This window comes from Medicago sativa, chromosome 1 (assembly GCF_051527215.1).
Source record: "Medicago sativa cultivar Bolivia chromosome 1, Bolivia_mono, whole genome shotgun sequence".
In the NCBI taxonomy this organism is placed as follows: Eukaryota; Viridiplantae; Streptophyta; class Magnoliopsida; order Fabales; family Fabaceae; genus Medicago; species Medicago sativa.
The window spans coordinates 69,308,510-69,452,688 of record NC_140749.1 but is presented as its reverse complement, the minus strand read 5'-3'; the positions used below and the strand labels follow the sequence as shown (position 1 = coordinate 69,452,688).

At 32.0% G+C, this 144,179-nt stretch overlaps 7 protein-coding genes, 2 long non-coding RNA genes and 2 pseudogenes across 13 annotated transcripts; 7 read left to right on the top strand and 4 right to left on the bottom strand.

The window, feature by feature from the left end:
• Window positions 1-16,376: 16,376 nt before the first annotated feature.
• Window positions 16,377-22,340, top strand: LOC146956821 (uncharacterized). Its single transcript, XM_085749756.1, has 2 exons — window positions 16,377-16,423; window positions 21,899-22,340. The coding sequence occupies exons 1-2, from the start codon at window positions 16,377-16,379 to the stop codon at window positions 22,338-22,340; spliced, it is 489 nt and encodes a 162-aa protein (XP_085605882.1).
• Window positions 22,341-26,566: 4,226 nt separating this feature from the next.
• On the top strand, window positions 26,567-28,444 carry LOC146956820 (uncharacterized). Its single transcript, XM_085731712.1, has 3 exons — window positions 26,567-27,259; window positions 27,361-27,553; window positions 27,659-28,444. Exons 1-3 carry the CDS (start codon window positions 26,834-26,836, stop codon window positions 28,195-28,197), a joined length of 1,158 nt encoding a protein of 385 aa, XP_085587838.1. The 5' UTR covers window positions 26,567-26,833; the 3' UTR covers window positions 28,198-28,444.
• Window positions 28,445-58,250: 29,806 nt separating this feature from the next.
• EXL5 (EXORDIUM like 5) lies at window positions 58,251-59,801 on the top strand. Its single transcript, XM_085731705.1, has one exon. It carries the CDS (start codon window positions 58,564-58,566, stop codon window positions 59,605-59,607), a length of 1,044 nt encoding a protein of 347 aa, XP_085587831.1. The 5' UTR covers window positions 58,251-58,563; the 3' UTR covers window positions 59,608-59,801.
• Window positions 59,802-64,490: 4,689 nt separating this feature from the next.
• Window positions 64,491-67,069, bottom strand: LOC146956818 (uncharacterized; annotated as a pseudogene).
• A 2,664-nt stretch (window positions 67,070-69,733) lies between these two features.
• On the top strand, window positions 69,734-72,697 carry LOC146956817 (PKS-NRPS hybrid synthetase cheA-like). The gene has a single exon (XM_085749746.1). The coding sequence runs from the start codon at window positions 69,734-69,736 to the stop codon at window positions 72,695-72,697; it is 2,964 nt and encodes a 987-aa protein (XP_085605872.1).
• A 5,697-nt stretch (window positions 72,698-78,394) lies between these two features.
• On the bottom strand, window positions 78,395-80,962 carry LOC146956816 (uncharacterized). Its single transcript, XM_085749741.1, has 2 exons — window positions 80,443-80,962; window positions 78,395-80,316 (listed from the first exon to the last, which is right to left on the bottom strand). The coding sequence occupies exons 1-2, from the start codon at window positions 80,960-80,962 to the stop codon at window positions 78,395-78,397; spliced, it is 2,442 nt and encodes an 813-aa protein (XP_085605867.1).
• Window positions 80,963-83,181: 2,219 nt separating this feature from the next.
• On the top strand, window positions 83,182-83,799 carry LOC146956815 (uncharacterized). Its single transcript, XR_015021196.1, has 2 exons — window positions 83,182-83,430; window positions 83,491-83,799. It is a non-coding gene; the product is annotated as an uncharacterized LOC146956815 (long non-coding RNA).
• Window positions 83,800-95,706: 11,907 nt separating this feature from the next.
• On the top strand, window positions 95,707-98,377 carry LOC146956814 (uncharacterized). The gene is made up of 2 exons (XR_015021195.1): window positions 95,707-96,401; window positions 96,685-98,377. It is a non-coding gene; the product is annotated as an uncharacterized LOC146956814 (long non-coding RNA).
• Window positions 98,065-100,649, bottom strand: LOC146956813 (3-ketoacyl-CoA synthase 11-like). The gene is made up of 2 exons (XM_085731679.1): window positions 99,684-100,649; window positions 98,065-99,108 (listed from the first exon to the last, which is right to left on the bottom strand). Exons 1-2 carry the CDS (start codon window positions 100,443-100,445, stop codon window positions 98,320-98,322), a joined length of 1,551 nt encoding a protein of 516 aa, XP_085587805.1. The 5' UTR covers window positions 100,446-100,649; the 3' UTR covers window positions 98,065-98,319.
• Window positions 100,650-113,715: 13,066 nt separating this feature from the next.
• LOC146956812 (U-box domain-containing protein 44-like) lies at window positions 113,716-118,035 on the bottom strand. 4 transcript variants are annotated; one of them, XM_085731660.1, is made up of 4 exons: window positions 117,897-118,035; window positions 116,278-117,614; window positions 115,819-116,137; window positions 113,716-115,540 (listed from the first exon to the last, which is right to left on the bottom strand). In XM_085731660.1, the coding sequence occupies exons 2-4, from the start codon at window positions 117,505-117,507 to the stop codon at window positions 114,048-114,050; spliced, it is 3,042 nt and encodes a 1,013-aa protein (XP_085587786.1). In that variant the 5' UTR covers window positions 117,508-117,614; window positions 117,897-118,035; the 3' UTR covers window positions 113,716-114,047. The 4 variants fall into 4 exon arrangements, with proteins under 4 accessions (XP_085587786.1, XP_085587772.1, XP_085587797.1 ...); XM_085731646.1 differs by having other exon boundaries at window positions 116,278-117,595; XM_085731671.1 differs by having other exon boundaries at window positions 117,902-118,035.
• Window positions 118,036-134,812: 16,777 nt separating this feature from the next.
• On the top strand, window positions 134,813-137,058 carry LOC146956811 (CBL-interacting serine/threonine-protein kinase 7 pseudogene; annotated as a pseudogene). The gene has a single exon (XR_015021170.1). The product of XR_015021170.1 is annotated as a CBL-interacting serine/threonine-protein kinase 7 pseudogene (transcript).
• The last annotated feature ends 7,121 nt before the right edge of the window (window positions 137,059-144,179 follow it).

The window sequence follows — 144,179 nt, the reverse complement described above, 5'->3', positions numbered from 1 at the left end:
TAAAACCAGATGAATTTTCTTTTATCATACTATATTCCATTATGAAATGTCAAAATTATAAAATATTTAAAATCATACCTGACTTTGTCTTGGATTTTTGATGATTCTGATCTTTCGATCCTTTGGATTTGAAATAATCTTTCGATTATTGATATTTGAAAATTTAAAATCTTTTGATTTGGTTATGACAACCTCAAATCCTGCGAAGTCCTTTCCCACAATGTTTTTTACAAACTAAAGGTACTTACTTCATTGATTAAAGTTGTAATTTACAAGTGAGCATCGAGGCTCTTATTTATAGGAGGAAAGGACCTACAAGTGGTTCACCTGTCCTTATCCATGACAGCAAAAAAGAAAAACAATTAAAACACGCAAAAGAAAAGAAAACGCATTATCACCTAAAGTGATAAGATTCTTATCTCTAAGTGGACCCTATCTGACTCAGATGATAAGGTTTCACTATTACATTATGATTTTTACATGACGCGTGTCTAGGCTTTTTCTGTAGCCTTATCTCTTGTTGCTGAAGTTGTCGGTATTTTGGCTTCTTCTGCCGACACTTTGTCTTTTGCACACCATTTACAGATATGCCCTTTGTAGGTTGAGAAGTATTGGCAGCACTCCTGTTGTACTTCATCTGGTATCCGGTGGAGACCATTTTCGAATCCTGAGAATAATTCTTCGAATTGAAGTGTTTGTTTGAGGTGCTCTGTAGAGACCTTTTTCTTTGAATCACAGACCATGAAACAATAATCTGAGACATATAAAACTTTATAATTGATAATGGATGACCCCTTTTGATTAGATAGTCATAAAAACGCTTCATTTGTTGAACAAATGAGATTAATGTCCATCCAACACTTGTTGCATTTGGTTCTAGATAGGTTTTGTTTGAGATACCTATCTTTATGGTTGTTCTTGGTCTTACTGCCATCTGATTATTTTCTTCTTCGAACCATGGATATGTTTGTTCGAATTGGAGAAATATTTCTCTTCCTTTGGCAAGAAAATCATTAAATCTTTTTGCTGTGTCACCGATTTCTTTTGGAAGATCAGCTAGTTCTTGAAATCTATAACCTTCTTTTTCCTCAAGATATACAGTCTTAAGCATTCCGTAGTCAGAGAATTCTTTAAGTAATTCCTTGGATATTCCTGGAACTGTATTAGCTTTTACCCCATGTTTGGTATTAACTGGATAAAAACATTCAATTGCCAGTTCTTCTTTGAAGTTGGCTAGCCATCTCCACTTTCCCATGAAATCATCAAGGGTCTTTATCTTATTTTTTTTCTTTTTGAAGATTTATAATTGATCCTACTGAAACCTTCTTTTTAGATTCCATTTTTGATGGTTGGCCAATGTCTTTTGCTATGGCCATTTCCTTGTAGGAGGCCTTATAAGCTTCTTTTGCTTTTTCCATTGTCGGATAAGCTTTGTGTCTAACATTTTTGCCATTAATGTGAAGACTCGCAATTGCCCAATTGTTGTAGATGCCTTTCATCGGACCATCAAAGATGACATACACATTCTTTTCTGGTTGTAGATCGACATCATCGCTTGGTTGGTCTAAACCATTTTTTGACTCTTCATCTTCTTGTTCAACTTTTTCAGCCCATGACTTTTTCGTATCGTCCTCTGGCACAGAACCTGTTGAAGATGTTGATGAAAAACTTTGTTGTTCATTCAAAGTCTTTTTTGTTGGTTCTTCTGTTGTTGTTGGAGTTTCAACATTTATGATCTTGGTTAGACTTTCGATCATTTTAATCATCTCCCCCCTCTCCGAAGAGAGTTGTTTTAGCTTTTGGCTATGAATTTCAATCTGTTCATCTTTTTGCTTCAAGCTATTGTAGAGGACTTTTAGAGCTTGCTCCATTCTCTTGTTAGAGTATCTGCAAAACAATTGTTTTCTGATTTTATTAGTTGAATATAAGGATAGATTTGTTGGATGCGCATTTGCCATCTAACAAGTCTTCCTTGTTTATGATCAACTTTTAAATTGTAGCGCCAAAATCCGCTAGCATAAGTTGAATCAGTTTTTAGTAAAAATCTTGATGGAATTAAATCCATTCTCCATTTTTCTAAAACATTTAAACAAGAAAGGGTTTCTTTCTCATTGATATGATATCTTGTTTCAGCATCTTTAAAAGAGCCTGAAACATACTTGCATAAAACAAGATCTTTATCCTTAATTCGGATGTTATTACTTGAATAATCAAGTTTTGTATCAGTTGAAACTGATGTTTTATCTGATCGCCCATTAGGGATATCTGATTTTAACTGTGGGGTTGCGTCCACAATGGTATAGGATTGTTGTGGGGTTTCATCCTCAACATATCCACTGAGATTTAATCCCAATTTTTGTTTACCATTAGGAAGAGCTCTCATAACTCCAGCCCAAGTAAACTGATTTGCATCAACATTTACAACCAAAAAATCATTTTTTGTTGGGTTGTATAATTGTGGTAAAACTTTTAGTTTTTCTTTTAAAGATTTTACAGCCTCAGTATCTTTTTGTGTCCATGACCATGGTACTTTTTCTGATATCTTCTTCTGTAAAAAATTTCTATCATTTGCTAAATCTTGAAGAAATCCTTCATTAGCAATGTAATTTAAACATCCCAAAAATCTTTGGATCTGTTTTCTATCCGCTAATTGATCAGGAAAAAGTAAAAAAAATTCTTGAACATGCGGTGACAAATCGAGTTTTCCTCCTTCTCTTATGATAAGACCAAGGAATTCGATTTCTTATTTCAAAAGTATTGACTTTTTTCTAGATAGAACAATTCCTCTATCCTTTATTCTATTTAAAACAGTCATAACATCTTTAACACGTTGTTCTTTACCACCTTTGGTAAAAATTAATATGTCATCGATATATACAAAACAAATATGATCAAGACCTTTAAGAGTATTGTCCATAAATCTTTGATATATTGATGGTGCTTGTTTTAAACCAAATGGTAAAACATTTCATTCAAAATGTCCTTCTGGACAACTGAAAGCTGTTAAAGGTTTAGTTTCTTCTGACAACCTTAACTGCCAGTATCCAGATTTTGCATCTAAAGATGAAAACCAATTACATCCTCTTATTTTTTCAAAAATGTAATCTTTTCTTGGTAACTTATATGAGTCACTTATAGTTGACTCATTAAGTTTTTTATAATTGATCACCATTCGAGCTTTTCCTCTTTTAATCTCATTGTGTTTCCTGACATAAAAAGCTGGCGCTGAATGTGGACTAATAGAAGGACTTATTAATCCTCTCTCTAATAGTTCTGCTATTTCTTTTTTAAATTCTTCCTTATCTTCTCCTGAATAAGGGATTTTGTATAGGACCTTGACTTCCTTTTTAGGATCTTTAAGTTTTACAACAATTAAATCTTGTATTTTATTTATTATAGTATCTAATGGATTTTCAGAACAAACTTGATCTAGATGATATCCTAGATTTTGTTCAGTTGTTAAATAAAACTTTCTCTTATCCCACATACATCTAAGTATATTGAGATTTTCTGAAATTGATTTTAAAATTTCATTTTTTGTTATAATGTTTGTTGTAACAAATTCACTTTCTTCTGGGTTATTGACATCAAACCAATTTAATGTTATGGTGTCAGTTTTTTGGATAAAAGGATTATATAACTTTAAAAAGTTATTTCCTATTATCAGATCTATTCCGGAATCATGTTCATAGATTGATTTTACATAGAAGTATCTATGTTCAATTTTTATAAAAACATGTTTTAGAACAAACCAGATTTGATGTTTTTTCTTATCAGCAAAGATAATTTCTTTTGGTTTTTGTAGTCTAATCCATCCTTCCTTTATTATGGATCTCCTACCAAAACATAAAGTGGCACCGGTATCAATGTAACCCATGATTTTCTTTTTATTCAGTGTTACCTGGATAAATGTTGCATCAAGGTTTCCATTTTTTAGAATTTTCCTACTCATTCTTCAATTTCATCTTCAGTAGTATATTCAAAAATACTACTTTCGTCAGAATCTATATCTGATTCTATTGGTTCGAAACCTACTTCCCAAATTAATATCAAGGTTTCTTTTTTGGAATCTTTCTTTTTAGGACATTCATTTGCATAATGTCCTTCTTCATTACACAACCAACATGTGCATGTTTTCTTTCCTTTAGGACATGAATTCTTTTTAGGATATTTTTTATTTCTCCTAAAGTATTTTTGTTTATTGAATTTTTTAGGAAATTTCTTTTTTCTTTTATATTCAGAACGATCTATTTTCCTAAAAACTTTTTTCTTTTTCTTTCTTCTAGGTTTACTACAACCGTAGTTTCCTACTTTGTCTCGAATTCTATCACAGCAAACATTTATTTTTGCTTCTCTTTTAGCAGTTTTTTCCATGCATTTTTCGGATATCCATTTTCTTAATGTAGTTATCCTTGTTCCTAGAGTATCGTCTAATCCTACGATCACCTCTAAGTGTTCTTGGATTACTTTTTCCATTATTGTTCCTACAGATGATGGAAGTTTATTGTAAAATAATCCTAAAAGATTATATTGTAATCTCTTTTGTGGAGTTATTGCGTAATAATATTTGCTAAACTCACATATAAATGGTTCAACATAACACATATCACAGATTCTTAGATTAAAGATTCTATGAATGTTTGTACTTTCTAGGTCTGATTCTGCTTCTGGCGCATCAAAACCTACAAATTCTTTTTTTAAGATTGAATAGACATGATTTATTACTTCTTCAGTTGTTGATGGAAGTTCTGAGTCTGACTTTTCAGACATGAAACTCCAAGCATTTCCTATAGTTTTTGTTTTTAAATAGTTAAAAATACTTTTTGGACTTAGTTTTCCTAGTGTAGGATCTAATTGGATTGTTACCATGTGATCATGATACCAACCTCTTAGTTCTTTTTTAACATCCTCACAACAGTCAATGTTTAAAACATTATCTTCTTTGTGGCGATTTATTGCAGGTATATATTTAGATGGTATTTGTTTAAATTTTCTTTCATCCATTTTGTTTTGAATGATTTGTTGATCGATGAATTCTTCTTCACCCTCTCGACGTCCTCTTTTACGTCCTTGTTCTGATGATTCTGGTTGCTCATTAGTTTTCACAAGTCCTACTTGTGGTTCTTCTTCCATACTGAAAGAACTTTCTGAACCAAAGTCGTAAACAAACTTGTTTTCGTCATCAGATTCTTGGGTTATTTGGTTTTTCCTATTAATGTCTAGGGAAGCCATTAATGTTTGTAATTCATTTAGCTGGTTTGCTATTTCTTCTTCTGTTTCGTCCATATTAGGGTAACGGCGCGAAAAAGTTAATTTCTTTTTCTGGTTTTTCAATATTTTCTGAAATTTCTATCATGTCTCCCCCCTCTTTTTTGACAAAAGTTTGTAATTGTTCTAGGGTTAGACATTTATCTCTTGTGGGTAAGAGTTTTAATAGATCGATTAAATCATCTATTTTTATACAAAGTTTTTCGTCTAGTAATCTTTGGTTCTCCTCTAGACTAGATAATTTTTCATTGAGTTTTTCTTCAAACTCTTTTTCTAGTAGAACTTCTACTATTTTATCTAACTGTTTCTGAAGTGCTGTTAGATTCTCAAAAATATCTTGTATTTTTTCACTTACACCCTTATTAGCCATGTATAAACTTTTGTATTTTAAGGCTTAAAAGATTTGCAAAGTTTTCATATTCCCAATATGTAGAATAATCATTTTCAATTATTAGAAACCAATATGCTGTTTCTCTTAACCAATTAATTTGGTTTCTCATTCTAATTATATTATTATAATTAGGTTTTAATATGAATGGTTGAGGTATTATTTTTCCAAATGGATTTATAAGCCCATCCATTTTTTATCTAACTAATTTTTTTAAGTTTTTTCTTAACGAATCAGCTAATTCTATATTTTCTTTAAAAAGAAAATAATCAAAATCTTCTCTCAGGTAGTACCGAGCTGTTTCTTCGCACCATTTAATTTGTGCTTTTACTTGAGTAATATCCTGATAATTTGGATCTAAAATAAATGGTAATAAAATCATTTTTCCTTTTGGATTTATTTTATATATTCTTAACCTTCTAAGTCGTTTTTTATAAAAGCTGGTTTTAAAGGGTTTTGACATGTGTCAAAATTTTATTTGTTCAAAGTCACTGAGTGACAAAGTCACTGAAGTTTTTCCCATCTGAAAGTTATTTTTCCTTCTTTTTCTGCCGGGTCTATTATATTAAAATAAACTTGATTCTCATTCTCAAAAGTTAGTTCAAAGGATAAGCGTACTCAAACATATTTATACAGTTAACAATTCGGAAACTTGAGCAATGTAAGATTAGAAATGAACAACAAACAACTTCGAAATCAACTTCAACACCCACCTTCACGCCTAGCATGAGCCTGGGTCCAATTCTCACATTGCAATCTTTAACCCGACTATGATACCATGACAAAATAAACTTGGATCTCATCCCAAAAATTAGCTCAGAAGATGAGGGTACACAGACATATTTATACACTCAACAACTTGGGAACTTGAGCAATATAAGATTAGAAACGAACTACGAATAACTTCAAGACCAACTTCAACTTATATCTTGGTCCCTATTTATATGTTGGTTAGGTAATTTTCACAGAAATATTAAGAAAATTAGCAGTATAAACAATGTGTATATTTAATCAAATTAATAATAATCAATGTGTATGTTTTGTGTTTGAGTATTGTTAAATTGTCATTTGTATTTAGATGTGCTTAATTATTGAGTTTTCATCTTCTAACGTTAGTTAGTAGTCATAATTAGAGGCATATTTAGTGACATTATTTTTTCTTCTAAATGTGACTCATAATTAGAGACATAGGTGATAATAGTTAATACACTTCTAATCTTTAACTTTTCCTCCACAAATCATCTAATACAAAATTTCCAATTCTTTTTGATTTCTGAGCAATGCTATATATCAAGAAAGATTTTATCAAGAAAGATTCAAGAATGACATGACAAAATAATCACCCTTAGATTTTATCAAGAAATTGTCCTGAAATTAATGTTAGCCAATAAAATCTCAGTCTGACCGGAAATCATGGGGTGGTGGATGTTATATATTTTTTTTTATTAAAGGTTAATAAATAAGACTGAAATTTAAGGGTGATTATTCTGCCATGTCATTTTTGAATCTTTCTTGATAAAATCATTCTTGATATCTAGCATTTTCCGTGATTTCTATCTTTTGTTTGAAGTTTTCTTTTACTAAAGAGCGAAATGTAAATAGAAAGTCTCGCATTTTCGCATAAATTAATAGAGAACTCATATATTCAACACTAAAATTTTGAGTGATGTGATGTGGTCACTCTTGGCTCAATGTAAGGACCTCTCAATGTTATATACTTCCTTCATTGGTCAACATCTTTGCTCTTTTCTTCTTTTTCAGTGCAAAGCTTTCCCTTTATAATTAGAGATGTTGTTTCCAGATTGGAATAAAAATTTATGAATGAATGACAAAGTAAGCCTTCATGTATATATTTTTTATTTTTATTCTTTTGCATCTATGTTTGTGCTAGCAAATTTGTTTTTTCTACATGAAAATAAACTGGTCGGTTTCGAGGGTATAAACGTTTACATTTACAGTATTTTATCGTACACATCATCATAACTTCATAAGCTATGTCGACACATGGAAGGTATTAAAATGAAGTTAGTTAAATAGTTTTTTCAAAGAGATCTCATTAAATATATCTAGTCGCGTATATATAGATAGACTTTGAATTGGTAAACCATATCCGTACTCATAATGGTCAAGGTCCGTGATTCCGTATTTAGAAAATAATAATCATTATTCACCATATCACTATGGGATAGTGCCCGTTTGGTTTAGAGTTTACAACCACAAACGCACGTTTATTGGGGTTTCCAAAACAAAACTATCGTGATTTTAATAAGCCAACATTTAAAGCTTTTATGTTAACGTGGTAAGTTGTCGTGGTTTTTCTTAAAATGTGGATTGCAAAACGCAGAAGCAAACAAGCTATTAAAAGATGTTAACTTACATTAGTAAATTTCCTTCAAAAAAAAAAACTTACATTTGTAAATAAGGATCTCGATTGGATCGGTCTAATTTATGAATATGCGAGTGAAGAATTTTTTTCTCCATGGTGATATAGGAGAAAGTCTTCTAGAGGATAGCTCGGAGATAGGAATAGGGATCATATTTCCGTTCCGTAGAGACTCATTCTTTAAGAAATTCATTGAAATGCATTTTATATATGTATATATAAATATTTGATATGCTATACTTTTTTGTCTTTTCATACACCAATACACATAGAAGTTTCTTTTTATGTGATCTTTACAAGTTACAACAAGAGGAATGATAACTGGACACAGTTGTTGCGACAAAATACGACATCGTATGAGTTTCGATTCCAATACACGTGACACAAACCACACAAGCCTTCTCTCACACTCCCACGGTGGTCTTCCTCTCTCACCGGAAAACGTCCATCGGTCACCGTCGTCGTCATCACTCTTGCAACTGATGTATCTCTCTGTCATTGATCTCGCGCTCGCTTGAGCTTTTCCTTCCCCCCAACTTTCTATCTCGATTCTTCAATCTTTCTCCTTTCTTGGTCAGAGACAAGCTTCAACAATGGCAGATCAGAAACCTATTAGGTCGGCGTCGTCGTCTCTATCAATGAGAGGACAGGCAACGACAATTCTGTTGACGGCGTTGGTGATGGATGACGGCGAGGAGAAAGCACCACTGAAGAAGGAGCGGAGAAGGAAGGATCGAGGACGGAGGACCTACGGCGGAGGGTGACAGTGGTCGCGGAATCTAAAAGGAGTGGGTGATGGACTGAAAAATTGGAAGAAGAAAGATGATGAAGAAGAGGAACAAAGAGAGAATACGAACAGAAGGGGGGGAGAGGGGGAGAGAGAGAGAGAGAGAGAGGGAGAGAGAGAGAGAGAGAGAAGATATGTTGGAACAAAATGTGTTTAACAATAAACCTTTGAGAGTTTTGATGATAACAAGGTATTAAAAATTGTCAATTGGACTAGCTAATATTTGTTCAAGTGTACAGGACCATAGACAAAAATTTTACATCATATATGGGTTCTGAAGAACAAAAGAGAGCTTAAAAATCAACAAAGTGGAAGCTTAAAGCGTCTGAAGAGAAGTGCTCCTGAAGACAAAGCGCTCCTGAAGATGATGACGTCATCAGAAGCTGAAGTTCATCAGAAGCGACTTCATCAGAAGCTGAAAATCACCAGAAGCTGAAGATTCAAGATTTAATACTTCAAAAGCTGTCTAATGGATTCGAAAGCAATGCAGAAGACTGGGAATGCAAAGCAACGGTCATTTTGAATGGATTTGAAGGCGTTGGATGCTTATATTCAAAAAGCGTTGACAAAGTACAATTGTACGAAGTGTACAACCACTATCTCCACTACTCTGCAATGTCTCCACTACAAAACAAGAAAACAACTCTGAAATACATCTCTACCTGCAACAATGTTCCTTCACAATGGGAATGGATTTGAAATTGGTTCTTCATAGGACAACAACCATATCAGGCAAAAGATCATTGGTGATTGATCAAAGCTTCAAACGACTCTTTTTTTTTATGTACTGGCAATTTCACAACGTCTCTTTCACACCTCTATATAAAGGAGTGAAGACTTAGAGAATGGCATCAGACTCAACTACAATTTACAAGTGCCAAAACTTTGCTGAAATTGTTCTGCTTCCAAAAGTTCACTTAGAATTTCTGTTTTTAAGTTCATATCTTAGAAATTCTAGAGTCTTAAGAGTATGTATCTGATTTGTATTGTGAGCACCTCTGATTGTATATCAAGTGTTCAACCTCAAACATTTTTCTTTATAATTCTGTTTGATTAGAAGTCTCTTGCAGTTGTGCTTGAGCATTAGAAGTCTCTTGATTGTGTTCAGGAGCATAGGAAGTCTCTTGCTTGTGTGCTTGAGCAATTTGAAGTCTCTTGCTAGTTGTAGCAGTGAGCAGTTGTAATTTGACATTACATTTTAGTGAACTCTCCTTGGAAGTGCAAGGGGGACTGGACTACTTCCGGATTGTGGAAGGAACCAGTAATAATTGCTTTGTATCTTTCTTCTCTCTCTCTCTCTCTCTCTCTCTCTCTCTCTCTCTCTCTCTGTTTTTATCCACTGCACATTAGTCCTGAATTTCACTTCAGAAGCAGTTCTCACTTTGCTTCTGATTAGTGCTTTCAGCTTAGGAGAAAAAGAACAAAAAGCTAACACAATTCAACCCCCCCTTCTTGTGTTTTTCTCACCTTCAAGATCATGTATGGCGGTTTTACAAAACTGCATGGATTTAAGGTTGAAACATCAAAATATCCCATGGTGTCAGTATTGTGTCAAGTTATCATTTCTCTTACAACAATGTGTTAATATTGTATTTGTTTTATGCTTAGATTTATATTAACTAATTGATTAAAACTAATATAAATTTAGGTACTTATTTGATGGAGGTCCACATGGATCGAAGAATATGTGGGGATGAAGATGGGAAAAAATTGATCGAGACATGGATGAAGGATGATTTTAGTAGCGGGACATGGAGCGGTGGTAGAGGACAAGAGTAGTTATGGAGTGTCAACCTAGTTGGGATGACTAGTTTTTTTTTTAAGGGAATAAGTTTATCTCATTTCATTAGATAACAAATCATAGATACAAGGTGGAATCTCAATAAAAGTTTGGGAGCTAGCATCTAACAGGGCTGCCTTTGCCAATGCATTAGCCACACCGTTTGCTTGCCTCCGGCTAAACTCGATCTTAGAGTTGTGAAGATAATTGTTTAGCAATTGCCTACAATGACTAATAACATATCCAAAATCAGAATAATTGCTAGCAGAACTGTTGACAGGATCAAGAACAAGCTTCGAATCAAGCGAGAAATCCATATTATGCAGGCCCAACGCCATCACCCATTGCAGCGCTTCACACAAGCCTAGTGCTTCTCCAACCTCAATTGCACACAAGGGTGAAAATCTGGTGGTACGCGCAAGCACATAGTCCCCTCCAGCATTTCGAATACACATCCCAATTCCAACTATGTTAAGTTCATTCGAGAACGAGGCATCGACATTACACTTGAATTTGCCCGAGCCAGGTTTCGTCCATCGTTCATGAATCCCGCTTCTCGGCCGTGAGTCTAAACGCATCACAGAACCAGCAGTGCTTTTGCGTGCTTCCTGGGCAAGGTTCCAGTCATCTAACATGTGTTTAGCACGCTCAAAGACTTGCACTACTGTTTCTGTTACCTGCTGCCATAACCTTAAATTACGGCATTTCCAAATACTCCATAGAATGGATGTGAATAAGGAGCACTGAATCGGAGAAAGACGTTCCAGAACATGAAAAATTGTATCTGACGCGGTATCACATGCAATCACAGCTTACGCCACCGCATTACTAAGACCAGAGGCCTGCAACACTTGTGATGTTATGGAACAGGTGAACAAAACATGAAAAGAATCCTTAGGAGCCGCGCCACATAGCACACAATCAGCTGGACATGTAATCCCTCTACCATTCAGACACACTCTTGTCGGAAAACAATCACGGCACACTCTCCATACTAGATTCTTCACCTTTGGTGGTGCCTTTAATTTCCATATGTCATGCCAATTTCCGGGTGGTCGCAGATGCGATGTATCCTGAAATACATCGGTGAAAATTATGTATGCACTTCGGACTGAGTACCTCCCATTCCTCTCCCCTGCCAAACCAATTGATCCTCTGTAACTTGGGGAAAAAATGGCGTATTGAGAATTTGAGTTAGAGTAGATTAGTCAAATAAATGATACAAAAGAGGTTGTCTCCATGATTTTGATGTCGGATCAATCAATTCACTAACATGTACAGACCGAAATTGTGCAGCACCTGTATTATAAACTAAAATACACCCACCAGAAGCAAGCCAAGGTTGATTCATTAAGGGGATATTGCTACCTGTTCCAATGCTCCACCTTGCTCCTCGTATCACCAGTTCCTTAGCGCTTAGAATACTACGCCATGCATAGCTCGGATTTGTACCAATCCTTGCGTCAAAAAAATCTGATTGCGGAAAGTACCTTGACTTGAACAGACCCGACACTAGGCTATTCCCATCTGTTATAAATTTCCAGGCTTGCTTTCCTAGCATTGCAGCGTTAAAAGCGATGAGATCCTTGAACCCCATACCTCCATTATTTTTATGCACTGTCAGTTTCTCCCATGACATCCAATGAAGTCCCCGGTTAGTTGCTCCACCATGTCCCCACCAAAAAGCATTTAACATTTTTCCTATATCAGCTATTAGAGTTTTTGGCAGGAGAAAAATGCTCATCATATATGTCGGAATGGATTGTAGCACAGACTTGATCATTGCTTCACGCCCCGCCTTCGATAGGCACTTACTACTCCAGGAATTAATTTGCTGCCAGATTCGGTCCTTGATATAACCAAAGGTTGCTTGTTTGCTTCTGCCAACCATGGAGGGTAACCCCAAATATTTAGCTGTCCCGAGGACTGCTTGCACGCCGAGGATTTGTGTAAGTGATGTGCGGACTGTTGTGTCAACCGGGGTGCTGTAATAAATTTCTGACTTGGGAAGATTGATGGCTTGGCCAGACGCTGCCTCGTATATGGAAAAAATATTTTTAATGGTATGCGCCTCAGACTCAGCTGCCCTGAAAAACAAAAAACAAACATCAGTGAATAAAAGATGGGACACCACTGGAGCATTAGTACATATTCGAACACCGTGCAAATCCCCCCTCCTCTCTGCTTGTCGAGTAAGTGCAGTCAGCCCTTCTGCACAAAGAATAAAAAGATACGAAGATAACGGATCTCCCTGTCTCAGCCCTCTCCCAGGAATAATCGGCCCGACCAAGTTGTTATTTACAAGAACCAAGTAATCCACAGTTTCAATACACATAAGTATCCACCGCACCCATTGGGGCGCAAAACCGAGCCTTAGCATCACTTCTTTCAAATATAGCCAATTGATTCGATCATACGCCTTGCTTATATCCAATTTCAGAGCAACATTTTTATTAGTCTGCCTCCTGTCTGTTTTCATGTAATGAACTACCTCACAAGCAACCATTGCATTATCGTGAATCGACCTGCAAGGAACGAAGGCAGATTGACTATCAGAGATGCATTTATGAAGAACCTTTTTCAGACGATTGGCAAGAACTTTAGCAACAAGTTTATACAGCATGTTACATAATGCAATTGGCCTCCAATCCTTCATGGACCGTTGTTGTTGTCCCTTCAGAATGAGTGCAATATTAGTTGAATTTAAAGATGGGGGAAATTGATTGTCATTTAACCAGCGACAACACTCCTGAAATATGTCAGAGTTGCACGTGTTCCAAAAATGATGGTAAAAGCCAGGGCTGAACCCATCAGGTCCTGGACACTTGTCTGGATGCATCGCGAACATGGCTTCTTTGAATTCAACTAGTTGAAATGGTGCCGTAAGTTCCAGATTATCAACATCATTAACAACTGGTTGTAAAGCACTTATGACGGGAGAATAAATACTTTGTTGCCCTTGAAACAACTCCTCAAAATATTCTCGAGCCAACTGACACATACCTGACTCGTCCGTAACTCGGGTTGTATCTGGCGCTTCCAAAGCAATAATATGATTCACCTTCTTACGTGCTGTTGCAGATGCATGGAAGAACTTTGTATTAAGGTCGCCATCCTGATACCAATGAACCTTTGCACGTTGTCTCCAATATTTATCGTCCTATATCAGTAGCTGATTCATTTGCTTTCGTAATGACGCCGGCTGTTCGGGGTCACAAGCTTGACCTTGGTCACGACATTCAGTCAACGCCTTGCGACATGCTTCATTTCAACCTTAAGCCTGTTACGGTTGTTATGGCTCCAAACTGTTAAGTCATCTGCACAAGCCTCCAATCTAGGTATCACTTGATGCCTTCACTTGATGCCTTCCTTGCTCTCTTGATTCATAATAAAACCAATTTGTAAACGTATTAGAGACTAAATTTTATTATTTGTAAGACCTAGCATAATCGGTTATGTCGACATTGTTAGTTGGAACATCTTCTGCAGTGTCTCGGGTTCGAAATTTGGGATCTTTCATTTTATATGTGCGTGTATTTAGTTGTATTTGTCATTTTGTTTACCGACAAACAAAAAATACTAAAAAAATTTTGTATCTTTATTGATTATGAGAAATATAATATTAAAATTAAGTAAATTGACGAAATTATGAATATTATACATGAGTTTCATTCCATAAAATAGAATTTATAGGAGATTAAATGAAACCAATTCCTAAAAAAAATGAAATCAATTTGTTGGATATTTGTATGTTGGCTTCACTTTTGCCTAAAACAAATATTCACTTCAGATGTGGAACACAATGTTCCAACATCCAGGCTTGGTCTGTACGTTATGTGCCTTGCCCATGTTCACGCATGCGTTCGCTTGATTGAAGGAATCCACGCCAGCATGTGTTGGTCAAAACCGTGTGTAGTTATGAGAAGATCAGAACGATGTGATTTCCTCAGGAAATGGTAATGACTTAGGAAAGTGTTTTTAAGGTGATCATAATGTGTCTTTTAATGTGCCTACTTTTTAGGAGTTTCCTTATCCGACCATGTTGATTGAGTAATGGATCACCGGTTTGTTCTGAAGCCAGATTGAGTTGATGACGAGCTTTGCTTCAGTATTTAAAGGAGGCTGCAATACCTGAAGATTTATTCAAGACATCATTTTCAGAAATATAGTTTATCTAGGTTTTGAGTCTCTTGGTTGTGAGCCTTTCGTGTATCATACTGATGCATGCTTAGGACTGTATTTTGAGTTGTAAATTGTGCACTACTCCGAAGCTTTTAAGCAAGGAGTTAGGTAGTATGTGAACTGCATCTAAGCTTTTAAGCACGGTTGCATGTTGTTATGTTTTGAAGGTAACTTCATTTTAATTGAGTCTGTAATTTGAGAATCACAGGGGTTTGTGATCAGTTGTAAGGGAGTGAGATGGGATCTCAGATCTAAGAGTTCCTAGGTTGAAATCTTGTTGGGGTAGGTCCTAGGTCATAAGTGCAAACGTGGTTTGCTGAGAGCTTTTGAATACGGACTGCACTAGTGGATTTCCTTCCTGGCTTGGTAGCCCCCAGAGTAGGTGACGTTGCACAGAACTGGGTTAACAATTTCTCTGTGCCTCTTTTCTTTCTTGTCTGTTATTTTGTTTTATTATGTTGGTTAGCTTAATGTTCTAAACATCGTGTACAACATCTGTTTTCTGTGTTTCGTGTTGAAACATCTCTTAAAACATCTTAAGTCTAACGTGCCAGAATTTCACAATTAATTTCAAGACATGCCCTTATTAAAGATATGTTCTTGTTCAAGATAAACTATGAGGTAATTGTCAAATTTAAAACACCAACACTAATATATACTCTTTTCGATCATATTTATAAACAATTTTTGATTTTTTGAATTTATTAAATAACTGAAGTATATGCAATATAATATAGTATAGTTACATCACTTATTTAATGCATCTGAAAAAGGTAAAAATTGTTTATAATATGATCAGAGGGGGTACACGTCTCTTCTTCAAAACTCGAAATTTAATTTGCTATATTGTGAATATGTAGCCTCTTTTATTAAATCCAGCCCTTTTTTTTTTGTTTATCATACACCGGATTGAATATTAAGGCAGAACCTCCTTAATGAAAGTTTTTAAACTTCCAACCTAATAAAAAGAGTGCAACTTTTGCTCATGTCTCACAAAAGTAAACCCCTAGTATAATTACAGCGGGTGCAGATCCTCTCCATTTGGGAGGAAAATGGCAATCTCAATTTCCATTCATACAATCATGACACATGGAAAAGTAAGAGATCAACGGTTCTGATTGATTCAATGAATTATTTTATTTTATTTCAATAAACAAAACATGGAAAACCACGCCCATCCTTCTCTCTTGGATAGAGCTCAGCCTTGCAGAACCTGGAAAAAATTCTAAGAACTCATTTCCCTGTAACACAACGCTACTATCGTCGCACCCAGACCTCATCACTCCGTCGTACCGCCGTCGTAGTCTTGTTGCCTTCGCTGATTGCCGTCGTAGTCTTGTTACCATCGCTGATTGTTCTTTGGTTTGTTTATAACCCATCTCATGTTCAATCCATACTAGCTAAAATTGGTTATGATTTGTTAATAAATCTAACCCAAAATCAGAAGATTATGATGTAGTGTAAACTCAACACAAAAGAATTATAAAACAAGAATTTAAAGAGATTGAGATGGAATTTTAAACCATTAAACAGTAAACACAACAGTCACAAGGAAAGAGAAAAATGAGTTTCGAACATCAGATAGAAAATGGTGGCAGCTGTCGACGGAAGATGGCGAAGGTCACGGTGTCGACGGTAAAGGCTTAGGGTTTGTTTGTTTCAAGAGAAAGTGGAGGGATGGAAGCCTATGGGATGGAAAGTTTCTTGGGATGTGGGCTTTCCATCGTTTGGTTTCCATAGATTGAGGAAGGAAAGATTGTTTTGAGTGGGCCCCATGCTCTGAAAACTTTCCTCAGGGTTATGAGAAGAAAGTTAGAAACTTGCATCTTTTAAGCAAAATGACGTATATACCCCTGCTTTATAGACATATTTGTGAGAGAGATATAGATATTTGGTTTAACGTTTGTGTTTCTTTATTTATTTTTTTCATTTTTATGTTTTTAATAGTTGTATTTTACTTTTCTTTCAAAAATAAATTTCTATTTTATTCTGTATTGTCAGGGATTTTTTTATCAATACGTTACCACTTTATTTACGAACATGCGCCTTTATACTTTTAATTTGTAGTATCTCATTTTAATTTTTTAATCCAAGGATATATGTGTCATTTTCTAAATGCACTTATATCTTTCCTTTCACTCTCTACTCACATTCATTCATACCAAACAACTAAAATAATCATCATACTTTCCATTCACTTTCTACTCACATTCATTCCTTAATCAATCTTTCCTCTTACTTTCTTTCCTTATACTTTCTTTTCTCATCCAAACAATGCCTTAAAGTTGAAGATGATGGGTGTGCTGCTGAACCGAGCAAGGAAAGGTCATGGGAAAAAGAAATATTATTTTTTAATTCTGAAATAAATATAATTGAATATGAGCCATTGATCTCTTACATTCCCACGTGTCTTGATTTTATGAATAGAAATTGAGATTGCCATTTTCCTCTCAAATGGAGAGGATCTTCACCCAATTACAGCATTTGCATCTACAAGGCTGATAGTAACATTCCCGTAATCCCAAAAGATATGCAATGATGGTATTTTTTCTTTCAAAAGACGTCTCAATAATTTCACTAAAGCACTGGCCACATCAAAGTTCTTGCTCCATCCGTTTTAAAATAAGTGTCGTTTTAGCCAAAAAAACTTGTTTCAAAATGAATGTCACTTTCAGTTTCCAATGCAATAATAACTTTTTCTTTCCAATTGTACCCTCCAATTAATACGCTGCACACTACTTCCAAAGTATTACTTTTAAAACTAACCATTAGTTAATAAGGATAATTTGGTAAAATAACCATTATCTTTCTTTTAATCATTGCATTTCTTAATATGTGTGTAAACACCTGAAAGGACACTCATTTTAAAACAGAGGGAGTATATAGGAGTAGTAAATAAAAACCAAGTGTTTAACAAATACTCGTAAGTTAATCCATTGATCACGATTGTGTTTGCCTAATGGCCAACCTTTAGCTTTTTAGCATCCTTATCAGAAAAGAAGAGAAAATATACTTAAACTAATAAAAGATTCCACAACTAGTATGTATTTATTGGAAGAAAAAAAATTAATTATTCAAAATTTGTAGAAATAAATTGACAAAATTTTCAATATATAACTTTTACTCCTTTTGATATCAAATATAAAAAATAAAAAAAAAACAGGTAGTTGAAAAGTTTATACATGAATTAAATTTTTAACTATATATTAACTTTTCAACTCTCTCTTTTTCTTATATTTCATTGTGAATGAAGTATTTTTTATACCTTTTTTTTGGTTACATGAGATAAGAAAGAAAAAAAACAAAATAAAAAGAAGCAAAGAAAAACTACGTCCTAATAAAGGACACTCCCATAGCATCAACTAGTAAGGCTGAAGATAGGCATGGTAATGGTTGATGTACCATCACAAGAGTCTCTGATTGATTAGCACCTATTTTTATACCTTAACATGTGTCATATGGACACATCCTAAAAAAAATATTAATTAATTTTTAAAAAAGATGTTTCTTTAAAGAAAACGTTGATAAGTGTCCTTGAGACAATTGCTAATGAACTAAATATAATAAAAACTATTTTAGAACTTATATAGCCATCCTTTTAAAAGGGTATAAAATGCCCTTTGCAATATAAGATTCAATTTATTTATTTTTCATTTTCTTAACAAGTGTCATATATAACTTTTTTTAATTATTCTTTTTATTTGAGCTAATGTTTGAAAATTATGAACAATATTTTTTTTATGAAATTTTGATTTTGATTACAAGTAAAAATATAAATGATTTTTTCATTCAAATTATAACAAATCAAACTAACCATGATTATCTATTTTTTTTTTTTACGTTAAAGATAATTTTCATTAACGAAAGTCTGGCAATAAATCAAATGCCAAGACTGCAGAAATACAAGGTGGAGTCTCTTCGATCCATATGCAATCTACATTATGAAGATTATGTTTAGCTAAATAATGAGCAGCTTGACTGACTTCACGCCTGACATCCAAAAAATTTAAACTACCAAAACAAACACTTAAACTAATACAATCTTCAATAATAGAGCCGACATAGGTGGAAGATTGTTGATGAGTATTCAACGCCAAGACCACATTAGAAGCATCTGATTCTGCTATAAGATTCATAAAACACATGTCTTATTGTTGGTGTCATTGAAATAGATAATCATGATTATCTATTTCAATGACACCAACAATATAACAAAAACATATAATCTAAATTCTTATTTTTTTAATGACGCCAACAACAATCCTTATTAGAAAAAAAGTCGTTTAAGGGTATAATTGGAATAATGAAAATGTAAGTATATATATACTCATCTACTTTGTTAAATTTTTAAACGATAAAGGATAAAGCTGGACATATATACTCATATCGTGTTTGTTGCATTTTTATTTTAATATTTGAATTTATTTTTTATATGTGGTATTTGTATTGAAAGTTGATGGTAATTTTGGAAAGAGAAAAATACCCTATTTAGTTTTTTTTTCAAAATTATATCGTGGTCATTTGCTTCCTGCATGAATATTTTTCTTAAACCGGCTTTTTTCTTCTTTTTTTGAACCGTGACATTGCATATGCGGCATTCTAGTTGTTTTACTGACTCCCTCCTAAAAAGAAAAAAAAAAGTTGTTTTACTGACTGCCACATATATTATTTTAAAGGCTTAATTGCATGTTTGGTCCCTTATGTTTATTTTAGTTTTCAAGTTGGTCCCTTATGTTTTGAAAGTTTCAAGTTGGTCCCATACGTTTATTTTAGTTTTCAAGTTGGTCCCTTACGTTTTGAAAGTTTCAAGTTGGTCCCTTATGTTTATTTTAGTTTTCAAGTTGGTCCCTTATGTTTATTTTAGTTTTCAAGTTGGTCCCTTATGTTTATTTTAGTTTTCAAGTTGGTCCCTTATGTTTTGGACCGACTTGAAAACTAAAATAAACATAAGGGACCAACTTGAAAACTAAAATAAACATAAGGGACCAACTTGAAACTTTCAAAACGTAAGGGACCAACTTGAAAACTTTTAAAACGTAAGGGACCAACTTGAAACTTTCAAAACGTGCAATTAAGCCTATTTTAAAAATAAGGAATATTTAAGTCTCTACTAAATTTTTCTTAGGATAATTTAGTCAAAACATAGAAAAGAAAACACGAAATTAGTCATTGTTTTTCATTTTCTTCATAACAAAAAATACAAATAAAAAATATTTGGTAAATTTTAAGGGACTAAATTGATACTTTTATTCTTTGATGGCCATCTCCTCCATTTAACATAGTTGCCACCATCATGATGCTCGCCAAAAACAAAAGGGTGTGAGAGAAAACAGAAGCAAGAATCGAGATTCACATAACTGAAACAAAAGAATCGAGATTCCGCCAAACCTTTTTATACATTGAGAGTGTTGGAAGGAAGCCGGAAGTAATACTAAAGTTAAAAGGGGGCGTGGTTTTATTTGGCTTGCAACTATATGGGCGTTGTGGAAAGCTCGAAACAATTATATCTTTAAAGGGGTCAATTATGGGGTGTGGATGATATTGTGGAAAATGTTAAGGTGTTGTCGTGGAGGTGGATTTTGAGTAGGACCAACACTCCGGTGTGTCTTTTTTATGAGTGGTGTTGGGATCCTATTGAGTGCATTGGTAGGAAAGTGAGGAGGTAGACACGGTGGTGTATTATATATCAGTGGGGCTGAGCAGTTGAGGTACTGATGTTCTTGTTTCTCTGCTGTTCTGTTGTGTGTTTCCCATTTTCCTGGCCTGCTGTTTTTGCCTGTTTCTGCCCATTCTGTTTGCGCGCTGGTGTAGGGTATCCCCCTGTTGGTGTGTTTTGGATAGTTCATGGGTGAGGCAGGGGTATTCTTGGTGTTAGCAAGTATACTTCGGCCTCATTGTTTGATGCCATCTTTATTTTGGAATTTATTGGTTTGGTGGTATTTCGTCTATATGCGGCACCTACTTGTATTTTTCCCTTTATCCGCGAGTTTTTATCTGCTCCTTGCAGTTTCTCGTTGTGAATAATATTTGACGTTTCAAAAAAAAAACATAACAGAAACAAAAGGACGTGTATTTAGGATTTTTCAATTTCTCAACTCGTTATCTGTTTCAATGACTACTATTTTTGACTCTCTTATTTTTTATTTTGTTAAGGAACCCATGTTTACTCCTTAAGCATGTAAAGCAAGGCAAAAAAAAATATGTTATAAACCGAATGGGTCTTTTGGAGGCTAAAAGAGAAAACATCCTCTATTTTGCGTTAAACAGTTCATTCATTATTTATATGCTTAAACACGGTCATTCATTCTTTTATTGTGAAACCGTTCAATATTTTGTTGGGTTAAATAAGTTTTTTTTTTTATCAAACTATTAGTTTTTTTTGTCCCTAATGGCCAATTTATTTTCAAATTAATATCAAGGTTATGACATTTCTTTCTTTGTTTTTTTTTTTTTGAAGGAGGTTATGACATTTCTATATTCACCATATGTCCAAATTTTGAAAATCTATTATGTCAAACCCCTTTATGTCCATATTATGTTCATGACATGTTATGGACATATCCCAATTATGTTCACCATGGACTCAAAAATGAAACGGAAGATTTGTGAGGACGAAAACACCCGTTTATTTTTTAATGACTAAAATCAAAATTAACTATAATTTTTTGAATGAAAAACTTGTGTTAACCTCTTTTTGTTTTATTTTGCTTTTTTTTTTCTTTCTTTTTTCTTTTTCGAAAAAGCCAAAATTGAATATATTAACATCAAATACCATTTCCCCCATCACAAGGCGTACTAAGGGCGAATGAAACAAGTACAGAGTCAACAGAATTCGAAACAAAAGGAAAACAATAGGCAACGAGGATTAGCCAATGTATAAACACATCAGAAGGTTAAAACACCACTTTCGATAACCGAATGCGATGTTTTCAAATTTTGCCTTTGTATTTGCATATTTGTTTAGAATTTTTTATTTTCCATAATTGTTTAGGAATGTAATAATAATTGTATTCCAATCATGACTTAAATTTTTCATTCTATAAAATATATATGATATAAATTTTGAAATTACAAGTAAATTAAATTGTTTTAAGTTTTAAATCGTGACAGAGGCCTTAATCTTCTAACGGGTTGGCAAAACGCGCAAGTTAGCCGTAATAGAGCGGATGTACAGCAACAACGTATTGACGACACAGTTTGGAGAAAGCCAGATGAAGGTCATTTCAAATGCAATGTAGATGCTGCTTTCTTCAAAGAAAGCAATCGGGTTGGCATAGGGATATGCATCAGGGATGATCGCGGGAGGTTGGGGAAAGCCAGAACCAGTTGGTCAATGCCGCTCTTAGATGTGTCTGAGGGAGAAGCTATTGGTCTTTTATATGCTATCAGATGGGCAAAAGAGCAGAATTTAAATAATGTTATTTTTGAGCTTGACTCTAAGAGGGTAGTAGATAGTTTCTGTAGCACTAGAAATGATGTATCTGATTTAGGAGCTATCATCAGAGAATGTAGGACTACCTTCTCATCCTTTTTCACAAACTCAAGGGTATAGTTTATTAGGAGACAAGCAAATGAGATTGCTCATAGACTTGCTAGGGCGGCCACATTTTATGCTAGTATCCACTATTTCACTGTTTTACCTGATTGTATTCAAGATGTTCTTATTAATGAAATGAGATTGTTATCTTTCTGTCAAAAAAAAAATGTTTTATATGAAAAAATGAATATAACTTTTTTGAATTTCATATGAAAAATATTATTGTTCTTTTTTGTTGGTACAAGTAGAGGGCAAAAGGCCAGAAAAAAATATTATTGTTATTATTATTTTAGAAATTTTTTTTTGTATTTTGAAAAATTCAATAATATCATATACGTAGATGTGATAAAATCGTTTTTTTTTTGCATTATGTCAATTTAACATAATTCCTTATTTAGATTTAAAATAAAATTGTGGTTAAATGTAACTAATGAAACATAATTGATACAACTTATTGTTTAGTTTTTTTTTTTAGGGGACAACTTATTATTTAGTTTTTTTTTAGAGGAGCTTATTATGTTGCTGTTAGTATACATTTTGACATTTCAGTAAGCCTTAAATGGTAGTAATTGAAATTTGATTTTAATAAATATGTTTATAGTTCAACCTTGATGTACCACATGTAAATTTTATTATGGAGTATTTTAATTTTGATATGTCATTTAATCAATTTTTGTTTCTTTTTTCCCATCCAAATAGTATCAGTATGGTGTAAAACCCCATTCATTTGCACTACCAAAAAAAAAAAAAAACCCCCCATTCATTTTTTTTTTTCCCTTTTTGGGCCAAATCTATGTTCCCTAATAGGCATGGCAATGGGGCGGGTACGAGTTTTACCTTCCCCGTCCCCATACCTACTCTCGTATATTTACCCGTTACTCTACTCATACCCAATGGGGATGAGAAATTGAATCTCATTCCCGTCCCCAACGGGTTCGGGTATCCCCGACTCATCCCCATCCCCGTAGTGGATAATTTTCTTTTAATAAAAATAAAAATATTTTTCAGCCTCGAGCGCAAAGTTGTAATGCATTGTCCAGCAAAGAGATAACGACGATCAATGACTATGGTGATTGAGAATAGGGAGTCCGAGAGTGGGAGATATGAAAGGAGAAAAGAGAGAACTATGATAAATAAGTGTCATCTGAAAACCGAGACTCTTACTGTGCGAGTGAAATGATTTAGAGTTTGGATTTTTATTTATATAAAAGGGGTAGTAAACTGATTTCTACATTTGGGACGAGTTTGGATATAGGGTTTGGGGTGGGTACATATATTCTCGTTACCCGTCCCGTAACCGTGTTTTGAAATCGGGGAAAACCCATAGCCATACCCAAACCCAATCAAAACGGGGAAAATCCATCAAATTGAGTTTGGTTCGAATGGGTACCCGCAAGGTTTTGTGGCTACAATTTTGCGAACTAATTAAAGATAATTTACTTATGCAAATATGGTCAAATAAAAAGACTATTTACTCCCCCATTTACTCATGCAAACTTTCCATCTATATTACCCAAGATCAAGTAGATTTTGACATAATCTAATTATGGTTAATTAACATTGCCTGCCTTGCATCCTCTAAATCAGACAGCCCCTCTTGTGGCTGGAAAAAGTGTACACAATATCATACATCAAGGGATATGCCTTTAATTATTGTAAATCTTATGAAATAAATTGACCTGACAAACGTACAATTGAAGGGTTCTTGTTCTCCCACACCGTAAATATTGTTCATACTACTGTACTTTTTTACTCGCATAAACGACAAATCACGACATTATCAAAAAATAGAAAAATATAAATAAAATAAAATAAAGGATTAAATATGTTTTTAATCCTTTCATTTTACGCCCCTTTAAAAAATAGTCCCTATATTTTATTAAATGTTTTTAAAATTATCACTTTTTATCTCCGTTATCAAAATTAGTTCCTGCTGTTAATTCTCTAACGAAATGTTGATGTGACAGTTAGTGGATCCCAATTATTTTAAGATTAAATATGTTTTTGGTCCCTACATTTTGCGTGACTTTGAAAAATAGTCCGTGCATTTCAATAAATGTTTTTAAAATCCTTAAAATAATAAGGACTATTATATATGATTAAATATTAAGTCAATGCCACCATGTTTTTTCAATAATTTTTAAATTGTATTGTTAACTGAAGTTCGTGGAGTATTAGTTAAAAAAACAAAAAGAAATAATTATATCGAAGAGAACATTTTCTACATTTTTAAAAATTTAACTATACAAATTTTAAGTTATTTTTATTATATTTGTTTCTTTAACTAGCGTCTCTTTAGTATTTGTTAGCATTTTCCATTTTTATATCATGAATTTGGATAAAAGAAACACTATTTTTTCAAATATATTTATTGTAAAACTATATGATTCTACTCGAGTACGAAAACGATTATGCTATCAAACGCTTAAATTGGAGATAATGGACCAGTACTGCAAACCCTTAACACTTTCAACCATGATTTTTATGGGACTATCCTCCACCCCAAACCTACCCAAATCCATCCTAACTCTAGAAACTGAACACCCATAAATCTTAGCTTTCAAATATGATTTATTTATTTTAATTGTATATCTAATTAATATTAATTATATTATTTCTAATACATTATATTCTACTTTGGAGTAAAAAGATTTGTCAATTGTCAATAAAATTTATTTGATAAAATTACTAAGTTTTTAATTTTAAATTAGCAAAAGAGAGGTTGAAATATATGGGGCACATAAATACATTAATGTGCCATTTATTACTAAGAAAAAGCAGTACAATTTCCTTGCCTCCGAACGCAATTACCCATGATCTTCGTACACCACAAGAAATCTCCATATCTCATTTCTCTTTCATCAATTAACCCAAGAACAAATACTCCCTTTGTCCAATGTTAAATGAGTTAGATTGATATCCATCCGATCTCTATTATAAACAAAACTCTACTTTTTAGATACATTGAATAATTAATGTATATAGTCTACAATAAAGACTGGATACATTAATTATTCAATATATCTAAAAAATAGAGTTTTGCTTATAATAGTGACTGGATGTAGTACTAATATCTATTACGCTTAATAGCAGTTTTAGTCCCCCTAACTTTCTTAAAGTTGCAATTTATGCCCCCTAAGAAAAAAAACTACTAAACCTCCCCCTAAGTTTTGCACCTATGGCAGTTTTGGCCCCCAAGGCCAATTTTGACTCGGTCTACGCAGACGTGGCACCCTAAGTGAGGTGCCACGTGTTTTTTTTTTTGCCTTGGGGGCCAAAACTGCTACAGTTGCAAAACTTAGGGGGCGATTTTGTAGTTTTTTTTCTTAGAGGGCCAAAATCGCAACTTCGTGAAAGTTAGGGGGCAAAAACTGCTATTAAGCTTATCTAATATCCACAATATGTTTGTACTACTAATTAAATATATCGTAGTTGAACATTTTACACATATTAATACACAACTTTGACTATAAATATATTTAATTTTTTAGAAAATTATAAAAAGTTTTGTTTTGAAAGAATGAAATTATAAAAAGCCGTTCTTTTGAAAATATTAATTGAGACAAATTGAATATCATCTTAAATATGGAGAAGTGAGCTGTTTAGATTCGAACACCGACCATTACATTTATTATGCGATGTCCCGACCAATTAAGTTAAGTTTACGGGAACATTATTTATCTTTATATAATAGAAATAAAATATGATCAAAATAGATTATTCAAATAGATTTCTCAAATTACGGCATGTATTTAAAAACAAAAGAAGAAAGATATAAAGTACTATATTTATCTTGATAAATTTCAAATTATTACCTTTTATAAATATGATTGACCTAAGTAAAACAATTTATTGTATCACTTAATGTGATACCAAATTTAAAATGTCACTTAATATGAGACAAAAGGGTATTAAGTTTTGTAATTAAAAGTCACTAAAGGCACAGTAACTAGCTGAGAGAGGTTTTCTATAACCCAAAAAAATCCACAACTCGAGAGGCATCTACCCTTAAATACACATAAATTCAAGGGTAATAAGGTAAACTCCCACCCAACAAAAACCCAAAGCGTATAACGCACGATAATAATCTTCAACACGCGTCACTAACCTAAAGGCTCCGTGATTGCCTTTTGGGTTCCAAAATTACCAACGCCATGTAGGATCCTACGTGGCACCTATTTTCCACGTCATCATCTTTGCTTCTTCACTATAAATACCTATCCTCCCCCACCTTCACACCTAATCCAGAACGCTAATAGAGAAGATAAAAGTAATACAAAAATTAGAAAAATCAAAACAATAGAACAAACACATTGCCGGCGATAGTGAAACTCGCCGGTGAAATGAACATTCCGGCGAACGTTTCTTCTTTTTCCATTAACAATGCACGTCTCGCCAATCATCGCCGCCACGTGTTCCACGAGATAATACTGTAGTGCAGTGTAGTTTTACGGAGATTTTCAGAAACTTTTTCTTGCATTTTTTTTCTTTTCATTTTTGTTAAAATCATGTCTCCGATGAAGATCCAACCGATCGACATCGATTCAGAGAAGTTAGCCGTGGTTGTTCGAAACGACGTCGTTAAGCCTGTGTTGAAATCTCGTCTGAAAAGACTCTTCGTGTTCGACCGGCAGTTTTCAAACGCGTCAAAATCTTCCACTAACTTCTCAGAGAAACCTATCGTCGCCGGCGAAGTTCCACTTCCCGGCGACAAGTCCGATGAACCGTTTGAGCCTAGCTCCGTTGCCTTAGCAAAAATGGTGCAGAGTTTCATCGAAGAGAGTAACGAGAAACAAAATCCAGTCTCAAAACTCACTCGCAATAGATGCAACTGCTTTAACGGTAACAGTAACGATAGCTCCGACGAAGAACTTGATTTCTTCGGAGAATCTATCGCTACTGGTTCTTTCAACGATGCCGGTGACGCACTCAAGGTTACTTCAACAACTCTAGTTTAAAAAATTTCGTTTCATAATTTTTTATACGTTTTTTAAGAGAATATTAACAGTAATTTTTTGTTTCCTTTTTTATGCAGAGTTTAATACCTTGTGCGAGTGTTGCGGAGAGAAATCTCTTAGCTGATGCATCCAAAATAGTTGACAAAAACAGTAAAGTTTTCAAAGGAAAAAATGATTTGAGAAAAATCGTTGCAGAAAATCTTCAATCTCTAGGTTACGATTCTTCGATTTGCAAATCGAAATGGCACAAAACAAAATCTCATCCAGCTGGTACATTTTTCCCCAATTTTTTTGAAATTTTTTATTTAAATTTTTGGTTGAAAAGTGAACACCTAATTTGAAAAATTGAATGTTGTGGTTTTGATTTTGATTCAGGTGACTATGAATATATCGATGTGTTTGTGGAAGGTGAGAGGTTGATCATTGATATTGATTTTCGTTCGGAGTTTGAGATTGCTCGATCGACGGGAACGTTCAAGGCGATTCTTCAGTTTCTTCCTTACATTTTCGTCGGGAAATCGGATCGTCTCCGTCAGATCGTCACCGTCGTATCGGAGGCGGCGAAACAGAGTTTGAAGAAGAAAGGAATGCCTGTCCCGCCGTGGAGGAAGTCAGAGTATATGGTAGCTAAGTGGCTCTCAACCTCCTGCAGCAGAGTGAATCCGTCTCCGTCACCGACAACCTTCGTGACAGACTCGAAGGAGGATCTGACCGGCGTTGCGTCGGAGAGTGATTGTGGTGAGTGGGAACTGATCTTCGGTGAGAAAATATCTTTGCAGGAATCGGAAACTGTCTCCGGTGGTGAGAAAATCTCACCGACGGTGGTGTTGCCGACGTGGCAATTACCGGCAGTGAAAGTAAAGAGTGTTGAGAAAGGAGCGACAGTGGTGACTGGATTTAGCCTCAAACCATAGAAGAAGGAAAATTTTGCACTTTTTTGTCAAAGTTAATTAAAAAAAAAGCATAATCAAAATCAAAAGGACTTTTTTTTTTTTTTTTAGTTTAATTTTTACCTTTCGGATTTCTCTTTGTTTTCGGCTTTTGTATTTCCTTTGAAACAAAGGGACTCTGTAAGAAGTAACCATAAACAGTAGTCATTACCACGGGATGTAATAATGAAAATGGTAAATATTTGAAAAAAAAAAAATCCACTGTTAAAAATGCGTGCTTGTTGATATAATTACTGTTGTAAGACTTCAATAGAGAACAAGCAAAAAACACATTCTAAAATTTAGCAGCTGCAAATACAATTCTAAAATTTAGCAGCTGCAAATGACATAAGGATTTTGATGTTTTATGAATTTATTTTCTTAATAGCAATATTCTATTATATCATAGAAAAAAAAGTGCGAATGACTGTGTATTCATTAAACCAGGGAAGATAGTCCTTTTAGAGGTTCAAATTGGCAGACTAGAACAGACCACCTCAAAAAAACTCATAAGTGGGAAAATTGCTCTTCTCACTTTTTTTTCTCCCAAACATCGTGAAAATATCAAAATACTCTACGACAGTTAACTATCGTTTGCTAATAGTGTTCGAGCGAGCGATAATTAACTGTTATCGGAGGATAATTGGTATTTTTGTGGTGCTTGTAAGCTAAAAATAAAATGTTCTAGAGCTTTTCAGATAGTGGACTTTGACATAAATTTTTAGTCCAAAGTATAGGTGGCCTTTTCAGCTCGGCCCGTTAAGACTTAACCCTGATGTCTAGTTCAATTGTTAGATATTGAGGAGTATGTATTCGTCCGTAAAACTTAATTCAATGGACAATGGTGATATTGTTATGATGAACACTTTTTATAAAGTAAGTGTTAATTAAGCGCAAAAACTATACTTCATGGTGCACTTCATAACTTATAAGGGTGTTCGTGAATTTAGATCGAATAAATCAACCCGACGATGACTCAAACCAACTCAATTATGATTACCAATAACGGTTCAACAATGTTGCAGCCAGACAAATCAAATAGATGAAATATGATTAGATAAATAACGAGTTTAAAAAGAAAAATCAATCCAACACAAATGACACCCATATCACTTTCGATAATAACAGGTGCTACTGCTAATAACCCATTCAAGATTCAACCACATTGACTACTCCATTTGTCGTACCAGTAATCCGTTACAAATAAAGAAAATTGTATAGGTAAAATAGGAAATAAAATTGTATAGGTATTTTTGTGTATTCATTGTCAGCTTAAATACAACTTAAAATATATTGAATTGGAAATGAAACAAACATTATTAATTAGATGGTAGAGTTGAAAAATAGCACTCCCTCCATCTTTATTTATAAGATATTTTTTTTCATGTTTTTTTTCTTCCTATAAAACCAAAAAGATTGAATAATTTTACTAAAAAATCCATTGGGATAAAACCAAACTGCAGGGAAAAAGAGTGTAGTGATCAAAATGACTAGATTAACAAAATCAACAATCTATATAAGTTTACGTATCCATTGTGATCCTCCACAACAATACTATCGATACATCGATTTTCTTTTCTATATATGAGATATATTGAAATTTATCTTCATGATCATAAGCAAATAATTCAATCATCTATTTTTGAGTGGTCAAAGAACAATATTATGAGTTTTAAAAATAAGATTAACTAGTTGGGAATCAAACTCAACCCAAAGCAAGAAATATCCTTTCTTGTAAGCTAACTCAATAGTGATCATGACACCAGTTAATTCAGTCCTAAAACATTAGTGATACCAAGGTCTTAAGCAAAAAACCAAGAGTAACTGATAGATAATACATCATGGTCAAACTCCGGATCATCATGAGGTCATTTCTCTAGAAACCGCATGATTAATAATAGAAAAGAGTTTGATATTTTGTTGCTTGTATTTTAGATAAGGTGGCATGCGACCACACCATTTAATTCACTCCGCATAAACTTGCATATTAAATGGATATAGATTGATAGTCCGTAAAAGATAACAAGTTATGATATGTTGATATGAGAATGCTCTCTGTTGGTTCGCACTAAACGTGCTGATTCCCGAACCATAAAGAAGAATTAAAAATATATTTTTGTGTTAAAAAAAACTATTCTATATTAAAAAAACTAATTGACATGGTCACCGGATTGCAACTATGTGTTGGTCAACATAAATTGCAACTATGTTTTTTTTTTTTCTTTCATTCCTTAATACGTCTTTTCTAATATGAGCCAAATAGTCAAATAATTTACTTACTAAGGGATTGAAGAGTGATATTTATTGCTAATTGAAAAATGTAAATATTTAAAGATACTTAGTAAAGAAATAATTAGATTAGTAAAAAATTTATATATGATTAAAAGCCAATCTAAATGCAAAATTTTGAGTGAAAGAAAACAAGCAAAGGTCCTACCAAAATTCTCAATAAAATGTTATATTTTTGAATAAAGATAATATAACTAAAAATCAATCAATTGAACCTTAAATATTGAGTTTGTGTTAATTAACCAACACTAAAGTTATTAGGCTCAAGTGGAGTGAGTCAAATCAACCGAACCTTCGCAGTCCATTTTAGATTTTGACCGTTATGATCGGATTGTGATGGACTTGGTTGGGGTGAGTTGAAAGAAACAATTAGGAATGAGTTCAACCAAACAATTTTAGTTCAAAAAAATGAATTCACATTTAACCGAATGCGACTGGTTCAAGGGTGGTAAAAAACATAATTATAAACTCCTTCTACTTCGGTCTCATGAGAGTACAAACTCAAGTCTATCTCACAAACCACATACCGATTGTTTAATGCTAATTTATTTTATGTTGAATTTTTAAGCTACTAATTGATCCAATTTAGTTTGAATTGGCGTTATAACCGACCGATAACCTATAAACTAACAACAATATTCATAAGAAAAGAAAGAAAGAAAGTACAAAAAGGTTCATTAACTTGCTGTAAATACAGCTTGCTTGAGTGACTACTTTGGGATAGTACATCAAAAAGAATCAGAAATAACCAGAAAAAGGTAATGATATTAGCCTGCACCTCACTTGGATCTTGAGCTTCTAATTATGCTTGCCTTTCAAGTCTTCCTGCTCTAACTGAACAAATCCTTGCTAGAAATTAACTAGTGATGTGATGTGATGATGTTAATGCAATAAATGGTATTCCCTCCGTCCCGGAATATCTGAGTCAGTTTAGTTTTTCACACAGATTAAGAAAAATGTATAAATAAAGGGGAAAGTGAAATATATTGAATTGAGAATGTTGAAAGTAGTATTAATTAGAGTTATATTGTATCGGGAATGATGAAAGTTGTATTAAAAATTGAAATGACTCAATTATTTTAGGACACTTTTTTTAGTAAATGGGTCAGATATTCTGGGACGGAGGGAGTAGCATTTACAAAGTAAAAATTTGAAGGATCTTTAGTAAAATTTTCACTCTTTGATTTTACATGACGACATGATGGTAGTGCTGCTTCCATTGTGGTTATCTGTTAGCACTGGTAGTGACATGTTTGCCATAATGAAGTATTATTATATTAATTAATAGCACTTTCTTAATATAGGGTTATTGTCTTTTTTCCATTTTCTCGTGGCTCATGAATTTTAGAATCAATTTTCTGCTATTGGAATATGCCAAAGTAGAAGTCATGTCACATTGACATACACATATCAGAATTGCACTCTGCAGCTAAAACTATGCATGGTTACCTTTTCGGCTACTCGCAGTGCTACTGAGATTTGATACTATAAGATAGCAAAGTTTGTATTTTGGAGTATTCAATTTAATTCATTTTTAAATCCTACTCGTATTACCTAATCTATAATTGGCTCAGCTTCTAATTTGTCCTGAGGTGGACATCATCAACATATACCTAATGCCTCTTCTTCATTTTTCTAGCTACCAATGTCTTTTTCATCTTTGAATTAATATTATGCTCTAATAGCCAACGATAATGATTTGCATACAATGTAATTGTTTCTTTTATTTCAAGTGGTTGTGTATATATAATGTGAGATTTGTTTAGCCAATTATTCAATATCAATCTGACTTTGGCAAAGTTTCTTATTGAGAAAAGTCCAAATCATGTATTTAAAAACTAAAAATAAAAAAGTTTATGAAGAGTTATATCTCTTTCTTTTTATTTTTGTTTGCAGAGGAAATGACAATGATGATCCGAAATTCGTCAAACTTACATACATAATTGAAAAGTATTCATAATTGTGAAGTCTTGAATTCGAACTCATGAATAAAGGTGATTAGCCTATCAATGTTAACATTGAAAGTTTAGTTAGATCCTACATATAATAACATGTCTCATTTTATAAATCAGTTTTCTAATGAGCGATTATAATTAATTTAAAATCAGTTTTCTAATAAGCGATTATAATTAATTTAATAATCTTTTACTGTAGGCTAGTTAAAGATTTTTTTAAAAAACAATTTTGATGTTTTAATTATATTTGAAAGATATTTTCAAAAAATGATTTTATGTTAAAGATGAAGTAAATATTTTGATTAAATTTGTATAAAATAATTTTTGGTAGAAAAAATAGAAAAACATAGTTTGTACATGATGTGATTTGTTTTCAAAGGAGATTGTATATGATGTGATGTCCATGCCTTTTCAACTACTCCTATATAAATAAAAACCATTTTAATATAAATAGTTTTTTAATCATAATTTATGTTTTTCCTCAAATGTGTCAAAAAAATAATCTTCAAATTATTTTTATTTTAATATATAGCAAAAGAGCTCTATATCTTTACAAAGCTATGAAACCCGGATACGGGATACGTAGTGCGATACGGGTACGCGAATACACGAAATTTTTAAAATTTAGGATACGATACGGCTAAGATACGTTAACAAAATATTTATATTAAAATTTATATGCGTGTAAAATACTTAAAAAAAACATTGATTACTCATACTATATAATCATAAAAGTTACAATTTACAAAAAAAAAAAAAATACATATGATCAAAATAAAAAATGTAAAGTTTTTGTATAAATCATATTCTATTTTCATTCATATGTTAGGATATCAACAAATGTATCAATAAAAGAACTCAAAACAAAGTTTGTTTAATGTTGATTGTGAAGGTGAGAAAAACACAAGAAGGGGGGTTGAATTGTGTTTTGAAAAATTCTTCGTTTCTCCTAAAAACTGAACACACTGATCAGAAGCTAGGTGAGACAGCTTCTGAAGTGATAATCAGAATCTAAATGCAGCGGAATAAAACAGAGAGAGAGAAGAAGAACGACACAAAGCAATTATACTGGTTCCTTCCACAATCCGGAAGTAGTCCAGTCCCCCTTGCACTTCCAAGGAGATTTCACTATGAGTAATATCTGATTACAAATGCTCAAGCACACAAGCAAGAGACTTCCTTTGCTCAAGCACACAAGCTAGAGACTTCCTTTGCTCAAGAACACAATCAAGAGACTTCCTGCTAAAGCACAACTGCAAGAGACTTCCTAACTAAACAAAATTACACAGAAAATTGTTTAAGGTTGAACACTTGATATACAATCAGAGGTGCTCACAATACAAATCAGATACAGACTCAATGAACTTAAGAATTTCTAAGATATGACTTTGAGACACAGAAATTCTAAGTGAATGCAGAACAATTTCAGCAGAGGTTTGGTACTTGTGAAAATCTTGTGAGTCTTTCGTTTAGCGTTCTTGCATTACCAATTCTCTAGGTCTTCACTCCTTTATATAGAGGTGTGAAAGAGACGTTATGAAATTGTCAGCACACCAAAGAGTCGTTAGTGAAGCTTGATCTTTCACCAATGATCTTTTGCCTGATTTGGTTGTTGTCCTATGAAGAACCAATTTTAAATCCATTCCTTATCCAAAGGAACATATATGCAGGCGAGACCGTATTCTGGAGCTGTTTTCTTGTCTTGAAGCGTGGACACAAAACAGAGTAGTGGAGAACGTGGTTGTACAATTCGTACAAAGTACAATGTCAACGCTTTCGTCCAAAATGCAAGCACAAGCCTTCAAACACCTTTGAAATGACCGTTGCAAAATTCCACTAATCCTTTGTTTGTGTTTTCGAATCCAATGGACAGCTTTTGCATTGATAATTCTTCAATTCTTGAATCTTTTGCAAATCCAGTTGAGATTCAGCTTCTGGTGAAATAGCTTCTGATGAGGCAGCTTCTGATGATGCAGCTTCTGCAGCTTCTGATGACGCAGCTTCTGATGATGTGGCTTCTGGACCTCTTGTCTTCAGAAGCACTATTCTTCAGGAGTGGCTTACTTCAGGAGCGCTATTTCTTCAGGAGCAGCTTGACTTCAGGAGCGCTTTGCCTTCAGAATCATCTAAGCTTCATTTTCTTTTGCTCTTTATTTGCTCATTCAGAACCAATGATGATGTGACTTTATAATTATGGTCCTGTACACTTGAACAAATATTATCTAGTCCAATTTACAATTTTTAATACCTTGTTATCATCAAAACTCTTTAAGGTTCATTGTTAAACACATTTTGTTCCAACAGATTGATTAAATCTCTCATCTCTCATTACTTTCATCCACCAAAATCATAATATTTAATTTGTTAATTGATAAGTAATTATAGTGATTCGTATCTTAAATTTTCACAACACAATCTCATTTTTATACACTTCATTTTTTTTGGATACGTCTGTGTGAAGTATCTTATAAGTATCTGTGTGTATCCGTCGAGTATCTTTTAAGTATCCGATAAAATATATATTTTAAATTAAAATAATTAATTCCGATACTTCTGGGATACAGTATCCGGAGTATCCGCGGAGTATCGGTATCCGATATGTATCCGACACGGGTACGACACCATTTTGGAGTATCCGGGCTTCATAGTTACAAAGACTAGTTGAAAGGAAATTATGTGATTTGAAATTTCAAAATCAACACATTTTTTGCCTATAAAAAACACCATTATTTATTTCTATATATTTATTAAGAGAAATGATATTTTGACAACAATTTTTTGACAACTTTTGGACAACTTTCTCTCTCATACTCACATGATATTGTTATCCTCTCTCTTCCTTTTTCTCTCTCCATTGTTTTTGACCAATAAAAAGTGAAAAACCAAAATTGTCAACAAAGTTGTCATCAAATAGATGTCAAAATATCATTACTCATTTATTAATGCTAACTTGTGATCATGAGAGGAGTAAAATAATTTTTCCCCCAACTAATACCTCTGATGTCAAAACCACTTTACCCTTTAAGCACTTAAAAGTTATATCATTAAAGCTAACCATTATGGTAGCCAAATCATCATGCAAAACTAAATACTAGATAAGATAAGTACAAGAGACTAGAGAGGGGGACGAGTTCCCCTTAAAATATTGATTGATGTGAAGTAAAGTGGTGTATTATTGTGGGTTATAAATAATAAATATTTGAGTTTATACTATAGTAATATGAACAATTAGGACATTACTTCCTTAAAACATTCATAACAGAAACACATATTTTTTATACTTAAATGAGTCCTACGTATACATATGATTCATTATAATTTTTTAATGATAATATACAATAAACATCTAACTTTTTCAATGTCAATGAAGTATCTCACACAAATTTTTAAATTAGACTTATTTTTAAATAAATCACATAAATTAATTATTAATAACTTTATATCATTACATTATACAGTAGACAATTAATATTTCAGAAGATATATAGCATTATTATTCAAGCATGACAAAAAGTTTCATTTTCTTCATGATTCACAAACAAACAAGATGTCTCCATATAAAAATTACCCTTCTTTTGTTTACCCCCCAATAGTTGGGAAATACTTACATGACATAGTTTTGGTGTCATTGATGCCATTGGGGAAATCCTGACCATTGATGTGTGTGGATGTGTGTTGAGATGTGTGTGTGATGTGTGTGTGGTGGAGATGCAAGCTATGACACCAATGACACCAAAGCTATGACACCAAAGTGCTACTCCCAATAGTTAGTAGGTGTAGCTCAGTAACTGGGACCTAGTCTCAAGAAAATGATGTCAAGAAACTGGAAAGTGTGTACAGTTTCATATCCATCGATGTAGGCATTTAATCAGTGTTAAATTAAGCATCGATGTTTGCTAGATAAACTCATTACACAACTGCTGTACAAATAACCACATTTAGCTTCCATCGTGCATGTGTCCTACTTTTGCATTTTCTAAAAGAAACCCACAAAACTAGTTACTCTTACTCTAAATTTATCTATTTATATCCAATTTTTTTTTTTTTATCTATTTATGTAGATAAATATTTTTCAATCACAACAATTATACTCGATATGGTTTTGGTTTTTCTTGTATTTATAAGCATTGGATCCACTTCCACGAATTAATGTATCGCATGCCAACCCATTTGGGGTTGGTCTAATGGTTGACATGACATCTTAGTTTGCTTTTCTTAAAGTTTCAGATTCAATTTCCTCTAATGCCAATTTCTATGTGATAAGTACATAGAGAGTTATGTTTTGACTTTAAATGGAGTCCCCACAAGTGGATGGTGAGATTGATCCCCTCAAATTAGTCGGTCATTGGATCGGATACCGAGTGTTTAAAAACAAATGTATCACATGATTTAATCACTCATTTGTCCTTCATTGGAACCATGCTCTCATATTGTTGACTTTGTTTTGATCTAATTTAAACCAAATTGCTTGCTGCTAGAGCTAACAACAATCGTAATCTTATTTTAATCTTTTCAAGTACCATGATAGGTATTCTTCTTAATATTTTAAGTTTTTTCAGCATGGTATTGAAACCTTAAACAAAATATTTTAAACAAAAATATATCGCACGCTCACTGCATTCATAATTTAAAATTGTATGGTATGAAATATTGGGCATGTAGGAGTACTTCATCTATATTTCAAACCAACTCTTGACTTAATAACAATTTATTACTTCCTCCGTTTCAAAATGAGTGTCGTTTTAGGTGTTTACACACATATTAAGAAATGCAATGATTAAAAGAAAGAGAATGGTTATTTTACCAAATTATCCTTATTAACTATTGGTTAGTTTTAAAAGTAATACTTTGGAAGTAGTGTGCAGAGTATTAATTGGAGGGTACAATTGAAAAGAAAAAATTATTATTGCATTGGAAACTGAAAGTGACATTCATTTTGAAACAAATTTTTCTGGCTAAAGCGACACTCATTTTAAAACGGAGGGAGTAAATGACTAAAAAACAGTTAAAAAAAAGTCTTGTTACAGCCGATGTCCCCCATGTCAGAATGTGAACATTGTGCAATTACACCTGATTGAAAAAAATGGTTACTAATGGTACGGACAAAACGATGTAGCAATATGAAGTATTAAAAAACCTTGTAAATTAATGGTAATATTTATTGGACACAAAATCTAACGTAACACCTTATCCTATACTCCTCATGGCATAAATATAAAAGAAATTTGAGTCAACAAAATTTAATGTATTTGTTATAAATTATACTCCCTCCGGTCCTAAATATAAGCAAATTTGACTTTTTACATTCATTCAATTAATGATGTATGTGGTCCATAATATGAACCACATACATCATTAATTGAATGAACCTAAAAAGTGAAATTTGCTTATATTTAGGATCGGAGGGAGTACATACACAATTTTGTTAGATCCAACTTTCGATCATACACTTTTTATAAAAACATACTCAGATTAATGATTGCAATATCACATATATCTGAGTTATGTTTTTATATGACGTTGACTACGGTATCCAAATTTTGCATCTAAATAACACACCTCTTAAACTAAATATGCATTTGAAACAATAAGTCTAAAATGCGAAAGTATAGATAATGATTATATATACTTTTAGATGATTATATATACTTTTAGGTCTTGTTTGATTATGCATAGACAAAAATTGATTCTCAAAGAAATAATCTTATATAATTAATTTTAGCTAAAAAATAGTTTAAAATGACAAGTAATAACAAATGAGGTGATCTTGTAAAAAATAAATAAATGAGATGATTTATGTTTGAATATATTCGTATAAAATATGTAATCGCTTGTTTCATGTTGAAATCCATTATTTTTGTCTCCCAAAAAGTAAATCGTACATTCAGAAACATGTTTTCTTTTTCAGTGTTACGAGTAAGATGGTTGGTTAAGGGAGAAGTGCACATAAAACATGCTAGAAGGGAGGAGATGGAGGTAGAATATAGGAAACACATGCATCAGATGATGACAATGAATCGAGTCAGTTAAAATATAGTATAACACTCAACTCGACAATTAATCTATTAAACGTTTAACTTAGTTCATGAAGCAAACGAATTGTACTTGATTAAAATTATAAGTTCGATAATTAAATAAGTTGAACTTGAATTGTAGTTCGATATGTTTGGTTCATAAGTTGACTCGATTATAATTAAATTGACTTAATATATAAAATGTTTTCCTTGGTTGAATATGTTTTTGGTAGTTAGATATTTGTGTTTTGATTTTGTGTGTTATTTATATTTTGTTGAGGATTAATTTTTTTGGAGAGTATTTTGTTTAGGATTATGTGAAGTTATTTTTTTATTGCTAGGATTATATGTAAAGTTGATTATAATTTTTGGAAGTGTTAAATTTTACATTGTTAATTTAAAATGTCAAAGATATAAGTTTGTCGAATTTTGAGTTATGTGATTTAAAGTTTGAGTGAGTTGTTAGTAAACTTAAGGCGCCATTTCAGGTACGAGACTGCCATGGGTCATGTACCATACATGACCACTTTTTAGTTTTTTTTTTTTTTACTGCAAGACCAATTATAGCCATTGGATTAGTTTGAAAGGCAATAGATGGTCGAGATTTCAAGCTCTCTTACCTGCTAAAATGTATGCAATTGAATTTGAAATTAAATGTAGTAAATGGTGTTTTGGAAATTCTCTTCAAAATCTATAAATGTTTTTTAGGACCGTTTTTATTGTTGCCCAGATTAATTTTTAATTTTTTTTCTTCGTTTATTTTAGTTTGGGTTAAATATGTTTTTGATCCTTATAAAATTAGGGCATTTTAAGTTTAGTTATTATTTAATTTTATTAATTCTTTAGTCCCTAAAAAAAGATTTTGCACTCAATATTAGTTCCTACTCAATTTAAATTTGCTTAATTTATTTTTGAACTCTTAAGTTTTGAACAATTTTTTTTGCAGATGTGTTACGAACATTACTTAAAGTACATCCATGAAAAATTATTGCAAAATTTGATTTTTATTTTCAGATTTTGTTACTTTTATCTTTAACTTTTCACGTTTTAAAAATTCATATTTAATTCATTTCGTGTTAAAAAATTCTAAATTTTAGTAATTGAACCTTTCATAGTGTTTTAAACTTGTCTCAAAAAAATCGTTCAAAAATTTAAGAGTTTGAGGATAATCAAACAAAAATTGTCTTATCAGGGACTAAAATTATAAGTAACTTTATTTTGTATGGACTAAAAAGACTATTAAAATTAAGGGGTTAATTAAGTTTTTTTATTTTATTTTGGTCAAGTAGCCTAGTGGCTAGAGCTCGCACAATTTAATTGTGGAGAAGTGGAGTGTCCGGGGTTCGAACCCCGGCCCATGCATGTAGAATGCAATATCCCTACCAACTGAGCTAAGCTCACGAAGTTAATTAAGTTTTTAATCCCTATAAATATTCACAGTTTTGTTTTTACTCCCTACAAAATGAAATCACACTTTTTATTCTCTGTGACATTTTCCTTAAGTATTTTAGGGACCAAAAATGTTGATGGAAATTTTTGATGGGGACTAAAAAGGCTGATGGAAAATTTTTGTAGGAACTAAAAACAAAATTCTGAATATTTATAGGGATCATTTACTTAATTAACCCTAAACTTAGAAGTTCCAAATTTCATATGGACCAAAAACATGTTTAACCCTTTTAGTTTTAATACTAATTTTTTAAAATGCAATTAAACTTAGATTATTTTAGTTTGGGTTAATACCGCTTTTGGTCCCTGTAATATTAGCAAATTCCGGTTTTAGTCCCCCGTAAAAAAAAATAGATTCCATCCCTATCATTTGAGATTCTTCCACTTTTAGTCCCTCACTTAAACTTGTCATCACAATCTACTGACGTGTCTAGCTGATTGTGTAATTATTTTTTGTTTTTATTTTTTTTAAAAGTAATCAGATGCCACGTAGATTAAGTTGTTTGTTTTATTTAATAATTAAATAAAAACAAATTAAAATTACAATTAAAAAAACATAAAAATCAAATGTCCTTGTTTTTCCAACTTCTTCTTCCATCGTTCATCTTCTTCTTTACATGGTCCATGTTCTTCTTCTTCCTATTCATCATAAACCCAAGCAACAAGAACAAATATATGCAGGAAGCTTCATGTTTATATAAAATAAAATAAAAACATATTCACAAATCCACAAAATTTCAAGAACAACAACAAAAAAAATTCAAGAACAACAACAAAAACGAGAACAACAACAACACAAGGTTCAACAAGAAATCCATAGATTCTCATAATCACAAAATATTAACAAGAAATTCACAAATTCGAAAAGCTTCTACTCATGCCATATCTGACTCACACAAACCCAAAAAACTTCAGCACAAATTTACATTTCAATTTCATCTCTAATCTTTTATGGATCTAGATCCCCAAATTGATATTCATGAATTTTAATTAAAAAAATTGTGAGTCATTAACTTAAACACAAAACCAAAACGATCTACAACACCAAACCTAGAAATTGTGGATGATTCAACTCAGATTCTTCTTCCTTCATCCTTTCTCTCTTTAAAAACAAAGCTTTCTCTTTCTCTCTCTAAACAACACTCCTATTCATGTTTATGTTTGTTTAAGTGTGTGGTTCAAATTTTAAGAAACTCATAAATTCGAAATTGAAAGATGAGATTTTTATAAGCCCAGAAATTCAATTGTGTTCTTTTGATAAAAGGACCAAGAATGAAAAAAAAAATAAAAAAATGGGTTTCAATTTGAGATATATTGGGCCAGATTCAATTTGGAGAAGGAAGATGAAGCTTCAAGAAGAAAGTTAATGGGGGAAAGGAAGGTGATGATGGGTCGAGATTTTTGGGGCGCTGGGTCAAGCACTCAAGCTGGAGAAGGAGAATTGGGAAAGGAAAGGGAAAGATGAACATGAAGAACATGGGAAGGATGAAAATGAAGTTTTTATTTTAATTAATTTTTGTTTCTTATTTTAATTTAATTTATTTTATATCAATTCTAAATTTTATTTTCAATTAATTAAATAAATGTAAATCAAATATAATCAATGGACACAACCGATTAACAATGTCAAATATAATCAATCTGACTATTGAATATGACCTTAATTGAACAAGAACGAAGTAGAAACTAAAGTTTTGGCAATTAGAATCTTCGGTATAAGCCAAAATATGAAAAACTATCCCGTTGGAAACCTAGTCAACATGTAAGGACATTATTCCGTCAGAGTAATATGCTTCCAAGTTGACTAGGTTTCTAATGGGATAATTTATCAGATTGACTTATACCAAAGATTTCGATTGCCGAAATTTCAGTTCCTACTTCGTTCTTATTCCAATAAGGTCATATTCAACGGTAGGATTGATTATATTTGATATCGTTAGTCGGTTGCGTCTGTTTTGGTAATCAAGGTAATGTCCTTCCATGTTGACTAGGTTTCTAATGTGATAGTTTTCAGATTGACTTACACTGAAGATTTCAATTGCCAAAATTTTAGTTCATACTTCGTTCTTGTTCAATTATGGTCATATTCAATGGTCGGATTGATTATATTTGATACTGTTAGTTGATTGCGTCCATTTTGATCGTAAGAGGAATGTCATTTCATATTGACTAGGTTTTTAATGTGATAATTTGTGAGATTGACTTATATCGAAGGTTCCGATTGCTGAAATTCTAGTTTATACTTCGTTCTTGTTCAATTAAGGTCATATTCAACGGTCGGATTTATTATATTTGACACCGTTAGTCGGTTGTGTCCGTTTTGATCGTCGGAGTAATGTCATTCCATGTTAACTAGCTTTTCTAATGGGATAGTTTATCAGTTTGACTTATACCTAAGATTCCGATTTTCAAAACTTTAGTTCCGGCTTCGTTTATATTCCAATAAGCAACTTACTCATATATCAACATAAAAATTTGTTTTCGCATATATAAGCAAATAAAATCCGTAATTGTTGTGACTCCACTATTTAAGAAATTTTTGTATATATAAGAGAAAAATATTTAATATAAACATTACATTAATGCTTATGATTTTTATTTAATATCTATAAACATTCTACCATATAAACAATCTAATTAATGGGTAGTGTTATCTTGTGCCTTTAGGGCACATGTTAAGAAACCTAAAAGAAGAAATATTGTTTAAAATTTTGTGCATTTAAATGATTAAAAAGTTAAATATTAAATGCAATGCACACATTCCAATAAGTTTTTTCTATATTTGAATCATTAACTTGTGCCTTGAGGGCACAAGTTAACATTTCCCTTATTTTTTATATAATTATCTCATAGATGACCCATGTGAAAGCACTCATTTCTTACTAGTTTTGTAGTCAACCGCAAAAAATCTATTACTATCAATTTCATAAAGTTAGTATAATACAAATTTTTATTCATGTCAATTTAATATCTTATAAATTAACATCATATAACTTCTTCTTTTTTAAATATATTAACGTATTATATGGTTAATAAGAGTCAAAATGGTTTAAATGATTATAATAAAAATAATTTTTTTGACAATGGTTTAATGTTTTAAACATTATAACGAACAAAAGAATTCCAAAAATTACACTGGGAAAAAATGGTCTTGGAAAACATTTCTAAATTTTTAAAAGAATTCCCAAAACATCATATACGACATTTAATTTCAAGTTCAATTGCATTTTAAAAATTTCTAATGAAACTAAAATAAGCGAAGAAAAAAAAATTACAAAAATTATACTGGGCAAAAAAAAAAAACGGTCCTAAAAAACATTTATAGATTTTGAAGAGAATTTCCAAAACACCCTATATTACATTTAATTTCAAATTCAATTGCATACATTTTAGTAGGTAAAGAGAGCTTGAAATCTCAACCATCTATTGCCTTTCAAACTAATCCAATGGCTATAATTGGTTTTGCAATAAAAAAAAAAACAATAAAGTGGTCATGTATGGTACATGACCCATGGCAGACTCGTACCGGAGACAGAGCCTAAACTTAAATCAAATGAAGTTCAAAGTTAAAAAAAAAAGTTTGTATTGAATTCAAATCGTATTTTAAGCTGAATCCATTCATTTTAAGTCGAGTGAGTCAAGCTAAATTTGAATTGACTTGTTTCTATCTCTACACACATTTCTACATTGAAGATATATACGGTAAACAACTTACATAATGTACATATCAATGATAAACTTGTTTGCGTGCGATAGATATTTTTAAAAAATGTGCATTGTATACAACTTGTTTATGTATTCATTCATTGTCAGAGTTTTAGGGAGTGCAGTGATTTTTTTTTATGCCCTATAATGAAACCAAAAATAAAAAAATGCTCTTTGAAACAAAAATACCAAAACTACCATACTTTTGCATAGTTGACCCATATGTCATAAGTTGGACTTGAGACATACCCTATGTCCCAATTGCAACTTGTGACATACCCCTATGTCACAAGACCCAATTGCGACCTACCCCCATTCTCAAAGTTTGCATTTATTTTGTCCTTATTGTATGTCACAAGTGGGACTTGTGACATATTTATTTATTTATTTATCGTTTTTTCTATTAATCTAATAGAAGTAGTTTAAAAAATTTTAAAAAAATAATTGAAATAAATATTTATGATTATTTTTTTTAGGGAAAATATTTATTATTTATTAATATGACACATTTAAAAGTACAATACATTTTTGACAAAAAAAATACAATACATTTAATTATTTCTTCTTCGGGTATTAGGTGGTCCCGTTCCACACCATGATGCACCAGCATTTCTTGTTGCATTATGTCACGTTGGAGCAGGAGGAATAATTCGGGCATTAGGTGGTCCCGTTCCACACCATGGTGCGCCAACATTTCTTATTGCATTACGTCGTGTTGGAGCAGGAGGAATAATTTGACGCCGAGATCTTTGACGATGAATTGGTTGATCGTTAGTTTCGTCGTTATGCACTTGACTACTTTGACCAAGCGTCAACGAAACATCGTCTTCCCTGCTAGGCCATGGAGTTTTTTTTAAAAAAAATTAAAACTAATTCTATTAAATTAATAGAAAAAACGATAAATAAATAAAAATGTCACAAGTCCCACTTGTGACATACAATAAGGACAAAATAAATGCAAACTTTGAGAATGGGGGTATGTCGCAATCGGGTCTTGTGACATAGGGGTTATGTCGCAAGTTGGAATTGTGACATAGGGTATGTCTCAAGTTCAACTTGTGACATATGGGTCAACTCTGCAAAAGTATGGTAGTTTTGGTATTTTTGTTTCAACTAAGGCATTTTTTGATTTTTGGTTTCAATATAGGGCATAAAAAAAAATTCCGAGTGCAGTAGAGGGAAGATTTGAAATGCAAAAAATGAGGGAAATATTTTTCTATCCTTTTGATATCTAATGGTGACGTTGAAATTTGTAGGAGTGTGGCTAACATATTTCGGTATTTAATATTTAGCTTTATCAATAGATCCATAAGCAAAAGCCCATATTTTATTTTATTTTTTAAAATTGCTTTTCTCACATTCAATTTTTCTTAAAAACACATAAAAAAATACATTTTTTTGTCCCCAACGATAGTTAACTATTGATGCCTTTTTTAGCTGTAGTTAACTATCGCTGAGTCAGCTGCAGTTGGCTCAACTGCACTTAAGTGCAATTCCTGGCAGAGCGTCAATTGTGATTTTACACATTTCGATGAAAAATCAAAATAAATCGATGCTTATTCGGAATGCTACGGAACTTTATAAGTCCTCTATATGTATTTTTATAGAGGTATGAAGTATCTGTAAAGTTTGGTAACATTCCGACTAAATTTCGATTTATTTTGTTTTTTCGAGCAAACCGTGCAAAATCACAATTTTTTTCCATGTGCACCTAAGGAAAAGTGACCTAGAGGTTGAATTTATTAGTGATTTTTTGTACGCTTGTTTAGGACAAAAAAAAGCAACATCTCCCACAAAAAGTTTGAATTTTTCGATTAAGGACAGATTAAATATGAATTTTTAACGCGCCAAAAACTCATGACACCAAAACATTAAAACATCGACCTAGAAATAAAGTTTTGAGCTGTTTTTTTTTTTGCGGACATCTCTATAAAAATACATATAGAGGATTTGAAAAGTTCTGTAGTATCTCGACTAAGCCTCAATTTATTTTGATTTTTGGACCGAAACACGTAAAATCGCAATTGATGCTCTGCCAGAAACTATTATTTGGTGTTTAATATTTCTTTGGGAGTGAATGATAGTTAACTGCCATTGAAGATATTTTGGTCATTTTCTGGTGTGGGAGAGCAATTTTGTTGGTGAGAAGAGCAATCGTCTTGACTATTTCTAGCCTTGGGCTTCATGTTGACATCCACATATCCGAAGAGAATAAGACTTTAAGCCCAACATAGAAATGATTATTGGCACCTTCTTTTCCCATCCCCTTAAGTTTCTCGCGCGTTATTCGGATTATAGAATTCGAACATCATATATACCCTATAAAATTCGTACATCATATATACCCTATAAAAAAAAAAAGAATTCGAACATCATATATACCCTATAAAATTCTCCGAAACAGGTTAAAATATTTTGGATTTTAGACTTCAAATAAAGCGCGTGAGAAACTCATAAGATAAGAAAATTGAGTTACCATGATTATTGAGTTGTCATTTTATCCCCGGGATGATTTTAGTGAGTGTTCAACCAAAGAAAAATGATTTGACCAAAAACAAAAGAAAGAGAAATTATATTTTGAAATATTTTGTTCCCCAACACAATATATACGGTGTAGATATAACTTCGTTTTTTATTTAGATTTCTCATTCTCCAAATCACATTAATAAATAAATGTTATTATTCCTTCAAAAAAATTATAAATATTTTTATACAGTCAAATTTTAGATGTTCAAATAACACTACAATAAAAAAAATTATTGCTTGTATTAACCTTATGATCATGACAGTACCAAATTTACGAAATACAGCTTGATGTAACTAGAATACAAAATGTAAGACATTGTCTCCTAAAAATTAACCTATAATTGAAGTAACATCCACTGGCCCCCCAAATTTCTGCAGTACACATCAAGGGCCTTCACACTGCCTACTGTATTAGAGAAGACAGTGATCAATTAACAGGCAAAAGAAAGCGAAAAATCCCAGGTTCTGTAGCATATGCTTTAAATTTTACAGCTGGAAAACTCAACATTCCAATAAGGGCCACAAACATATCTTGTGGAACCAACCAATACAATACTAAAAGCCAAATTTCATTCTCATCGAATAACTCCTTTGAATTCTCCTGGCTATAAACATCTTGAGGTTAATATATACTCCCGCTGTACTTATATATAAAAAACATTTAGGTCAACAAAAGTTAATATATTGTATATGGTTAAATTTTTTAACCAAATACATCAAACTTTTATTGACTCAAATATCTCTTATAAAAAGGAACAGAGAAAGTATAAACAAAATCTGTGTCCGAGATACGGGTACGTATCGGTATTGAATATGAGATACATCAGTTAAAAAAATGTGTATGTCAATAAAAAAACATGAGATTTTTTGTTATAAAATAACATAATAAAAAAATGCATCACAATAAATCAAAAAAGTCAAAAATTGTATTTCATCACAACAACAAATTAAAGAAACATAAATATACAAATTAATATTATTTTAATATATATTAAGCCACAAATATTACTCGTAATAAAAAAAAATGATAAATGGAGTACTGTACACGTATCCTATATATTGGGAATTTGTAGTACGAATATTTCATTGTTTTACAAGTATCCATACTTTAAAGTATACCTATAAAAAATAATGAAATTTAAATTTCACCCAATAGCTTCTAATTTTCTCCCATATAGAGATATTGGAAATACATGTATAATTATGGGTTTATGCAGCAGAAAACCTTCTAGAGTCCAATCTTCAAATGCATAAGGTTTTCTCCTTTATAATCATGATGATGATGATGATACACATACATTTTTTTAGAAGTGGTCGACATACATCTATTACTTTTTGTTTTTTGAGACGACAAAAATATAGAGCATAGTACAAGTATTTTTTTTTTTATTTTAAATTTATGATATAATGTAGTTAAGAACTTAAGATTTGTTAATTTTTTATTTTATAATAAAACATACGCATTTAACGTACTTGAAAGAAATATGGATTACTCTTCATTAATATATTAATATATAACTACAAAGAGCACAATTTATAAAAAATAATACCTATAATCAAAATAGAAAATGTATAGTTTTCAAATAAGTCATATTATATTTTATTTCCTATGTTTAGTTTTTGTTGATATTTTTTTTTTCCTTAAAAAAAAAATATCAACAAAAACTCAACAAAATTTGCCTAATATTGACTAATCGAGTGTTCTCTATCTCTCATTACTTTCATACACATAAAACATGACTTTTAAATCTCGCTCATGGAGAGACAATTTTACTGATTCACATGTTAAATTTACATCGCCACTGAAATCTTACAAAATTGTCTCTATTTTTTTTACCCTTCATCTTTATTAGAATACATATATGTGAAATCTATTCTCTAATTATAAAACTTAATGTCTACCAAAATTACAATCTTACCCCTTCTTAATTTTTTGACACGTCATCAAAATTATATCATTTTGTGTCTTTTGCTTCAACTTTCCCCTTTTTTTTCTCTCTCAAAAACAAATTAAAACAAACTCACTCGATAAAACACACTGACTAAATTTTTTTTAAAGAAAAAACAAACTTAATCTTAATCCCAATAAAAACAAATTTTCCTATAATTTAACTTTTAAATATCTAAAGAGTTAAAAAAAAACTACAATATTCTATTTTCTATTCTCTAATCACTTAATGTCTACCAAAAATACAATCTTAACCCTTCTTAATCTTATGACACGTCATCAAAATTATATCCTTTTGTGTCTTTTACTTCAACTTCCCCCTATTTTTTCTCTTTTAAAAACAAATTAAAATAAATTCACTCAATAAAACACACTAACTTAATCTACAAACAAACTTAATCTTAGTCCCAATCAAAACAAATATTATTATAATTCAACTTTTAAATATCTAAAGAGTTAAAAAAATAAATACAATCTATTATCTTTTTCTAATTATGAAAGTTAATGATCACTAAAAACACAATTTTGCCACATCTTAATATTTTGACACCTCAACTTATATTTATCTTTTTGTGTCTTTTGTAACAAAAGAACCTATTTAGCAGAGAGAACATAAATTTCTAAAGATTGATGTGATTTTGCAACAAAAATTTTCTTTTATATTGATGTATCTTTTTTTGGTGGTGACCGGGGTTTGAACCCCAGACCTTGCATATATTATGCATTGCCCTACCAACTGAGCTAAGTTCACGGGGACTTATATTGATGTATCTAAACAAACTACAATATATTACTTTTTTAAAATAATTTTATATAACCATAAACAAACACAAAATAGATTATGATATTTTTATTTAAATTTAAAAAAATCACTAAGTTATTGAATGTCAATATTATTTTTATTTTAATTCGTAACAAATAAGCCCTACATGGTTTGCTATAAATTTAAAAAAAAACTTTAAACAAGAAGATAATTTTGTAACACAAAATCCATTTTATATAGTTGTATCCAAACAATTTTTTTTTTCGAAGAAGTGATTGTTATTATGATAAACAAACACAAAACTAATTCCACTTTTTCAAAAATAATCTCTAAATGATTGAATATCAAAATATAGATAACTTTCTATTCAATATCAAAATATATTTTTATTTTATTAAAAGCGAATTATATATTCAATTTACATTTATTAAAAATAAGTTTTGTGATTGTACCAATTTTTTTTATGATGTTCATGTGCTTTTATCTGACACGGAGTCTAATGATGGAACATAACTAACTTCCTATGATTTTTTAGTTTTTAGGATGCAATAGAACTACCTTCCTATGAGTTTTTCTTTTGTAGATAATCCAATGAAAAAATGACAATTGTTTACATATTTAGAATAAAAAATATTCATAAATATAAATTTTAATAAAAAAACATTAATAAATACATTTCACTTATCAATAAAATAGCAAAATATGGTTGAGACAGTTAACTTCGATACTAACAAAACATTGAAAAAATATTTTCATTAAGAAAATAAAAAAAAAACATTCAATAATTTCTGATTGATAATCACAAAATAACAAAACTTCATTCTTAAAAAAATAACAACATAACTACAAGAAAGTTACAAAATATTTATTACAAGTCATATATCTATTTTTCAAAAAAATTAGACATTTTCAAGATTGCTTCTTTTCTAAAAATACTTAGTCAAAAGGTAAATTATATTAAATAAAAAGAAATAGATAGAGAGTCTGAGGGCATTAGACCTGACTCAGGTACAACCCAAAACAGTGATACAAGATAATAAATCAGACCTAAAGGATCGACCCAAATCTATCCTAACAAAAATTCACTAATCACGGGCGCAACCTAGCAAACCCATATACGGGCGCGAAACCAAGTTTCAAAAAAATATTAAACGTGAATGTAACGCCCTCCTTTTTATTTAATTAGTTTTATTAAGTTAAGGTTTATTTATGTGATTTATTTTAAATATGCGATGTGTTGGTATTATATTAGGTGGCTTTATTCTATTATTTATTAGAATATGAGAATTATTAGTGTAAGTAGAATTGGTGGTTAGAATAGAAAGAAGAATAAGTTATTGGACCTAAATAGATTTAGGAAGAGTATTTAGTATTATAAATAAGAAAGCTTGGGTTAGAAAGAGTTTTTACGTTAAACCGCTTTTTGAAAAAGAGGAGAACAAGAGAGAAGAGAAGAAAGAGGAGAACTCAGAGAGAGAGAACCCTAGGAACGAAGAACGCTGCTTTTGATTTCAGAAAAACAATCTAAGGTAAGGGTGAGACTATCTTTCACTAATATTAAGTCTGTAGATCATTAGATTGCATCTAACGTATTTTAGTATGAGTTTTGTAAGATTATGAGAATTAGGGTTTGAGTGAGAATTAATGATTAGATGATGAAAAACCGTTGAATTGATGTATGAGAGGAGTCTCTATTCACCGTAAGGGTTGCATGATCATATGGGTAGTGAAGGGTTGTTAATTTTCATTGTTTTCTAACTTGTTAAATTCGTGTTGTTGGATATTGATGTAAATATATATTTGATTTGCCGAGTTATTTAGATTATAGTTTGTTGAATTATTTATTTGGGATTTATGTTTGTTTCGCTGAACTTAATTGATAATTGTTACATAGAAGTACACAAATTAATTCTCTATCACATAAAGAAAAAGAAAAACGTGATATGCATCAGGTAAAAGGCAAATCATCTTTTCTTTATTTGGTTTATTTAGCAATCATATAATAATTAGTTACAAACACAGTATATATGAATTTGCCAAGTTGTGTTTGTTAAAAGAAGAAGAAATGATCCACATTCTAAGGAACCGAAAACTTGTGATTGGTACCTTCCTGTTTGATTAGAAAATTTGCTTTCTATTCATTATAGTTAGTTATCATAATAAATATAATGTTTATTTGAATTAAACCCATGAAACATAGTTTTAAGGTTCTTGTAATTTAAATGCTTTAGGAACTAGGGCCAATATTCAATAACTACCTTATCGATAAACTCAAGATCAATTATTCTGGATTATGATTTTTATGTCTTGCTCTTGCCTAATTATTAAGAAGATTATGAGATATGAGTAGTAGCTATTCTCCTGTTTTTTTTGAAACTAAATCGACATGTATCCTATTAACTTAATATTATACATGTTTTATTCTTTTAGTCTACAGTACGTGTTTATGATTAATATATAGGTATACATATATATTATTATATTATGTTAGTGCATGAATCAATGATGATGAATATTTGATGATATTTAAAGATGTATTATTTAAGATGTGTGATTTAAATATGTGTTATTTATGATGCTTATGTTGATGCGATGTTTAAGATGTTGATGTTTATCATTTGATACTGTTAAGTTATGATGCTGATATGATGTGACTTTATAAGTGCTGCATATGTTGTTGTTGATCTTATTTAAGATGTAAATGTCGGTCTAAGTCAAAGAGTTTGTTAAGTCGTCGAGTCGTTATGAAGTCATCAAGTTGTTAAGATGTTATGTTGTCAAATGTTAAGATGTCATAGATGTTCATGAAGTTTCTAAGACGTAAGATGTTGAGTCCATGCATACTCATTTAAAGATGAGGGCTCATGCCCTGGAGCTTTTGCTCAACCACGACGATGGAGCTTTTGCTCAACCAGAGACGAGGGCTCATGCCCTAGGAGCTTTTGCTCAATAGCGACGAGGGCTTATGCCCTAAGAATATATTTATGCTCATAAGCGACGAGGGCTTATGCCCTAGATTGGTACCACATGCATTTGCATTTTCATGATGATTCAAGATGGTTTAAGACGTTAAGAGTTGCATAGTCGAGTCTAGATGCATTGTCAAGTCAAGTTGTTAAGTTGTGATGTTTTAACGAATTACTTTGTGATGCCTTTTAGTAAGATGATATGTGACGATGATTGTGACTGCTATATGATGATATATTGCTAAGATGAAACGATGATGTCTATGTATTTGATTGTAAATGTTAAATTATAAGATGTTTATATTGTTAAATGTAATTTATGATTTATGAGCTTAATATTATTGTTTGAGAAATCTCACCCCTTCTGCTTGAAAATGTTGCTCTTCGTATGGGTAACTTGCAGGTAATCAAGATTAGGCGTGGTCGTTAGTGGACTCCTCACAGTGTGTCTTTAGGTGCTCTTATACGTAACGGGATGAGAGTTTTGACATTGTTTCTATTCCTTACGTATTGTTTTAAGAGATTTATAATGAAGTTGTTGGATTTGAACTAATTATTATGTTTTAGACTATTTATGAGACTTTTATGATGAGGCCTTCGTGCCAAAGACTATTTATGATGTTGAAATATTTCCGCTGCGAGATTTAAAAGATTATGTTCTTATATTTTTGAAGGATAAATTATTATTTATTCCATTTACGATTTTTAAGAAATGTGACATTCCGTTTTATGATGAAAAACTTTGATTTTATTTAAGAAATTTTTACGTTGGGAAAACGGGGTGTTACAGTGAACCTCTGTGAAAAACAATTAATGGATCGACCGTCAACATAGTGAATAATACAGTTGTACAATTTATAAACAGGACTCATAACAACATCTTTATCAATAATGAAATCTTTACTATATTAAATATTTTTACATATAATTACACTAACCTCCCTTAAGATCTTCTTAAATAACACAAACACTCGCTCTATTTTTTAACTAAATAGTAATTTTTTTTATCAAATTGACAAGCACTTCTCTTATAATATAACATGATTTAAACTTTGTTAATTCCATTTATTTTGAGAAATTAACTTCTTCATACAAGTAGGAAACACATTTAATTTTCGACCACTTTTCTTTCCATTTTTCATGTAGGTAATTTTCCCTAACTTATTGTTTCTGTGTCAGGGTGGTTTAATTTTTAAACTCTAATGTAATAAAACGGATATATCGAAGATTATTTCCTTTTCATTGATCAACCACAATGTCCATCCACCAAAAAATTTATCATTTCTATATTCTTTTTTGACCTCTTTTGTAATTGTCGATGTTAAATTCTATTTGGTGGTAATAACAAATGTTGTTATTGTTTCTCCATTGCGAGAAAACCACTTCATTTAACTTATTTGTGAAAAGAGAAAGTTGATACAAACAAACCAAAATGACTGATTAAATTGTATATTTAAAAAGTGATTGAAATGGATAAAATGAAGAGAGGTTGATGTGTTTCAAAAATTAGAAGGGGGTGTTTGTGATATTCAAGAAAATCTCAAGGAAAGTCAAAATAATTTTCCCTTTTATCATTAACGTCGTCTTTATCATTAGTTTTTTCTTATCTTCTCAATTCATATAACCTTGCAACGTGCTTTCCACTTCATTTAACTTATTTGTGAAAAGAGAAAGTTGATACAAACAAACCAAAATGACTGATTAAATTGTATATTTAAAAAGTGATTGAAATGGATAAAATGAAGAGAGGTTGATGTGTTTCAAAAATTAGAAGTGGGTGTTTGTGATATTCAAGAAAATCTCAAGGAAAGTCAAAATAATTTTCCCTTTTATCATTAACGTCGTCTTTATCATTAGTTTTTTCTTATCTTCTCAATTCATATAACCTTGCAACGTGCTTTGCAACCCCCCCCCCCCCACTTTGAATTAGCCCGTGCGGAGCACGGGTTAGTTGATAGTAATATATAAAAAACACGAGATCTTTACTATATTTAATATTTTGACATATTTTTATTCTACTACGCTATAATATTTAATAAAAATTATTTCGATGTTTTTATCATTAACGTCAACTTTATCGTTAATTTGTTTCTTATTTCTCAATGCATATAACATTGCAAATGTACTTCGACGCATAACCCGCACTTCAACGCTTAACCCGTGCTTAGCACGGGTCTGCTGCTAGTATCATATAATATATGGGTGAATTAGAAACAAGGGGTAGTAATCTCAAGAACTAGACTAATATATATTCCTTGGAGTGTGATTGGATAGGTTAATCAGACATTTCAATTGAGCTCCTTAAATTTCTAAATTATTGTTTAGATAGAGTAATAAAATTTTTCTTTCTTGAATCCAAAAAAAAAAAAATTCAGTCGTAAATTTTAAGATAAAACTATAATTGTATAACGAAAGGATTTTTTTTTTAACTATGGGTACATTTGCAAATTGAAAGAAAATCTAGCAAAATATGAAAATAAATAGGGACTACTAACCAATTTACATAACTAAATAATCATCAAGACCAATTAAAAAACTTTCTAAACTTGCATTACCTCAAAAAAATTCCTCAATCAAACACTCTTATATAAAGAAGTGAAGACATACGCGAGAAGAGATATTTAGAATGTAACAAACCTTTAACTACATAGAAGAGAGAATCATTTGCTGAATATATGAACCAAACTTGAGCAGAGAAGTCCCAAGATGTCATGTAAATCACAAAGATAAAATGCTAGGCGATTTCAGAAACGTTTGTCCATGAAAAGCTATGGACAAAGGGGGAATATGTTCTTCAACTAGTAAGTATTTGGAATAAAAATCCAAATGCCAATAAAAGGTGCTATAATAAAAAAAATTATATAGCATATCAAAATGTATATGGATTCGAGTAAAACTGAGCTCGAATTTTTTAAGCAACATCTAGGGTTTGTGCCTTGTAGTTGGGAGAGGAGACCCATTTACAAGTAGTCAGGTAAGTTTTCCACGGAGATTAGTGATTGATAAATTTGGTGAAAATTTTAAATCAATAACAATTAGTAGCTAAATTTTACTTTCGGGTTAATGGGGCTCACTCTCTCTAAAGATCAAGGGGATTAACAAAAAAAAAAATGTAAATGTAAAAGGAAAAAATTAGTTGATAGAACCATTGATGTAACTGAAAATGTCAAAGATTTCAGACCTGATTTGAAACAGAATTTTCTTTGTGCTTTTGCCTTACATTCAACAAACTCAAAATAGCTCGGGTGCCTTTGAAAAAGTCAACATAAATTAGTGTAGTCACTTTGGTTATTCTAAATACTTTAGCATCAATTAGATCCTTTAACCATACAAAATTGATTTAATCCTTAATCTAACGCTCTGTACATTTACATCATAGAACAATCTAATGTCAGTAACGTCACTTTCCATTATATAGGAACCAAAGTCAAAATAATTTAGGTGAATCTAGTAAAAACACACGTTTGATTGTAATTTCCATGCCAAACCTGAAAAATTAGATCAGAAGTCTTCGGAACTAAATTGACAGCAAAGTTAATTATTTCAGGTGGAACCACCTAGGTCGGCATTGGGCAGCACTAGCTTATTTAAGAAAGGTTAATGATTAATTTAAGATAAGATGCACATGCAGTAGTGACCAAATAGCAACTCTTACAAGTTGGGACTTGAGAGACAAGTTGAAATTACAGTATCAATTAGTATTATGTATGAATGATCCAAGAAACTTGAATTTTTGGTTAGCCAACATGTACCAGAAGCCTCACAGCTTTCACATTTTAACTTGGCATGCTCAGATCAGAAACTAACACATTAGAGATGTTTTGGAAATAATTGTTATATCAAGTGAATAGGTAAATTGGTTCTCAAAATTTTAAGCATTGATCAAAACAGTTTTTGATTTATGTGAATTGAAAAATACATCGAAAGTATTAGTCAAAATAGTCCTTTTAAATTTTACCGTTGAAGACTGACTATGATGTAACACATTAACCAAAGATGCAACCCCTCAACACTGATCTCGCTTAAATGCTTCCACACCATGAGCTAATTTGTCTATGAAATTTAGGTCTTCCAAAGACAAAAATTTGTCCCTCGTATAGTCTAAGCATGTGTTCGGTTTTGCGTTTGAAACTCCAAACAGACATTCATTATGGTTCTTGATTTGATTTTCTAGAAACAGCAAAACTAAGCATCTACATAAACGTCGAAAACTAGGTGTGAATTTGAGAAAACGTTGAAAATTAGTCGTGTAACCAAATAGAGGCTAAATTTCATAGACATATTAGTCTATAATAAATTGATATTGATGTGTAATTAAAATGCAATGTAATATGTCCGGTTGGAGAAAATCTTTCATAGACACAATCACAAATTAATATTGTTAGACACACCCTCACATGAAATGAAAAAAAATTAAGAAAAAATATTTAATCATATCAATTGACATTATTCATTTTTTTTTTTTTTTTTATGATTTTGTGTGTGTCCAAATATGTTGATTTGGGCTTGTGCCCAAGTAAGTATATCTCGTCCAGTTAATATAAATCAAGTTTTTTTTTTGGGTTACAGTTAATATAAATCAATCTCTGACAATATAGATTAATGGAGAAATTATTTTAAACAACATTTTACAATTTTGAGATTGTATTTGCCAATTTATAAAAATTAATGCTCTAATTGAGTAGTAACTATCTCCCAGATGTCCAACTGAGTAGTACATCAAACAAAAAGAAAGATATAAAGGATGCTCTAACCATTTTTGTCCATAATAAATAATGCTTAAATGTCATCATCTTGCAACAACTTAACTATCAACTAACTATAATTGAGATTATATTAACTAATTCAAATTTATTATGAAGGAAAGGACAAACTATAAAAGGAAAAATTGGCTTAAACCCACTCGTGAGTTATGACTTGTGATAATTGAGGAAATTATTTTATGCCAACAAAATTTCTTGTTAAAAAAGCCAAGGAAAATGATATTTTTTTTCCTTTTCAATATTGTTAGAAAGGCTTCTCGGGTAAGATGGTGCCTAGATATTATGTGCAGAAAGAGAAGAGTGCTTCTGCACTGACAAACGAAAATGAATGTAAAATTTGAACCCTACCAAAACATGTGTATATACTAGTAAATAAAATTAAAATATCAAACCATGATGGAGGAAAAAAGAACACTGAGAAGATAAAAATGACAAACCTTATGGTCCCGATTTACGCATATCACGGCGATGAACTCTATTCCCTCCAAGTCTTCAACCATCCCTACATACAACCTCCTCATCATAGTACTTTATTAACTTTACCATACCCACCAACCAATTTTCCTTTTTACTTTCTTTTCCTCCCTTGAATCAATGATGAATAATAATCAACATTCACCTATAACCATACGACCTCATTATTCCAAGAGTAGTAAAAGTAAAAAAATAAAAGGAAGCATGTGATACAGTTGTTTGAGGTTCTAAATATGTAAATATGTGGTTAGATGTTCAATCTTTAACCGACATTTATGTAAGAATGCTTGTTAAAAAACTTATATCTTTTAACTGTCTCTTTGGTTCCTCATTGAAAAAGTAGAAAAGTTGCTCAAAAACATACTTAGATGGCTTAAACATGTATAGAGAAGACTTGTAGATGTCGTCGTAAGAAAAGTAGATCAGATGGAGAAGAATTAAGTCAAAAGAGGTAGTGGAAGATCTAGAAAAACTATAAAGAATATATTAGAAAAGGTTTAGAGGTCAATGAGTTGAATTTAAATATGCTTTATGATAGAACACTATAACGTAATTTGATCTATGTAGTTGATCCCACTTAGTGAGATAAAACTTTGTTGTTGTTGTTTGGTTCCGCATTAAGAGGAGCGAAAATTGATTATGAAAGTGTATAATTGATTCTAGCAAGTTTGATTGTTTTTTAGTATAATTGATTTCGTCTCTAAGATTAGTTACACTTAATGTAAGATTTGTAACTTTCGATTCTAAAATTGTTTAGGGTTATGCTAAAATTGTCATAAAACAGTTGTTAATGATTTAAAAAAGAAAATAATTGCTAAATTTCATGTAAAAGAAATTGTTTTTTGTTGAATACACAATTTACTAAGATAAAATTGTTCCTTTAAACTTCTTACCAAATGTTTTAAGACACTTGTTAGCATTTAGAATTGATTTAACTCACTTTTTTCGGTACAAATTCATTTTACGATCAATTTACTTAAAATCAATGCCGAACCAAACATGGACAAGTGGAAACTAGTACCTCTAAAGATTAGCAAAGAAAAGGGTTAAACACATTAAAAAACAAAAAAGAAAGTTAAAGCAAGATTCCCGCTGTGAATTAGATGAATAACAAGACATAGTAAAATTGTCAGTATGAGTCAAAACAAGTTTATAGTAGAATCAAACAAACAAATATCTACACTTTTCAAAAACATAAAAAAAAGTAGATAGATATTTATGATTGTTTTTGGCCAGTAAAGGTGCGCCCACACATGGCAGCTGTCTCCAGCCCATTTCCCTCCCAATCAAATACCTCCCCCCTTTACATTATTACTACTACTTTACTATATAATCTTCCTCTAATCTTAACCCTTCTTCCACCGTCTCCTCCCATTAAAATAACATTACCCAATTGAAAAATTCATTTCTTAATTCAATTTCAAATACCTAGTGAAGAGTGTGTCTCTCTTCGCTTCGCTTCACTTCACTTCTTCTTTCTCATTTGCATTTTCACAAACATGTCACCTACACCAATTCTTCTTATCGTTCTTTCGCTATATTTGTTCTTTTCACTTGTAGCAAGTGAACAAAATGGAGAATTTGAAACACTAAACACAAAATTTAACCCAAAACTCCCACTACCACCACTGAAAACATTATCATCATCAAAACGTTATGAAGGATCTTCCGATCTAGTGAAACTGAAGTACCATATGGGTCCAGTTTTATCTTCTCCGATCAATATCTACCTTATCTGGTACGGAAACTGGCCAAAACCACACAAATCTCTCATCAAAGATTTTCTCAATTCAATCTCCGATACAACCGTACCTCACCCCTCCGTCTCCGACTGGTGGCGCACTGTTACACTTTACACCGACCAAACCGGTGCTAACATTTCCAAAACAGTCTCCATCGCCGGTGAATATTCCGATTATCGTTACTCCCTCGGCAAACGCCTAACAAGACTCTCAATTCAAGATGTAATCGCCACGGCGGTTCGATCTAAACCCTTCCCCGTCGACCACCGGAAAGGGATTTACCTTGTTTTAACCGCCGATGATGTAACGATGGATGAATACTGCCGTGCGGTGTGTGGATTCCACTACTTTACTTTTCCGTCGAAGGTAGGTTACACTCTCCCCTACGCTTGGGTAGGAAACTCCGGCACACAATGTCCGGAAGTGTGCGCGTATCCATTCGCGGTACCGAGTTACATGGCGGGAGGTGGACCGGGGAAACTCTCGCCGCCGAACGGGAACGTCGGAGTAGACGGAATGGTGAGTGTCATTGCTCATGAATTGGCGGAGCTTTCGTCGAATCCGTTAGTGAACGCGTGGTACGCCGGTGAGGATCCGACGGCGCCGACGGAGATCGGTGATTTGTGTGAGGGTTTGTACGGTACCGGCGGCGGTGGTGGTTATATCGGAGAAGTTATGAAGGATAAAAGTGGAAAAACGTTTAATGTTAATGGGATTAGAGATAAAAAGTTTATGGTTCAATGGGTTTGGAGTAATGTTTTGAATGCTTGTGCGGGTCCCAATGCTGTTGATTTGAATTGAATTTGAGTTGAGACATACCCAACGCTATTCATTCTTTAATGTCATTTTACTGCTATGGTTTTCCAGTAGTTGCTACTTGCCCCTAATGTACTCATGTATATTAAATATTAATGTAACAATGTTTTTGTAATTTCATTTTCTCTGCTTGAGGAAATTCATTAATATTATATTATCTCTAGCTTTTTTTTTTGGAAGTTTTTAACTGTTTCTTTCTTTATACATTGATATGTTTTTTTTTTTTTTATATATAATACTCCCTCCGTCCCGGAATAACTGACTCATTTTCTAAAAAAAAGTGTCTCAAAATAATTGACCCATTTCAATTTTCAATTCGACTTTCATCATTCCCAATACAATATAACACTAAATAATACTCCATCCGTCCCATATTACTTGACCTATTTAGAATATTTGCACTATTCATGTACCATGCTTTGACTCTATTTTTCAACTAATATATAAAAACAAAATATAGCATATAAGATGTTAAATTCGTCTCGATTAATATTTTCAAAATATCAAATTTTCGTAATTTTTTCTACTAGATTATTAAAGAAATTTCAAAATACGTGACAGAGTCATTCAGGTCAAGTAATATGGGACGGAGAGAGTACTACTTTTATCATTCTCAATACAATATATTCCATTTTCCCCTTTATTTATACATTTTTCTTAATATGTGTAAAAAACAAAATTGTGTCAATTAAATTGGGACGGTGGTGGTAACAAAGGGAATTAAACATGCATGATTGAACATTGGATAGAAGAGATTAGGATAGGGGAAATTTATACTCCCTCCGTCCCGGTATAATTGACCTACTTTGGTTTTTCACACAGATTAAGAAAAGTGTATAAATGAAGGGGAAAGTGAAATATATTGTATTGGGAATGATAAAAGTAGTATTATTTAGTGTTATATTGTATTGGGAATGATGAAAGTTGTATTGAAAATTGAAATGGGTCAGTTATTTTGGGACACTTTTTTTTAGAAAATGGGTCAGTTATTCCGGGACGGAGGGAGTAGTTGCTATAAGTGTGTTATGCTTAGACCAAACAGCATTTTCAGGTGGCATATTGTGTCAGGCAATCTTAGATTGTAACGTGTAAAGCAAAAGTTTTTGTCAATGGTTTCAATTTCCATCACATGTATAATTGTTTTTTCTTTTTTTTTTCTTTTTTTTTTTTTTTATGGATCACATGTAAGTAAAATTTCATATTTATTTTTTTTTCTTTCTATGATCTAGAAAATTATGCAAAATTTCCAATTCTAATGCTTTTTTAATGAAACATGCTTATTTATTTCATTTCAATTTCAATTGACTTATTAAACATGGGTCATTTGCTTCTTTCGATTTTCAAGCGCAACATGTGTCTCCTTGCGAATATTCTTTGAGTTCTTTTCTTTATTGTAAAAAAAATAACAATTACTTGTTCAATAAAAGAAGTACTCCCTCCGTCCCAAATTATAAGCAAAAAAAATATATTTTTCTTTGTCCCAAAATATAAGCAAAAAAGACCAACTTTTATGCTATTATTATGTTTTTTCAAAAAAATCATCTTTTCCAAAGTAAAATTAAATGTAAATTGCATTGAATTTGTTCTCCTTTTTATTTTCTCCATAATCATTATCCAACAAGAATTGTTTTTACATCTTTTTATGAAACTTATTCTAAAAAGAACACAAAAAACTATAACTCAAATTACTACTACCTCCGTTCCTTTTTAACTGTCACTTTTTAACATTTTACACAAACCAAGATACTTAATAAATGCTGCTTTTTCTTATACAATAATTTATACTTTTATTATAATAGCCTTAATCATTTAATATCTTATTTCATATATTTCTCTCTCCGCAATAAATAACTAAGGGTAATGTTGGTAAAACAACATTTATTGTTGCATTGAACTTTGAAAGTGCAGTTAAATATGAACAAAAAATTTCTTCAAAAGTGACACTTAAAAAGAAACGGAGGGAGTATGTTTTAGTTTTCTTAATAAATGTGAATTTGTGTTTTTTGCTTATAAATTGGGACGGAGGGTGTATGAAATTGTACACCCAAAAAGTATCAATTAGAAATTTGAGTAGTAGCTATGCAACTATCAAAGCTAGTTTATGAGGCACTATATTTGTTTGCCAACCAATTTGTTTTGACTATACATGACTTTTAACCAAATCAAATATTGTATTATAAGGCCAAAGTTTGAGGCACTATATTTGGAATCAAACTCATATATGGCATTGTTATAAGAGTTAATTCGTCGAACCAAAGTAAACCTCAAGCGGCTCCCTCGTAGTGTAATGTTATTATTTTTAAACTTAGGTTTTACTCTTTTTCCCTTTTTGCCCAATGAACTCTTAATTTTTAGGATCACTTGTTTTCTAAGTTTGAATGTGTAGTCTCAAGGTTCAAAGAAGGAATTCAAAAACCTTAGAATTTTCATCTTCCTTTTCCATGTGTTGGAGATATTGTGATGACTTGACTATATTATATCACCTATTAAGGAGGGAATAACAACAATTTTCTAATTATCACTCACGATTTTTGCATATATTTTGTTATATTTTTTTTTTCTAATAGTATGTGTGTGTGTGTATTTTTAAATATTTACTTTAATTTATGTGAATTTAAATTTGAAAAGAAGAAGATCAGATAGTCGGTTGAGATCTGTAGCATAAAAATATTCAATTAAAAGATAGTTAGTTTCAAAATTTTTACAATTTTGACATAGACTTACATTAAAATTTAGAAAAGAATTGAGTTTCTAACAGTTTTTTTTTTTTTACAATTTTGACATAGATTTACATTAAAATTTAGAAAAGAATTGAGTTTCTAACAGTTATTTCGTCTAGAAAAATATTTGACCGAAAAGTAGTTAACTATTTTTTTTGAGGAAAGTAGTTAACTGTGAAGATACCTTTATATAATGATTTTGTTGAGGGAAGTTTTATATAACCGGTATAAATTCTAAAAAAGCTATCTAAACTTGAAACTTTTTTTTAAAGGACCTGAAACTCAAACTTAAGGGTTATATTCATTACTCCATAAACTAAAACAGCTCATTATTTAAATCAATTTTAATTAAAGGGTCATTATCGTACCCTACTCCATAAACTAAAATACACAGCTGCATACCATAAATCAAACGGTATCTCGTTGGTCTTTCGTTATAGATTTTCCTAGTCTCTACTTTCTACCAACCAAATCAAGCACATGCCAGCCAGTATTGAACCTAAGCAGAGCACCTACACATTAAATGATCATATGCAAATATGAAGTCATATGCTGGAAAAGCAACTAGCAACCACCAAATTGCAACTAGCCACTAGCCAGTGCTTAAGATATAGACAAAAATTTGAACCGTAATATTAATTATTTTGAATATATTAATCTCGCAAAATACCTTTTTGGTTCTTTAAGTTTGACAAAAATATTGGGCCAGTTTTTTAAGTTTGTTAAGTTGTAAATAAATCTTGTAAGTTTTTTTTTAAGTTTTCAATACGTCCTTTTAAGTTTTTTTAAGTTTTAAATTGATCCTTTAAGTTGTTGCATTTTTTTTTTAAGTTTCAAATACTTTAAGTTGTTGCATTTTTTTTAAGTTTCAAATAAGTCTTTTAAGTTGTTGATTTAATACACTTATTTAAAGTTTTTTTTTTAAGTTTTCATATAGGTCCTTAAAAGGGTAACAAGAACATATTTAAAACTTAAAAACTTAAAAGATTAACCTGATATTTTTGTTAAACTTAAAGGATTAAAAGAGGTATTTGGCCTATTAATTTCTAATTTTTTTTAATAAATATTCTATTTTTCCTTCAAGAAAAATTAATACTCTTTATTTATTGAAAATAGTTTTTTTTAATAGCAAAATTATATTAGATAGTAGAACGGAAAGAGTACAAGGAGTATCCGAGATCATACATCAAAGCAAAAAATAAAACATGAATATAACTAGCAAATTACAACAAGGATAAAAAATTGAAAACCTAAACACAAGCAGGAACCCACATAGCCCGAGTTTGGACATATTCCAATCTAAATTGTCTCCCATAACCCGATAGACTTTCGAGAGCGTCGTATTTGCCAAACTAACCGAGTACCACCTTTGTCGTTGTTTATGATGCTCTTATACATGTTTATACCTTGTTAAATTTTAGTCAATGGCATGTATATTTGAACATATATTAGCATATTTAATTGTTTTTTAATACCTTGTTATCATCAAAACCTTAGAGAAATTGTACAAACCAATTTTGTTCCAACACTGCGAACGAAGTTAATACTTAGTACGTGAGTAATAACCTTCTGAAGATGACTCATACTAATTGCCCTCACGCCGGGTGCCATTGTTGTCTATTTTTTTAATAACATGAAAACCATGTTAAAATAATATATCACCTTCAACAATAATCAGGGCCGTTCCTGCGAATCTGGAGGCTCGGTGCTGGAAGTGAAATGAGGCCCGTAACAAAATAAAGATGTATTTTTTTTTTTAAAAGAACAATGTTCTATTTAAATTTTTTAAAAGATAAATACAAGGTGCCGTATATATGTGGTACACCCAAAGGTGAAAATCACTACCATATACATGAGGAACCTCAAACCACCCTCCCAAAAAAACACCCACCTAACAACAAAAGTAAGAGGACTCAATTCTAATAGGCCTAAAACAAAACAACAAAAAAGGAAAGTGGAAACCTGCACAGAACCACCAAAAGCCATGCGTCCACAAAGCTGGCAGCAAAACGAGTCTTCATTCACACCAAAACGAAATTACCATTCCTATTTAAATTGAAAATGAAATGCGTAAACATAAGAAATTATATCCATATTCTAATAAATAATAAAAAAATACAAGTTCAGAAGAATACCTTTATCAACCTTCTAGGCACTAAAACGAGTCTTCTTACTCGCATTTATTGAAGCAAATTGATCAATCAACTCTTCGTATTGTATATTTCGCAACATAGTACTCTCAATTGCTATCATTGCTAAGCCATTAAGTCTTTCTTGTAGCATGGTAGACCTCAGATAAGACTTCAACAACTTCAACTTTGAAAAACTTCTTTCTGCGGAGGCAACTGTCACGGGAATTGTCAATAAAATTCTATATGCAACAATTGTATTAGAAAAACAACTCGCGCCTTTCAAAAATCTTAAAATCTCAATAGGTCATATTTCTTCTTCAGGCAAGATATCCCTTAGTGACCTTAACTCCAGATATAGTTCTCTCCCATCAATATCAGAATTCTCATTATGTTTCAATGCTTGCTCAAAATTACTACAACAAGACTCCAAAGTCGCATTATCCAATGATTGAAACTTGTTAGAAGTCAACAAAAAACCAAAAATAGCTTCATATTGTTGGAATTGTTCAAATCTCTTATTAAGAGATACAACAGCTTGATCAACAAGGCAAAGAAAGTAATTACCCTAAAAGATTCTTCTTCAGATTGCTCAACCGACGGGGTATTCAAATCCTCATCAAACTGCCTTTTTCTTCGAATTATGCGCCTTTGAGGAAATACTGGGTCAATATTCAATTCAATAGCAACTTCTGTAGCATCATCCAAGGCCTTCTTAAAACCACTTTCTCTATATTTCTTAAAAAAAGAAATCAACTCTTTTATTTTTGACATAACAACATCAATAAGCATATCATCTGACTATAAGAGCTTGCTAACCAAATTAATTGCTGATAATATGTTAAACCATATAATTATAGATACTATAAACTCAAAATCAACAAGTTCATGTGTTACTAAGGATTTAGCTTCACTTCTTATTTTAGAATCAAGATCTTTTTCTGACACTTCAAGTAAAGCTTCAATAAAATCTGACATTGCTGCTCTTATAGCTTTGACACTTTCTATATGACTCTCCCAACGAGTGGATGACAATGATTTTGGAGTCAACCCTTTTAAATTATCTTTCAAAATTTTCCATCTCTTAGTAGAGTTGGCAAAAATAGTATAAATGCGTTGAACAACTCCAAAAAAATCTTTAGCTTTACCAAATGAGTTAGCCATATCACACAATGTCAAGTTAATACTATGACAACTACAAGGAGTATAAAAGGCTCTTGGATTTATATCTAAAAACCTCTTTTGTACACCTTGATGTTTTCCTTTCATATTTGACCCATTATCATAACCTTGTCCTCGCACATCAAGGATGTCAAGATCAAGATTTTTCAATTCATCTTGTAAAACATCAAAAAGCCCTTGCCCAGTTGTATCATTCACATTCAAAAATCCTAAAAAAGACTCCTCAAAGCTAACAGAATTTGAAGAAACATCCACATATCGTATTATCAGAGACATTTGTTCTTGGTGACTAATATCAGGAGTACAATCAAGTATCACTGAGAAATACTTTGCTTGCTTGATTTTTTCAATGATTTGATTTTTAATTCTAGAAGCAAGCAAAAGTATTAACTCATTTTGGATTTTAGGCCCAAGATATTTATCCTGAAGATTATCATCTGTAATACGTCTAACATGTTCTTGTACACATGGATCAAATTCATTTAACATATCAATTAAGCCCAAAAAGTTCACGTTGTTATCTTTATCTAATTTTTCTACGGAACCACGGAAGGCCAAATTATGTTTAGCAAGGAATTTCACTATTGCAATAATTCTTTTTAAAACACCTTTCCAATGATCCCTTTCTTGCTCAATCAATCTTTGAGTTATTTTATCAATAGTTTGAAAACTATTCATCCTTTGACGTAACTCATACCAAGTAGTCATGCTCTTAATGTGATCCAAACTTGTCTCATGCTCTTTAAGTCTATCACCAACATGACACCAATCACTAAAACCCTCGTTTGCTAATTGACTTCTACCAATCCCTCTTTTGAAAACTTTACAACAAAAACAAAATAATCTATCAAGCTCTTTTGAATAAACAAGCCAATCTCTATCACACTTCTCTCCATTTGATAAAGTTCTAGTATACAAATTAGCCGTAAAGCGTCTAGAATATTTATCTCTAGGACCCGTCACAATTTTTAAATCTCTTTTAGGGCATTTTGTAGCTTCCAACTCAATCATTTTAGACTCGAGAGAATCCCAATTTCTAGGATCAAATATATCTACACTAATGTGAATGTCATTAACATCATCAACATTTTGATTATCATCTTAATTATCATTCAGATTTTCAACATCAATATCCATACCAACATTGTTATCAATAGGAATAACATCAACATTATCAACATGAATAACATCAATGGGAATAACATCAACATTATCATCAATAGGAATGGCATTATCATCAATAGGAATAGAACTATCATCAATAGGAATTTGTGTTTCTTTTACAATAAATTTATCAAGAGCTCCTGTTTGAGATTCAATTAACTCAGCTTCTTTTTTCTTTTTCCTACGCTTCTCAGCACCAGACTCAAACTTTCTAATCTTAGGTGGAAATTTAGGAGGCAATTTAGGAGGCATAGAGGAAGATTGAAAAAGTATAAAACCTGAATTCTTGACTGTTCTTGAGCAATTCAGCAATGTCGAAGTTGAACCATATTTGACATACAATGTTGAGGTTGAACCATAAAATAAAATAAAGACATAATTAGTAATTAGCAACATTATCAATTAATATTATACATGTTAAAACAGAGAATAACCAAAAACTTATAAAATTAGAAACAGAACAGTGTCAGTGTTGTTTTGGAAAGGGGAAAACGTTAATCTCTATTTGAACTTGTCAGCCTCATAAAATTCATAAAATTAAACCATAATCTAGCCAATTTAGCAATTTGAAAAACTCATAAAATTAATCTCTATCAATCTCTATTTCAGCATTTAGCAATTTTAACATTCAACAAAAATCATCCAATTCCATGAATGGAAGTAAAAGAAATCAACGAAAGAGAGGTTATTTACCTAACAGAGTAACAATGTCAGTGTTGATTTGGAAAACGTCAATAGGATGGTCGATGTTGATGATGGTATGGTCAGAAATCGAAGTGGTTGAGAGATGCAGTCGGAGGAAACGTTTGAGTTAGGGGTGTTCGTGGTGCGGTTTGGTTCGGTTTTGAGCAAAAAAGTCATCCAAACCGCGAGATAAAAAATCATCCGGTTTGGTTTGGTTCGGTTGATTTTTAAAAAGTCATCCAAACCAAACCAATGCGGTTTGGATTGGTTCAGTTTGTGCGGTTTATCGCGAGATAAAAAATATTAAATTAACTCTAATATTGCCAACTTGTTACAAAATAAACATAGGACATTTTATTTTGATGTTTATATGATAAAATATTGGGTAAAACTTATATCAAAATAGGTACAATTAAGAAGAAACATAAGCATGAAACAAATTATTGGGAAATAAAGGAAACAAATTCATCACTGGAAATAAATTGAAAGAGATGGAAAGGAATTAGAATCGAACATGTGATGCAACAATGGAAAAATCGAATCAAAAGAGATTATTCTTGAGCTATGTAATTGGGCTAGTACATATTTAAGTAATATTCATTATCGTTGCGGTTTGGTTTGGTTCGGTTGGTTGCTGAGATGCAAACCGCAAACCAAACCGAACCGTGCGGTTCAGTGCAAAAGTCATCCGAATTCATCCGAACCAAGTGCGGTTTTTTGCGGTTTCGGTTTGGATTGGTTTGGTTTGCGGTTTTTCTATTGGGTTGGTTCGGTTTTGAACACCCCTAGTTTGAGTAGTCGGGAGTCGCGTTTGAACCATGAAGGAAGAAGAAAAACGAAACACTGATGGTGAGAGGAATGGAACGCGCGTTGTTGGCATGTATCAGAGAAAGAGTATTTTTTTTAGTGGGGGGTACTGGGCTATAAATTTTTTTGAGGCCCATACCCTGGGGAGGCCCGGTGCTATAGCGCTGCTTGCACCCCAGGGTCCGGCCCCGACAATAATAAACAAATATTAAAACAATACAACTTTTACATTCAAATTTACATTCAAATTAAAACTATCAAAATAATTAAAAATATTACACACTATTAAAAGAATACAACAAAACAACTAGTATTACTATTGTCTTCAGAGATGAACGACTCATTGATCGAAAGGTTTAACTGATACATTCAAAATTTAATAGATTGGTGGTTTTCTTTCTAATCATTTATTAGGGGTTCACATGTTGTGAGGAGTAAACCCTTGTGAAAACCCAAATTATTTAAAACCATATTTCCCAGCGGTATCTGAAGGCTTTGCACTTTGCAAATGCACGATATTTTCTAGGGGTTCATGTCACTCACAAATTTCCATGTTAAAACAACTTTTTTCTTGAAGTGTAAATTGTCCAAATTTTTTGGTCTGATTAATGTTTAGACCATAAACCGTCTATAGGCCCAAACAAACTGCTTGAATTACATGTCACACACACGGTAACTAGAATCTTAATAATTTGAGACTACTTTTAAGTCTTGCGTTGACTTTGGGTCAAATTCATACATTGTGGTCCTGAACTCTCATAGTATAATAAATGGACTTGAATCTTTTTAAAAGTTAGGTCATAAGATAAAGGTTGACTGCTAGTTTATAATTTGATTTTTGCTCTCCACCCAGCACGTTTTGCTCGCACCCTGCAGCCATGCCAATTTTGCCCTTGCGCAAGTTAGCATGCGCTACGCAAGTTAACTCACGCTGCGCAAGTTAACTCACGCTGCGCAAGTTAACTCACGCAGTGTTCCTGTTTTTGAACAAAACCCATCAGTCCGAACTCCAACCACCATTTTCTTTCCCTCCATCTTCAAAAACCCAAAAAGTGCGATTTTTTGGGTCTAAATCATCATCCCAAATCATTGCAAATCGTCAGGAAGCAAGTTTCTACGCTCATCAAGCATCAAATATCAGGTATTGTACCATCTAAACTCATCTCATTTTGCTGGTTTTCCTGCTTGGTTCGTCTGTTTTTCGTAGGGAGTAGGGCATGGTACGCAAGTTAACTTGCGCATGTTAGCTTGCTGCGCGAGTTAACTGGCGCAAGTGCATTAGTGCTGCGTGACTTAAGTCACGCCACTGTGCAGCCATATTTTTTTGAATTTTTTGCGCCACTTTTGTTCTTGGTTAGCTTGTTCCGCAAGTAATTTATTTTTTCTTCCTTTGTAATTTTTTTTATTCAATAGATATTTAGGGAGATGGTTGACAAAGTCGCGGATGATGGCGTTGAACCGAAACCGGCCAAAAAAGAAGGTTTCGGCGATGTCAAACCAAGCTTTAATTTCAAACCATTTAAAGTCCAAATTCCAATTCAAGCTCGAATTGGTAAAATTCAAGAACCTAATCCGGTACCTACCGGTGTTATTTGTGAAGCTCGTGACACCGCCTCATTTTTTACAACAAATGCAAGATGGAGGGAGCGAGAAGAGTTACTTACTTGGGTTCGCGGACAAGGGGTGAAGGCCGGATTTGGTGTTTGTATAGATAAATCCGTTATAAAAAGGCCGTATTTGACGATGCAATGTGAAAGGAGTGGGGTATACAAGCCACCTAAGACAAGGAAGAAACCGAACCTTGAAGGCATTGGCTCAAGGAAATGTAATTGTCCGTTTAGGTTGAAAGGTTTCTTTGATAAAGATACAAATGATTGGTGGCTTGCAATGCTTTGTGGAATGCACAACCATGACTTGGAGGTGGGAAAGTTACAAGGACACCTAATTGCGGGTAGACTTCGTGCGGAGGAGAAGAAAAAAGTTATTGAAATGACAAAGAGCTTGACGGTGCCTCGGAATATTCTCACCAATTTGAAGGAAAACAACAACGAAAGTGTGACAACAATCAAGCAAGTGTACAATGTGAGAACAAGATGGCGCAAGGGGGAAAGAGGTGACATGACGGAGTTGCAATTCTTGATTTCGAAGTTGGTGGAGCATAAGTACGTCTATTACACAAGATACAATAGTGAGGAAACCACTCTTGAAGACATTTTTTTTGCTCATCCGGAGTCAATTAAATTGCTCAACACCTTTCCGACCGTTTTGGTCATGGACTCTACATACAAAACCAACAACTACCGAATGCCTTTGTTTGAGATAGTTGGTTGCACCTCTACAAGAATGACGTATTCCGTTGGTTTCGCCTTTCTTCACTTTGAACTAGAGGATAACTTTGCTTGGGCACTTACGATGTTGAAAGGTCTCTTGTACTCAAATGACAACATGCCTAAGGCGATTGTCACCGATAGGGATGGTGCTTTGATGAAGGCCGTTGGCACAGTTTTCCCTGAAACATACACCATGCTTTGTTATTTTCATATTGGGAAGAATGTAAGGTCCAAGTGCATCAAGGATTGTAAAGTGGTGCCAAAGCCTCCTAAGGGTACAAAACTAGACAAGAAAGAATTGAAGAAGAACAAGATGAAGAATAGCGATGTTGTTGAGAAAGTGGTGAATGCTTGGAGAGAGTTGGTTGAATCTCCCACGGAGGAATCATATGCAATTAATTTGTTGAAATTCAAAGAGGTATGCATGCCATTTCCGGAATTCATTAAATATTTCGAAGAAACGGTTTTGAACCTTAAGGAGAAATTTGTGAGGGCATGGACGGATAAAGTCTTGCATCTAGGGTGTAGAACCACCAACATAGTTGAATCCGCTCATGGTGTTTTGAAAAAATATTTGAGGAGTAGCGTGGGTGATTTGGCATCATGTTGGGATGAAATCCACAAGATGTTGGCGGTGCAATTTGGTGAAATACAAGGTAGTTTCGGGAGGAACAAAACGGTGTTTGAGCACAAATACAAAAAGATCAAGATGATGAAAGAATTGGAGGGTTATGTTTCTAGAAAAGCATTGAGATTTATCTATGATGAATTGAAATGCTCCAATACATTCGCATTTGGTGAGGAAGATTGTGGTTGTGTTCAAATGACATCCTACGGGTTACCTTGTGCGTGTATTATTGCCATGAAGAGCAAGCAAAAATTGCCTCTTGTCTTGGATGATATATACCCTCATTGGAAAAGGTTGTGTGTACAAGGAGAGAAGATTGATGATGACTTTTCCGTGATGGAGAAGTGGAATGGCATTCAAGAACTTCTCAAGAAAAGCCCTTACAATATGAAGCTCCACATCAAAGAGATGATGCGTCAAATTGCATTTCCGGAAACCACATTTTTGTCTCCGCCTTTGAAAAAGGTGGTAACCAAGGGAGCACCTAAAAGGAAGAGGACTACACTCAAAGTGTCATCAACGGGTCGAATCCCCTCTAGGTGGGAGACCATTGATTCTCAAAATCCGGATAGTCAACCTTCACAACCAAAGAGGTCACTTCCAAAGAGGAAAGGTGCACGCCTTGGCACTTACTCCCGCTCACAAGCTTCATCCTCCACTTCAAAACCGTTTTGGAATATCCCATACATTTCACAAATTCCAAATATCATGAGGCCTTTTGTTGAAGAAATTGTGAATGTTAAAGGGGATGGTCATTGTGGATTCCGGGTGATAGCTAGGCACTTGGGGATGGATGAGGAAGATCATGTATTGATTCGTCATGCACTTATTCAAGAGTTGAGAAATCATAAGAGTGACTACATGCCGATATATGACACGGAGGAGCGTTATAACATAATCTTGAATGGTTTATACCATCCAAAACGTACAATTGGTGTTGCGCCTCCAGATAAGTGGATGACCACTCCGGATATGGGTCACATTATTGCTTCTTGCTACAAAAGACCCGTTGTTCTATTGACTTTGTCCGAAACAACGGGTGGTGTATGTGAGACATATTTCCCAATCCGAAGTGCTCCTCCACTTAATCCACATTCCAACATCATGCGTCTTTGCTTAATTCCCGATCACTATCTTCATGTGATTTTGAAGGAAGGTTGTCCGTTACCACCGAGTTGTAAGGAGTGGATGAACAACAAGATTGGTGAGGTGGAGAATTGGCATTTTGCATTTTTGGATAGACAAAACGCTTTCAATGAACTCATGTCTAAGGAGCCTAAGCCGCCAAAGAAACCAACAAATGAGCACAATCCAATTGTTTGTGGTGATACTCCCACCCCGCAAAAAAAGGAACAAGAATTTGAATGGACGGAGGACATGGAAGAGGACGACAATTTAGGAATATCACTAGACCTCTTAGATAGGTTATAATAGGTTAGGAAAGTTATAGGTCGGTTGGTGTTCGTCCTATTTTTTGGTGGTATTACACCCCGACATATTTTTTGGTGGCCGGTTATGTAATTTGTATATTTGTGGCCAATATGTAACTAATATTATATATATATATATATATATATATATATATATATATATATATATATATTAAATGAAATGAATTTGTTTTTTGGTGGCCGGTTATGTCACACCAATTATTGCTTGCATTACTTACTTTGTCTCTAATTATTTGTAATTTGGATCGTTTACGTGTCATTAAGTGTGTTTAAATGATTACGGGTCATTACCGGCTAATTTGTGTAATTTGGACCGTTTGGATCGTTATGTGTGATTATGTGATTGTGAAAAAAAACGATGTTTTTGTGTAATTTTGATGCACTAAGTCATATTATCCAATAATATTGTTAAACTAACGTAATTAGGTTCAATTACGAGCATTTTAGGGTTTGGACCCAAACTGCATTCAATGCACATCAGTACAACATTTAATGCTGTACTGATATATCAGTAGTGCGTGAGTTAACTCGCGCAAGTGTAATACTATGCGTGAGTTAACTCACGCAGTGTTTTTTTTCATACATGCCTATGCGTGAGTTAACTCACGTAGAGTTTTACACTTGCGCATCTTAACTTACGCAACGTTACTTAACTAACGCATAGTATTACACTTGCGTTAGTTAACATGCGTAGGGGCAAAATTGGCATGGCTGCAGGGTGCGAGCAAAACGTGCTGGGTGGAGAGCAAAATTCTTATAATTTAGCAGCCTGGAAACCTTTAGAATGTAGGAACAGAATAAATCTTGAATATTGCTTACCCCCTATAATAAAGATAGACTTGTAAAACAAACAATGAATGAGTCTAAACGGTAAATATCTTCGAGCCCTTTAAGTTAGTGATAACGAATTCAATTCATGACTCCTTATGTACAGAGAAAATTTGATTTGGAGGAGAGTATTCACCTTCACCGATTTCACAGAGATCAACTATTGTTAAACAGACGGTGGTGAAAGTTTTGTACCTATAACAGGGTAAAAAAAGAAAGATATAAACTCCTAAAAACAACGATAAGAATAAATGCAATCCTCCACTAGGCAGATGGTAATCATCACATTGGTTATGTTTGTTTTGCTGGTTTTGGCATATTTGCTTTTACTTTGGACATTATTTGATTGGATGGAATTGGTAGAGAAATTGAAGAGGCATAGCAAATTTGCATGGCTTTTTTGATTGATTGGAGAGACGCCAACGTTTGAGGCCAACCACAACTCCAAAATGAAAAGTGTTATCTAACCATTTCAGGTCCACTTGAATCGGGAAATTTATTGTATATAGCTAATCACATGTACCGATTCCCACACGATACGGAACCTAAAACACAATGATTTAGTTTGGAAAATAGCATATTCAATGGAACCTAAAACACGTTGAAAAATGTCGAGCGTGAGTTAACTCTTATATATTTATATAATAAAATAAAATTAGATAATAATGTACTACTATTCAACCTAAATTGGGATTATCCGCTAAGAATTCAAGCTTCGGGTAGATCAAGAAAACAGCAGTATCAGCTGCAACAGGAGTATATTATAAATTCTTTTCTCTTTTTCCTTTTTGTTTTAAAAGATTCTATTCGAAATTATTTTGTCTTTTTTTATCTAGATGCTTAATTAGGGGAATAAACAATTTTGACACGGAAAAGAGCAAAGTTCTAACAAATACCCAAGAGAAAAAAGCTTGGAAAACCGCGTGTGAAAATATTCTTTTGATTGTCAATAACATCTTTGTTACGGGATGAAATATATGTAGCTTTGACCACTTTGATAACAAGTCTTCCATAAAATGGTACATGCATATAAATTTCTCTAGAAAAAAAGAGTGTTAGCACATTTCAAACATCATACTCATGTGTTGTTCTAATAGTGTTATCTAGGAGGGTGGATGGTGCATGTGAAGGTCATTTGAGAGGGAAACATTAATGCTACATATTGACATAATTACACCGGCAAGCTCTTAACACTTTTCTTTAATTTATTATTTTTTAGTCCGTTATTTATGTTAGATTATTATACTTACACTCGTAAAATAATTAATGCTGAAAAAAAAACATGTGTGACATTTTATTATTAAGAAAATTCACATATACAACATAAAATTCATTTCTCACTTCACTTCTTATTCTTTATATTTGAATCCCCAAATACAAAAGCCTTTCTATTTTTCACAACAATGTCTTCATTCAGAAGTAATGATTTAAATTTACGAACTTAAAACAATGAGTCGTTTATCTATAGTGTAAGACATAAATGAATGAACACATGAATGATGTTTCTCTCTAATTGTGGTACAAAATTAGTAGTTCACACAATAAAAAAAATACTAGTATATAACATAAAGGACGACAATGCAACATAGCATTACTTAAAAACTAACGATATAAACGGAATGTATCATAAATTATTAATTCGGGAAAAATAAATCTTAAAATAAAAGGAATGTTATATTTAGGCACAAAGATATTTATTCTTGTTGGAAACCCTGCCCCGATCGTGAGGGGGTGTGTTTGTAATCCCACTTTAATTGCGATCATCCCTTAGTAGCCTTATGTTGGCTTGTCTTTGAGGGGATGAATTTAGTCCCATATCGGTTAGATATGAAGCTTGATCAGAGTTTATAAAGAGGAGACACTCCTCACCTTATAAGCCGGTTTTGTAAGGATGAGTTAGACACCAAATTTCAACATGGTATCAAAGCGTATCCAAGATCTACCGTTGGGATTCCGCATTGCCACACTTATTGCCACACTTCTTGCCCATTGAATCTGAGCGTGAGGGAGTGTGTTGGTAATCCCACCTTAATTGCGATCCCACACTAGCTCAACTAAAAAGGATCGCAAATAAAGGAAGACAAAAAGGCAAAGTCTAAAACTTATTAATTTTTGTGTGTGTGTGTCAGAAGTAATATTTACAAGAATTTTGAATTTGAATTTGAATTTCAACGACATTTCATATTATTCCAAACTTTATCAAAAGAAAGAAAAAAAGAACATCAATGCAATCAAAGCACCAAAGACATGTAGGTGAGCAACATGATTAAATTAGATGCATAGTATGAAGAACACAAAAAAAGATCATTAAGATATGAGCTGTAGATTGAGCATTGTATATAATTAAGGCAATGTTTAAGGATTTTTCCGATAAAAGAATAGTGCAAAAAAACTCATTACCTGCTGTACTTGAAAATTATGAATACGATATTTTATCGTTTGAGAAAAAGTCAAAAGATATGTCATCGATCACCTTGATAGAATTAGCAAATGCATTAAAGCCACAATAACATATACTCCCTCCGTTTCAAAATGAGTGTCACTTTAGCAAAAAAAAGTTGTTTCAAAATGAATGTCGCTTTACATTTCCAATACAACTTTAATTTTTTTCTTCCAACTTTACCCTCTCAAACTTTTCTCTCACACAATTTTCAATGCAACTTTAAGTATGTCTTTTTCTAATAAAGTAAGGACAGTTTAGTAAAAACGTTATATCCAATGATTATTTCATTCCATTTCTTAATCTGTGTGCCAAAGCCTAAAGCGACACTCATTTTGAAACGGAGGGAGTACTAATGACGATACAAGAGGTGGTATTACAAGGTGTTTTTCAAGCACAAAATTTTGAAAGAGACAAAAAAATGAGGCAATGCAATAAATATGGTCAACAATTAAGAAGGGTTTTTTTCACCTACAAGGGAAAATGTTTGTGGAGATCCAATGTTTGGTGTAACAAGTGGGGGTGGTGTGGGACATGTGGAAAGAATATGCGAGGTCCAAGTGAAAAGAGAAGTCGATGTTTCTTAAAATCAATAGTGTCCCTCAGTAAGGTTGGGGCTAGGGCTCCATTGTTTGAAATTGAAAAAAAAAAGGTAATAAATTTTGACTTAGATAGTTCAAAAAATACAAAAAAAAAAGTGAAAAAAAAGAGAAACAAATTAGACTATTAGAGTCTCTTCAAGCTTGGTGCTACTTGGAGCTTTTCGTAGGATGGAGTGTAGATATGACAAAATGGACTTAAACTCTAAACCTTGTTTACTTTCCCCCATTAAATCTTTTAATCATCATCATCATCTTTGTAAACTAACCTTGCTTTATTCTCATGCAAGTATTGTGATGATGTAGCATATCTATAGAAACTCCTCATCCTCTATTAAAATCTTGCCACTCTCTCTAAAAAACTATTATCTCGAATTTATTAATTATCCACCATAAAATCAATTTAATGTTTAATTATGATATTATGATGAGAGACTAAATTTTCTTCTCTTCATTTTCGTCAAAAAAAATAAAAATTTCTTCTCTTCATTATGCTTGAATTGAGAACAAACTAATATTTATATGTTACATATTTGATCATATGCTGCTCTGTTTGGTTTTACTTAGTCAAATGTTTATCTGTCGTCAATTACAAGTCCATGTTATCATCTACAAAACAAACAACAATCATAATTTTTTTATTAATAAAATATTAGCATTAATATAGGAAAATAGTTATGAGACAGTTCTACTCGGTTACTTTTAGATGTGTCATGTGATCCGTCATGTGTTTATTTTTATTTTACAAAATGATAATATATATATATATATATATATATATATATATATGAAAAATCCTTGGGTTTTAAAGGGAGCATATGTTTATTTATTTATTTTTCTTACTTATTTTATAAATAAGTTTTTTTTATTGGTTGTTAGCAAATGATGTTGTGTTGCATTTGTTTGCACCCAAGAATTTCTCCCTAGCTATTATTATAAGAACAATTATTGTGACTTATTCTTCCTCATTATCAGGAACAACAAACAGATTCACAAATTCCTGACATAAGACTTACTTTTCACGCACATAAAAAAGATGAGTGGCACACTCTTTTTACTAAAAAAAAATACAAACACACAACAAAGAGAAACACTTGTGTGGACCAAGACCAAGAATTTTGGTTTGATCACACACAAAGAGAGAAGAGAGAAGAGAGAGAAGAGAGAGAAAATGTAGAAGAGATAAGAGAAGAGAGAGAAGGAGAAAATCTTGTGTGTGTGACCAAACCAAAATTCTTGGTCCTAGTCCACATAAGATTTTCTCCCCAACAAAAGAAAACATATTCATTTATTAAAAAAACATATTTATCTCTTCCAATTTTTCATGGTCTCTCATCTGCAGGGCCGTTCCTACGAATCTGGAGGCTCGGTGCTGGAAGTGAAATGAGACCCGTAACAAAATAAAGATGTATTTTTTTTTTAAAAGAACAATGTTCTATTTAAATTTTTTAAAAGATAAATACAAGGTGCCGTATATATGCGGTACACCCAAAGGTGAAAATCACTACCATATACATGAGGAACCTCAAACCACCCTCCCAAAAAAACACCCACCTAACAACAAAAGTAAGAGGACTCAATTCTAATAGGCCTAAAACAAAACAACAAAAAAGGAAAGTGGAAACCTGCACAGAACCACCAAAAGCCATGCGTCCACAAAGCTGACAGCAAAACGAGTCTTCATTCACACCAAAACGAAATTACCATTCCTATTTAAATTGAAATGAAATCCGTAAACATAAGAAATTATATCCATATTCTAATAAATAATAAAAAAATACAAGTTAAGAAGAATACCTTTATCAACCTTCTAGGCACTAAAACGAGTCTTCTTACTCGCATTTACTGAAGCAAATTGATCAATCAACTCTTCGTATTGTATATTTCGCAACATAGCACTTTCAATTGCTATCATTGCTAAGCCATTAAGTCTTTCTTGTAGCATGGTAGACCTCAGATAAGACTTCAACAACTTCAACTTTGAAAAACTTCTTTCTGCGGAGGCAACTGTCACGGGAATTGTCAATAAAATTCTATATGCAACAATTGTATTAGAAAAACAACTCGCGCCTTTCAAAAATCGTAAAATCTCAATAGGTCGCATTTCTTCTTCAGGCAAGATATCCCTTAGTGACCTTAACTCCAGATATAGTTCTCTCCCATCAATATCAGAATTCTCATTATGTTTCAATGCTTGCTCAAAATTACTACAACAAGACTCCAAAGTCGCATTATCCAATGATTTAAACTTGTCAGAAGTCAACAAAAAACCAAAAATAGCTTCATATTGTTGGAATTGTTCAAATCTCTTATTAAGAGATACAACAGCTTGATCAACAAGGCAAAGAAAGTAATTAAACCTAAAAGATTCTTCTTCAGATTGCTCAACCGACGGGGTATTCAAATCCTCATCAAACTGCCTTTTTCTTCGAATTATGCGCCTTTGAGGAAATACTGGGTCAATATTCAATTCAATAGCAACTTCTGTAGCATCATCCAAGGCCTTCTTAAAACCACTTTCTCTATATTTCTTAAAAAAAGAAATCAACTCTTTTATTTTTGACATAGCAACATCAATAAGCATATCATCTGACTGTAAGAGCTTGCTAACCAAATTAATTGCTGATAATATGTTAAACCATATAATTATAGATACTATAAACTCAAAATCACCAAGTTCATGTGTTGCTAAGGATTTAGCTTCACTTCTTATTTTAGAATCAAGATCTTTTTCTGACACTTCAAGTAAAGCTTCAATAAAATCTGACATTGCTGCTCTTATAGCTTTGACACTTTCTATATGACTCTCCCAACGAGTGGATGACAATGATTTTGGAGTCAACCCTTTTAAATTATCTTTCAAAATTTTCCATCTCTTAGTAGAGTTGGCAAAAATAGTATAAATGCGTTGAACAACTCTAAAAAAATCTTTAGCTTTACCAAATGTGTTAGCCATATCACACAATGTCAAGTTAATACTATGACAACTACAAGGAGTATAAAAGGCTCTTGGATTTATATCTAAAAACCTCTTTTGTACACCTTGATGTTTTCCTTTCATATTTGACCCATTATCATAACCTTGTCCTCGCACATCAAGGATGTCAAGATCAAGATTTTTCAATTCATCTTGTAAAACATCAAAAAGCCCTTGCCCAGTTGTATCATTCACATTCAAAAATCCTAAAAAAGACTCCTCAATGCTAACAGAATTTGAAGAAACATCCACATATCGTATTATCAGAGACATTTGTTCTTGGTGACTAATATCAGGAGTACAATCAAGTATCACTGAGAAATACTTTGTTTGCTTGATTTTTTCAATGATTTGATTTTTAATTCTAGAAGCAAGCAAAAGTATTAACTCATTTTGGATTTTAGGCCCAAGACATTTATCCTGAAGATTATCATCTGTAATACGTCTAACATGTTCTTGGACACATGGATCAAATTCATTTAACATATCAATTAAGCCCAAAAAGTTCACGTTGTTATCTTCATCTAATTTTTCTACGGAACCACGGAAGGCCAAATTATGCTTAGCAAGAAATTTCACTATTGCAATAATTCTTTTTAAAACACCTTTCCAATGATCCCTTTCTTGCTCAATCAATCTTTGAGTTATTTTATCAATAGTTTGAAAACTATTCATCCTTTGACGTAACTCATACCAAGTAGTCATGCTCTTAATGTGATCCAAGCTTGTCTCATGCTCTTTAAGTCTATCACGAACATGACACCAATCACTAAAACCCTCGTTTGCTAATTGACTTCTACTAATCCCTCTTTTGAAAACTTTACAACAAAAACAAAATAATCTATCAAGCTCTTTTGAATAAACAAGCCAATCTCTATCACACTTCTCTCCATTTGATAAAGTTCTAGTATAAAAATTAGCCGTAAAGCGTCTAGAATATTTATCTCTAGGACCCGTCACAATTTTTAAGTCTCTTTTAGGGCATTTTGTAGCTACCAACTCAATCATTTTAGACTCGAGAGAATCCCAATTTCTAGGATCAAATATATCTACACTAATGTGAATGTCATTAACATCATCAACATTTTGATTATCATCTTCATTATCATTCAGATTTTCAACATCAATATCCATACCAACATTGTCGTCAATAGGAATAGCATCAACATTATCAACATGAATAACATCAATGGGAATAGCATCAACATTATCATCAATAGGAATGGCATTATCATCAATAGGAATAGAACTATCATCAATAGGAATTTGTGTTTCTTTTACAATAAATTTATCAAGAGCTCCTGTTTGAGATTCAATTAACTCATCTTCTTTTTTCTTTTTCCTACGCTTCTCAGCACCAGACTCAAACTTTCTAATCTTAGGTGGAAATTTAGGAGGCATAGAGGAAGATTGAAAAAGTATAAAACCTGAAATTCTTGACTGTTCTTGAGCAATTCAGCAATGTCGAAGTTGAACCATATTTGACATACAATGTTGAGGTTGAACCATAAAATAAAATAAAGACATAATTAGTAATTAGCAACATTATCAATTAATATTATACATGTTAAAACAGAGAATAACCAAAAACTTATAAAATTAGAAACAGAACAGTGTCAGTGTTGTTTTGGAAAGGGGAAAACGTTAATCTCTATTTGAACTTGTATAACTTATAAAATTATACATGTTAATCTCTATTTGAACTCGTCAGCCTCATAAAATTCATAAAATTAAACCATAATCTAGCCAATTTAGCAATTTGAAAAACTCATAAAATTAATCTCTATCAATCTCTATTCCAGCATTTAGCAATTTTAACATTCAACAAAAATCAGCCAATTCCATGAAAGGAAGTAAAAGAAATCAACGAAAGAGAGGTTATTTACCTAACAGAGTAACAATGTCAGTGTTGATTTGGAAAACGTCAATAGGATGGTCGATGATGATGATGGTATGGTCAGAAATCGAAGTGGTTGAGAGATGCAGTCGGAGGAAACATTTGAGTAGTCGGGAGTCGCGTTTGAACCATGAAGGAAGAAGAAAAACGAAACACTGATGGTGAGAGGAATGGAACGCGCGTTGTTGGCATGTATCAGAGAAAGAGTATTTTTTTTTTAGTGGGGGGTACTGGGCTATAATTTTTTTTTGAGGCCCATACCCTGGGGAGGCCCGGTGCTAAGCGCTGCTTGCACCCCCCCAGGGTCCGGCCCTGCTCATCTGCCTATTACAAAATCATTTTGTTTTTTTGTTACCTTAGGTATGATTTATACATGCGAAGAGCCTATTGTATCCTTGTGATTTGCGTTTATGATGCGGGTAAATCTTGAGGATAGGGACTGCGTCACACCTTAGATTTGCAAGCATACGTGACTCAGTTCATTGTTGTCAAGTTCGTGACGCAATTCTCTGCTACCAACATCAAATTACAACAATCGTAACAACTAATAAGTTTACTTGATCTCTATTTTAGGGTGTGTATGTTGCAAGGCATGAAATTACATTCCTTGGAATGACATTCCTAGGAATAATATTCCAAGGAATAACAACATTACTACTCATGTGTTTGTTAAAAATTTAGATTTCATTGGAATGCTTTAGAAATTAATTAATTAAAAAATAAAAATGGAAATAAATGTTAGTGGTAGTGAGAATTTAGGATTAAGAGGTCTTTACCCCCTGTAATATAGGTCATTTCCGGTTTTCCCCCAGTATTTTTTTTTTGATTTACCCCCTGTAAAAAAATTGTTTTGATTTACCCCCCTAATAGGCCAAACAAAAGCCAATTTTATTTTTATTTCAAGAAATTTTCGTTTTTGTTTGACCTATTAGGGGGGTAAATCAAAATAATTTTTTTTACAGGGGGTAAATAAAAATAAAAAATTACAGGGGGAAAACCAAAAATGAACCTATATTACAGGGAGGTAAAGACCTATTAACCCGAGAATTTATAACAAGTTGAGTTTTATTCCCATGGGAATGTTAGATTCCCATCCTTTAAGCATGAGAATAACAGTAAAAGAAATCATGTGTAAGTAACATTATTGGGGAATATAACATTGAACAAATTTTCAAAACTTGAAACAAACATGATAATGTTGCATTTCCAATCATATTACAAACCTTTATTTTGAGAGAATTATGTGCATAATTTATTCAACATTCTTAAAGATTTGGCCCCGTTTGGATTGAGCTTATTTTAAGCTTATGAAAAATAGCTTATGTAAATAAATAAGTTTTTATTTTAATTTATATGCTCTCACTAACGAAAATTGTATCTTCATAAACGGTTTTTCATAAAATACCTTAACAAACTTATAAATAATACATAGAAACGTATTTATTTGCATAAGTTGTTTTGTATAAGCTCTAAAATAAACTAATCCAAACGGGTCCACTAATTTGAAAAATATTCACACAAAAAAAGAAAAAAAAAATACTAATTGAAAAATGGGTGGGATAAAATAATTGGACCACGTGGCACTCTGTTAGTTTTGAATTTTTTTTTTAACTGTGAACAAACAGAAAGACTAATACCAACTTTTTTACAGAGTGTAGGGACAAAACCCAAACAAAAAAAAGTGCAAGGACCAATACCAAAAATGGGTGAAAGTGCAGGGACTAATTACCTATTTAAGCCTAATTTATTCAACAAAAATAGAAGAATGATACACCTGGATCCCAATTATTCGACAACCAGTGCTTTCAACGACTTCCCCAATTATGATACACAAAAATAGAAGAATCATACCTCTGTTCGTAACCATATTCGATGAAAATTGGATGATTCATAAGCGACATACACACAACAAATCACTCCATCTCATCACCGATGTAGATCGAAATGTTACCTTCGGACACAACTGCTGAAGGTCTCCAGATCTCATCGCCGATGTAGATCTAAATGTTACCTTCAGACACAACTGCTGAAGGTCTCCAGATCTTCTAAACACTTCCAACCAGAATGATTCACCGTATTTTTGGATACACTATAATTGTCAATGGAATTATCAACACATTCAAAGGCTTGGCCATCTTGAATCCTGGATAGAAATGATAGTCAACTTACATTGTGGTGTTTATTGCATTGGGTGTAATTGCCTTGTTGTTGGAAGCAATTGCATGACTATTGGTTCTTCTAGGGCATAAGTCTAGTTAAGATGGGCTATAATCCAATTCAGAACAATATTAAATTATGATATTTTAATTAGAATTTAATTTACATGAATTGATATTTCCCATGCACTTCCCTACTTTGACTACATGTTATACTTGTCCAACGATCATTTAACATATTATTCTCGACAGTTCTCGGTTCTATATCCTCCGTTCCACCAAAAAGGGTGCACAATGTACACAGGAATCGTGTCTGGGGGTTTTGAGGGAGTCGATTAACGTCCCCGGTCTATTGGCTGTTCGGTCTTATTGGTGAAGGCACTAGTATTTCTTCTAAGGTTCTAAAGCGTATGGGAATTAACTAGAAAGATGCACGTGTGGAAGTGGAAAAGATAGTTGGAAGGTGTGGTGGTTTTGTTACGGTTGAGATTCAGTTTACTCCGCGTGCCAAGAGTGTTTTAAAGCTCTCGTTGGAGAGGAAGCTCGCCAACTTAGTAAACGATAACATACCTTTATATGTCGTTTTGCATATCAAATCAATTATACTTTGTTTTCCCAAAATTGTGCTCATGACATATTTCCCAAAATTGTGCTCATGACATATTATTTGTAGAGCAATGCTATTTATCAAGAAAGATTTTATCAAGAAATTGTCCCGAAATTAATGTTAGCCAATAAAATCTCAGCCTGGCCGGAAATCATGGGGTGGTGGGTGTTATATATATTTTTTTTATGAAACTTTAATAAATAAGATTAAAATCTAAGAGTGATTATTCTGCCATGTCATTCTTGAATTCATCAAGAAAATCCATTCTTGATATCTAGCATTTTCCTTATTTGTATGATTAATTCCAAACATGACTTGATTGTTGCTTTGATTGATAATGGTTGAACAATTTGAATTAAATACATTCAAAATGAGTTTAAATCTATATAATATAAATTTACCATCTATTTCAAGGCCTCTTCTCTTCTTTTCTTGACAAGTGTCACCATTTTTAAAGGTTTTAAAGTTTCATTCAACTAACGACATGTGACGCTCTAATCTTCTTCTATTCTAATGTTTTATTTATGGAAATGTTATAATTCAATGTTTTTTTTTTTGGAAGACCAATTATATTGTGTTATTATATGTTTTTTTTTTATGGAAATGATACAATTCAATGTTTTTTTTTTGAAAGACCAATGATATTGTATTATTATATTATTTGTATAATCGTGTAATGTAGTGTTTAGTTATCATATATTTTATAGTTGGTATTAAGGAATGAAATTTTAACGAGATTGTTTTATATAATATGATATTTCAATTATAACATGAAAATACGTGCAGAATAAATAAAAAATATCGTTGAAAATAAAAGGTTAACCCACGCTGATATTTATCTCTGTGCTAAAAATATGAATATTGTTTTACTTTAATAATAATAATAATATTGTGAATTGTGAGACAATCTCTATCTCTATCTCTATTATAAACATTTCCCCTATTTTATTTTGATAGTACACGTGACAACTTTATATTGAAAGGTGTATTTAATATTTTCTTTCATATACACACCAAAATGTTATGTGCTAAAATTTGGAGGAGTATTTAATGTATCAGGATTGCAACCGAAAATTTACATATGAAATTACTCTGATGAGCTAACCGAAAATTTTGGCAACCAAAGGGTAATGAGTTTCTTGATTTTTATTTTCAGTAAACATTGTGTCCTTATTGTGACTAATCAATTAAAAATTCTATTGACAATTATAATCGACTTTAAAAATTGTTGTTTTGTTATTGGAAAATTTTAGTATTTATAAAATAAAATTGTTGCTTCATTGTTTAAAATTTTTAGTGTTCGAGCTTATAATTTGACGCCACGATATTTGATAGTCACAATAAAAAAAAATTTAAGGGATGTTTATTTGCCTTAACTACTAAGGATGCATTGAAAAAAAACAAAAAGTTATTTGGAATTCATTGATATGTTTTATTTGCCTTAATTGCGGTGGAAATTCTATGCCTCAAATTGTATTTCCATAACCGAATTGTAAGGATTCATAGATAGAAAAAACAAAAAAAATGCGCACAATTCATTGTTTTTTTTAAGGAAAAAAGTTAGAATTCAATGGTATTTTTTTAAGGAAAAAGTTAGAATTCAATGGTATGCTTGATTCACGTGTAATTAGCCTTAACTGGTGAGAAAATCCTAAGCCTATAATGATATTTCCATAACCGAGTTTTTTTTTTTTGAGGGAATTTCCATAACCGAGTTGTAGTGATGAATTGACGGAAATAATTAAAAAATTATTAAAATTAATTCATGTCATTTGTAAATATTCCTCCAATAATACATTGACATGTGTCAATGTCTTTTTTTAAACCAATCATATTGCAACAATTTGATGTTATTTTGTCATATTTTTTATTTTCACATTGCTTCCAATAATATTTTATTTATACAATTAGCCTATTTATTTTTGTTACACGTTTGGATTTAAATAAAAAAATACATATATGTGTTTGATAAAAAAAATAAGATGTGTAGATGTCCCTCTAAAAAAAAGTGTGTAAATGTCAAATAAATAGTATCAATAAGAGAAAATCATGGGTTTGAAATTTGGTAATTTTGTTTCTAATTTCATATGTATGAATTGATGAACATTAAAGTACGATATTATTTTTCACTTTATCATGATGAATCAAGGGAATGATTATTTTAATTTTGATGTTTTTTACTATAAATATTGGTTTTAGTTCTCACACTTTTCACAACACACTTTCGATCCATAATTCATATTATTGGAAGTTTTCTCTAAAATTCTATTTTTTTCTCTCTTTGTTTCATTGTCGTTTTATTTCTTTCAATTCTCTTATTTTATTTGGTTATTGTCTTCCATTGATTTAAGCCGGAACTACACATGTTTTGCACTTCTATGAGTATCTCTCTTGCATTTGCATTCCAACCCTTATCTGTTTTTTCATTTTGACTTACGTTTTTTTTAGCTTTATTATAAAAAATATCATCTCCCTCAAGTGTTCCTTTAATTATTTTTGAATCACATCTAAATGATGCACTAGATGTTGTTGGTTCATAATTTCTTAATAAATTGTGGTTTTTGTCATTTTGTTGCATTCATTGATTAAATTTAGTGATTTTTTTTTTTTTTGTAGGAATGTTGGATACAGGTGATAAACCAAATATACTCCTTGAAGCATCTTAGAAAAGAAGGAAAGAAGGAATGTTATTTTTGTGAGAATATGATACAAGATTATAGATAGGAATAGTCATATCATTAGTTATTATTGAGAAATACATTATTAAGTGAATGAAAGAAGGGAAAAAGAAATGTTATTAGTGTGTGACATATGTAGAGATCTAAGTGGGGGAGTTCCTTTGTATATGCTTTTAAGGTATCTTTCAATTTTAATCATATTATTGGTGTGAACTACATTTAGTGAAGCCTTCATAGTTTTTTTTTTTTTTTTCATTCACTAGGTTCAAACCTTACTTAAGAAAACCGAATCCAATTCCCCTCAAATAAACTTAATGTCAATGACATCTCTGCCATTGAATACCTACATTAATGAAATAAACAATTTCATATCTACATTTGAATTGCTTTAACATTGGATTTCTTTGCACGCATTAAGTTAATCTATAGTTCATTTGTAAATATAATCAAAATTGATATCTTTATCTAATAAACATTTTCCTTGCAAAAAAATTAAAGTACACATGGCATGTTTATTTTCAAAAGATCATTAATTGATCAAGGATGTATGTATCATATATGAATATGTTCTTTTTTATTTTACATCAAGAAAAAATGTTCTTTTTTTTGACAAAAAAATCTATTCCTTTTGTCAAATAAAAAAACCACCGTATAGTCCACAAGTCTTAACTTAACTAGCAAAAATGTTGAAATTGTTAGGGAATAATGCGATCAAGGTTTAAACTCTGACTCCTCCAAATACGTGTTTGAGTTTCTAATGGCTATTGTCATTTCGTCTATCTAAAAAAGCATGGTGTATTCTTTTAATGAGATTATTTCTTTAAATGAGATTTTCCCATAATTATAGGCCTTCATTTTATGAGGAACGTTGATGGCAATTTTTTGGTCTATTTTATTTTTAGAGGAAAAAAAAAGGAAAAGTATGTTATTTAATTTGTTTGTTTCATTGCTACTTGAAATTATATACTGAATATCTTTATATAATACAAAAGCTTACTTCTACGGGCAATAGTACATGTGGCGTCTCATGTTTCTTCTAGCATTTAATGCTTCTCACACATAAATTGTTGCAATGCATTTTACCTTTGATCAAGAAAGTTGCCTTAATTACATTTTGGTTATATTACATTCATTCCATTTATTTAAACGTTTAAATCGAACTTTATTGCTTTATCACCGTAAACTAAATTATTATAAAAGATTAGAACAAAAAGAAAAAACCACCTTTACATGTGATCAGACCAAACTAAAGTTTTTATTTCTTTTCCACTCTAATTTTGACTCTAAAATTTTACATATTAGTTAGCCGATGTTTTTTATAATTACTCGGAAATAACTTAATTATTGTATTATCTTTGTGAATTTTTTTAATCTCCGAAAATATAGGAAAAATCGTTTTTAAGTTGTAAACCAAACTGACAAATAAATTAGTTTCTTTTTCTACTAAATTTTCAACCATATTTTAATATCCTACCTATCTTAAAAGAAATAATTTTCTAATTTTTCTTGGAGAAGAAGAGATAAATATCATCTACGGATACACTATTTTGAATCAGAAAAAAATAGCAATTAGTGGTGTCATTTTATTTTTTAGCAATTACACTCTTTGGACTCCAATTTTTTTTTTAACCAAAAAATGTTTTTTTGTTTTTATCATATTTTTATTTTTATTTCCGTTTTTTGTACACCATCATGGTATTGCGGTAATCAAGTCATAATTAATTTGGTCAACAAATGATCAATATAGTAACTTATTTTTTATTTTATTTCCGTTATTTTGTACACCATCATGGTATTGCCGCACTCAAGGCATAATTAAGTTGGTCAAATGAATGGAAATAGTAACTTTTTTTTTTTGTAGTATGAGGTTGTAGTACCATTTTTTTTAGAGAGAGGTTTTAGTACCATGTATAAAAGGAATATGTATTCTTGATTGGAAATAGTTAATTAATATGAGGTTGTAGTAGTAGTACAATGTATAAAAGGAAATAGTTAATTAATAGTTAATTTGCAATCAAATGCTACATTAACGTATTAACGTATATAGGTCCATCCGTTTTTTTATATAATTGACGTATTATTTTGTTGGCCGATCCAATTGTTGTATGACAAGTGTCCATTTTACTTTGGCGGCCAATCGAATTGCAACAGACTTTTTATTTTTTGTTTATTCTTTTAGTTTCTTCACATAATAATTAATTTAGTAGTTACCGCCTATAAAAAGTCCATGTTTCATTTGATCATTTTATATGCCATTTTCTTTCTTTTTCACATATTGTTGTTGGTATTAACAAAAGGAAGTGTTGCAATGGCTCCGAGATTGTCTGATAACATCTCTGAGATCAACCCGGTGAAGGAATCATGAACCATAAAAGGCGCTAATTAATTTCATATTATTTAGTGCTTCAATTTGTTAAAAAAAATGTTTAGTGCTTAAAAAAAAGTCACATATTATTCATCGAAAAAAAAAGTTAAAACAATTTTGATAAAAATAATTTTTTTTTCCAAAGGAAGTGATAAGAATGAACTTTTTTTGAAGGATATTAAAATGAACTTAATTAATTTTAATTTACTCATATACTTTCTTAAAATGTTGTCATTACTTACGCATTTTTATATGAGCAATGCTATATCTCTAGAAAAAAAACATCAAGAATTCTTCAAGAATAAAAAGCAACCAATCACAATGCACTATTTGCCACAATTCAAGGAGGTGTGGCTGAAAAATAGGAAGTGGACAAATAAATCATGCAATTAAAACTTGCCACATGTGTCTTGAAAAATTCTTGATACTATTTTATATTTATATTTATTTTGCACAAGAAGTAATAAATTAAAAATTATACTTAATTTTTTCATCTTTACATTAATAGTGGTGATTTGCTTGAATTGTTTTTCTATAAATATTGGTTTCCATTTAACCATACCTCACACCACTTCTTTGACATTCAGTCAAAAAATTCAAAGTTCTTTCAAAATTTTCTATTTTTTTGTGTTTCAACAATTTTCATTTTTTTTTCTCATTTTTTTCAAAGGCTCCAAAACCAAAAATTGGTTTAATTTACGAGATTAATTCGTTGACAGAATCATAGAGTGTGGTTTGTATTGTTCACCTTTGGTTTGTATTGTTCACCTATTATAAAAGAAAAAAAGGTTAATAAAAAATGATTTGAATTAAACTTGATCATGATGGGTGTGTTCATTCTCGAATTGTTTCTCTTAGTGAAATTTCATTCTTTTAATGACGAGCTATGGGTACTCAAGTCCAAACAGAGCTATGGGTACTCAAATTCCACAGATTGTTTCACTAATGACGAGTTATGGGGTACTCAAATCCAAACCAATCTAGAATAAAACCACACATGTGATAAAAAAACAGAAAACCACACAAAATCTACACAAAACGATCTAAACTGCATGTAATTTTAATTTTAAATCGATGGGTTGTTGCCTCAAAACTAATTTAAAACACACAACAAGCAGCCTATTGACGAGCCACTTTTTTATTTTCTTACATAGAAATGTATGTTGTAAATTTGACTATGTTGGTGGGTTCAATTTTCAATTGAAGTAGAATTTTCATTTATTTTTACCTTCTTTTTTCTCTTGATTATTTTTCCTTTTTGCTTTACACTTGCACAATATATTAAACGAAAATGATTATTGGAGACCCAAACCTCAACCAACCACTAAAGAGAGAAAGAAATAAAGAGTGAAGTGATAGATATTGATAAGTTGGTGATTTACAAAAAGACAGATATAAAGATAAAATAAGACGTTAAATAAGTGTAAAAAAGTTTAGCATAATTATTCGCATTCCTTTAAAAATATACTATTTTATATAATTTTAATAATTTTTCAATTTTTTTGTCAGGTAATAATATCTCATAATTATAATTTGCTTTAAAATAATTTTGAAATATTAATATTATTTTAAAAAGTGAATATAAAATTAGTTAACATTATTGAAATTGATTTCTCTCACGTGAAATCAATTTTTTTTTATATGATTTTGTTTTTTGCTAGCAAAAATTTAGGGTAGGTGGTAGGTGTCCCTGTCTAAAGTTTCTATATGATTTAGTAAATTTGTTTACCAATAATTGTATTGGCTTTTTGTTATTCTATAATTTGAATCTTAAATATTGATAGCTTAAATAATATTACATTAGTGATGTTAAAAAAAAAATTCCATTTCGATTGGAAGCTTTCTATTTTGTCAAACAGTTTCGACCGAAAACTATTCATTATTAATGTAACATTAATTTTTTAAAATATAATTATGATTTCATTAGTTACTCAACTAATCATAATTATATTTTCACAACTTTAAAGACTTAACTGTTCATTTTTTGTTTTTGTTTTGACAAAAGTTCCAATTACTTTTTATAATTGAATAAAGTTTTTGTGTTTGGGATTAAATTGGATAGCCCAGTTTTTTTATGGGCTAAAATAGATCTTTACTCTCTTTTATTATGTATTATTATTCTTATATCAAAAAGATAATAGTAATCGTGAAGGTAATCATCACGGGTTGGATTGCTCATTAGTGAAATTGACGCCAAATCATCATCCAAAACACTACAACATTATGTATATTGGTCACTTCACTTACATATTTATCAACACCTATTCTTGGATCATATGTGGAAATGTAAACCATAATTGACACATTAACATAGTCATAATTGACACATTAACATATCTCTTTTAAATTTGAGACACTCTGCGTCTGTGATTTGGTGAAATAGCCAAATAAGTTGAGACGAAGAAACAATATAGTAAAAATTATGGGTTGATTGTAGTTTCACACATGGCACATTAACATACATCACTCTGTAACTGTGAGACTTTATGTGTGTATGATCTGGTGAAATAGTCAAATAAGGCGAGAGACACAATATTGTAGAAAATATGGGTTAGTAGTGGTTTCATAGAGATACATTTTTGTTCATTTCTTTCACGAGATGAGAGACAACAAATTAGAAAAAGAAAGAAGATGAAAAAGGAATTTGAGCATGAGAGAAATGATAAGGGAAAAAAACTAATAAGTGTGTTTTATAAACATGTATTTTATAAAAATGTCACATCAATTAAAAATGTCTAACAAACATGTATTTGATAAACACATCAGAACACATCAAAAAAATTTCATTGTCACATGGTGTTCGCGGTGCGGTTTGGTTCCGTTTTGAGGCTAAAAGTCATCCGAACCGCAAGATAAAAATGCATGCGGTTTGGTTTGGTTCGGTTGACTTCTAAAATACAATCCGAACCAAACCAAACCAAATCAATGCGGTTTGGGTTGGATCGGCTGGTGCGGTTTTTTCGAGACAATTCAATTTTTTTTTTCCGATATTAAAATCAAGTTAAAAAGTTAAAACGCAACATATTTTCGTTAATGTTACCAACAATGTTTTAAATTTCATCTAACATTACAATTTTATTTTATTCAACAATGTTCACAACTGCATAAATCAAATTAAAAATGTGGACAAAAGTAATCTTATTTTGTAAGAAATAAAAAAAACGAAGATTTTATCGTTTTTTAAAAGTTCAAATAGGACATAAATACATTTTTGAAATAAAAAGCAAAGAATTAACTTAACAAGAGAAAATATATGTCATTTTATAAATTTGTCCATTGAGTTTATTTGAGTATTGGTTTAGGTAACATATATTTAATTAGTGTTTTTCATATGTTGCGGTTTGATTTGAATTGGTTTGGTTGGTAAGATAAAAACCGCAAACCAAACCAAACCATACGGTTGAGTAGAAAAATGATCCAAATACATCCGAACCAAATGCGGTTTTTTGCGGTTTCGGTTTGGGTTGGTTCAGTTTGCGGTTTTTCTATTGGATTGGTTCGGTTTTGAACACCCTCACATCCCACCAAACAACAAAAGTGTAGAAATTTTGTCAAAAAAAAAAGTAGGTTAAATTTAAAATAATAAAGGTCGAATAAAAAACTACATGAAAGCGAATGACATTCAAAAATTAAAATTTAAGATAAAAATATAAACAAATGACAAACAAACAAATAATCATAATGTTAGAACTTTCGTGGGAGCCTGCATTGTGATGTATCATCACATTAGACTAAGAACAACCACCCAAATGAGATTGATATTACATCTCCCACCAAAGCCTTAAGACATTAGGTATATGTGTCATCTCATTTATATGTTTCTTCAACATCTACTATCTATGTACATGATCCACCACTAAGACCCACTCCCGCTCCCCTACAATGTTGACTCGGGATATGATACCATCATTAGACCTTTTGTAGAAGCCAACACTGGTGTGGATCAACACATTAAAGAAAGAGAAACCACACAAGTGATAACCTCACATTTTCATCCAAAATTTTAAGGCTTGAGCATATGAATTTTTTCACTTATTTGTTGATGGACTTTCACTCTGTTATTCAAGGTTCGTCTTTAATTGACACTTGATACATCACAATATTATTTCTCTCAATTATGGCGAAATTCTAGCCCGTGCTTGGCACGGGTGTCCAAACTAGTTTATCTATGAATTGCTATTAGTTCATTTTTTGGCCCGCCTTTTCGCTCCGTCTTTTATTTTGAGTGTAGTTAAAAACCTGTATTCACGTTCAATACTTTGTTTGTGCTTGCTGAAATTTTAGCTTACATTATGGAATTTCTAGATCATAATTATATTTGATCTGAGTACCTGTTATTGGGTTTTCTCCGCTAGGGCGAGGGTGTGGCAGCACGTGTTCTTGAAAATTTGGGTGCTGATCCATCTAATATTCGTACTCAGGCTAGTATTATGTTCTCATTTATTCATTTTACGTATATATTTATTATATAGGAACGTGCTTTCATCTTAATTTAATTTGGTGCTAGCAGAGGAGGTAACTTACGATCCAAGTTTTCTTAACGACAAATTGTTGATGATGCCTCATTATCTGTTGAAGCTTGCTTATTTTCTCTCTGTCTTTATCCTAAAAATTAAAATCCTAGCGAAAAGTGGATCCTGTTGTGGGCAGGCAGCTACAAATTGAACGTGTTACTCAAATCTTAGGTCGTCGCTCCGAAAAATAATTGTCTTATTGGGGAACCTGGTTTCGGAAAGACAGCTATTGCTGAAGGTCTCGCCCAACGGATTGCAAATGGTGATGTCCCCGAAACCCAGGTCGGCCTAAGGGTCAAACAACCTAAGCAAGGGATTTAGGCCTCAAAATTATCAGTGAAAAAAAGGCCTCTAAAAAATTAATTTGGTTATAAGTATATTATAGGCTTAATTGCATGTTTGGTCCCTTATGTTTATTTTAGTTTTCAAGTTGGTCCCTTACGTTTTGAAAGTTTCAAGTTGGCCCCTTACGTTTTAAAAGTTTTCAAGTTGGTCCCTTACGTTTTGAAAGTTTCAAGTTAGTCCCTTATGTTTATTTTAGTTTTCAAGTCGGTCCAAAACATAAGGGACCAACTTGAAAACTAAAATAAACATAAGGGACCAACTTGAAAACTAAAATAAACATAAGGGACTAACTTATTCCAACATGAGCAACGTTTTGGACCAACTTGAAACTTTTAAAACGTAAGGGACCAACTTGAAACTTTCAAAACGTAAGGGACCAACTTGAAAACTAAAATAAACATAAGGGACCAAACATGCAATTAAGCCTATATTATATGATAAATAAATTAAAGACATTTGCATAACATAATTGATTACTAAAAAGGCCTCAATTACTCTTGGTTATGAATTCAAATTTTGATTTCCGCAAAATTGATTTTATACAAATATTCTGCTAGAAAAATATATTTTTAATGGCTACATTAATTTTTTTGCTTTAGGCCTCTTAATCTCTAGGGACGGCCCTGCCGAAACCTTAGAGGGAAAGAAGGTGAGTGTTTTTTTCTTTCTATTTCTAGTCTACAAATTGTTGTTGGTTTGATTTAGGGTTTTTGCTCTTTCTTTTTCAGCACCACAAACATCTCAATTTATTTATTAATATGATTTCAACATATTGTCCATTTACTTCTAATACTACATTTTGACTGGGAAGTAATTTTCTTGCATCTGGGAGCGCCTTGCCTTGTATTTAGTTATATGATTGTGTCATAATTTTGAGTTTCTATCTTGGGTCTGTTTAAAGTTCTTAGATATGGAATTTTAGCATATGTTTTGGTTTCTTGACTTCTCAAAAATGGGTACACTGCATTTAATATAGTACAGTAATAATTCAGTAATACAATGATTTCAAAATATATTTCGAATCACAGTAGAGTATTTCACTTTGGACTTGCGGATCAATGATTTTCAACAATTCATTTTTTTTATCAATAGTATAAAAAAATTAAAAATTTTGAATGGTCACTTTGGACTAGCTATGAAGTGTGAATACTGAAGACATATATATGATTGTGTGCATATGCTAAACTTGCCACTACTTCCATCTGTTAAGTAAATAGTAGATTTAAGTACTTATGCAGTGCATAAGAACCACAACACTAGATGAATTTAGGAAGCACATTGAAAAAGATCCAGCTTTGGAGAGGAGATTCCAGCCAGTTAAAAGTGCCAGAGCCAACTGCGAGTGAAACCATACAAATACTGAAAGGGCTTAAAGAGTGCTTTGATATTCACCACAAGCTCCGTTAAACCGATGATGCTCTTGTAGCTGCCGCAGAGCTATCACATTAATATATCAGGCTTGTCATAATTTATATTTATGCACATTCTCTCCTCATTTTCAATTTTAATTTAGGCTTTGTAAAATATATATATATATATATATATATATATATATATATATATATATATATATATTTTAGTTCTGATACCATATTATGAATAGAGAAAAGTGAATGAAAATAGATTTCTCATTAATGAATGGAGCTAGTACAAGTTGTGTACATACACAAGAGTGGTCTATGTTAGCTTATTATGTGTAGCAAACACTAGATTACTAACTCTTAACTAACTAGTGAATACTTGTTGTACAAGCAATCATTCTCTAACTAACTTTTTAACAGTCTAATGATTACTTGCTGTGCAAGTAATCCTCCCCTAACTGATATGATATGGTGTGATAGTTCTGGACTTCTGGTATTGCATGTTTAAATGAGATTTTTTTTTACAAATGTCAATCTTTCGGAACTTAGGTTTATGCCTTTGCATTGTTTACAACATTTATTTTGGAACTCTCATATAGTTGTGAATATGAATGAATCAAATTGTACCTTGTATATTGTTGTTTCTAGTTCATAAAATAATTAGTCTTCTGCAGAGATCGATTTTTGCATGACAAAGCTATAGATTTGATTGATGTAGCTGGTTCCTGAGTTCAACTTCAACATGCGGATGTATTGTTCATCTACCATTCTCTGAACCAACAGTTCTTGTCTCTTCTATTGTTGAGCTAATTGGGACGGAAAGATATACTTGCAGTTACCTGAAGAAGCAAGAGGGCTTGAAAAGGAGGTTAGGCTAGGAGAAAGGTGAAGTTGTTCGCAACCAATAATTTGAAAAGGTTAAGTCCATAATTTAAGATTTAGCTTGTATTTTGTAACACTAGCCAACATTTTTAGGTTACTCAACCACCTTTTTTCCTACAAGATTACATTATATTTTTCTAAAAACAAAAGTAAGCCATCTAAGGCTATCTTATCTTTCCTAAAGTTCTATAGCGACTTCGGTCTCTAGTTTTTGTTTGAAGACATTATACTGGTTTGTTCCTTCAATTATATATTTCCAAATTCTTTTACTTTTCGGCTAATAATTAGCGGGCTGATGGTACCTTAATTTTTTATCAGGCTGGAGAGCTACTGGATAAAGAAAGGGATCTAAGACTCAAATATCATCACTTATAGAAAGAAAAAAAAATAAGGAGATGAGCAAGGCAGAGAGTGAGGACTGAAGCAGCATGATTGAGAAAGGAAGCCGTCGCCTTGGATTTGACCTCGACTATGATGAGAAGGACAGCAGTTATAACCGAATCACAAGATTGGTGAGTGGTGACCAAGGAGCTGAAGCAATACTTTAGGCCAGAGTTCTTGAATAGGATGGATGAAATTATTGTTTCAAGGCAACTTAAAAACTGGAGGTTAAGGAGATAGCTGATAAGCCAAAGAGATTTAATGCTGAAGGAGGAGTTCGAGAGTCTGAAAGCCGAAGAGATTGAGCTCTCGGTGACAGAGAGATTTAGGAAGAGAGTCGTCGACGAAGGTTATAATCCTAGTTATGGTGCGAGACCTCTAAGATGAGCTATAATGCAACTTTTGGAAGACAACATACTGAGATGTTTGCTAGAGATATTAAAGAGGGTGACTCTGCTATAGTGGATGCTGATTCTGATGGAAATGTGATTGTGCTCAATTGTAGTAGTGGTGCTCCAGATTCATTGCCTCTTCCTTGTAATATGGCTGCCTTTGAATTCCCCCCAATTGTTTATTTTTTTCTTTCAAAATACTCGTGTTCCTAGTCAATGGTTCAATGATTCAGCTGACGCCATGCATTGAAAGTCTTCCTGATAATGAGATGGTTAAGTGGCATGTCGCGTTGTTGTACCAACGGTGGTGTAAACGTATGTGGATAATAAACTGAAGGGGGAGCACTTTCAAGTAAATGGATCGACTCACACTTGAACTTATTAAGAAAAAAGTAGATGTGAACATCAAATAAGAGAGAGGACTCATACCTAATACCTAAAGTTTTATGTTAAGATGTGGTGTCAATTTCACTAATATGGTTATTCGGAGATCAATGTACAATGTGATAATCTCTCAACTCTGTCTCATGACCCAACATTAAATCACTCATATACATATCGGTTAAGTGTGGAAAAGAGGAGTATAGTTGGTCTTACAAAGTGGAATCCAAAATATGAAAAGAGTCCAAACAAACGAATGGGGTCCAATTTTTTTTTGAATTTCCTACCATTTTTTTATGGAAAAAAAGAAGCTGATATCCCTTATACTTGGAGTTTATCATTTTTTTTTTATTGAATTGATTATGTAGCATCATTCATTTCTTCATTCTGAGTATGATATGTTAAACATTAATTATATGCACCCAAAGCTATCAATTTTATCCAACAACATCACTATTCAAGAAACAACTTAGTCAAACCTGAATAACTTTGGATACACTTTTCTTTCTTAGATAGCTGTTCACTACTCAACTAGACAAGCAACTTTCAAATGAATTTAAGATATCATTGAAATGTCAATTTCATAGTACACATTTTATGAAGGCAAAAAAAAAAAATCATGTAACAAATGTTCAACTGGACAATAATTATCGACTGTTTCAACTTCAACACACTATAGAACAAGCTGCTAAACTATCAAACATATCTGCTGAAAGTAATTAATCTTGTATTTTTGCACACTCTTTCCTAAAGATTAATTAAATGTGGAATTAATTAAATTCCTTAAACAAATTTCTTCCTAACTTGATGAACCAATGGTTGCCACTTTAGGCACATGAACAGGAAACTCATGAATCTCATCCATCCATGGATTTTTCTCCTTAGCTGGATCAACGGTCCTCAATGCACGCCACACAGCACTGTTACATTTAAATCCAGAACCAAATGCAATTTGCCAAGTCCTATCACCTTTTCTAATCCTCCCTTTAGCTTCAGTATAAGCCAATTCATACCATAATGAACTACTAGAAGTGTTACCAAATCTATTCAGTGTCATTCTTGATGGTTCCATATGCCAATCACTAAGATCAAGATTTTTCTCCAATTCATCCAAAACAGCTCTTCCACCAGCATGAATACAAAAATGCTCAAAAGCTAATTTAAAATCAGGAATGTAGGGTTTTATCTTCATCTTGAAAGCTTTTCTTGCAACCAAAGTTGCGAAAAACAGAAGCTGTTCTGACATAGGTAGGACTAATGGACCAAGTGTTGTGATGTTGGTTTTGAGTGCTTCTCCGGCGACCGCCATTAAATCTTTTGAGAGTGATACACCAATTGATTTCTTCTCATCTTCTTCTTGGAAGACGCAACCGTATGATCTGTCGTCCGCGCCTTTATGTGTTCGGACGGTGTGGATCAGTTGGTATTTAGCTCTTTTGCTGTCAGAAGCTTTGTTGGAGAGGAGAATTGCTGATCCTCCCATTCTAAACAAACAATTTGATACTAACATTGATCTGTCATTGCCAAAATACCAGTTGAGTGTGATGTTCTCCATGCTCACCACTAAGGCATAAGAGTTTGGATGAACCTATACATATAACAAAAATGTTAATCAAATTGTTTTGCTATAATAACATGGTATTTTTGGTATATTAAGATCATAAGTTTGAATGAATGTATAAAGTGAATGTTAATTTCAATGATTTATTCATGGTCCCTTAGTTGTAATTGTAAAGATGTGGACAATTTGGTATTATTGACTATAGTTTGGTTGGGGCAGTGTATTAAATAGGGTGGCAAACTTTTAATGTTATAACTGCAAGTAACATGGACAATCTGTACATGTGTGTGTGTGGACAACTGGGGTGATATAATTGCTTCAAAAAACTTCTCTCATGGACCAGTACTTAATTTACTTTTGGTTACACTTTTACTTTTTGAATGAGTCAAAATTAAATTGAGACGTGTATAATTGATATTCACAAGTTTAGATGTTCGCTAAAAATTTATTCCAACTTAAAGCTATAATTTGAAGTTTGCCCCTAAAATTTTGTTCTAACTTGAAGCTACAATTTCGAGCTTTTGTCTCTACGATTAAGTTATAATTACCAAAATGACCATGAAATTAAACAATAGTATTATGAATAAAGAATGCAAACTAACCTGTAGGAGCTGCTTAGCAAGGTCAATAGAGATAAGTCCAGCACTACAACCCATACCACCAAGATTATAACTTTGAACATTCCCTCTTAACTTATAATGATTCACAATCATAGCAGAAAGAGAAGGTGTAGGATTAAACAAACTACAATTCACAACCAAAATCCCAATATCCTTAGCCTTAACACCAGTTTTCTCCAAAAGCTCATCAATAGCACCAAACATAACTTCCTCAGCTTCTTTCCTTGCTTCAGCCATACAAGGATTTGGTGGAACACTCAATATTGCTGGGGGCAAATAAGTCTTTTGACCTAAACCAGACCTCTCAAGTATTTTCTTTTGAAAAGCCAAATTTTCATCAGAAAATGTACCTGTTAATTCAGACCTATTCATGAAAATTTCTCTAGTACATGTGTATTCTTGTTTTGGTTTGTAACATGCAAAATCAACCAAGTAAACACCTCTTGGACGACTCATGAAATAAAGTGTCACAAGAAATACCATAAGACTAGTACATAGTGTTACTGATACAAGATTGAATTTGAGATTTTCATATAGTTGAACAATATCATGGTATGATATAGTTGATAAATGAGCTGAAGCTGCTCCAAAAAGTGGTATGAGTAAAAGGTACATAGCTTTTGAGATTAAGTAATGGTAACCAAGTTTCACATATTTAAGTTTCACTGATAGAAGAAAATTTGGAAGTTTTCTTCTTTCTTGAGGTGATTCAAAAGAAACTGATTGGTTTTTGTGATCTTCCATGAGTATTGAAATTGAAGTAATTAACTCTTGGAAAATTTATAAGGACTTGTTTGGTTTGTATACTTAAAATGAAACAAAATCAAATGAGAGTGGAAATAATTTATATTTTTCTCAAGTGCTTGTGCTAGAGGGATGTATAACATATGATATGTTTTGGCTAAGAATGTAAAATGTAGACCAAAAAAAGAAGGAATTGAATGTGATGAAAAAATATGGAAGATGGCATTGTTATAAAGGATTTGTATGTGTGAAGAGATAGGGGATAGTTGATACAACTACCCCAACGAACTTTTAATTGTTATATGTGTGGGCATTGAATTAGCCAACTGGGAAACAGCCTTATAAATTTTATTTATATTTTTTATTTCATTTTTTCTTTCCTTTTATTGCTAAGTTTTGCCACCTTTTTTTTTTTTTTGGCAATTAATTTTATTTGATTTCCAATTTCATTTATAGATACAACAAGTACAATACTGCAATAGCACATGCATGCATGTTAATTCGTAGGCCGGTGAACAGTTTCCCAACTTGGGTCAATATCTCACGTTGGTCATTGGTGAGCTATACACAAATAAATGATGCTAAATTTTGAGACTACACGAAATGTTTGTTTATTTATTTATTTTTTCTACCTTCCTTTTCACTTTTTCGTTTCAGGAAGGAAAACCTCCATCCTCTATTACTTGTCAATATGTTTCAATAAAAAAAAAACTCCATAGTTTTTTAACATTTCATATACCAATTATTACAATACCTAAATTTTAAAAAAAATGTAATAGATATAATTTCGATAACTGAAATTAAATAAACTAAATTCACAGTATTGTTACTTATTTTTACCATAAAAAATGTATTTAGCATTTTTAATTGAAGAGGAACAAATCCAAAATTTGTAACTAGTATCATGGATGTAATAATAATATATATAAATTTGTACCATTACATCATCGTTGTTACAACTAATAAAGACCAAATTTTAGTATTCACTTGCACAATGATAAATATGGTGCCGCTTTATCAAAATGTTTGTATGAAACCACATAGTGAATAGCAATTTAACGAGATTAGACTTAGGTAACTTCTCATCTAATGGTTCCTTTTAATCGATGTATACTTTCTATGATTCAAATATAACTCCACCTATGTCTCATTGTATGTTTTCATGTCTGGCAAACGATGTGAAATCTATTGTATCAATCGACTTCCGATGTTGAGCAAAATAGCTGATTGATTCAATGGAATATGATCGGGTAGTTAAATATGAATATAAACCTAAACCTAAGTCTAGATATTAGTATCTATATATGGTTTAAATTAAAACAGATCCCTTAAGTAACAAGTCAATGTTTCACACTTGCTAAATCAAAATATCGTTTGCAGATTGCACGTCGACAAAAGCATTAAACAAATATTTAAACCAAAGATTATAATGAATACATATATCATATACAACCAGTCAGATTAAGAGCAATACATTAGAATCTTAGCTACTACATCTAATCCCTAGCATCCACAAGCTTGAATCCAAGCTTCAAAGCTCTCCAAACTTGGAGAGAAAAGACAAAGACAATTGGTCTTCAAACAGTCAATAAACCGCCATAGTTCACTGAGCGTAGTGTTGCTCGCCTAACGAAGGTGCTCTAGAATTTTTCCCTGAAACTTTATGGAATTGTTCGCCTTCACCTCGCTTTGGCTAGCCCAACAAATGTATGTCTGATTCTTTGCTTTGTAGTGATCTTGGAAAAAACCTACAAAAAGTGATAGGAAGCATATAATAGTAGCATCCTGGCCTATAATAATACGTATGTTTACAGTAAATTGATGGTTTTTCGATAGATAACTTGTAAAACAAGCCAATTCGTGCTATTGAAAATAACCTAAATTTGACACTTATCAACAACAGGTTTGGTTGTGTGAAGATATTTTATGTGGCGGTAGCCCAGGTCTCATACTACTTCCTCCTCCTTGTGTGTATTTATTTGAGTATATGTTGACCAATAGTAAATAAAAATAAAAAAATTAGCATTAAATATATAATATTTCATTTTTTAAAATCCATAAATATATAATATTTCATCCAAAAATATTGAATAACTTTTTCATTTTCAATATTATAAAAGACATATTTTCCTAAAATAAAAGTCATAAGAGGTATATAAGTAATTAGCTTCGATGCAATTGCCACTAATAATATATATCGAAGAAAATTCTAAAAACAAATACAATGGACGACGAAGCTCTTCATTAAAAGATTTAACATTATTATATTCTAAAAACTGAATTGAAGCTTAAGACCTCTGATGTATATAAGTATAGATATAACATTAATGTGTACTGATATATACATCATTATAATATTGATATACATGGTCTCCACAAGTTCTGTAAAAATATCACAAATCCTCTCTAGTTTTGTTAATGCAATATGCATTTTTCTAAATGACTATTCCAGCAAGAAAAGTTCAATAGATAACATTAAAGAGGTTAGTTCAAAAGGACACATTATTTTAAATCCATCCCTGATTAGAGGAGTTATAGTCCCTACGTAACCACTAGCACTCTCTAACCAACTGCTACTCGCAATGAAAAACAAACTAAAAAATCCCCTTAAAGCAAACTACCATAATCACGTGCGCTGAGGAACTTCAATAGCATGTAAATCTAGTTTTAAACTTTTGAGAGCAAGAAGTAAACTAATTCATCAAAAGTGTATCTTGAATGTCTGTTTGGTTTGAGGGGAGAGAGGAGAGAAATTATTTTATATTTTAGGAGATTGGATCATATTTTTGGAAGGGAGAGGAGCAAAGTCTCTCATGGCCCCATTTTAGTTCCCCTCAAACAGTGGGGGAATTTAGAGGAGAGATAGTATATACTCCCTCCGTCTCTAAATAATAGTCGTTTAAAGTTTATGCACGATTATTAAGAAAATGATTAATTGTGTTGATTTTGATGGTAAAATTAGTATCATTTACTAAAACACCCTTATTAATTATAGTTAATGGAGTTAGTTAAGTTGGATGAAATTCAATAAATAAGGGTATAGTAATGAAAAAAATAATAAATGATGCATTGATATCCTAAAGTGACAATTATTTTGAGAAAAATAAAAAATGGTAAAAAGACAATTATTGTGAGACGGAGGGAGTATGTAAAAAGTGGTATATATCATTTTATTTAGTGTAACTTAAAATATTATTAAGGTAAAAAAGTTGTTGGGGGTTGGGTAGATAAGGGTTAATAAGTTAAAAGGTTAGGGTTTAAGTTCGGGCTAAGTGAAAAAAAAAAGTAAAAAATGTGATTTTACATCCCTTCTATTAAGATTATTTAGTGAACTTTTTTTTTTCTCCCTCAAAAAAAAAAGTTCGGGCTAAGTGAAAAAAAAAGTAAAAAATGTGATTTTACATCCCTTCTATTAAGATTATTCTCCTTAATTTCATCTATTTTCCTCCCTTATAATAAAATGCCTCCACTCCCCTCCTATTTATTGAACCAAACCAACCCTAAGATAATTGTTCGTCACTTGAGATCACCCTTCATATGTGGTATATAATATTTTTAGGCAGTTAAGGTGAGATTTAGTCGTGCCTCCTGATTTGTTAGACTTGTTTGTTATTTTTGGGGCTCTTGGGGATGGGGTTAGGCTAGGTTTTAGCTTTGGTTTGACGTTCGTTTGTGTAGTCCATTTAGAAGTCTCAAAATGAATCTGTTTTCTCTTGAGAGACAGTGACGACAAGATAAAATTTTACTCATGGAAGTGGTTTCATGGAAGACTTTTGGCTATTCTTGTACTTACTATGAGTGTAAGATGAAATCTATTTTGTGTAGGATTACAAAGATTGTCTGTGAGAGCAACTATGAGAGGTTGACTATCCTCACCGACCATCGTCATTTTGGTTCACATGTTAAGTTCACCGTATGTTTAACCGTCATCACCATTTAGGTTCAAAAAAATATGAATTGTTATGATTTATGTTTTGTAAGGGATTAAAATTTAGTCCATGCCTCGTTCACCATTTTGTTCTTGTTTCTTTTTATTTATATATTTTTAAGGTGTTGCAGTTAGTCATCATTTACATTACACTTGCCTAAAAAATAGTTAAATCCTAATTCAACTAAAAAGTATTAAAATTATTAGGTCGAATGCTGTGATTGATATTTGAACTCCGACTTCACTATTTACTTGTGTAAATTTTTTGAAGGGTACAAGTATATTATTGTGAGGTGTTCAAGTCTTTAAAAGGAGTTGAAGTTGAGATTGTAATAGTGACCGTGTGAATACACGGATACTTGTTTGACCTAAAAGTAGAGCAAGTCACCGTTTACTCGCTCTTTTGTTTTGGATGTGTCTGTGGAAAGCGTGTCAAAACTTAATGACCCTTTTCGTTTTTTAGACAGCTTCATCCAACTAACGTACCCATAACTATTTTCATCTCTTTAATGCTTTAACTTCCCACCAAACACCCCCCAATTTGACACTTCCCAATTGCCATCTTACACCATGTGAAATGCAACTTCACGTTATGCGGCGGGCCAATGCTTAAAATAAAATAAATGCACAAGTTAAGAGGCAATTTTGGGTATAAGATTATGGATTAAAAATAGAAATATGCTATTATAGGAGATATTGATGGGGGTTAAATTATTCGGTGGTGGTTCCATTAGGAGGAAGTAGCAATGTTAGACAAGAAACATGCCTTACACGAAACAACCTATGATCTATCCCTATTTCCTTTACATATTATGGTTATTAAACACACTTAAGAAATTTAACTCTAATATTATATCTAAAGGCACAGAGTAGTTTATGTATTGATAGTATTAGGGTCTTCCTAATATGTGTTTTTAATTAGGACATTTGTCATGGAATAAAAACAATTTTTTATGTTGAAAAATAAAATACTTGTTAAGCATTTATGGAAGAAAAAAAAATTCTATTTTTTAAATTAGTCAACATCATCAAACTGAGGTAGTTTGAGTCGTAAAGAACTCAATTTTTTTTTTATTTTTTAACAATATGCTTGGTCATAGGTTTGATCACGAATTTATGTATGTGAAATTTTATATATTTAGAAGAGACAACACTTAAAAGCATTTTACATATCTACAGTTACAGCCAGAGAATACAATGAAAATCCAGAAAAGCATTTCAACATAAGTCTTTTTTTAGGAACATGTCAACATATGTCTATTACAATTGCATTTTGGTATGCTCTATTTGTAGCAGATTACTCTTCTTCTACGTTCATATTATAAGAAAAAATATGTAATCTCACATTCATTAAGAATTTACCCTCTTATATACAATAACTCGTATTAATTAAGCATTATTCATGGCTTGTCCCTGTTTATTTTATTATGTTCCACTCTGTATTAAATCATTCATTTTTAATGAATTGGGTTGATTTTCTATTGCGGGAAAAAAATTTCTAGCTACCTGAGAAGATATTCTTGTTGAATGTGAAAGTTGGTCGAGATATAAGTTAATACTAATGGCTCCTGATAATGATTTCATTTTCCTCAAACGAAAAAATATATATAACAAACGGCCCCAATATCATGAGTAACAATACTAATATAATAATATATAAGATAGACGTATGTTATTTAAATGACCATTTTAAAATAATTTATGGGACAATCAAAGATATACAAGACAATGTGGATATTGACAAAAAAATTAGAACAAGCAAAAAATGATTAAAAATCTACAATATCTTGTGTATCATTAGTTGTTCCATATTCAAAAATAATTGTTCAAATAACATTTCTCATAACTTCAATGTCAATTGAGTTACATCCTCAAACTGCTTGATCAACTAATTATTAACTTTCATATCAGTCTACAAGGCCACAACTAGGTCTTTCATAGCATATTTCTAAGGAATTGGTCTTTCACAACTAGGTTTTTCACCCAGCTGGGTTGTGGGAAAAATTTAATGTTGTAATTTTTCGGTTAACGATTGTCAGCTAACTGTATTCTTCACATTTGTATCTATATTTTCTCTATACAACCACCTCTCTTCATCCCAAAAATATAGGAAATTGGTTACATAGCATTTTGAGTTGGTCAACTCTATTTATTGCACAAACTTACATCTTTTAACTACTTAAAACATTACTCCCTCCGTCCTACAATAGACGACTTATTTGAAAATGACTTTGACTGTATTTCTCTACTAATATACAAAGATAAATAATATCATATAAGATGTCGTTAAATTCGTCTTGATGAATATTTTTAAAATATCAAATTTTTATAATTTTTTCTAATAGATTAGTAAAATTATCTAAGATCAAAATTGTGCATTGGTATGTGTGACAAGGTCAACTGGATCACTTAATATGAGACGGAGCGAGTATCCTATATAAATACACCACTTGTTAGTGGAGAGGGAGAAAGAGTCCTAAAGAGAATATTTATCTTCTTAAATTCTTGTCTTGTGTAAAAGAAATCTAGTTTTAGTCCATATCTATAGGCTTAAATGAAATAAATGATGAAAGAGATGTAGAAGCCGTGGTTGACTTTGGTGGAAGAGGTCCCTGGTTTGAGACTTCCAGCTAGGGTTTCAAAAGATTGTTAGTACTGGCTAGACTAGATTTTTTTGGAAGCAAGGGATCCCTACTGGGTGGACTATTCTACTTTGAACAATCAACGCAATGGACCCATATTGATAAACCTACCGATTTATACAAGTCTATATCAATCATTTTACTGCAACTGTAATGATCATTCATTCATACATGACTCGAACAAATTCTAAATGGAAAACACATTTTTGTGTCACTGTGCAGGATCATCCAACGCTACTGAACACGATAATTGGTGACTTAAATGCTTTGAATGCGTCCATATCATTTTTCTTCTAATTTATTAGTATAAATCAACAAAGGAGGGCTATTAATAGACTAGTGGTAAAATTGCCAAGTGAACTTAATAGTGACCGAAAAGAACCTCATTGTTGGCTCTCTCTCAACTTCTCAGCAGTGACTGCTTACTAATTAACTAACTACCACTACACCATTTGTTGTCTCTGGCAACACTTTTTTAGGGGACGTGCAAAAATTGTCCCCTAAAAGTGCCTAAGGCAACGTTTTTTGATTGTCACTAGAAATAAATTCGCAACCCCTGGAAATCGTCCCCTTAGATACTTTTGGGGACATTTTTGGAGCGTCACTCTATTATTTCTTTGGTGACGATCATTAATTGTCCCCTTAAATATTTTTGGGGACATTTTTGGAGCGTTACTCTATTATTTCATAAAAATTTCAACACCACCAAATTTTTGGTGGCAAACTTCCCTCTAAATTTGTTCATCAAAATACAAATTTTCCCTCCAATCATTCTTAAAAAAATAAAAACAAAATATAGCTAACACATCACGTAAAAGAATAATAGTTTTTTTTTAAGGAGTATATAGCTTTTTCTTTTGTATCACATATATAGTAGTAATAATAATATGTAAAAAAAATTAAAAGAACATAATTATAATTATTTTTAGTATACTATCAATTTGGTCCCTTTCTTTGTACCAAATTCTCAAATTAGTCCATGACTCTATTAATAACTCAAAATGGTTCCTGTTTTTATCGAACGTTTCTCATAGTGGTCCCTGACTCTATTAGTTGTTTTGTATTTTTAGTGTTAATGGTTCAATGTCTTTGGCATATTATTTAGTCGTTAGTGACATAATGCATTTTGGATCTTATTTGGTACGTTAATGACTTAAAATACAAAAGAATTAATAGAGTCGGTGGTCAACCTGAGAAACTTTTGACAAAGACAAGGACTATTTTGAGTTATTAATAAAGTCAAGGACCAATTTAAAAATTTAGTACAAAGACAGGGACCAATTCGGTGATTTACTCTTTTTTTTGACAAAAAACATAATAATAATATAATATAATATAAGAGTATCTTTATTTGTTAAGCTTTCACAAAATTATGTTTTTACTGGTCATTAACTTTCATCTATATCTATACTTTTATACTATATATTTAATTTTAAAATAATTTTTTTTATTAAGTATCTCAACCGTATCTTATTTTGAAATCTCCTCGTATCATCGTATCAATGTCATATTATCTTTGTATGATATCAAGTATCTGATATAGTAATAAATCATAAAATTTGCGTAAGAAAATCGTAAATTTATTACAATAACAATTATTCATCTTCTCGCTTTACACTTTACTCGCTCTAAAAAAAAAGTATGATTGAACAAAATAAAGTATGAATTTAGTAAATAAAATATAAGTATTTATCTTTCCTAAAATGATTATGTGACAATGTAGTGGTCATTTGTTCTAATTATCACATTCCATGTGTAGTTACCCTTATTGAGATTTAATGGAAATGCATATATTCTGCAATTTTCATAATTTGAATCGTGTTTTCGATGATACATCTTCTGCACGTTGTTGCATATGCAATTATTAATTTTTGTTTTTTTTGTTACCTGTTGCTATGATTTAGAAGTGTTGCCAGTAAGCTATGGGCACGTTTTATGATTCTGACCTTAGGTTCGCCTTTAGACGATAACTGAAAAACGTTGCCATAGGTTCACCAGACAAGCGTCCCCTATTCCCTAACGTTTAGGCGACGTTTTTATAAAGTGTGCCCAAAGATGCCTGAAAATCGTCCCCTTAGACAATAGGCAACGCTCGCATAGGAGACGCCTGAAAATCGTCCCCTATTCTCTTTGGCAACGTTTTTCTGCTTTCAGGCAACATTTTTCAATTGTTTCTAGAGAGGATAAATGGTGTAGTGTACTTGCTGAATTGATATGTTATGGTTGACACAATGACACTTGATCAAGAGCTTGTAAGTTGCAATTAACACTTGATCAAGAGCTTGTAAGTTGCAATTAAATTTTATATAAATTTTAGATTTTCTTTCAAAAATGGAGGGTAAGTTTGCTCATAACTAATTCAAATCAACCATGTGTACTTCATTGATTTTCTTTTTAGAAATATGTTTGACACAATTAAAGGAGTACATGTGTTTGATTTTAATTGGTCGTAAATAATTTACCCACAATTTTTTAAAAGGTAGTCTAGGTTTCCTCTCAATTTTAAGAGAAATAATATTTGTATAACTATTTTGTGATAATTTTTGGACAACTCTCTCATACTCATATTATATTCTTACACTCTCTTTTCATTTTTCTTTCTCTATTATTTTTAATCAATAAGAAGAGAAAAAAAGAAGTTTGTCAAAAAAAATGTCACCAAATGGTTGTACAAATATCATTACTCAAATTTTAATAACAAATAATTATTTTTAATGATATTTGTACAACCATTTGATATAATTTTTGTGACAAATTTCTGGTGAAAATGAATTAAAAAATGATTTTTTTTCTTGTAATAGGGTGTATGAATGTTTAGTTATTAACAATGCCAATATATTATAATTTTACTATTATCAAAGTTTATAAAAGGTTTTTCGATGCATTTGTACACATTGTTCTTTCAAATAAGGGTTATGTTAACAAGTGCATTAATGCCACTTGTTAAGGATTTAAAAGAGGAAATTATTTGTAAATTTTATGTCGAAAATGTTTCTTTTTAATATTTCAATGTGTTGAATACACAATTTCCAAGAAAAAGTTTCTTATTTAGACTTTTAAACAAGTACCCTAAAGGCACTTGTTAGGATTTCCCTTCAAATAGTTATATCGGCATTGTTAATAACTAAACTTTCATACACCCTATTACAAGCACAAAAAAAAAATCATTTATTAGATTCATTAAATAACTGATGTATCTGACCTATAATAAAATCCAGATGCATAATTCATTTAATAAATCTAAAAAATGTTTTTTGTTTATAATTGTGATGAGAGGGTGTACAACTTGTTAAATCAAATTGAAAAATAATAATTAAGTTTAATAATATATTATATAGCTCCCACTAAAGTCATGCAGGTTATATATGATATTTAATATAGATCAAATACATTAATTATTTAATGACCAACCAAAAAAAAAAGTCATGCATGTTAGAAAAACGATTACTATTATACTACTCCCTCCGTCCTAATTTAAGTGAGTCTTTTGCTCATTTCATACTTATTAAAAAAAATGTATAAGTAAAGGAGGGAGAAAAATAGTTTTAAGTGTTCTTGTCAAGTATTAGTATATTTATCATTATCATAAATGCAAAGTAGAATATACTCCCTCCGTTTCAAAATGAGTGTCGCTTTAGCCCAAAAAATTTGTTTCAAAATGAGTGTCGCTTTCAGTTTCCAATGCAATAATAACTTTTTCTTTTCAATTGTACCCTCTAATTAATACTCTGCACACTACTTCCAAAGTATTACTTTTAAAACTAACCAATGGTTAATAAGGATAATTTGGTAAAATAACCATTCTCTTTCTCTTAATCATTGCATTTCTTAATATGTGTGTAAACACCTAAAACGACACTCATTTTGAAACGGAGGGAGTATTAAATTGAGAATGATGATTAATTATAGATCTTATTGTTTTCCTTTTCTTTTTTCAAAGAGGTTTGTGGCTAAATTCATATAACCCCAACGTGGCATTTAAAGGCCCTTCCATCATTTTTTAGCATGTGATATGTGCATGTGAGACAATCGATTATATGAAGAGTGCAAACACTTAGTACGTTGTCAGAATTTTAGATTAAGGGTTAAAAAAAAATTAAGGAAAAAAAAAGTTTGAACCCCTAATCTGTTTTTGTGGTGTCCGGGGCTCAAACCCCGGACCTTGCATATATTATGCATTGTCCTTACCAACTGAGTTAAGTTTACGGGGACGAACCCCTAATCTAAAATTACATACATACTCTATAATTGTTCTCTTCACAATAACATGTTTTGAGATCGTTAAATAATCAAATCATTATTAATCTAAGATTAGGGGTTCAAACTTCTATTAATAATATATAATATGTATTCAAAAAATTACATGCATACTCTATAATTGTCCTCTTCACAATTTCATGTTTTGAGATCGTTAAATAATCAAATCATTGTTAATATCGTTAAACACATATCTCTTTGTAAATTGTTTAAATTTTTCTTTTAGGAATTCATTTTTTTCTTAAAAGTTTAAGTCGGTTGGATATTTAGGGGTCCATCATAGCCAGAATAGGTCTCAAGGCTCAAAGATTCCTAACAAGTGTACTTAGAGATTATTCACCAACAAGATCTTTACGTTGGCAACTTGAGTTAAATCATACCCTTGTAGTGCTTTGGTTTCTCTCGTATCAATTGAATCAACCTTCATCGACAATTGTTTCATCATATCATTTTACTTTTATTGATACAAAATATATAGGGTTTTGCTAGAAGACACCTTTTACAAAGGTGTCTTTTAGCAAGTTATTCTATGAGCATTTCCTAAAAGACTCCAACTAATTTTTATGAAGGTGTCTTTTATCAAAGTTATAACTAAAAAGTGGAAATCACACCTTGAGGTGTGGATTGCTAAAAGACACCTTCATGGGTGGCTTCTAGCAAAACCCAAATATATAATTTAAATTATAAGGAATGACAGAGTATTATTTAAATTTTAATGAAATCATAGCAAATTTATCATTCCCTTGTATTTAAATAAGTGATTATCATGTATATTTAGTTTATTCTTTCGTAATTTCGTTGTGTTAGTGCAACGTTGTTTTGTTCCTCGTCTTTGTGCGACGTTGTTTGTGTTTCCCGTCTTATTCGTGTTTGTTTGGTTCAAATTGTCAGATCAGCTTCAATCTAGTGCAGATTCAATTGAAGACTTTGGCGTCGTCAACATTGCTGATCCGAAGACATCTATTTCGGAGACTTGAATATAGTCATATTTGTAGGCTTATGTGCTTTGCCGCTTTATGATATTAACATGAATGTTGTGAGTTTGTTTGCATATTCATCATTTTTGGTTTTAGTGAACTTGTATTATATCGATGTACTCTTCAAAAGTGGGAGATTCACATTAATTTTATCGAATAAGAGAGTAAGTGTTAGACACTGTTAAAAATAGGGCATTGTTAGCATTTGTTTTTGGTTACGTATTGTTAGCATTTATTTAATCATATTGTTGACAACCAGTGAGGACCCGTGCTCAAAAGGGTACCTCCAAAGCTGCCTTGCCATATACCGAATAGTTGGTTCAAATCTTTGTGAACCTGGCTGTTTAGCTAGTAGCTTCTGCCATTTCTCTCTTGTTCTTCTTTTAGCAGTTTCATTGTTAGTTTATTTCATTGAGGATTTGCACAAGCCTTCCTTGTTTTAGATCTCTGTGATGTAATGTTTTGCACCTTCTTTTTGTTTTGATGTAAGCTCTTTTGTTGTTAAGGGTTCTGGCCCTCTCCAGGTCTTTTATAGTATTTTTTTGCTTGATAAAAAAAAAAAACTAGTTAAACTATCCCATCAAATTGGCATGAGGAGAATGGAACCTGAGATCTCGAGAATGAGCATACTCCAAGGTCCTAAGCCAACACCACCAGGTCAACCTAAGTGGGTTTATTTTCCGTAAAACTTAGAAAACTTAGGTAAATTGTCGGTAACACATTCCATAATCATTTCAATGAGTTCTGTTTGATATTAGGTTATTAAACCATATTATTTAAGTTCTGTTGATTGACTTTTGACATATTGTAATTGCTAGCCCTTAATGATAGATTGAGTTTGTTATAACTGTAAACTGTCATGCAGCTATACCTCTAATTCCTTTGTACATATACTTCTTGATCTTCTATTCAATAAAGAGCTGAAGCTCATTTTCATTCAAATGTAAATCATCTTACAGGTTGAGTAGAAAAATAAGAAAAAATAAAGCACGAGGGCGAGTGACTTATCGTCCACGGAATATTCCAGCAGAGTTATCATTAAAGGTTTAATTACCTTGCAAAAAATTGAGAATTTCTAAATAGGTATATTTGAATTGAAAAAGTTAATCATTTGTTTCTCGAACTGATTCTACCGTGAATCATTTTGATAAATAATCCAAGTAGACTTGTAACGAACTCAGAGAGAAAATAAAGGAAAGTGATAGAAACTCATGGATAATTATTCCTTCAATAAATAATGTATGAATGTGTGCGCGTAAACCTAATTACCTGCAAGGTAATTAGAGGTTTGTATTACAATTACCTTGCAGGGAAAAATAAGCCAGTATATATTACAATTACCTTCTGTTTTTGAGGTTTTGTAAATCTAATTACAAGTTGATCAAAACCTATCCTGATCATTTACTATGAAAGTACCTTGCAAGTAATAGAAAACACTATAGAATAAATAAGTGAGAACACAGAAAGAGGAAAATACTGATAATTGATTTAATTTTCAAGAGAAACTTAATTTACATTTAAGAATTAGGCTTTAATTTAACTGACGCCAATATCCAAGAACAACTTAGTGACATCTAATTGTATCTTTTTCTTTGTATAAACAAGGTATCTCTGCACACAGCTACACAAATTAATCTTTCAAGTTAGGTAGAATCACACGACTAGATAGGCCTTCTTCGAGAGCTTTAACGTTGATGCATTGAAGTGACATGTATCAATATATGTTTACCTAATAGATCAAATATGAAAATCAGACAATGGCTGAAGCAAATCTGTTCCGACTTTATGGCCTAGAGTTTCACTCCAAAACTCCAGAGATTGCAGATGATGAAGACCTAGAATAACGTTCAAGCAATGACAATACCTTAGCAGCTTTCCTTCTAAGGTGTCCGTCTCCATAAATATTACTGCCAGTCAAACAAATCAAACGCGATCTAGCCGTCGTTCCATAGTATTCCACCATTTCCTTTGACACAAAAACCTTCTCCAAAAGTCCTAAAGCTTCTGCCTTAAGTGACTCACTACCCCAAGTCAAAATCTCCAATAAAGGTCTCATTGCATTTTTCTCATGCAACAAACGAGCACCCCTCTGCGGATGCTCTTCCAATACCAATGTAGAAAGTGTTTGTATTGCTTCATAAGCAGTTGCATGAACCTCACCATGTAACAGCTTTATCAAACCAGGTAAAGCATTTGCTTCCAATAGACAAAATGTTGTGGTCACACTGCATACGCTATCATGAGCTGCACATAAAGGAACGCGCGATGATTTGAAAAACCAGCAACCGCTTGGTTTGGAAATAACTGTGAGCTTTGGTGTGCTCATAGAAAGATCGCCGATGAAAGCTGCTGCAATTGCCTTTGCAGTGATTGAACCTGTATTGAGAAAATCAACAAGTAAAGGATATATTCCGCGTTTAACCAAATCGCGCTGTGACTCGATATTTGTAGGATCTGTGAACCTGAAGAGTGCACTGAGAGCGTTTTCTTTTGCTTCCATTTTGCCTGTTTTTAAAATGCTTATGATTGCATCAAGTCCTCCCATTTCAATCAACTTTGTAGTTAGTTCTCGTTCGGATTTTGGTAGGTTAGCTAGTAAGCCAGCTGCAGCCATTTGTACATTATCATTGTCGTCGTTCTCGAGGAATCCAATCAAAGCTTCTAGCCTTCTAGGCTTGAAAAGGTATTCAACTACTCCTTCTGGTTCATGCTGAGAGAAAAGAAAGAGCAGGTTTATAGCAGTCTCTCGGACTTCTGAGTCAGAATCATCAAGAAGTGGAAGAATTAGAGATACACCATTGGCTGCAAGAATTGCTTTCTTCACCAAACCAGTCTCGAACTTGCAAATGCCAAGAAGAGCACGTAGCGTTGGCTTACGAAGGTTGTGACCTGAGTTGGAATTCTGTTGCAAAACTAGCAATTTGGTGATGATGGAATCTAACTCAAGTTGTTTCCCTTCTCCATCAACAAAGAAATCAATTCCATCGTCAGAAGAAGAAAGTTTCTCGAGGATTTCGGAGCATTTAATTGTAATGAATGACCTTGTCCGAGGAGAGAACATCAAATCTAGAATAAGAGGAACACCTCCGGAGGAAGCAATAATTCCCTTGTTAGCATGAGATCCAGCTAGTTTACCCAGGGCTGATAAAGAAAGGTCTTTCGACTCGATACTGCCAGACATCATTTCTATCAAAGGAGTTATAACCCCTTCCTTTCCAAGTTGTATCAAGTTTAAATCATCCAACACCAAATTAACTATGGCTTTTGCCATTGATATTCTTGAATCCGGTCCTGAGAAGAGAAGAAGCAGGATAGTTAACTATATAATCTACTATGACCCTAGGACTTGACATATAAGTGATTATGTATATGCTATATCTATAAAAAAAGAAAAAAAAGAAGTCAAACTGTGTTCAAATAATAAGTTGTTTTCATAAGCTATCCGGATGAGCTTATAGAAATAAGCTGAAAACAGCTTGTAGACATGTCATAATATCTTCAACGTAATGAAAAGCATTCATCTCATCACAATAAACATGTAACAACAAGAAAACATTCAACCTTCTTACCTCGAATCATGCGATCAGCTAGTGGCTTATACCAGCCACAATTAGCAGCAGTGACAATGCTGCTTTCATTTATTTCAAAAAGCTCCATCAAAATTTTCTTCGCCACCTCTGCTGAATCGTTTCCAGGGTCCTTCACAAGGGTTACAAGGTTAAGAACTGCAGTGTCGTTCTCAGAAAGTTTTTTGCAAAAACATTGATTCCAACCAGATCTTTCTTGAAGCAACTCATATAACAAATCAATTGCTGCCTTGGAAATGTTAGAGTTGCTTTCCAAGCACGAAATAATATGATCCCATCCTTGTGATTCAGCCAATTTCTCCTATTACATTTTTATGCAAATGTTCGAATTTAAATTAGCCCCCGCGATTGCACGTTTGACATATACATAATAATAGTATAGTAAGTTATCATGAATACTAAATCTCAGTGGCAAGAAAGAAAGAAAAAAAGCATGTTTACCTTGTTTCTTGCATGCCCCTCTACAACATCTTTCAAAGTGATCAAAATCTTCATCTTCACTTCTCTGTCATTGGACTTCCCAAGGATCGAGATAACGGTATCAGTAACCTCCCCAATAGAGATCCAATCCTTGTTAATAGAATTTTCAGCTATTAGAGCCTGCATTTGGCACAGGGATTCTTTCAGATCAGAATTTAACGACAAATTTTCCCGGATAGACCTTATCAAAAGACAATAATTGAGTTCTCTCCACTCTTCGATCGATTGTCTTAGTGGAATGTTTGACCTCAAGCTAGTATCTTCAAGAACCTCTTGTGTTTCTGGATCAGTTCTGTTTCCATCATAAAACCAACCTTCAATAGCTGATCTCTCACATGTAGTTCCTGTGGAAAGGCTAACAGGATCAACCATAACAGCTCCGTTTATGCGGCAAAGGAAAGAATTAAGAGGTTGGATATATTTTTCCTTTGAATCGTATCTCTCTATCACCTGAACCCTTTCAAAGTATTGATTCTTAACTTCTTCATAATCCCTTGCTGCATCAGCTCTAGAGAGTAACTTAATGATCTGCTCCAAGAAAACAAATTCGGCTTTTTCTTTCCTATTCGCAGCTTCTTCTTTTTCCTTCCTAATGCTGGCCAACTCTTTTCCTATCTCGGATGGTTCCACCGGCACGCCAACTGCCCTTGCAATCTCCTCAAGTATGTCATTCGCGAAAGCCTGGTCCTGTTTCTGATCTCTTAGTCCTTGGTTCAACTTGTCAACAATTTCAAGCTGAGACTGTGAAGCCTCGAACTCAACCCTTTGCATCTCACCTTGTAGTCTATCAACCTGATCAGAAATTCTCGATAGCACTTCAGTATTTGCAATAGACAGTGCAGCCAGAGACCTTCCGATATCCCTTGTAACTTGCTCAACTTCCTCGACAATGGACCGGCATTTAACTAGCAAGTAGAAACGGCCACGGTTCTTGTACTTCTCAACCATATTATTCGCCCTTTTAACATCTGCTTCAAGAGACTCTAGAGCAACTCTAGCAGGTTGAGAATCATTCAATTCTTGAAGCTGTAATTCCTTTAGAACTGGCTCAATATCAAATAGGTATTTCGAAAGTGCCTTGAAACTCTCTTTTCCAATAAGAACATCAGCTGCTGCATGAGCAGTTCTCAAGACTTGGCTTGTTACCACAGTTAATATTGTACCTATTGGTATGAGTTCCAATCCTACCATGGTAAAAATCTATACACCTGCCAATTGTATCTCTTCTCTGGAATCAAATTCCTATAAATCAATCCTCTTGTAGAGCATAAAAAATATTCTGCACCAGTCCATTAATTCTAGAATAAGTCATTTAACAAATTAAGTATTTAATTCATAATACTTGGAAACAATTTTCCATATATAATTTTACATAATAGTGTACTAGTAAATTCTATACTTGACTTTGAGATTGCAGCAACTATAATTTATCATGCTAAGGATAATGTTGTCTAGATTGCAAACTAAAAACAAGCAACTAGATAGAAATCGAAACGACATAATCAAATGACTAACTAAAGAGACATTATATTTATACAGCAAGTCAATTGTAACAATCTTGAAGAGAGTGGTAGACTTACCTTACCTCACAGAAGTTTCAAACTGTGGAGAGAAACTACAACAGAGAAGTTGAGATGATTGTGAATGATTGTGTTGAGATGATTGTGTTGCAAAGAAGACATTATTTGAGAAGATAACTTATTAGAAAAGACTTGAAGTAAGGAATGGTTTGAGGAAAAGACCAAGAAAGTATGTAGCATTTTCTAATGTTTGATTTGGAAAGGTTTTACACGGTTTGACAAAGGTTCAGAGTGGAGATGGTCAGACCAATCAGTAACACACATTTTCTCTTCTAGATTCTTTTTTCCCTCCTAAATTTATTATTATTGGGGTCCCTAGAACGTGGTCCCTTGGTTATGTTCGCTTGGGTACAATCATAAATATATAAATATAAATGATTTTTCCTCAAAAAATTTAAATATATAAATGATTTAAACACACAGATGAAATATATATATATATATATATGAATTAATTATTTTTTTGTAAAAAAATCAATTTTTTATTTTAAAAATATATATTTTTTATACATTTTTCTTTTATTTCATTCATGTATCTGCTCAAATCAAAAATTTGGATTTGTGATCAAACAAGTTTTACTTCAACAAAAGAAACTTAATACTAGTAAAAAATAGATTATACGAGAGAATATAAAAGAAAAGTAGAAAAGTAGCATAAAAATTCTCAAATATTAATTATGTTTTTTTTTGTAGAAGTCAAACTATTCCTCTGAAATTGGAATTGGGAGAATCGAATCTGAAACATTGAGATGAATGCACTCCAAAATCTTATGCCAACACCATGAGGTCAAACTAAGCGAGTTTCAAACACTAGTTATGTTACTATTATGTACTCTCATTGCACCTTATTATAAGTCTCTTTGACTAATTTCACGTATATTGAAAAAAGTTGGTAGTGTAGTTAATGTGTTTATTTTGTATGTGAATACTCTCTCCGGTCCTATTTACAAGAAAAAGTTGACTTTTTAGATACATTGAATAATGTATGTATCTAGTCAAGAACCTAAACCAAATACATAAATTATTTAATGTATCTAAAAAGTAAATTGTTTCTTGTAAATAGGACCGGAGGGAGTATTACTTAATTGTTCTTTGCTTTTATGTGTATTTAATTTGACTTTTCATATTTCAAGGCAAGCTAGTACTATTAATTAGGGTATATTTAAGTTAAAAAATTAATAAATGTGTCCAGTGATTCGAATAGAGATTTATATTTAGGGACAAAACCTTTTAAAAATGGGCTTATAATTATGGACGGAGAGAGTATCTTTTTAAGGTAATAGACACTTCTTAAAAATATGATTAATTATGTTGAATTCAATAATAAAATGTTGTGTATAGTGTAAAATACTCGAGTAAGAACCCTTTTAATTTTATCTCTTCATTACTAAAGTTTTTAAATATTTTGTAATGTATTAAAAAATTAGACTCATTCAATGTCACACTTTCATATTTATATTTTCAAAACAATCTTAATAGAGAAAATAAATATAACAGAAAATTAATAAATCACTATTTTACTATTGTTTTTATTATCCATGAATTATATATTAAATTTTTTTAACGGTATTACAGAATGTGGCATTATTGTAAGAGTTAGTAGTACTGGTCTAGAAAATTAAACAAAGTTGTATTAGTATCAAATCAAATTAAAAAAAAATAAAACAATCAAGGTTGCATTCTCCTATCAAAATAAATAGGCAATTTTTGGATATTTAGTTATCATCGTCATAGATATATTCAAGTCACGGGACATCAATCAAGAATAACCATGTCTTACAATAATCAACAATAAAACATCATTTGATAGGAGAATGCAAGCTAACTTATATATATATGCTGCTAACTTACACATACCTGAAAACACTAAGGTGCAAAAATTGTAACCATCGTCATATATATATCAATCAAGAATATATCTTACAAATTGTAACCATCGTCATATATATATCAATCAAGAATAACCATGTCTTACAATAATCAACAATAAAACTATATATATATGCTGCTAACTTACACATACCTGAAAACACTAAGGTGCAAGTTAGCAAGCTACACTCACTTATATTTTACTAAAACATCATTTGGTTTATATTCTAATTAATTTTAAATAAAAACGCACTTTTGTAACTAGCTTAAGAAAATATATATATTCTCCTATTTTTTCGGCAGATTTTTAGGGACTTCAGATTACTTGTTTTTAAGGATTCCGATTACCTTTTCTTTTTTTTTTCTTCAGTAGACATTTGCATGTATAAACAAAACCGTCAGTGCATTAACTCGAGACAAAAAAAAAAAAAGAAATTTATGATTAATGTCCAAAACAAAAACTCTATTTGATAATTATTAATTAAGTAACTCCCTCAAAAAAAAATTATTAATTAAGTAACATTTTTTTTGGAACATTTTTTTTTGTTACAAGTTAATGCTTGAGCCTTGAAGTTTTTGGTTTAAAAAAAAATACTGTGATGTACTATTACGCTTGCAATGCATTGAAATTAGATGTTCCTCCTTTTGTTTCCAGCATGCATCGAAATTAATTGGAAGTAACTGAACCCTCACGTGAATTCGGCCATAAAACTAGGAGAAACATTATGTCCTTAAAGTTAGTTCCAAAATTGTCCTTCTATTTAAAATAAATATTAATAGAGACTAAAGGGTGTTTTAGTAAAATACAAGTGGGTGTAGCTTGCTAACTTGCACCTTAGTGTTTTTAGGTGAGTGTAAGTTAGCAGCCCCATATATATATATATATATATATATATATATATATATATATATATATATATATATATATATATATATATATATATATATATATATATAGGGGAATGCTATAACACCCACTCACTTTTGTGAAGGTGTGTTTTAGCATTGAACACATTTAATGTTTTCACAAAAATACCCTTATTTTTCATTTTCAAAAACAAATAAGCTAAAGGGCAATTGTGTAACTCAACAGCCTTAATTTTAATTTTTTTTCCACTACTCATCTTCTCCACCCGATCTACTTTACATTTTTTTTTTTAGTTTTCAACTCATTCTCTCTTGTGGGTTCTTGCTACTCATTTATGTTCCCTCCTCTGTTTACAATCTCATCTCCCATTTCCATTGCCTTTCTTCATGCTGCAAAATGAAACTTCTATCAAATTCAACCTCACCGCCGTGAGAGAATGAAAAACAACATATTTGTGATTTGACGAATTCTTTGTCGCCGACGACGGTGACTCCGGTGGTTCTGATGGCTTTCATTTCTTTGGCTGTTTGGAATCAATTTGAAAAACTACATCATGTTTTTGAAAGAACAAAAAAAAAACGAATTTCTTCTCTGGAACAAGATTAAACAATGTGGTGGTGATTTGAAGAGCCGGCATGCGTTGTAGCTTTAAGCACAACAATAATGGCGTGAGTAGATTGCGGGAGAAGAGGTGGAATAGCAAATAAATAAATTATAATTAAGGCTGTTGAGTTACACAATTGCCCTTCAGCTTATTTGTTTTTGAAAAGGAAAAATAAGGACTTTTTTTGTCAAAACATTAAAGGTGTTCAATGCTAAAACACACCTTCACAAAAGTGAGTGGGTGTGTTATAGCATTCCCCATATATATATATATATATATATATATATATATATATATATATATATATATATATATATATATATATATATATATATATATATATATATATATATATATATATATATATATATATATATTGCGAGTGCGTGCGTTCGTGTATGTGTGTCATTTATATGGTTTCTATATATATATTATATATATGTCACTTATTTGGAGCAAGTATAATTCTGTGAATATATTTTTGTCTACGAATAATTAATGTGAGTTGTTTCATCAGCCATTCATAAATTTGCAGCAAGTATAATTGTGTGCACATTTTATCTATGGAGAATTGATGTGAGTTCAAATGTTAGTTTTGTTGTATGTTATTTAATGACAATGGATACTAATGTGATGTGTACAAGTATTTACGAATCATTAAACATCCATTTTGTCTATGGATAATCATTTCTAATTGTAATGTTCCTAGATATGATATTTTGCTTGTTTAAAATAAATATTTAGGTTGATTTTTCTGTGAAAAATTCAACACCGAACTTTAGCTTTTGTTTAAATTTGTTTGGTTTTAAAAAACAAAATTAACATTGGCTAATATAAGTTTTATTTTGGATATATTATATGTAGATATGGTGAAGCAAAATTGTTTTGCAGGGTCAACATCACTCATATATGTAATAGTATTGAAAATATTATTTGCAATTATAAATGTGGTTAGAGGTGACCAAATTGACGTTAAGTTATAAGATGAGTAGCTATGTTTTTGTGGTTTACCAATATTTTGTAGGATTCCTTATGCTTTTTGAACAAAACAAACTCAACTCATATCATTTAAATGGTGTTGGATACAAGGAGGAACAAAATCAAACATTTGTCTACTAGCTTTGGCTACCTTAGCTAAGCTATGAGCAGTCATATTTGCTTGACGGCGAATAAACTTAACCTCAAAGTTGCAATTAGAGCGCAATAAATTTCTAATGTTAAAATCAAGACTACTGAACTCCGAGGAACCTACAGATAGCTGTAACAACATTCTGAAGTCCCATGCCCAATTCACAGTTGAGAGTAATGCAAAAGCTTCCCCCTCGTGAACAAACAGTTTCGGAGCTTCCCACCCAGCAAAAGCTGTAAAAAACTGTCCGATGGAGTCACGAACGAAGCACCTGAAACCTGTCTTTGTTAGCAGACTGACTAAAGCTTGCATCCACATTACATTTTAGAACACCTATAGGCGGACGACACCACTGAATTCTGAAGTGATTTTTGAGATCTTGTTCATTATTGAGCTACTCCAATGAGTTCTTGTCACAATGTGTGTAATATTTGTAATTCCATTTGTAATTCCAATTCTTTTGAACTTTGGCACTATAGGATAAGTCATCCTTATTATAAGATTCTCAAACATGTATCCAATATCTTTGCATATGTACATTAATAGAATTCTAATGAATTGTGTGAATTTTGTAATTTTTCTAAGAAACAAAAGTTACATTTCATGTCAAGTAATTCTCAATCTGCAAAACATTTTGACTTAATTCATATGTACATCAGGAGTCCTTGTTATCACCTCTATTCACATCTATTTCTATTTTCTAACAATTGTTGATGATCACACTCATTACACTTGGGTCTATCTTATGAAATCCAAAACTGAAAGCATACAAGTTATGCAAAACATTGTTTCTCTTGCCCGCACTCAATACAACATGATCATTTAAACCATTCAATCAGCCAATAGAATAAAATCAACGAAGCCTCATGCTTATTACTTCGAGCGGAGGTATATATAATCCTTCAGATATGATATTTTGCTTGTTTAAAATAAATATTTAGGTTGGTTTTTTTGTGAAAAATTTAGTACCAAACTCTAGCTTTTGTTTAAATCTGTTCGATTTTTTTAAAAAATAAACATTGGCTAATGTAAGTTTTTTTTTTGGATATTTTATATGCAGATATGGTGAAGCAAAATTGTTTTGCTATGTCAAGACTACTCATATACGTAATAATATTGAAAATATTAATTGCAATTATGAATATGGTGATCAAACTGGCGTTAAGCCATAAGATGAGCAGCTATGTGTTTGTGGTTTACCGAAACCTTATAGGATTCCTTACCATGGCGACCCTTGCTAATTACTTCGAGTGGAGGTATATATATATTGCTAGGTCAAGACTACTCATATATGTAATAATATTGAAAATATTAATTGCAATTATGAATATGGTGACCAAACTGGCGTAAAGCCATAAGATGAGCAGCTATGTGTTTGTGGTTTACCGAAACCTTATAGGATTCCTTACCATGGCGCCCCTTGCTAGTTATTTCGAGTGGAGGTATATATATTCCTTTTATGTGTGTATATGTGTATATTATTTTTTACTTTTGGAAATCAACATATTTTGAAATCTAACGAATTATTTTATGTGTATACCACGAATTGTTAAGCTATATGATGGTCACATAACGAATTGTTTTATGCGTATAACATGTAGCTGCCCAATTTTGACTTTCCGTAATGGCCCAGATATTCCACTTTATCCATAGCAAAATTGCATTTCTTTTCTAAGGAAAAGTTGATTGGCTCTTGAATTGAAGAACTATAACAACAACAACAAAAAAAATAGTCAATTGAGTCCTTATTTTTGTTTATGTTTGACAAAGTCCTTTTCTAAAACTATGTTTTACTTTTACCTTTACTTCATGTGAATGAAATTTTGAAATGTAACGAATTGTTTTCTTTCTATTTATAAAAATGCAAGGCCTCAAAGGATGAATACAAGGACTCCAAAAATGACTCTTTCAATATTCTAGAAGATATTAGCCCTTAGCTTCTTTGGGTAATAATTTTATCATTACTTATTGTTAAATAATTGAACACAATTGATTATTAATTAATTGAATACGCTTTTATTTAACTTAAATGTTTAATTTAGCAACGGACATGCCAATTCATGAGACAACTTTAAAATAAACATTGTTAAATTAACATTAAATATATATTTAATATTAACTTTTCATATACCAAGACAAATTGGTAGTATTAGTAAGGGGTATATTTAGAGAAAGAGTAATCAATACATCTAAGAATTTGTATCTGATCTTATATTTATGGACAATTTTTTTTTTGTAAACTACTCCTATAAATAGGGACTAAGGGAGTAAATAAAACAATCAAGGTTTCCTTCTCCTATCAAAATAAATAGACAATTTTTGGATATTTAGTTATCATCGTCATTGATATATGCAAGTCACGGAACATCAATCAACAATAATCAACAATAAAACTATAATGACTAAAGTTGTGGAATCTAGTTATATATATATATATATATATATATATGTGTGTGTGTGTGTGTGTGTGTGTGTGTGTGTGTGTGTGTGTGCGCGTGCACGCACGCGCTCGTGCGTGCGTGTGTGTATGTGTGCCATTTATATGGTTTTTATATATCATATATGGCACATGGTGTTTGAGTCAATGGATTGAACGATGTAGAATATACCAACGTCTATTGTTTTCGTTACCACACTTGCAAAGTAGTTACCTAGCCTAGACAAAATATGACATGTATGCGAGAAAAGATTAAATTATTAAATGAGATTTGAATTAGTTTGCACAAAACTGAAATTTGGATGACATGATTAACTAAACCTTATAATAACTACTTATTTATTTAACATTGATGTATGTGAAAATATATTAATACTATAAAACAAGGTTATATAAGTTTTTTCACATACATGTAAAACAAAGTTCCACGTAATAATTTTAGTTTCAATAACATTACCGCGAAAACAACAGAAATTTTTTCATACTCCACTTAAAAATAGAACAAGCTATATAGTAAGGTTTCTCTTCAACAATTCAAGCCAATAACACACTTTTAAATGTATAAAATAAACATACCAATGAAGTAAGAAAGATTGTGTCATTGTTGTAAAAGTTAATAGTACTGATTTAAAAAATAATCAAAGTTGTATTAGTACCAAATCAAATTAAAATAAATTAAAGGGTTAATATGTATTTACCCCCTGTAATTTGAGCGAGTTCCGGTTTACCCCCTGTAAAAAAGATTCTTTAGTTTCCAACCCTATTATATGAAGATTCTCCACAAAACACCCCTGTAATATGAAAATTCTCCACAAAACACCCCTGACCCCATCCAGACGCTGACGTGGCACGCCACTGTGTAATTATTTTAATTTTTTAAAACCTGACATGTGTGTAATGAACACTGACGTGGCACACCACTGTGTAATTATTTTAATTTTAATTTTTTTAAAACCTGACATGTGTGTAATTGTTTAAAAAATTCATTATAAAAAGATAAAAAATAAAAAAAATGAAAATTAATTTTCAAAAATTTAAAAATAAGAAGGAATTTTTTTTTTAAAAAAACGAAAAAATTTGATTTTCGTTTATATTATTTTTTTAAAAAAACGAAAAAATTTAATTTTCGTTTATATTATTTTTTTTAAAAACGAAAAAAAAACAATTTTAAATTTTTTTTAAAAACGAAAAAAATCAATTTTTTTAAAAAAATGAAAAAATTTAATTTTTTTAAAAAAATAAAAAAATTCAGAAAAAAATTAATATTTTACCAAAACATTCAAAAATTAGCTTATATTATTTTTTTTGAATATTTTTAAAATTTAAATTTAATTTGGATTTTTTAAAAATTAGCTTATATATATAAAGAAAACAACCCCTTTCAACTCTTTTGGACTGGTTGTTTATTTTCAAAAATGTCCTCAATTTTCAATACAAATAAAACATGTAACACATCATAAATATTAAAAAAATTTCCAGATTTTTTTTATCCTCAATTTTTAAATATTAGAAAATATTCTCAAATTTGTAACACATCGTAAAAAAAAATTGGAAAAAAAATCTGAATTTTCCTAAATTTTTAAATAAATTTGTACACAGATTTTTAAAAATAAAAATATTTTCTATATTTTTTTTGTTGAGAAAATTTAAAAAACTTCTTTTTCGAAAAAAAATCTGTTTTAAATTTCGAAAAATATATATTTCTAAATTTTTGAAAATAATTTGAAAAATATATACCAACTTTTCTATATTTTTAACTTTTTCCATATTATTTTTTTATTTTCGGGATTTTATTTGTTAAATTTTCTAAACTTTTTCATTTTTTTTTTTAGGGATAGACTTTTTCATTTTACCAGATTTTTTAATTTTTCCAGATTTTTCTTATTAAATTTTCTATATTTTTTCATTACTTTTCAGTTTACCAGAATTTTTTTTCATTTTATTAATTTTTCATAATTATTTTCATTTTTTAAAATATTTTAATCATTTTTTTCATTTTAATTAATTTTTTTTAGTTTTTATTAATTTTTCCAGAATTTATTTGGTTTTTTATGATTTTTTTTAAAAAAAATACAAATGCCACGTGTACCCTTTAAAAAAAAGAAAAAATAAAAAAATATACAGTCAGCATGCCACATAATCAGATATGCACAGTCAGCATGCCACATCAGCTTGCCACGTCATCAATTCTGCCCAGTCACATAGGTTAGGGGTTAAAATCAAAGAATCTTATTTTACAGCGTTGTAATCTAAAGAATCTTTTTTACAGGGGGTAAACCGGAACTCGCTCAAATTACATGGGGTAAAGACATATTAACCCTAAATAAAACAATCAAGGTTGTTTTTTCCTATTAGTTTAACAAATCAATAAACTCATTTGATTTAATTCATATTGATATTTAGGGACCATTATCTATTTATTCTGCTCATTGACATCATTATTTTATTAATGTGGTTGATGATTTCATTAGACATACTTGGTTATTTTTCATGAAACTAAAAAGTGAAGCTAGAATGCTTGTGTCGAATTTTATTTCTCTTGTTTCTACTCAGTTTAATAGTAAAACTAAGGTGATAAGATCGTATAATGGCCCTGAATTTATTATCTGGTTGTAGGTGGCATTTAGTATGGGAATGAGGAGTTGTTTCCCACCATGGGAAAGTATTTTTTTGTCCATCAGATTAAAGAGATCACTGATCTTATTATAATCTGCACACAGTATATCTTTTCCAACTTTGTCTTCAACCTCACAATCATTTCTCTCTCCTTCGTAATCACCCACCCACCACCAGGTGCCTAAATTGCAAGATCAAACCAACTATGGATATCATTTCAACAGCTTGAATCACACAAAGTGCTCTCAACATTTTATTCTCTCTTTCTATTTTTTTTAATTCAAGTTTCAGTGACAAATGAGTCACTATTTTTCTCTAAATTGACCATTGATTTTAGTTTGTGTTCATTAACAAAACTCACAGTTTGTAATTTATAGGAAAATGAATGAGTTCAGTTTTAGCTTTTCGGAACAAAAGTTCAATTTTAACTTAGATCTACACAAGTTACTCCCTTCACTCTTGAGTTCTCTGTTGTTTTTTATTCAATGATATTTAATTATTGAGTGGTTGCTCAACCGGGTCAGTATGAATATGGGTCGGATTGAATACGGTACTATGGATTCGGAGTTTGTGTTGAAGAGGTGAAGGTCCAGCATGGTAAAAATTGAAGATCAATGCAATGTAACAAACTCAAAGTGAATAATTAACATAGAAAATTTGACAAATCCGGATAAAATTTGAAAAATTAGAACGTAAAATCTCACAAATCTTGTATCTGGATATTGGATTTCCCAAGCTAAAAATTAGCATACAAAATTTTGATGAAGAAATTCCAATAAGGATGCAGATAGAAGGTGCAATGAGGTGGTGACGGCAAAGAGGGAGATGAGATGGGTTGTGGAGGGTGTGTTGTCGTGGAAGAATAGAATGGTGGAGAGAGAATTGTAGTGGAAGAGAAAGTAAAAAAATAATTAAGTGTTGATAAACCATGATAAAATTGTGTTTCTTATTTGATCCAATGGACAAAAACAATTTTCCCATGGTGGGAAACAACTCTCCATTCCCATGCTAAACCCCACCCTGGTGGTATTATTGTTCTCTTGGGATTTTGTAACAAACTTCATGTAGAGAAACTCATCAATAAAATTATGTTGTTTAATGAAAACATAGACATGTTCTTAATGTTGCTAGATCATTATTGTAACTTTTAGAAAAACAATCTTACACAACATGTCATATACGCCCTTTTGTTTTCTCATTTTGCATGAAAGTTTGCAAATCAACAGTTCATTTTCGTCAACAAACAGGTGGCATTTACCATGGGAAGGCTTAATCCTTTTCCACCATGGGAAAGGTTACTTTTAACCTCCATGTGACACTCAAACAAGTTGCTTTTATTTTGTTTGTTTTTTCAATAATTAAAAAAGCTAATATTTAATAGTATTATCAAGTTTACTAGTACAACCCCTATTTCTATGAAATCATATATGCACCTCGCCCATTAACACGTAAATGAATCACGTAATTTTTTTGTTGATATCTAACCTTTTTTTATACAAATTTAATTAGCAAACATAATTTTTTTTAAAGAATTAGAGAACATAATATCTCATGCACAATGAGATATATATCATTTACTGGTTGTTTAAAATATATCATTTAGTGATCAAACAATATTTACTAGTCGTGGCCCAATACAAAAACACTATAGTTTATTCTTAAACATGCTTTAAGGACCAAAACCTTATTTATCTTAATATTATGTAATGTTTTGATTATATGATGAGATTGAAATTTGTAAGTGGGGGGTTTTGATAGAGTGTTGGTTCAGGTTTTGTGAGTTTATTTTCAGATGACTACAAGCCCATAAAAAATGGCCCATTCACTTAACATTATTCTATATGTTGTGGGGTCCCATTTTTTGTTTCAAGTAAAAAACCAAAAAGTTGAAAAAGGGTAGCAAGTAAAAGATCACAACCATTGAATTTTTTTATTATTATATCTATGGTTAAAAAACACCTTTCCCATGGTGGGAAAGGATTAGCCCTTCCCATGGTAAATGCCACCCAACGGACAATCCTTTCTTTGAATCTGGTTGTAAGTAGTTTGTTCATCGCCATCTTCAATTTGTTCCAAAATGACTCAATCGGTAGTTTTTCTCTTTGTTCTTCTTTACAAATTTTCTCAAAATCACATCTTCAGCAGGAGACGAAAACTATTTCTTCCATCTAAACAACCACCTTGCTCTGCTTCTATCAGATAACAAATACATTTTCAATACGAATTTTTTTTATCTCTTTAAAAAATTAACTATTTGACCATGCATATTGTCGATTTTCTTTCTTATTTTTTTTTTATAGATTAATTGTCTATTTTCTAGGAACACTCTCAATATTTTATGTTTTCTATTATACCCTTAACCATTTGTTACTCTATTTTCTTTCAATTCTTTAATTTATCATTCTCATACCATTAATAAATGATATTTGTAACACATAATTTTTTTTTCTTATACAACATTAATTATATTTCTTAATACTTGTGAAATGACCAATAACTTATAATTTAGGACATAAAGAGTATAAAAATTTTATAAGTTGTTTTTCTAACATCCTATTTTCCTTGACATTGGAAAACGGTGTTACACCTAGATAATTAAATTTCTAATACGAAGTAAGTTTCAAATTATTATTTTCACTGGTAACTTAATTAAGTTATTAAAAATTATTTTGAAAAATGTCTTTCTTGTGTTTCTTTCATTAGATTGAAGGTCTTAGTTCTCTAATCATAAACATTAAATTATTGACTAACAATTTTTTTTTTTTTTTGACAAGCTTTATTGACTAACAATTAGCATAACGTATATTAATATCTATGTATAATTTTGCAACCAACCTAATTTGAGGTTGGAGTTTCAATCACAATGTCCAAGTCAAAAAAAATAATTTGCAAACACAAAATTTAGTATTAAAAAACTCTTCATTCCTTTTTTTTTTTTGTATAGAAAAAGTAATATAGAAGTAAATACTTAAACATAATGGGTAATATTATGCATTAAGAAGTAATAAAAAATAAACATCTTGGATTTGAAGTCATTCCAATTCTTATTAAAGCCACAATCACTTCCATCGTAAAATCACCTCAATATTCAAGTGTGAACCAGTTTCATGATCATCATGGAGAATCATCACATCTTCAATCTCTTGGTTTATATGTGTCATCGTACATTTTACAATTTCTGCCCAACATAATTTTTTTTTATCAAAGCAATAAAATATAAAAGCTATTTATTTAAAATATAAAAGAAGAACACAACAATAAATCAACAAAATTCAAAAAATCCAAATAAGCATTTATCCATGGATTTGGAGTTTCTTTGCACACTACGAATCAAATGTTCAAATAACACTCAAATTCATGTTTTACAGAATAAATCATGTTACATAAAATAAGCATGAATAAATCAGACAAATGATAAAAGAATATGTAACTCCTATGATATAAATCTTATGAAATTGTACAAAAAAAAAAAATCTTATGAAATTTCAACAAATATGCAATATCAATTAACATGTAACCCCTGTAGTTGAAAACGAAATTCCATTCAATGTGAGTAGGACCAATAATTGCATTGGAAAGAAGTATGTAGAGTATTTATTGAACTTATTATTAAGCTAATTAATCCAAGTTCAGTGTTCACATTTCTCATCATAAATATGATGATGTTCTTGTGCATTTTAACTTTTTAAGAGATAGAGAGGAACTACTATTTTAGAAGGAAGAAGCAAATAATTTTCCAAATTAAAAGACACGCTCAAGAGTTTTCCATGTAAGATAACTTGCAACAATGTACATAAATGAAAAATAAAATCTACGGGGAGAAAAAATTAACAATGAAAAGCTTGTCATAAAAATTATAGAAAATAGTATGATTTTGCTGAGCTTATATAAGTGGGTTGTGCACTTATCTTTGTTTTCTTCTCAAAAGCTAAATTCACATTTTCGCTTTAAACCACAAAAAAAACTTAAACTTTCACTTTGTCTAACAATTGTTGAACTGAAGACTCCTTATGGTGAAAAATACGAGAATTTTTTTCCTTCCAAATAAAATCAATCACATATCATCCAAATCAATTGAAAACAAAAACGGATCTTTTTAAGGAACACTCCTAAACAACCAAATTGAATAAGATGATCAATAGCACACCGGAAGCGCCGAAAATATGCTTAACCATCGAAAAACCAATGACCAAATATGGGCATGCCTAATCTTGGACCTCATCTATGTATATAATTGTGTATTCTTTTCTTACTCAATTTCGTTAACTTTTACAGCTAAATGACATATTAACATTGCTGAAGAGTATTTAATTTGATTTCTTATTTGGTAATAACTTTTAAAATGTTTAATTGATTTTTATTTTTATCTAGCAAATTGCAAATCATACAATTCATGTCAAAACAATAAAAGCTCTCTCTCACCCTCCCAGTCAAAAAGTTCAAAATATAAACAATGGATTTTGTTGCACATTTAATGACTATTATGGTAGATTTTGTTGCACAGAAAATTTGAACTGCTATTTTATGTGATTTGCAAATGAGAATATACCATAATAGTTCAAATTTCGCTTCACAAAAATAGCAGTTCAAATATAAACCGTATTCTCATTTGCAAATCACAGAAAATAGCAGTTCAAATATGTACCTGATGAAGAGAAAGCAGACCTAATGAGGTCACCACACCAGCAGCAGTATGAAAGAACATGCACATATTGGCATTCAATTTTCATTCTTTACAACTCTCTTAAAAAAGTCAGTGCAACCATATTCCTGAAGAATCAAACGCTCGCTTTACATCTTCGATATTTATACCCTTAAGAACCCCTGACTCAACAACCCTATTATTTGCTGAGTTCTTGAATTTCGAAAGTTGCTCAAGTGCTGTAGACAGTTCTTTATAATCAAAATTTTCCACTGCAAATCACACAAGCTTAAAGCAAATTAACAAAATATAAGCAAAACACATTCTGTGTAAAGCAGTTAAGACCATAGTAGAGAGAACCAACCTATTAAAATTATCATTTAATCTTTACTTATTAAAAATTCCACCATTGGATTCATGGACCGTGTATCAACGATTATTTCACGGATTCAATGAACCGTACATCCGATAAAGACCTCGATGAAGACTCACACACAACCAATTCATATGGTTTGTGTAAATCACCATGAAAATTAACTGTGGAAATGACTGCTATTTTCAACACTATTTTTATTGATTAAAATTCACATTAGTCTCATCATATCATATGAATTTCGTATAAATTTTGTGGAATCCATGTAAATTTTAATCAATAAAAAAATGTGTTAAAAAGTGTGACATAGTGTATGTTGCTGGTACTAGTACATTAATATTATTCAATAATTGCTTGTTAACTTTATGCTTTGCATTTTATATCTGATTCCAGACTGTCCCCAAGTTGGGTCACACGTACTCTCCTAGGATATCAAAAAGTAAAAAAGAAAACCAAATAGAAAATAAAGTTCTTGTGTAGTGGACGACTCAATGAACGATCATAATGCCTCAGTCTTAATAAACTTTTTTCTTGAAAGAGAAGCTTGTTAGATGATATTTTTGTTTAAGGTATGTATTGTCAGTTATTGTGTAGTCGTTATCAATGTAATGTAATATATTATTATAGTTCTTATAATTTTTGTTAGTTGGCTTTGTTAAATTTGTCGACGAGTCTCCATCTCTTTTTGTTAATTAGCAACAGTAAGTCTTTTGTGTAATGATAAATTAGCCAACAGTAAGATTTTTGAAACCAACTTGCATGAAGCGTAATTGATCATATAAACATGATGAAGCATAATGAAGAGTTTACGGAATTGTAAATTTCCTACAGTGTGTCTTCAATTTCAAACCAAATATATCTCGATGTACACTTTCACACCCGATTACGTATGTTCCGACATCATGTCTACAACACTCCGTTTTCAAAGGTATTGTCTGTTTTGAGCTATTATGTGAGTCTCACGGTTTTGTGCTGTGTAAAAAGCATCTTGATGTGAGGAGTGTGAGTATCTTATAAAACTATCGTTAATCTTGATTTTTAAGCAATATCTAACTATTTTTGTGTATTGGATTTGAACAATTTCGAAATTCAAAGCACTTGTGTCAAATTATAAAATAAAAGATAAAGATATTTGAAAGTTAGCATTATATTTTAAATTCAAAGGATAATATATTTACCAAAAATTTTGTTAGGCTCAATTATTTTAACTTTAGAATAAGTAAATGTGAAACAAAAACAAATTAAAGAGTAAGACTGAGTCGGATATCATTCTTAAAGTGTTTGATTTGAGATGATTAAGATGGATGGTTGAACTAGAGCAACATTTGTCGAATTGTATGTTGTGGGTGACACCTGCAAACACCGCGACGTACAGGTCAGCAACAACAGAACAGAGAGTGAGAAGATTTAACTGTAAAGAAGTGTGTGTGTTGCATTGTTGTGAACAAATATCGTTAGAGAGTGATGGAGAGACCCTTATGAACAACGTTGTGTCTAGATCTAGTGGTCGTTGGAAGGCGTTTCGAGCCGTTTAAACGTTGCAAGTTCGAGAGGATTTAAAACCGGAGACTGGATATATTGAATTTGATCACCATCAAAATAGACTTGAGATAATGGAAAAATGAGTTTTGAACCGATCCGAAACAATTATCATTTTTATTCCTTCATTTGACGTCAAACTCTTATTTTGAGTTTAGCATATGATTTATTAGGCCATTTAAATAATTTGTTGTTTCTTCTAAACAAAGGAAAATTCTTATTGTTCATCAATAAATGATGATGGGTAACCTAGTTTTTTTTTAAAGAATAGAGAGAAATTCTTAGGTGGTCCAGGACCACGAAATTTTCTTTGGTCACAACCAAAGAAAGAAGAGAGAGAAAATGGAAAGTATTTGTTTATTTGTGAAAAGAGAGAGAAGACAAAAATTCTATGCGTGACCAAACCAAATTTCTTGGTCCTGGTTCACACAAGAGTTTCTCGAGAATAGATACGTAGTTGTCATAAAAAATTAAGAACTTATACTTTTTTTCCTTCTTCTAAAATTTACATATCTGTTTCCCCGTCTCTTTCAAGGCATAATCATCTCCACTAACAAGAGTAAAATCTTATACCTCCTCTTAACCCACTTTTATATCTCTCTAATTTTTTTTCTCCATTGACATCATTCTTTGATCACATCTCTTCTAAGAGAGTATCAAAAATATCATTAATCTATTCATTATAAAAATCAAATGGACCCCACCATTTCACATGATATTTCTCCCATCAGCAAACCAAAATCTTCTCTATATAAACTCATTTCCACGCAAACATATTCTCTACCCCATGAAAGTTCCTACTTAGCTTCTCTCTACTCATCACCACCGCCAAGCAAGCCATGGAACCGCCATTACAACAACCACCAACCCCCCGCCCTCCCACCATTCTCGGAAAATACCAACTCACCCGCCTCCTCGGCCGTGGCAGCTTCGCTAAAGTCTACAAAGCTCATCCCCTCCACGACAACGCCACCACCGTCGCCGTCAAAATCATCGACAAGTCAAAAACCGTTGATGCCGCCATGGAGCCTCGTATAATACGTGAAATCGACGCCATGCGCCGTCTTCACCACCACCCTAACATCCTCAAAATCCACGAAGTTATGGCTACAAAAACCAAAATTCATCTTATCGTTGAATTCGCCGCCGGTGGTGAGCTTTTCTCCGCTCTCTCCCGTCGTGGAAGATTCTCCGAATCCACAGCTCGTTTCTACTTTCAACAGCTTGTCTCTGCGTTACGTTTCTGCCACCGTAACGGCGTTGCTCACCGTGATCTCAAGCCGCAGAATCTCCTCCTCGACGCTGATGGGAATCTTAAGGTTTCCGATTTCGGTCTATCTGCTCTTCCAGAACATCTCAAAGACGGACTACTCCATACTGCTTGTGGTACTCCGGCGTATACAGCGCCGGAGATTCTACGGCGCAGTGGCGGTTACGATGGATCAAAAGCTGACGCGTGGTCGTGTGGACTTATACTCTACGTACTTCTCGCCGGTTATCTTCCGTTTGACGATTTGAATATTCCAGCGATGTGCAAGAAGATTTCCCGGCGAGATTATCGGTTTCCGGATTGGGTTTCGAAACGGGCGCGTATTGTGATATATAGGTTACTTGATCCAAATCCGGAAACACGAATGAGTTTGGAGGGTTTATTTGCGAACGAGTGGTTTAAGAAATCGTTGAAACCGGAACCTGAACCGGAAAAGAGTGTTTTCGGGTATGATTATGGAAAGGAAGGGAAAGTTTTAGGTTTAAATGCGTTTCATATAATATCTATGTCTTCGGGTTTGGATTTGAGTGGTTTATTTGAAACGACGTCGTCTTCTCAAGGTGGTAATAATAATAATAATAATAATAATAATACATGGAGGGAGAAGAGGTTTACTTCTAGTGCAAAGATGGAAGTGGTGGAGGAAAAGGTGAAGGAAGTTGGAGGGGTTTTGGGGTTTAAAGTTGAGGTTGGTAAGAATAGTGCAATTGGATTGGTGAAAGGGAAGGTGAGTTTGGTAGTTGAAGTTTTTGAGATTGTGCCTTGTCAACTTGTTTTGGTGGCCGTTAAGGTGGTAGAGGGTGGTTTGGAGTTTGAGGATAATCATTGGGAGGATTGGAAAGTTGGTTTGCAAGATCTTGTGATTTCATGGCACAATAATCAAGAGTCTTCATGAGTATCCTACATATCCCATCCCATAATCCTAATCCTAAATGTATATATACATAGTAATACATATAGAGAGAGGATGTTAAGAGTACACCATCTACATATGGAGGGAGTGTGCATGTACGTAGTATGCTTTGAAGAATTAGTCGCTAAACATGACACATTTTGAACCTAAGATGACCAAGAAAATTAACTTTAGTATATGATGATGCTTAATAGAGGTTAAAGTGTTGACGTGGAGGTGGTTGTTAAGTCGCTCGAATACTCCGGCATGTTTGTATTACGAGTGGAGTTGGTGCCCCGGGAGTGTCTCTTGAGGTAATGTGATGCTGTCTTCTGGTTTTCTTGGTGTTTTGGCTGGGGATCGGTATTTTTGCTGGGTTTAATGTGGCTGTTAGGACAGAACAGCAGCTGTAAGTGCTGCTGTCTGTCTGCTGCGGAGCTGTTTGTTGTTTTTTCTGGCTTCTGGAGTTGCTGTTCGGTTAGGGGAGTGTATAGGGACTGTTTTGGGTTGGTTTAGGGATTGCTAGGGGCTTGAAATTTGATGTGTTTATTTAGATTTCAGACCCATAGCTTTTGCCTTAGTGTTTGGTTGTAATTTTGGTGTGTTGACGGGGTAGATGTTACGCCTATATGCGGCATCTTTGTATTGTTTTCTTATCCACCTCTTTGCGTCTTGCAAGAGTTTCGGTCTTAATAAATTTTGCCGATTCAAAAAAAACTTTTCAATTAACTTCTAGGATTATTGTTAAAATTACATGTGTGTTAATTTTATGTTGGTTTCATCTTTTTCTTCTTTTAAAGAAAAAAATATTACTATTATGTATATGAGCATGGTGCTAATGTGTTTCTTCTCCCGTTAGTTGCGATTAGTGATGATCATGTTATTAGATCCAACTTTATTATATAATACTGTATTTTGTTTCACTTTTTTCCTGCATATATCAACTTAGAAGAAGAACAGGAGAATATGAATGAAAACTATGTGAATTGTATTGAATGGAGAAGTTGTAAAGTAATATAATTGAGTGGGTTATGCTAGCTAACTAGGGATGGCAATGGGTATCCAATGAGCAGGGTACTATGGTGCCCATCCTCATACCTGCGTTTGTAAAAAATACCCGTACCCGAGCCCGTACTCTCGTGGGCAACAACTTTAGTGTCTTTCCTCATACCCTATGGGTACTTAAGTGCCCATACCCGCACCCATTACCTGCACTTTAACCATGAAAAGAAAATTAAATAACCACAATTGAAATAAAATTATGATCCAAAAAATTTCAAATCAACTAATAAAATAGTATGAATCGTAGTATTTAGCCAAATAAAAAAACATCCAAAATATCCCTAGAAAGAAAGACAAAATAGATACTTTACATCAGTTATACGTTAAAAAGTTGCAGTTGCATGTTAAAGTCATAATAAATCGTTACTAAAGTTTTTATTAATTTGCATTAAGCTGTTTTAGGGTTAGACTTAAATAGTTAAATAAATAAATTAATTGTACACAAAAAATAAATAAATTATTTATTTTTTCTTATGATCGTCAAATGCATTAAGTTTTTATGAACTTTCAACTTATGATCATCACGAATTGAACTATAATCAAATTGCTTTGGGCCGTTTACCAATGTCGATCAGTAATTGATGATTATACAATTCGAACAATTCAAATAAAATAAAAAAAGAGAATTTTTTATAATTAAAAATTATTTTTATTCTTATATTATATAAATACATACATGCGGGTTGCGGGACTGGGTAGTACAGTGCCCATACCCGTGCCAATACCCATTCAAATTTGCGGGTAATTACCCATACCCATGCCCGGACCCATGAAAGTGGGGTTTTACCCTACCCATAGCGGGTATTTTTTGCGGGTGGTCATAGGGTCTGGGTCCAATTGCCATCCCTATAACTAACTATGGTTACTTGACTCACAAGTAAACCCTATAATTAGATTAATCTCTTTCTAATTAACTCAATGATATCCGATCTAACTGCAACTCTAGCTAGTAACTAACAACGAATTTGTGGTAATCTAAAGTGTATACACTTTAACAACTATAAACTAGACTAGTAAACCAACACATTCTCGATATATGGTAATCTTATGTGCTGGCCCTCTAGAGTAGATCCTCCACAGTTTGAAGTATACAACCAACACAACTAGTTTTGTATCTGAATGTTGCGTAGCTCACTTACAATATTGAAAATCTATACATTTGATATAATTTATACATACAAATATGCTTAAAAAAAAAATCTCAAAAAATACATACAAATACGAAATATGTTAATGGATATTGCGATATAAAAACTTGTAACATGTTTCATATTTTTTTCTCTTTAAAGTTTTGGAATATTTTAATATATTTTAGTAGGAAAATTAAAAAAATATATAATTAGATTTTTTTTTTTTTGAAAATGAAAAATGCCTTCATTAATGAATTAACTCATGGGTGTACAAAGTTTGAATCTGTATAGGGACTTCCTCTATCCATACCTTGTTGGGCTCAGAGTGGGCCAATTGGGCCAAGCCATGAGCAACACTATTACCCAGCCTATGGGTGAACCGGAAGACACAAGAGTCAAAACAAGACAAAAGAGAGAAAATCTCTCGGACAACTAAACTAGTGTAGGTTCTATGAACCTTATCTTTGTTCTTCATTAGATCTACTAACTTCTCACTGTCCGTTTCAAATTCCATCCTTCGAAAGCCACAATCTCGAGCAAGACGAACCGTATGCAGGAGCGTTATAGCTTCAGCTGTGAGGGCACAGTGGAAACCTTTGGTGAGCCAGGTCGCTGCTGCCATAACCAATCCTTCAGTATTTCTTATTATTGCGCCTAAGCCCCATGAGCCCTTGGCTTGAAGATTGGCATCCGAGTTAGCCTTCAAAACCGAAGAGTTAGGTTTGACCCATTTGTTGATGCGGTGAGATCTGGGACCTTGAGAGTGGCGAGAGCTATGAAGAACATGGCCAGGGACTTACATGTTGGCTGATTTGAATGCTTGTATGCTGTTGTGAGCTCTGCTGATGATTTGTTCTTCAGGTACGATTAGATCTTCAAAAACGCTTTGGTTTCTTGCATGTCATATACTGTAAATTAGTGCTGTTGTATAAATAATGTTTTGCTCATAATTTGACTCAATGAAATTAAGGAGCCAGTCTTTAAAATCCATAATAGGTTGATTAAAGATCCTTAGTGTTAGTTGAGATCCAAACCAGGACCTAGTTATAAGAGGGCAAGACATGAAAACATGTGTGAGAGTCTCAGATTTTAAGTTACACCGAGGGCAAAGGATAGAGCAGTTGATCCCTCTGTTGATAAGTTTGCTTCTGATAGGTAGAGAGTCATTCAAAATTCTCCAAATAAGGTTCTTATGCCTAGGGATTGTATGCAGTCCCTAGAGCTTTTTCCATATAGACATAGGAAGCAGAGGGATTAGGGAGAGCTTTCCAAACTTGTATGGCTTTGTAACCACTCTTAACTGTATAATTACCATCAGGTTCAAACATCCACATCAAGTCATCTTGGTGATTGAGATTAACTACGGGGATTTGTTCAATTTGACACTTATCCAATGGTATGAAGGTGCTTTCCAAGACACTGAAATTCCAATTGGTGCTATCATTCATGATTAGATCCTGAACTTTACCAGGTTGGTGGGATGTACCTTTTTGAGTAAGTACCTTGAAATTTGGCTGAAAGGGTAGCCAGTTGTCTTCCCAGACATCAACTGATCTGCCATTACCTATCCTCCAACATGAGCCTTTATTAATTGTCCATAAAGAACTATGCATACTCCTCCAAGCATAGCTTGGATTGCAGCCTATAGAGGCTTTAAAAACTGTAGAATTGGGGAAGTATTTGGCTTTATAACATCTAGCAATAAGAGAATTAGGATTTGAGTGAAATCTCCAGACTTGCTTAGCCAGCATAGCCATATTAAAATCTCTAAGGGATCTGAAACCCATACCTCCTTCATATTTGGAAGTAAAAAGCTTGTCTTTTTTAACACAATGGATTTTCCTACTATCCCCTGAGCTGCCCCACCAAAATCTGCAGACATTGCTTTCAATTTTTTCAACCAAACCTTTAGGGAGAAGGAAACAACTCATGATGTAGGTGTGAATGGCCTGAGCAACTGCCTTAATGAGCACACTTCTACCCTTAAAAGAGAGGTTTCTTTCTTTCCATCCTTTCAATTTCTTCCAGATTCTATCCATAATGAAATTAAAATCAATCTTTTTGGACCTTCCAAGATGAGTAGGCATACCTAAATATTTAGAGATGCAGGTGGTAATCTTGATAGGTAGCTGGTCCTGAAATGCTTTCTTTGCCACCAAATCAATATTAGGACTGAAAATCATTTCTGACTTATCCATATTTACCCTTTGTCCTGAAGCCTTCTGATAGATATCAAGGATGCTTTTGATGGCTTTTGCCTCTGCTGGCTTAGCTTTACAGAAAAGGATGCTGTCATCTACATAAAGTAGATGAGATATAGATGGGGCGTTGGTGGCTATAGAGATTCCGTGAATGACTCCATCTTCCTGACCTTTAGTGATTAAACCAAAGAGAACTTCAGAGCAAATTATAAAGATATAAGGAGAAAGGGGGTCCCCTTGTCTCAAACCTCTATTAGGGAGGAAAGGAGCAGAGGGCTGACCATTAATAAGCACAAAGAAGGAAACAGAATTGATACAACTCATAATAAGAAGGATCAGTTTATTAGGAAAACCTATACTCCTTAAAGTATTCTCTATAAAATCCCATTCTAGGCTATCATAGGCCTTTGCCATGTCTAATTTTATACCAACATAGCCATTGTTTTTCTTCCTAGGTTTATTAAGATAATGTAAAGTTTCAAAAACTATAAGAGTATTATCTGTAATCAACCTTCCAGGAAGAAAAACACTTTGAAATTCATTGATAATAGAAGGCAAAATCTTTTTAACTCTCTATTAGCAATGGTTTTAGTGATAATTTTCAATAAAACATTGCAAAGGCTAATTGGTCTAAAATCAGAAGGATGAGTAGGGGAGTTAACTTTAGGAATAAGGCTAATAAAAGTATGGTTAATTTGGCTGGGAGAAGCCCCATTATTTAAGATGTTGAGAGTAAAAGAAAGAATCTCACTACCAATGATATCCCAATATTTTTGGGAAAAAAGGGCAGTGAGGCCATCAGGACCAGAAGCAGAATTGCTCTTGAGGTTACTGATGGCCTCTATAACTTCTAAACTTGTAAAATTAGCATCAAGGTAACCATACTGATCATTAGTAATTCTATTCCTAACAACATTAAAGATGTCAGGGGCATATTGAGTGTCAGAGTGAATAAAAATATTCTTAAAATAATTGTTAAACACAGAAAAGATATGCTCACTGTCCTGCCAAAGCTTTCCCTGATTATCAGTTATATAGTGGATGGTATTCTTCCTTTGTCTTTGACTGGCCTTATAATGAAAGTACTTAGTGTTAAGGTCACCATGTTTGAGCCATTGAACTTTGGCTCTTTGAGCCCACCAAAGCTCTTCCTTTTTTAAGAGGTCATCTAACTGGTATTCTTTGGATTTGATAATTTGCAGGCAATCCTCATCTGGAATCTTCTCTTTGAGAGTGTGTAGGCAGTTCTGGATGGTTTTAATATCTTTAGGTAAGTCACCAAACTTGGATCTGCCCCATTCATACATGTCATCAAGAGTGACTTTAAGTTTATATATACTGTCCCCTGAACTAGAATTCCAAGTTCTTTTAACAATTTGGGGAGCTATCCTGCTCCAAAGCCCAAAGCTGCTCAAACCTTTTGAGCTTAGGGGGGTTGTAGGAAGATCTGAACTCATTAAAGTCAAAAAATTCAAGAAAAATGGGACAGTGATCAGATGTATATCTAAGTAAATGCTTATTGGTATATCTAGGAAAAGTTTGAATCCAATTAGAGTTGGCACAAAGATTTTATACTGAATGAGTTGATTTTCTTTCTATACAACAAAAAATTAAAAACCTTTTCTTAGTTCATAAATCCAAACAGAAGCCAATAAAAAACAAAGCAAAAAAAATAAGAGATTATTTTTTTGACAAATAAGAGATTATTATAATTTAACAATATACTAGAGATTTGGATCGAAGGGTTGAACTATATAACTCTCACTATAATCTTTGTAAACAAAATACTTGTGTATATCTCTCAAAAAATATAAAAAATACTTGTGTATTCTTGCGGAAACGAAAGCTAATTGGTTGAACCTTTGATTATGGTTCATGAATCAATCTCTAATTAATCTCAACTTTGTCGTTTGTAAGGAGGTAATTTTGATTATGGTTCATGAATCATGAATCAATCTCTAATTAATCTCAACTTTGTCGTTTGTATGGAGGTAATTTTCTGTCTTTATCTTTTCTGATTATTATATGTGACTGAAAAAACATAAGCCAATAATAGTGACGAACCCTCTTACGGGAAAACAAGTATCATAGAAACATTCCCATTCTTGAATTCATTTGAAAAGAAAAGAAAAAAAAGAAAAAAAAAAAATCAAGAAGCGTTATTATAGGGTCTGCAAAGTAACATGGTCCCCTGCCAGAGCATGTATTCCTACTTTCAACGGCTTCAAATCAAGCATGCATATATATGATAATGATTTCTTAAATTATGGGATAAGTTATACAATTACTACTACTAATTTTTTTTAGAAATAAAGTACTACTATTAATTAAATATTCATGATTGTACATTCACAGGCCAGTAGTGATCAGATAGTCCATGTGATGGAACCCATGCATCAAGCAACCCCGTTAAAAGAAATCCGAATATTTTTTTTATATGCTTTAAACGTATCTTGCATAAGCATAACTCATCTACTTTACTCATGAATGTGAACGTTACTTTCTCACTAATTATTAAGTTCTATTTTTAAGTGTAACACAATTTTGGACTAATTAGCTTAAAGTTTATCACATCTATTGTATTTTTCAAATGCAACCTTCAGTGCATCTTTTCAATATTAGATTTATTAGTGATGCAAACTTCATAGCTAGAAAATAAGAATTAATTAATATATTTTAAAAGAAAACGATATTCGTATAAAAAAAAAAAAAGGAAACATGAATCAAATAGAAAATAGGTTAATATGCAATAGTAGATTGAAAGTGAATTAATGAAATAATATGGTCACATGTAAGATTTAAGCAATCTTGAGTGCCTTTTTAGTAGATATTTTTTGGTAGTAAATTGTAATTTGGCATATTTTCAACTTTCACTTGGATAAATATCTACTACAGATGACTATAAAAATCTATCTAGATGGCATAATTTTAATTTTCTATCGGTGTAGAGCTTCTCAATGCTTCGATTACACTTATATCAAATATGGAATAACACTGGTTACTACGGTGCCGACATTAATAGAAAAAATTAATCAACTTTTATAAGCTTTTTAGAAAGGGATGAGTTTAGGGTGTCCCTACTTCAAAGAGATAGACTAAGATATTTTCAGAGATAAAAAGTAAGATGTAATATGATAATGTGTTTGTATTAAGGAACACTAATAAAATACTAACACATAGAACCAATCAAGATTAACTTTTCGTCACCTTTCATTTTCAGGTCAAACTCTAGGAAATACTTGATGCTATGCCCAAGGTTTCGTTTTTGTTTTTTCTTATACCTATAAACGATAATTAAGACTTAATTCACACAAGGAGTCAAGGACATCTCTTTTATTTTATTTTTTATGAGAATACAAGAACAACTTTTAATTTCTAAACTCAGATACTGTTTGGTTAGGCTTTTCAGAAGTAATTCTAGCCAAAAAGCAATTATAAACAGTTCCAAAAGCAATTCTAGCCAAAAACAACATGTTTGTTTTGGCTTTTAAGAATTGTTTTTATCCTCCAAAAGCAATTATCCATGAAGCTACAAATCCTAGCTTCTAACTTTTCTAGAATCAATTATAAACAGTAAATTGTATATTTTATTATTACAACCTATTATTTTCCTTTATTGCCCTTTATCAATTCTCCTTTAGTTATGTCTAT

Bases quoted from the DNA above. Each gene is read 5' to 3' on its own strand.
- LOC146956821 (XM_085749756.1), top strand. From the start codon at position 16,377: ATGGTGGCAGCTGTCGACGGAAGATGGCGAAGGTCACGGTGTCGACG. The intron at 16,424-21,898 runs GTAAAGGCTTAG...AAATCGTGACAG, and splicing joins CGAAGGTCACGGTGTCGACG to AGGCCTTAATCTTCTAACGG.
- LOC146956820 (XM_085731712.1), top strand. From the start codon at position 26,834: ATGTCTCCGATGAAGATCCAACCGATCGACATCGATTCAGAGAAGTTA. The intron at 27,260-27,360 runs GTTACTTCAACA...TTTTTTATGCAG, and splicing joins ATGCCGGTGACGCACTCAAG to AGTTTAATACCTTGTGCGAG. The intron at 27,554-27,658 runs GTACATTTTTCC...ATTTTGATTCAG, and splicing joins AACAAAATCTCATCCAGCTG to GTGACTATGAATATATCGAT.
- EXL5 (XM_085731705.1), top strand. From the start codon at position 58,564: ATGTCACCTACACCAATTCTTCTTATCGTTCTTTCGCTATATTTGTTC.
- LOC146956817 (XM_085749746.1), top strand. From the start codon at position 69,734: ATGGTTGACAAAGTCGCGGATGATGGCGTTGAACCGAAACCGGCCAAA.
- LOC146956816 (XM_085749741.1), bottom strand. From the start codon at position 80,962: ATGCCTCCTAAATTTCCACCTAAGATTAGAAAGTTTGAGTCTGGTGCT. The intron at 80,317-80,442 runs GTGATAGAGATT...ATTGGTGTCATG, and splicing joins TTTATCAAATGGAGAGAAGT to TTCGTGATAGACTTAAAGAG.
- LOC146956813 (XM_085731679.1), bottom strand. From the start codon at position 100,445: ATGGAAGATCACAAAAACCAATCAGTTTCTTTTGAATCACCTCAAGAA. The intron at 99,109-99,683 runs GTTAGTTTGCAT...TTATATGTATAG, and splicing joins TTGCTAAGCAGCTCCTACAG to GTTCATCCAAACTCTTATGC.
- LOC146956812 (XM_085731660.1), bottom strand. From the start codon at position 117,507: ATGGTAGGATTGGAACTCATACCAATAGGTACAATATTAACTGTGGTA. The intron at 116,138-116,277 runs GTAAACATGCTT...AAAATGTAATAG, and splicing joins AGGGGCATGCAAGAAACAAG to GAGAAATTGGCTGAATCACA. The intron at 115,541-115,818 runs GTAAGAAGGTTG...TTCTCTTCTCAG, and splicing joins AGCTGATCGCATGATTCGAG to GACCGGATTCAAGAATATCA.